Raw genomic sequence first — 144,179 nt, 5'->3', positions numbered from 1 at the left:
TGACCTGTTGCACACACGCATGCATATGTTTCGCTCTCCAGGGTGGAGAGAAAGAGTTATTCATTCAGTGGAGGTAAAAAGTCACTCTGATCTTAAAGCTGCTGACCTGCTTCAGGAGGTGAGGCACCTCAGAGCTCCCCCAGGACGTGGGCACAAGCACCAAGCACAGCAGGCTGGCACAAATTAATGCAGTTCCCCTACAACCTAGTCCCACGTTGCTCTCTTTTGCCATCACCTGCAACTAGCAGCCCTCGCAGGGAGCTCAGTCTTCCTGGAGGAAGACCAGCTAGCAGCAGAGCTCTGTGCTGCAGCCGCCAGCATGATCTGTCCCCAGCTGGGTGCCATGTAAGCAAGGCAAGGGCAGAGAGGTGACGGGAGCGGGGCTCTTGTGGAGGGGCTGCTGGCAGGACAGTCAGTGTGAGCTGGGGGTCAGGGAATAACCTGTTTACCAGTCGAGGTAAAATCATGGTTTTCCTCTCCAGAAGCTTGGAGCCAAGGCTGAAACTGAAGTGCTGTAGAGATAATCCTTGCCCAGAGCAGTTGGCTTTGTTTCAGGGTTGCATCTGTGAGTCAAAGATGCTTTTATGTCAAGACTTGCTTGAAATCACTCACTGTGGTCCGTTTGTTTCAGCCTGTGGATGGGAGGAGCTCTGTTCAGATGGGTGATGATATTTGGGAGCTCCAGGATGAACTTTGCTTCCAGACTGAAAAGTCTCCTCTGTGCTTTGATACCCGTCGCTCGTGGCCGCGAGGTGTCCCCGGTGATGTCTGTGTATGTTGCAATGCTCTGACCTTGTGTCACACAGAAAACAGTTGCAATATGTATCCTGTGTCACTTTGTTAACAGCACAGTTTACTATTTGCTCAAAAAAGTGATATCCATGTGCATCAGTTAGATTTCCAGGTGGATAACATTGCATCTGCAGGAGGCAACTAGCAACTATTACTTATTTTTCCCCCCTCCACACTATTGACTGACCAGGTTGTAGCTGAAAGAGCAAAACTCAAGCAGGTGAAATGAAGGAGAGAGAGGAAATTATTTGCTAAGTAGACAACATGTTAAAATAACCATCTTTCTTCACTACAGTAAACAAAATACAACCTTTGTTAAGGTCTGTAGTTCAAGCAGGACTGGACAGAATTAACAAAAATTGGCAGTGTGGGATTTTTCCAAGACACAGTGAGCTTTTATCAGCTGAGAGAGGAAAGCTGAAAGCAAAGGATATGGTGGGGATCTCACATGGAAAAATAAAAACTTGTCCCTTAAAAAATGAGAGTTTACATGAAAAAAAGAAACAGCTCTGAAATAAACTTTGACTCTGAAGGTGTCAATAGGTATAAAACTTATGGCGCCTTAATACTCACTGCAGAAAGGGAGGCTCAGAAACCAGGCACTTTTTTGGGGGAAGAGCTATACACTATACCTATAGACACAACCCCCCATTAAACATACATCCCTCCCCATGAGCCCTTTACACACATAGCAGACAGCCTTGCTGTCATCCAGAAGATTGGAAAGAAAACGTGCAACATCTTAAACAAAAAGTTTAGAGGCTGTGATTTCAAAAGAGCCCTGGGAAACTGGAAGCCTTGCTTCCATTAAATTTCAGTAGGATTGTTTTGCCTCCTTCAGCCAGACACCTCTGGAAATCTCAGTCCACAGCATTTTACTGAAACCTCCTACACAAATCAACAATACGTTTTCTTGCAATGCTCATTAAGCCTGTGCTTTTACAACAGGTTATTTTTCCCCCTCTCTGAAACTGTGACTTAATGCATAGTAATGGCATGTCAAAGACAGTATTACTGCCCTGCTCTTGAATGCAATGCTGAGTCTCCTGTCATGCATGGAATGTAATTACCATTAAGGTTGAAAAATGAGGGAGATGAACAGTAGTGGCAGTTTTTCTCAAGTTTACATAAACACTGACTGCAAGAAGAGGGCAGGAACATTAAAATCAAAGAGTTCCTGTCACATCAGTGCTTTAAATCTCTAAGCGGCTCCTTGAAAATCATCTGGCCTCGGTGAACACAACCGATAAAAGCCTCAGTTAAGGTCTGCTCTTATCTGCTAATTTCAGGGCAGTCTTGCCCTTTACCCACTGTCCCTAGGAAAGTAGCGATTTTGGCACTTTCTGTTGGCTCAGTAAACTCTCTGCTGTAACAATGAAAACTGGCTGGAAAAGCAGTCAAAATGGGGATGGAGGTGTTTGAGCAGCAAGTCTCTGTATCACTCACGGAGGAGTTGTGGGGAAACACTGCCAAGGCTTTGCCTCAGCATCCCAGTGAGTAAAGACTGGGCAATAGAAAGTGCTGCTCTGCCTGTCTGCAGTACTGGTGGACACCTCTTGGGCATGGTGTACCAAAGTCAAACCCCAAAGCTCTCAGAAATGCGGGCAGCACCCCTCTGCCACCAGCTCCTGGTGGCAGAGCTGGTCACCTGCTGGGAGCACTAGAAAACGAGTGTCTTAGGAAAGAAGACGTCACAGAGAAGATTTTTTTTCTTCTTTTTCCCTGTATGTTGAGTTGGTTTGGTTTGGTTTGTTTGTTTTCCTGAGTCATTGGTGTAGTGTTTTCCTTTTCTTGTGCCTAGTTAACAGCCAAAACCCAAAACCACAGGTTTCAGGTTTCATTATGGATGTGAAACTCTGATTGGGTTTGCCACCAGACGATGTTTTAAAGCTAACTTTTCTGCATGAAGCTGAGCTGATTTATTATCTCTGAGCATTTTATTGAGCGTTTTTGGCTTCTGTTTTCTTTTCTTTTTTTTTTTTTCTTCCTCTCTCTTTTTTTTAAATGTGAAACCTGATGGCTTAAGCTGGGATTTGTTTTGTGGCTTTGATGAATTGAAGTCTCCTCGTCATGCCGCTTTTAATGGACCAGAGTTGTAGAGCACTTTAGGTTCAAACCTCCCACAAAATTCAGTGCCAGTAGAAAAGGCAGATTGCTCATGTCTTCTGGATTATCCACATTGCTTTCCATCTCCAAAATCCTATAAGGGCTTCATGGGAGAGGTAAAATGCTGATCTTCTACCTGACAGCCATTTCCCACTACCCATGCAGTCACTTGTTTCAGTGTTTGCCTGGCCTTTTATGAAAATGGTTCTTTTGGGTTAGAATGGGTTCTCATCTTCCAAATTGGATCAGTTTGGTTTAGTCTGTGTGGAAATTGTAGAGAGCTGCAAATGCTTTATCTGTCTGGTGACAGATGAAATAAGCAAAACAAAAAATAGAGAAATTTAATGCAATTTCACATGCAGGTCTTGAAAGCAGTACTTATTTGCCACAAAATAATCTTGTGTTTTTATCAGTTATAAAACCATTGCTTTCTGTGGCACAAACATTTTTCTTGGGAAAAACAAACAAACAAACAAACAAAAACCTCTCTACTCAGCATACATTTCAGTAGAAATCTGTAAGGCTCAAATATTTTGGGGAGAAAAGATGATTTTTTTCCTTCTAGATTTTCCAGCTAGGTACTAGATGAAGTCAAAATGAAGATTTCTTATAATATAGCTAGGCCTTTAAATATTTCCATGCTCTTCTTTGTGTATCACAATTTGCATCTCCACATGGGCTAGAGATTCTTGTTTGCAGAAATCCTGTTTGCAAAGCATATAGACACGGGGGATTTCTTACTCTAAAAATGCTTCTAGGCCCTTAGTTAATAACCCTTTTGGGGTCTGTCCCATGGTACCAAGATGCAGCAGGCAGTGCCAGCCTGGGGATGGTCACCAGGCTGAGCCAAGAGCCCAGGTGAGTCCATGGTGCTGAAGGTCCTCAGCCAGGCGAGGACTCCAAGTCCAGGGTTAGGGGCAGGGATGTGCAAGAACCAACACGTGCGTGCCAGCAGTGTAGCTCTAGCAGAGACCAGAGCATTGGTCATGAGCTTGACCCTCAGGACAGCTCAGCAGCAAAGGAGAGGCTTGTGAAGTCTTCCCAGGGACAGATTCCCGGGATCTGTATCCCCAGGGCAATATATCCTGGGCCCTAGCATGGATACACTCGTCCTTTAACATTGCAGACTGGTAATTGCAGTCCTAAACCCCAGAGAGTAGTGCCAGTACTATAAACCATTCAGGTATTTATGTTCTTCAGTGACAGCAATCAATATGAATAACAGCTTTCACTGCTGATGCTCAGGCAGGTCTTCATCTAACTTTAACCCCAGGCAGGTGGGGGAAAATGCCATACATTAAATATTAACTTAATGACATAGTTGGAATAAATGTATAAATGTAAAAACCACAGCACTCAAGTGGAGTAAAAAACACCCCAGGGGGCTAGTATTCTTCAGTACAAGTGAGACAAAAATTGGATACCTCAGAAATGGTGAGAATGTTCTTGAGTGTACAATCCTTTTTGCAGTGTCACACAACTAAGCTAGACTTTTATCAAACCAGTCTAGTGATAAAAGCCTGGAATTGAGAAAATCAAATGGAAAAACTAAAGGTGGGAGGAGGGTGTTAATAAAGTCTAATGTGCTGTATATTAGTTTTTAATCAAGTCCTGTCTGTATGTGACTGCAGTAAAGAAATATGACGAGCTTCCTCTGTTAATACTTCACATTCTTTTTAGTGGTCTTATTTATTCATGCTGTGCTTCCTGGAAAAAGAAAAAAAAAGTAAAAAAAAAGAAAGAAAAAAAAAAAAAGAACTGGGGGTGGTGTGAAGAAGTGGGAAAAGCAGGAAGTAAAAAGCAGAGACCACACTGAAAACACAAATATTCCTCTGAGTATTCATTTTTATGGAGCTCATTCTGTTTTTCATTCCATGTGTGAAAATGAAATGCAGTCCTCCTGTTCCCAAAAGTATCAGTGAACAAAGTGGCCTTGACTCCTTTAAATATAATGGAACAGGATCATTCAGGTTTTTCCTCTTTTACCAACTTTTTTGCTTTACTTGTGCACAGGTTAATTTATACCTCTGTTTAGTTTGCAGACCATTTGATCATTCGGTTTTAATCATTATATAAACCTTTGATTGTTAAGTCTGATTGAGTATGTTTAAAGGGACATGGTTTATCACCTAGAGAAGGTGTTATTTTAATTAACACATATATATGTTAGGGAAGTTCAGAACATATACATATATGCATATATAAATAGAAATATAAATATATACATATATAAAGTTCTGAACTTTCCTAGAATAACAGTTGCGAGATTTGGACCACTGCTTCTCAGTTAGCTTGACCAGCTAACAGTGTAATGCAAACAGAAGGATTCATTTCGCTAGCTAGCTCAACCAGAAAGGGATAAACTCCAAACTAAGAGGAAATCATTATTCTGGCAATGATTTTTACAGTCTTAAGGACAACAAATGAGAAGAAGCTGCACTCAGTGGCTCGAAAAATAGGCTTTACAGCTTTGGTGAGAAAGAGACAGAAGAGAGTGCAAAAAAGAGAGATTATGGGCTTTTGTGTCTTTCTTTCTTTCTCTGAGTGAATTATCTCCTGCCACATTAGGTCCTTTCTGGATAGCTTCTTGCAAATGTTTGAGTGATGGAGCTTTATTGGTATGCATACTCAAAAAAGCCAGTTTATGAATGACTTTGACATGACTAAAAGGAAAATCCCTTACATGTGAATTGCATGAAGTGCTTGCATATTCATTGTACCAATAAGTAGAACTGGTGCCATGTGGCCTGTCTGAACAAATTAACCCAAAAGCTTATCATTTCTTCCACTTTCATTGGTCTGATAAAAGATAATAGTCCCCATTATGAAGACTGCCAAATTAGTACAGTTCAGACACCGAATATTAAATGGTGGCTATGGACTTTGTGTTAACTGGGAGAGGTAACCTTCTGGAAATAAAGACAGCAACACAATTTTATTTTATTTTATTTTATTTTATTTTATTTTATTTTATTTTATTTTATTTTATTTTATTTTATTTTATTTTATTTTATTTTATTTTATTTTTAAGGAAGAGATATTTTGAAGGAAATTATAAATTTCAGGCAAAATTAAACAATTTCTTCTCTATGTTTCATTTGGTTTTATTTCTCTGTTAATTTGTATGATGTTTTAAAGAAAGAACATTGAAGAATATAGTGGTCTATAATACCACCTATAGATAAAACCACAGAACAGCCCTTTTGCTGCTCTGTGACCTTGCTTCACTATTGTCTAGCATGTTAAATGCCATGTCACATGCATTAGATTGTTTGTGGCACAGGGCACTCAGCTGCAGCATTTTTTTTTTTCATACACTATCCAAAATTATCTTTTTTTTTTTTTTTTTTTTTTTTTGAATTTGACTATGATATTGCACAGGTAAGATACTTCATCATTCACAAGAGCTAAAAGTTGTTATTAAAAGGTTTTTACCCAAGTGTACGTTATTTGTCATTTTATCTAATGGTGACTGAAACATAAATTATACAGAAACTTAGAGAAGATTCTCTCTCTCCCTGAAAGCAATTTGCACAAGTGTGTATGTTCTCAGTTTCCTGGGAGGTCATCCCTATCTCACCATTTAGAGAGGTGAAATAAGTGCAGATCCCATAGAAGAAAGAAATAAAGCCAGATTTTTCAGTTCCACAGACAAGTGTCCTCAATTAACACTGGCAGCTATTTAATTTCATTTAAAGTAAGCTGATTTAAAATATGATTCTTATCTCCACCACAGGATGGACTAAGTCTCTCTTTTAAAGTCACCCAGCAATGGGTATTAGGGGAACTTGGTTACATTTCTTTCTATGGAAACCTGAGCTCCATTAGCAAAATATAGATTTAAGCAGATACGGACCCAGCATCTGGCCTTTTAGAAACAAGATAAAACTGTGAGGAGGGAATTAGAGAAGTTCCAAAGCCCACTTAAATCAATAGGGAGGCTCCATAACCTTCAGCAGGTTTTGGATCCTGCTCTGAGAGAATAGAACTTGTTTACCATAAAGCAAAAAATCATTGTCAGTTCACCAAGGCCTTGATTTTGCATTTTTTTTTACTTCTTTCTGTAAAATCACTTATCTCTCTCTGACTGTAACTGTCTGTTTTAAAGAAAATGGACCACAAATGATGCCATGGTTGAGAGAAGTGGATATTGTCCCCCATGAGAGGGATGTGCCTAATGCTTAATGTAGTGGTCCCACCCCAAACGTTGCTTGACTTTTGATTACACAGTGTGCTGCAAAACATCTAGAGTTGGTAACGTCATAAAGCTAACTACTGCAAAAAAGCATCTGTTTTGAACATGTCTTTTCAAAGTAGAGATTTTTACATGCAGCCTTTTTGTTAATCCAGCTTTGTGGGCTTTTCATTTCTCAAGCAAAAATGATGTATGTGTTCTCAAAAATACACTGATACTATTGGGGAGACTTTTTGTTAAAGCAAGAAAAAGATCTGGAGAAGTATGGAGTGGAAAGAATTAGAAACACCTTTCCCAGTTAGCTCCAGACACTTCTTTAAAAAGCTTTAATTTAATGAACTGAGAACAGCTGATGTTGAACTGGTTGCTAAGAAGGTGTCATGTAGCATATTGGCTTATATAAACTCTTTGTGGTGATTACAAAATAGCTTCTTATCTCTGTGGATGTGCAACTCCTGAAACATAAAGCTTGAGGGCACATGTACTAACTTAATGTTTGTTGAAGACTTCTTGTCAATTTTATTAAGCTATACTCAACCAAAAGAAGTACCTAGGTCACTGACCATTCATGGTATGCTGATAGCTTCAAGACATGACTGGTCAGGGAGCTAGATATTCTCATCTAGGCACCCATTTCCATGAAAGGTTGAACCAGATGATCTTTTCAGATCCATTCCAGCTGGGACTGTTCTGTGATTCATAGCAGCCCCCTAGGAAATGAGGAAAGCTATGAGAAACAGTATCGATTTCTACTGAGATGTGGGCATTAATAGTGAGGGTTCCAGCAAGGGAAATCTACTGAGCAGTTTACATCTAGACCACACTTTACCATTCAAGTAGCCAAATTCTAAATGACAAAAAGTTTCCTGTTGTTTTTTCTCTTACATTAATGAAGATAAAGAAGAACAGCTGCAGTGCTGCTTCAGCTCTTCTGGCTAGGTGACTATGGTGAAGGTGTCTGTCCCCATTAAGGAACAGGGTTTACACACAGATTAAAATTTACTTAAAATCATGTCCCTCCACCAGGTGTGGAGCTACCACTCTTCTATACAAAGGCAGACATCACTACACAGGAGAGCTGCACAGAGAGTGTGTCTGGGAGTAAGCACCCTCCTCACGGACCTCAGGTACTCCTGATTTTCTTCTAAGCATTCTTGGGCAGTTGCTGACCTTGCTACAAAAACATCAGCAAGTGCTAACTCAGTTGAATGATCTTCTTTGCTTCCCTCTCTTTAAAAAAAAAAAAAAAAAAAAAAAAAAAAGTGTGTATTTCCTTGTGAGTGTGTGGGTTGTTTTGCTTCTCTTCATCTGAAGGTCATTAGGCTGAGAAGCATCTATGTTGTCAGTGGGTTAACAGTGCCAAAGAGGGAAGGAACTGCAACTTGTTTTTTGAAGCTTGTAGTAGTGGATGAAGTGAGGAGATTCCTGGAATAGCGGGAGGGGAAGAAGAATATAACACTAATAAATCAGTGAAATATCTAGCTTTTCTTTGAGTGCTTATCTGATACATTCATGCTTCTTGTATGCAACAGGCACCAGCGTACAGATACTGCTGCAACACAGATGTCTGTGCAGAGCATCTCCAAGGACAGCTATGAGCAGGTAACCAATCTTTGCTATGGTGTTTTATTTTAAGATGGTGTGATGTTGTCCTTTTATCACACAAGGTGTCTGTAAACAGTGAGATTACAGTTTTTATAGTTGTGGTTAACAGGCCATCCTGTGCTGCTGAGAAATGCTGGTTAAAACTCAATTTGATGCAGTAGGTTTTAACGTAGGCTCCTCTTAGTTATACTGAATTGTGTGCAGCAATCTTTCGATATTTCAGATTAATTGAGGTTTAAGAAGAGGTTGTTGTTAACTGATGAATAATTGCTTTTCCAGACCACGCAGTTAGAACTTTAATTTATTGGGGGTGATAAAATCATGTACCATTTGAGGTGTCTACTTTCTACTCAGGGTGTCGGTGTCACCAAATCTCTTCTTCCATATTCCTTTGTTGTAACTTTTTTTCAGGATATGTCTTTACCTGAAAGAAACACTAATGAAGATACTCCTAAAAATATGTTATTCCTGGGTTTTGGTCTCATTTTTATTTGTGAATTCTTAATTTAAAAACAAAACAAACAACAACAAAAACAAAGCCTGAAACTACTAGTGGTATTAAACTATTTTCAAATGATAGTACTAGAAGAGAGGGTGACAAACAAACTCTAAAGGAGTGTGGCTGAATTGATATGCTATAGACTTATATGTTGTACCGAGTTTTGAAGATGGTGATGGCTTTCCTTGCAATCAGTTTTTATACTTTTTTTCGTGCATTCAGTAAACATGAATATAGACAGTGGGTCACTTTCAACAGACTTTAATATCATTAGATCTAAATAGTAAGGAGCAGGGTAAAAAAGTGGAAAAATATGTTGTGAATGAAGGATATAAAAGACTTCCTTGGCTCCCACCATGGTAAGCACTGCTGTGGTGGATCAGACCTGATGATCCACATAGACTCATAAGTAGCAGCTGTTCTGCTTCAGGCTGACTGGACAAAGAGAGAGGGATCAGTCTGCTGGTATGTTTTCCCAACTTATACACATCAATGATATAAAGGACCAATGATTCTCTAGTATATGTTGATGGATATATCCTCCGTGAACTTACGCAATTCTTCTCTGAATCTCTTTTCATACTCATGGATTTCACAGCCTTCTGTGGCAGTATCCCAGAACATATCTGTTTCTGTGGAAAAGTGATTCTCTTTCTTTGCTCGTAAGGTTATTGCTGGACAATTTAATTGGGAACCTCTATTTACTTATTTATTTATTTATTTTAAAATATTATTACCACTTAGTTTTTGTTATACCAGCCAGAATTTTTAAGCACAGTTATTCTTGAATTTTATTTAAATTTCCTCTTCACTGAAGAAAATTAATTTAATACATCTCCAATGAGTATTTACAGAAAAATTACTTTTACCTGGTTTATATATGCTTAAAGTCCAACTGCAACTACACAGTTTTGCAACTACATTCAGTCTGGTTTGTCCCTACTAACGTTGCTATTTTTTTTCTTTTAACATGGAATTCTCCTGTTTTCTTCTACCTTTACTTGTTTTTGAAACTTATTTTTCTATAAACATTTTGCACCCATGAAGGACAAGACAATTGTGTGGTGTCATTTGTCTTAGCACGCTTTGTAATCATGAGGTATCTAACTCAATGAGGTTGAAGGTAAAATTATGGTAGAACATACTGGCAAGTATGTTCTCAATGCTCTGTGGGGGGAAAAACTATTTTAAACTAGTGAAATTTACTTCTTGCACTTATAAAAATGAAATATCCCAGCTACCTCTAGGTAAATTAATCTGCTTGTTTTTACTTGTGCCCCCAAATAAATAATATTTAATGAATGCACGTTCTCAGTTTATTCTGTGGGGCAGCAATGCATGCAGGGGGTATATAGGAAGTTGTATGTCAAACGAGTTTTTGTGAGAGCTCATTTGGACCAGTTGTCACTATCATGCAGAAGCTCACAGAACACTAGTACTGGGTTTAATGGTGAAGAGTGAACAAACCTCCACCTCTCTGAAACTACTTCACTAACTCAGTACTGCGGGAGAGACAGGGCCAGGAAACCTGCTACCCTCTCTATTCTCATGTAGCAACAAAACAGCAAGACACCGATGGGAGAAACCTTGTTGTCCTCTTCCACCATCCCCAGCATCATCCATTAAGCCAGTTAGTCTGTTTAAATATAAGAAAATTTTCATCCTAAAACTTTTCCAGATTGAGATAGAAAATGTTATGGTACTACTTCTTGATTTGCTGTATGCAACTTCATCATCTGAAAAGTTAAATATATGCTTTCTACTATTTTTTATGTAGCACATACATGAATTATTTATTATTCAGCATGATCTACTGTGAAATCTAAAATGAAATTAAAATGACTTTTAATTACACGCACCTCAAAACTCTCTTGACCTCCTGGAAAATGGTGCTCCTTGGTTAGCAGCTAGTTCAGTGCTGTGATTTGCTTGGCAATGCAAGATCCCAGGTTAAACATCCAATGCTTTCTAGAAATATCTTTTTATTGCTACATCACACTTGTATTTGGGACCGCCTAGTCTTCTCCAAACAACACAAAACATCTGAGTAGTAGCTGAGACAGTTTGAAGGGTGAGGGGTTAGAGTGAAAGAATTAGATGGGTAGAGTAGTTGCTTGCCTGGAATTTTTGCAAGCTGTCATATTGATATAACTGAAACACATGCATCATCTGAGTTAGACTCATTAATGATGAAATGATAGAAGTTATTGGGTAATGGGAAGAAGTTCTTTTAAAAGATGGAGAGCATAATATGGAAGATACCTGAAATTTGCTTGGGAAATTCTGACGTGCCTATGACTGAGGGGGGTTGGAAAAGCTAGAATATTTCCAGCTTGTTAGAGAGAGGGAGAGGGAGTGCCCTGATTTGGTTCAAGAAAAAAATAGATGGAGTTTTGTGTGTCCTGGACTCCTAATGAGGGTCTGCTTATGTCTGGCTAAAGATAATCCCATCTCATACTGATTTAGTATGAGAGACTGGATGACGGGAACTCAGTATTCCACTTCTCAACCCTCCTGTCCTAGAGTTCAAGTACCCGCAATGCTTCGAAGTTCTCTGACACTTTTCCAACACATCACTCCCATTCTTCAAGCTCCATTCCCAAATCGCTTCTGTTCAGAGCTTTCCGTTCCTTCCCCCAGAACTACAACCTTTCATCACCATCTACCCAAAGTCTTCTCAGTCTTCCCAAATCCCTTGCCTTGCCTTGCCCATTTTGTACTGCAGCAACCCTTGAATAAAATTGTAGTAGCAGTCTGCTTGGTGAATTCTCCTTGTCTCTTTCCTTCTCTCCCACAGTGATTATATCTGATGACTAGATTTTCAAGTATTCGCTCCCATCTGTCTACAATGGGAGCTGTTATATGTTGAAATGTTCCCATAAACCTCATCCAAATAGGACCATATTCTAATGAACAAAGGAAAATGGCATGAATTCTTTCCAGTAGACAAGAGATTGAGAGTTTGGGTGTGTGTGCTTGTGAACATCTGGTAAAAAGTGATTTGGTGATGAAAGTTTCCTTCATGTGGTCAAGTGTCAACAATATCACCTACTGTTTAGTCTAAACTTATTTCACCAAGTGGCATGCTTCTGCTTTCAGTGACCTTGTACCTCGGCCAGAGGCTACGCCTCACACTGCTTTTTCCTCTCTGAATAAGGAGGCTGAAATTCAAAATTGCATTTTGGAGATTTTACCACCCTGATACTCTGTCCCTGTTGTTGTGCCCAAGCTTATTACTGTCATATCGTGATCGTTAAGTTGACAGACCAAGCATTGAACATACAATCTATGGCATACCCGGAATGCTAGTTTCATGAGACTTTTTTTCAGTAGGCATTTACAAATGGCCTGTAACTGCAGCCAAGACATCCTCCTCTTCTGTTTTGGTTGGTCTGCTTCTCATGTATACTATGCTGAAAAGCATTTCTTTTGCAGTGATCTTCAGTAAGCCTTGTTTGATGCATGTGTTCTGATGCAGCCCTAATGATAGGACCTAAACAGTTCTTCTCAAATATGTGTCAGGATTGCACTTTATTCCCCCTCACCTCACCTTGTTTTGCTTGATGCGTGAGGAAGAGGAAGGAAAAAACACCATGCTACCTATCCTCTGCTGTTTTTATTAGAGCTGTTAAGTTGAATGCTGATACATGGAAAGTTGTTAGTACAGATACAGGAACTCTGGGGTGGGAGGATACTAGCATCCAGTCTTTTTGCGTGTGTGTATGTGGATATGTGTGTGTTTCTGATTGCTTGATGCTTTTACAACTACACAATTATGGCTGTGCTACTCATTGCTGCTGTCTGAACATTATCCAAACATATGGGAACAGGATGCAGGCAACTGTTCTTTCACAGATGGGTAGAATATTAATTCTGACTCTTAAAACTGCCTCAGGAAACTGGACGGGGGAAAAAAAATAAAGAAAACAACAAAAATACTTCCTTTTATATTTAAAGGGAAAAGGTGAGGCACCCTGATTTAAGGCTACATAAGGTGCCCTACAACAGGTTTTGGAGTAATGTCTTTGACCTAAACACACATTTGTTGTAGGACAGTGCCTTCTGGCATTCTGCAAGTTCTTGCTTTTGTTAGCAAGCACTTCTTGAGGACACATATTGACAAATGTCACAGCTGAACAGTCTACTGCTTTGGTTTTGAAAGATTACATGCCCAGAGAGAACTGAGATGGCAGGCATGACTTTGTGACCTCTCTTACAAATCTCTTAGTTTTATTGAAGAGTTTTCTGAAACTGATGCTAAGACATCTATTGATAAGGCTCTGCAAGAAAGTCTCTTACCACTCTGTGCTGATGTGAGTGTGAAGAAAGGTGTTGATGAGCTAGTATTCATCTATTTAGACAAGGTTGAGATCACGGAAGGTTGAAAAAACATCATTTAAATGAAAGTAAGGTCTACTGCAGACAAATGAGATCTAACCTGTTCTGTTGCTACTGTGCTAAAATAGAAATCCTGTACTGTCAAATTAAGAAAGCTAGGATGTTTTGTTATTTCTAGTGTCATGCATGAAAGGTGCCTGAGGTGAGTCTTGTGCTTTTGCTACTCCTTTTGTTCCAGACCAGGCAATCACCTCCAACAGAGCTAGTGATGGCAGGATAAGACAGACTACATGGTCTGTTAAATGTCAGCCCTTAATCTATACGCTCATAGTAAGCTTGAAAGAGTCTGCGGTTACCTCGAACCTACAAATGCTGAAAGACTGAGATGACATTTTCTCTTGTGACAGAATAAGAAAGCTGGACTGGAACAGATAATCACCATCTTCGCTTGGTAGGTGTGAATAGACCAGTAAAATTGCACAGCAATGCAAAATTCTTTTGACCTGTTCAGGAAAAGTATTAAGAGAATTTTTATTTTCCCCCAATATATATTAGCTTCTACCTCTGTCATGATTCTCAAATTGGATTGGACCAGTGACAGTATTTTGCTTGTCTGGACTCTCTTGCCTTTCTCTGATTTCTCCTGCCTGTCAGTGAATTGTACTTTCTCCCTTACCTGGACATGCGTGATGAAAAGTGAAGCATATCCCAAGCAGGAAAACTTTAAAGAGACAAATTTCAAAAGAAAAATTGGAAATCACATTGAGTGCTGTTGCTGTATAAAACCCAATGCACTTGCAATTTAGTAGTGACTTTTATCAGAAAGCTGATGTTGAGCATGCACTCATTAGTACCTGTTCTCTGCATATCTCAAAGACACTTCAAAGGCTGGAATTTCACAGATCTTCAGTAATTGCTTAGTTCTTGTCCAGCCAGCTGAACTTCTGCAGAATTAATTTCTTCAGAGTTTGAAATATTTTATCTGTAGTCCTCCTACTTGCTTACATGCACTAAGGTGGACAGAAATATTATCTGTGCTGTCTTCAGAAATAAGCTTTTCAGTTGTCCAAAATCTGTGCTGCAAAATAAGAATGGAAAGATATATAGGTGTATGCATATGTACCTGTGTGGAACATATTCAACTGAAGGAAACTGGACAACAAATAAGACAGCTGGGCCGATGATGGAGATCTTCCCATGGAGATTATTGCTTAGGATTTCTTTTTTCTTGCTGTTAATATCACAGATTCAGGTCTTGTTTGCTCTTTCTTTACCTCCAAGATACATTGGATAGCTGAAGTCCTGCTGAGACCATACCTGAAATCAGACCAAGAGTCTTTGTTTAGCTGAAAACTCTTCTGTTTCCCTCAGAGGACTACACGCAGCATGCCAACTTTTTCAAGTAAAGTCCTGAGGATGTACTTATACACACAGTAATTTCCAATCGGTCTGGCATTGAAATTGGAAAGCTATGGCCTTGCACTCCTGAACTCTTTTACTAAAATTAAAAGCATCAGAAAGAAAAGAGGGGGAAAAGCACAACCAAAAAAATATAAACAGTTTCTCCCTCTTCTGTAGAGTTGTCATGCCTTGATTGTAAATTAGAATTTCAGGACTTTATATGGGAACGGAGCATTTGGCTGCCTCATTTCATGCTAAACCAGGAAGAGCATAGGAGAGCATTTACTTTGTAAGGACCAGAATGGGGACCACTGCCCAGAAATCTGCCAGTTTTGTTTTGCCTCTGCAGCTAGGCTCTTGACCCCCTTTCATCTCAGACCCTGCTTTAGTTGTAACACCTGCTCTGGAGCTACACTGAGAGTTGAGCCGATAAAGGTAGTGCTTTGCAGACCTGAGCATGCTGGAGTGCCTTTGCTTTTTGGATGGCCCTGCGTTTGCTGGCCTGGATCCAACACACCACTTAGACATCTGCTTAACTTTAAGCATGTGAGTATCCCCTTTGAAGTCGTATGTATATTGTTTTGGTGGACTGAGGTCAATGAGCTCAGTACCCTGTAGGATTGAGCTCCTGAATGTCAGATTTGATTAAATGCTCCCCTTTTCCCCCCTCCTCTCCTACCATGAACGCCTGATCAGAGCTGAAACAGCCTCAGCACCAAATAAATAAATAAATAAACGACAAAAAAATAAAGGCAGCTGGTGGGAAGTAGCTCAGCTGTGCTAGCTTGGTCTTAAATTGTGGCAGATCTAACCAGATAAAAAGCAGAGCAAAAAAATCCGATCAGAGATCTAATTAAAAACTAAAGCTATCTTCACTTTTCTAAGGGAGCTGTGATCTCAGACAGAAGAGGATACTTATCAATCAAGCTGCCTCATCGTCCTCAAATTCTTCTTTTTGTTGCATCAGGGGTGCAACTGCCGATTTCATCTAAGTGGTGACTACTCCCTGTTAATTGTGCTCCTGTTTCTTCCTGTGACTTGGCTTCAAAATGTGCACTCTACAAGTGGAATGAACTGCGTGCTCTCCCAGTCTGTTCCTTGTCAATTCACATCAGTTTAAGGTCAGGAAAGCTAACAGGCAACAAGGCACTGCAGCATTTGAACTCAACCTTGTTTTCCCAAGGAACAAACTGACAATTAGTACAGGGATCAGCATCAAAAAAGAGCAACCCAGCATGAAGCCTGTCTAATTAGTCATATGAACGGAGGGCTTCCCATCCACTTCCTCAAGAACACATGCCTGTCAGATCTTATACAAAGAGACTTCTCTCCCTAACATAATACCAAAATTAGGTTGAGAACAGGTAGCCCTGTCTGAAGGGCTCATTTAAGCAATGTTTAGTTTCATGTGTGTATCCATAGTTGCAGACTCTTTATGAACACTTGCTTTGCACGTGATTGCAGGACATTTCTTCCCTTGCAAAACACATTCAAAAAATGGCATTGATCTTGTTGCTAATCTTCTCGATTTAATAACGCTACTTGTTTAGATGGAAAAATGAGCAAAGGGAAAAATTAGAGATGAAAGCTGAGTGGCAGTCTCCTAATCCTAGAGAATTGTGCTGGTTGAGAGACTCCATATGTCTGACTTTTTTTTTTTTTTTTTTTTTTTTCTTTTTTATGAACCAAAAAATGTATTTTTCTCCTGCAGTCTGCAAGAGAAAATACGTTACACATCAACTACTGATAATTTTGCCATAGTATCTGGATATGGCTAACAGCTTCAGCTGAAGTTACTATCCTGGTGTATTCAGCCTGTGAATGTAAAAGACCAAAGCTCTTGAAGTCTAACGGCTTATCCACACAGGGACAGAAAGAAAAAGCAAGACGAATGACAAGTGTATGTTTTACTAGTTAAACTCAATCTGAATTCTTGACTCAAACTCCTAATTCAGTTTATCTTTTAGTGTGTTTTTGCTGAAGTTTTGTTTGCTGGAGTAGTAAACTTTAAACATGCACTGTAACTTTTCTGACATGAGCTGCAAAATGTGTGCCACGATTGGAATTTAATTTTTTTTTTCTCAAACATGAAGTATGTTTTAGGCTGGTATGAGTTCTGTGTTTTTTTTTTTGTGTGTGTGTGCTTGTGTTTGTTTTTACTTGTGAGTTAAAAAGGAATAAACTGCCCATCCAGAGGAAAAACACCATCTGCCTAGGGGCTGCATGCATATAGTAAGTAGAGGAATAAAAAGCAACAAACAAAAAACCACTTCCACGGCTGCAGTAGTGTGTCTGCTGGCTCTTCATGATGGTGACATGTTGCAGGAAGTCCTGCAGCACTGGTTTCATTACAGATCCTAGCCTGGATTTATTGTTGTTGTAGCCAAAATGCAGTGTGCCTTGGTTTCTCTGTCACAACTGTCCCATCAGACAAATTCTGTTCCTTCTGTAAGGGCTGCCAGTCATCAGAGGAGTTTTGCATCTGTGAGGTACCTCACGCTGTTTGTTTACAGGAGGAGACCCACAGCTGTCTCTCCAGATGTGGATTCCTGGCAGGGCAGGATAATGCTTCTGCCAGCCTAAGCATCTGTGTTCAGGTAGCTCCTGTGGTTGTACACTGAAAAGGAACATAAATGTTTTCTGAGTGATGCTGTGGTAAGAATTGTGCTCATCTCTCCCAAGGCTCAGCTTACCATGGCATTTGCTGTCTGGGGGACAATGCTGGAACTGGATTGTGTAGTTGTTCCTCTCCTATCTACCTATGAGAATAATTTTCCATATTTTCAAAGCACTTGAATTATACCACCAAAAAGTGGTACAAAAAGCTTTTTTGTCATTATTTATTGTTATTACAATTAGTGCAGAAGAATTGGCAATGGCAGCTAGAGATAAGCCTGTGCCCACAAGCAGTGATGCTGCACCTAAGCAGAAATGCCCAGGAAATGACTGTGTGATTGAGCTCTTGTTTCTCACATACCAGGCAGGGAGAGGAAAAATGGTTTCTCCAATATTCTGAGTGATATGAATGCAATACCACAAGCTTGGCAGTTAAGCTGTGTCTCTGTAGTACTTAGATGAGAACTCTGCTTCATTTATGCAGATTCTCCGTGTATGAATTAACTGAAATAAGATGGTGCCTTTAGCAGCTTGCATTGTGATAGACACTTGGTGGCACACTTTCTCTGAAGAGTGCTGTGGGATAAAGTGTCTGTTTTGCTAGTCCCTTCTTGTTATCTCCCCTTGTCCTTGGCATGGTATGTTCTTACAGGCTACCAGCCTTGTCCTTCGGCTTTTGCAGCTTACCTGCAGAGCATGGGGCGATGCTTTTAACAAACAAACAAAACATTTCCCTGCAGGTCTTTCTCAAGGAATAGATTTGTTAGCTACTGGAGATTTCAATGGCTAGCTGTGTCGTCCAATCTCAGCTGAATTTCACTGTATTCTGGGGATGCTGGAAAATCCCAAGTCCTTCTCATGAACTCCTTGGGCCTCCCTTCCTATTCCTGCATGGCTGCTTTCTAGCAGGCATAGTATTATTCAGAATTTGTGTATACTCAACCAAACAGCCATCACCTTTTGCATCAGCTAGTCCCAATGACATACTCAGACCCATGGAAGAATCTAGTTGTATTTAAAGGGGGGGGAGGGGGGGGATATTTCTCCAAGAGGTAGGAAGATACATGTTATATGATTTTTTCCTCAGCCTCATTCATGGCTCATGAGTGGTATTTACCCTGCTGCCCTTGTTACATGAATACTTGCCTAATACTATTGCTCAACCATAAAGCTTACATTTGCTTCCAGCAGAGTTCAGTGGAGTGAGCTGGCTAATACCAGCATGATCTCTCTGAATCTGTATTAATGAGTCATTAAAAGAAGAACTGTGCAAACATTGCCCCCAAATTTTTACTATTGGCACAATTGCACTTTCTTGCCTTTGTGGGCTGGTTGAAGATGTCGGTTGAAATGTGGTCAGAGTATGTGCAGTACTAAATATCTATTCAACCTGAAGCTCTGATAATCTCTTTTTGCATTTTCTATTATCTAGTGCTTTATCAATGCAATGGACTGCACAGGATTGCGCGCAGGGCTACTACTGACACTAATGGACACCACCTGCTAAAATCTACTGCCGTTAGAGCACAAATGTAGAGAAATGGCTACAGAGTGGAATCTTTCAAGTAGTTAGCCATGAACATGAACGGAAGCACAGGGGAAGAGAAGAGTGGGACAGTAGTATGTTACATGTCAAAGATGTGTGTCATCTGATGATGAACTCATAAGTGGTTCCCTTGTGCTTTTCCTACGGTTCTCCCAGCCCTACAAGTAATACTTCAATTAACAGACTGGTTGTCCCAAGCCATATTTGCTTTTCTGCTCGCTCTCCCCCAGCCCTCCCTAGTGTATTACAGCATTTGCTGTTCCACAAAGCTCTGAGGACTTCCATGAGGAGAAAAGGAAACAGCAGATTTGGTTCCCAAATGCTCTAAAACCTCATGAAAACAGAAAGCAAGCAAAGCCTCCCCATCATTCATATGGGAAGTTTTCAGATGATACAATAGTGTATTTTCAGCCTTTGCAGCTCTGGTTCAGGTCTGTTAGCCATTTCGTCAGTGTCCCTCTGAGGGAGCACTAGTGATGCTGCTGCTGCTGACTCACAAAAGGCTCCACTTCCTTGACACATAGCAGTGACTGCAAAGAAAGCCTTTCTCCATGTGAGCCATGCTGTAGCTCAGCCTGGTTCTCATTACGTTCCTCTCAGTACCATTATACTTCTGCATAGATGCAATACCCACCCAACTGGGGTCACGTCTGCTGCTAACAATTTGCTGACATATTAGATAAGTTATATGGGTTTCTTCATTGTTGCCAAGGGCAAAATATTCCCACATCTACAGTATTTCATTATCTTTTTTTTTTTTTTTTTTACCAGATGCTGGTCAAGCTGCATAAAGCTGGGAAAGTTCTTAGAGTATTGTGCTCTTACCTTATTAATGTTGTTTCTTTTTCCTCCCCAGAAGCACAGAATGTGAAACAATGGAGAAATTACAGTCAGAATTTCTCCACTTGGCCTGCCCAAAGGGTCTTTTGCTTTTTGCTCCTTTCTACATTCACCTGACATGGATGCTGTAATTTGCTTTTGGGCTCTCTTTTATTTGGGGAGGTCTAGCCTGATGAGTCACCTGCAGGTTCATCATCTTCAGTATTGAACACATGGCCTGTTTGCAAGACATCTTAATGTCTCTCCCAGAGTTTTTGACCCTAAAACGCTATATTTGTTTATATAACACAAAACAGATATACTTGGTGGTTGTGATATTACCATGAGGGAAATATGTTTATTGCCTGTTTTTTAAAACTGATTTCCTAAGGAAACAAGGCTGAAACAATTCTGTCTGTCCCTCCTCCGGAGGGACTGGGGGGCGGGGGGGTGGGAGGCGGAATTCTGAACCACAAGGGTAATTCCAATTAAATTTGAAAATAAAGACAGGATGTTAACAAAACTAAATGTATACATATTTTGTGAATATAGACAGCCTAATATAGGAGGTAGAGACTCTTTATGCCTTCGTTGATGGAAGAATTAAAGCATGACCTTGTTCTCTTTTGCATTAGTTAATCATCAGTGTAGAGAACTCTCGCCACAATGTATGAACTGATAAGTGACCAGCCTTCATAGATTCTGCTACTTAGGCAACGTATCTCTTTTTGATGCCCCCTTCAGGACATGCTCTTGAGGAATTGTACCTAAATTTGAACATACTGCTTGTTTTGTTGTGTCATAGCGTAATGTCCTCGGTAAACCCAGCATGAGTTGGATGTGTTAGTGAGCTTGTTCCATGAGCCCCAGAAGTGAGGCTAATTTCTCAACACAGATAGTTTTGTGGGACCTCACATGGTCTTCTTTGCTTTGATTACAAGGCTTTATACAGTTGTTTCATCTGTTATAATCTCCTGTTCTTTCTTTTTCATTTTTTTTCTAGTAATAATAATAAAAAAGGTAAATTCAGATTATACCAGAGGGGGTAGAATTAACTTTAATTGTGTTGCATGTGTTATAATCTCATATAATAGTTCATATGCATTATATATATACATATCTATGTGATGGTTTAAACCTCTTCCAGTCCCTGGCTCTTGGGTGACTACACAGGCCTGCTAGGAGGTTCACTGTAACCCTTCAGACAGGACCACTCCTAGACACGTCCAAAGCTCTTTGGTATCCTTGTGGCACACTAATATAAAGTCTGTTGAACAGATAGTCAGTCTGTTTTCTGTCTTTATTCTTAAGAAGGGAACCCAGCTTTTGTAAAATCTGGGTTCCATATGCAGAGCCAGCTATGAAGTCTTTCCTTTCACAGGAAAAGCCTGCATCAGTGTCCTCAAGTTTTATCGGTTCTGTTATGTCTCTCATGTCTCCTCCTCCCCCCTGGGAGATTCAAAGTACCAGCGCTTTGTCATGGCTGCCTCCTCTTCCCCAGACAATAATACAAAAGCTCCATGTCCCCGCTACCTGTTAACAAACAGAGGCTCAGGGATAAAAATGATGGGTGAGTTGTGAGAACTGAGGTAAACAGACTAGGGAATGACCACAGCTTCTGGTGTCAGCTGTAGGAGTCAATGGAGAAAATGTAACTGAGTTATGGACAGCTTATTAGTAGAGCTCACTTTGGCTGCAAAAGCATTTGTTGCAATCCTTCCCGCTTGATTTATAGCTCTGAGGAGGGGTTATTTTAAGATACCAAGAACTCAGGCCAAGGAATATGGCTAACTGCTGAAATGACCCTGTCTTTGCTAGGTCATGTATGGCATGTTTCCTGCGGATGGCTGAACTAAGTTCACCAGTGACTTGGGGTGTTAGTGAAGCTCCAGCTAAACAGTTGCTTGAGAAACTAACGTGGTGACATGCCACAGGCACAACAGTGCAGGATGATCACTGCTCGTTAACTCCTCTGGATCTGGAACTGAAAACAGTGATGTTTCAGCCTTACCCCTAAGCTTGCGTGCTCTGAGAGGGACCCGGCGTTCCACAGCAGAAATTGCTTTGCTCTTATAAAATAAAAGAAAAATAAATGTAAATGGGAAAGTGAGAACTGAAGTGGGTTACAGATGTCAAGGACTGTAGGCTTCCAGTGATGGCTGTGAGATAGCACTCAGATGACTTAGCCAGTCATCTTGAATAAACTGAGGACTGTTTTGTTTAGAGAAAGGCAAGAAAAAGATGACTTTTAAAAGGGCTAACCCTTCCCTTCTTTTGCTTCATGTATGACCTCTCTTCACTATTCTTGTAGCTCAAGTAGTTCTCAGTTGTGCTTCAGATGGACTCACAGTTTGTGTCTTTCTGATTCTCAATTTGCTGTCAAAGCTCTCTCATTCCCATGACAATTGGTGTTCCAGCCTTCAGCATGGTGCAGCTTTAACAACACACAGTCCTGCCAACAGAATAAATAATAAAAATAAAAACAAAAGAAAGAGGCATACAGAAGAAATCTTGCCTGGCAGTGTCTGCTTCACCAGCCCCCATCACTGGCATCTACTTTGTTATCAGTGGGACAGGTAAATTCCACCTGTAACTCCACCATCATTGGTATCGAAAGCACCAACCCACAACAGACACAAATTTGCCAGCCAAAGAGCACAGTCTAGAAGCAAGAAAAACCAAGGCTACATGTTATTCAAAGCTGTGTAAATTCAGCTGTTAGTGCAGGAGAGCAACAAAATACTGGTGACCATTGTGCTGTGTTTGTGACTGCAGTCTGTACCCATTCAGTCTTCCAGCGCTGAGGTCGCACATTAGAGATGAATCAGTCACTGTAGATTAGCACATGTCATCCATTTTAGTGACAGGAGAACTAAGTAATACTCCCTTTCCTGCAGCAGTCAGTGGCTTCTCTAAAGACATTTCCAAATTCAATTGTTGTTTGGTTAATTCCTCTTCTCTTATATCATACTGCAACCTGGACAGCTGCCTCAGCTGGTGTCTGAATCTTCAATAGAGAAGAGGTCAGAAAAACTATTTTTCAACATTTAGCAGAAATCTACTGAAACTGTCAATTTTAGAAAGCTGATGGCAAGTTGTTTGACAGATGCCAAGTGGTAAGAGCCCAAATATACTATTGGGAATGTTTATTTGTGGGCATGATCTACCCTGTCAAATTGAAGAAAAGGATGCCATGCAGGTTGAAAATATTAAGTGACAGATTTCATATGGCCTTTCTTTTGCTGAGAACTTGAGTGCACGTTAAAAGTATAAGTGCACTTCCCAGTCCTTAGAAACACAGCAGTGCAAAAGGCTTGGTACCTTGTAAAATGAACTTAAGATAGGGTTCAAATATTGGCTGCTTTGATAACAAAAATATTTAAAAAGCTCTCTTAAATCTGACCTAATTGAATACGATAGTGTCATCAGCTTTTAGGGAGCACCAACACCAGCTTTAAGAATAGACTCTATCTTCTTCTTTGTGAAGGCTCAGACAGCCTACAAATCAAGCTGTCTTCTGAATGCCCTGTTTTGTAAGCACCACTAATACCAGCTCTCTGTATGGAGCTTTTAATCAGCGGGCTCCACAGCCCCTTATACAGCAGGCTGGTGGCATCGCGTGCATTTTTGGCAACAGGCAAAGCAAGGGAGCCGTTGCAAGCCTGGGCTAGAGCTGAAGACTGCTAAATCCCACTCTTCTGTTCTGGTTACCATCTCACACTGATCGAGAGTGAGCACAGCACTGCCAAAGAAGGGTGGAAACATTACCTGAGGTATGAAACTGTTACGATGGCTGTAAAAGTTAACTGCGCTTAAACCACTTTGTTCTCCCAGCAAGTAGTTCCAGCCCTGGGACTTAGCGCCAAATCTCCTCGCTCTCAGTCTTTTGGTCTTAATTTTCTTTTTGTTATGAAGTGCCAGGTATGCTTTTTCTTTTTTTTTTTTTTTTTTTTTTTTTCCCCTAGGATTAACCTTGTTTTTCCCTTTTTTGATATGAAATACCTGTTTCAAAATACTCGCTAAATTAAGCTCAGGCTTTCCCCCACTCTATCTTCCTTTCAGTGCCAGCCTCGGTTTTACTCTCTGCTTAGTAAATCCTCATAATTTATTCTGGTAGGCTAAAGGGAATTTTTTTCTAAAGTCTTGTTTATTCTGTGCCTTTCTAATCCATGCTAATCATGGTGAACAGTTTTTAGTATTTTGTGTACAATATAAACAGTGCTTTCCATAGGATCATTTACATCCAAGTGTTTCAAACCTGAGAGACCAGGTTTATTTTAGGAAGTATGTACACCTATAGCATTCCTGGTTCTAGAAAGAAAAAAACATTAATGCACTCTTTCTTGCACTGTGCTTTGGCAGATGCCTTTAAAATTGAAAGATGCAAGATGAAGTTCTGTTCTCTATACTTGCTAAAGGACTTCTTTAAAAGAAAGAGGAATGTGTATAAGAAGGGGTTATGCCATGGGCTTTTAAACAACACTCATTTCACAATCTGCTAGACCTTAACTTTTGGTCAAGTCCTTAACTTGCTGAAAAGTGACAACATAAAACACATTTTTTAATTGAAATATGTTATTCCAATTTATTAAAAAGAAAGAAAGAAAAAGATTTCAGCTACTGGAAAAGGTTTCAATTAATAAGAGATCTATTACTTGATCATTTTTTTATTTTTTTTTCTTATTTTGATTTCCACATGCAGCTGGCATAACAACGCATGACTTTGTGCTGGTTTTCATTGTTCTCTTCCTCAAAAAAATATCTCTTCAAGAGGAGAGGGAAAAAAAAAAATCAAGTACCTAACCCTGAATTTAAGAGGATACTGTGGAGTCAAAGTAGGAATTCACTGGGCTAGGTTTAGTAGTGGGTAGGGGTGAAATTGTACTCTGCTCTCTTGTCTGACAGGCAGAGAAGCTAATCAACAGAGTCAGGGCTGCTCTGGCTACTACTGAGCATCAGCTATGTTGTGGTGGGATTTGACTGTGCAAAGAAACCATTATACAAGCACAGAAAGGCTTGAAGTCTGCTTGGAGGCAGGCATAGGTGAGCAGTGGGAGCTCAGTGACATGGTTCTCGTCCCCTGAGGGTTCCTTCTGCCTGCAGTTCTCAAAAAGCTTCCCGGGTATCCTCATAATGGTGGCCCAAAAGACCACATCGGGCTGGTAATATAGTGCAATCGCTGTGCAACACTGCCATCAAAATATGTCTACAGCTGTGATTTTAGTAATACCTGTGGTTTATAATAAATGTTTTCTCTTTTTTTTTTCTTTCTTACTGGAAGGGGGCTGTTTTCATACCTTTTTACTTCCTAGTGCTTTTTATCCCCAAAATATCCAATTTGCATTCTCTTCTATAATCTATGGTTATATTTATTGGTTATTTACTTAGGATGTACAGCAAGCTATTATTCTATCCACTGAATTACATTTGCTTCATTCATGTTTTACATGAATGTAACACCAGTCAGAAACTTGTCAACTTTTGCAAATCTTTCTAGTTTCTCAGGCAAACAAAAAACAAAACAAAAAAAACCACTCAACTTTGTAACTTTGTATTCTGTAAGAAGGCTTGAGGCTAACACCTCCTTATTTACTCTTGTTTAGACATATTTTAAACTAACAAATTCAGGCACTAGAAAGATATAAATATTATTCCTTAGTAACACACATTCATCTATATTAAATATGAACCATCATAATCTCACGTCTGTCATAGCAAAATGTTGTATTAGTTTCTGGGTCACCCAGAAGTCAGATTTTCATTGCCGTGATCGTTCTTGCTAAAAGGTTTGATGTAGACGACAAATACAGTACTACAGTCAACAAGTTAAGCCTTAAATACCTGCATAAAAATCCCTGGCAGGCTTGGTGAAGTTGAATTGGAGTAATGGTTCCTACTCTTCTCTTACCCACAATAAAGGAATTGTTCACTTTAAGAGGGGCGGATTTTCACCTCTGTCTGCAAGTTGATGGGGACCTACCTGGTTTTTAGAAATGTTTTATGGTACAAATTACAGGTTGATTGGTTTCCTTGCTTTGATATAAGTAATGGAACCAAGCTGGATTGTTCTCCAGACCTGTATGGATGGGGCAGGAAGTGCTCAGCTTGTACACTTGTCTTCACACCACTGAAATGAAAACAGTTTTGGTGCCAAGCTTCCAGCAAAGCTTACGCTGAGAATTACACAAACTTGTGAATTGCTTTCCCCCAACATTATTTACGACCAAGTTATTTCAAATAAGCCCAGTTTACCCCTACAAGCTTAGCCATTGCCAGATAAATCAGCAGTGTGTTATGGGTACTGAAATATGTTTTTCAAGCCCTAATCCTAAATACTTTCAAAATCGCAGGCCTTAGCACTGTAAGCTTAAAAAAAGTATATATCATTTTAGTGCCAGAACATCCCAATCCTGTTCCCATACTACTAAAATAAGCAAAAAACGATGCCTTTCACTGCACCGTGGTGTGGGAGTGCTTTTCGCTGTGTCCTTACAGCATGGAAAGAAGCCAGAAATATCTGGCCATCCTGCCTGCTGTGCCCTATCGGCCTGGCACTGCAGCCCTATCTCTGTGCATTGGGTTTTTGCAACCATTGCAGTGGTGCTTCAGACAGCAGAAGGCTGCTGGAGCCATTCCTTGGTGACAGAGGCGCTGCTCCCAGCCCGTGCAATGCTTCATTACAACATGCTTCGTGTGATCTGTAAGAGTTGGAAATCACGACGCTTCTTCTCACTTTCTGAGTTCATTAGGCCAAAAAGTGAAATCCATGTATCCTGTATTATCCAGTCATCTCCTTGTTTTATCATTCTTTATTCTTCAGAAACCAATGTTTTCTTTTACCTTTACCAGCACAAAATGAGCATGCCTCACTGGGCAAAAATTGAAAAGCTTATGCTAGTGAGGTTTTTTTTTGGAAAATGGCTTATAGTCTTTTTTTTAATTCTTTCTACAGCCAGCCCTCAAAGCAAAACTTGTTGTCTTTGGGAGTATTCCTACTGCTGTATATTCAAAGAGGGGAAATATGCAGAAGTCAGCACTTTCAAAGGCACTCTCTAATTTTAGGTTCTTAGCTTTAGATATTTTGGGACAAAACTTTGGACACAACAAGTGTGTCAAGGAGCTATAAATCTAGATGAAGTAAGTAGCACCCAAGACATCTCAAGCTAGAGACCCAAAATCAGAGACACTTCTATTTAGAAGAAAAGAAGAAGAGAAAAGAAGTTTGCCTTAAGATTTGCCAGAAAATGTTTTTCTTAATCCTTGAGGTTTCTATCCTTCCCCATGCTTCCCGCTATTCCTATTTTCATATCGCCATTACAGGCAACTCTAAAATTCTTCTACCAGTCCAAGGCCCGCAATAGTAAAGGGAAAAAAAATTACCAGTTCTCTTAATGTGTATGTGATCATCTTAAAATCCATTGCTGTGCAGTCTGAATTTTTAAACAAACAAAAAAAATAGGCTCCTCAAAACTTTATTTAGCTGAATTTGCTCTAAAGAATTTGAATTGGCAATATATTATTAGCATCTTGTAAACGTGCAGTTTTCACAAGAAAAAAAAAAAAGTGTAAAAAAAACAAACCTTTATATTCCAATTATATAGTAAGGTTATAAATATGTTCATTTATTAAATAATTCTGAAATTGAAAATTAAATATGAAACGTGAAAAAAAGCAAGATAACGGGAAAGAAAATGGAATGCAAAGTTTTGCATAAATCTGTCACCATTACGAAGATATACATGTGTGTTTGTATATGTGTATATACACATTATTTTTTCCAAGAGCTGGAGTACATTTTCAGAGCAGTCCCGGTGTGCAGTCACATTGCTCAGTAGCCAGAGGTTTGCTTCAAGCCGTGAAGGGTTGCGGGGCCGCTCTCCTGGCGCCTGCAGAAGCTCGGTTTCTGAGAGGCCCCAGGAGCTGGTCGGAGAGGGAACCCTCGCAGCTTTCCAGGCTGCCGGGAGCTGCTTTTCCATCTCCTAGTGGAGAGTCGGCAGCGAGCTCAGTCCTCTCTCCGGGACGGACAGATAGATGTACATACGTCGGTCAGGATATGGCAGCTTCAGTGAAACTTCACAAGCTAGGAGAGATTTTCAGAAGCCCCAGCAAACAGCTTCCACATCACTGATGTACAGTTTAACGTCTTTAAGATGCACACAACCCAAAAGTCCTGTTTTCCAGTAAGATTTTGGCTGGTTTCAGCTTACGGTGAACTCGGGCTGTGGCAGAAGGCGGGCTGCGTGCAGCGCTGGGTGGAAAGCAGCTGAGGAAAGCATCGGCAGGCAAGTTCAAGTCTGGGGGCTGCACGCCTGTGCCTCTAGCTGTGTCTACCTGTGCACACGCATTTTGTATCCTGAATAATACTCCCACCCGCTAAGTAAGCGTTTTGTGATTGTGAAGAGAGTCGTGAAACGCTTTTCGTATAGTCATTGAAAAAGATTTTCGTGCACAGAAATCATGCGAGCATCCTTTTGCAAACCACTGAAATCCGCTCCTCCGCTGTGAAGTAGCTGGGCTGGAAAGAGAAAACTTTGCACTCTGATTTCGTATTTTGTTATTTTCATGTTCAAGGCGCGTAAAGGAGCTTCTCCGAGCCTCTCCATCCCTCCACCGCCAGCCTCTGGGCTCAGCCCTGCGGCGGAGCTCAAGGCGGTGTCCAGCCGACGGGGTACCCCTGCCGGGGGGGGGAGGAACAATTTCCTCGGGTTGTCTCAGGCCGGGAAAACGGGTTTCAATCCGATTTTCCCCGCTTTCCCGGCGGCTGCGAGGTCCCGCAGCACCCGAGTCGGCTTCTGGGGGCTGTTCCAACCCGGACCCAAATCTACCTTGCTTTCGTCTGCGTGGAAATGTCACGCTCACAGCAAGGGCCAGGCTTACAGGGGAAGCCCACAGCAGGTTTTCGGGGGATGTGGAGCGGCAGGGGAAGGGCGTGAAAGTGTCACGGAGCCCGGCTCCCACGCGTGTGCCTGCGGTGGCAGCGTCGGTAAGTTTGCAGGGGAATCGGGTTTGCTTTATGGCTACTCCTTGGGGTTTAGGGGTGTTTGGTGATCCCCCTGGCCGGGGGACTCCGTGTGTCGCTCCGCCCGGCCGGTCGCGCTCTCCGCGGACAAAGCCGTCTCCCCCTCCGGAGTGCAGCAGCCCGCAAAGTGTGAATAATTTTCAGCGAGGAGTTACACTAAATGGGAAAGCTTTTAGCACATTATCCGCTGGCAATTGGACTATAATCTAATTGTCAGCCCTCGGATCTTAATAGAGCCTTTCTCTTTCCGCCGGCGGATTTGCATCTGGGAGATACCTAATGGGCTTAAAATGTCTGGCATTTTGCTCCGGTAAACCTTCTCGGGGCGGGTGACATTGAGATGTTTTTGCCCTGAGATGGGATCGCGGTTACCTGGGCATCCGAGGCTCCTTTCGTTGGGGACACGGCGAGAAGCGGCGCTGGCAAAGGGCTTGCTGCGGGGCCAGGGGGCGAGGAGCCGGGGCGAGTCCTGCGGGGGGAGCCCCGCACGCATCAAACTCGGGGGGCGAAGGAGGAGGCAGGGGGTGAGCCGGGAGCTGCCGGTGCCGCTGAGCCGGGCGGTCCCGCAGAAACTGCGCTCTTGCGACGGTGTCCGAGGGAATAAACCGTGGTTTTTTTTTTTTTTTTTTTTTTACCCAGACCGAGCTGTTTGCATGGAAAGGAAATGGGAAAAAGAAAAAATGAAAGAAAAAAAAAGAAAGAAAGAAAAAAGGGAAAAGGAAAAAGGAAACCCAAGCATCAATAAAAAGGAGCTGCCCGACGCGTTGCCGGGCGGGTGCATGCGGGTTTCTGCTCCCCATGGCTCCTTCTCGCCGGGATTTTGGGAAGGGAGAAGGGAAAGGGCCGGCAGGAAGCGGTGCTCATCGTACCGACGGGCTGAGGTTGCCGCTTTTGCTTTCCAGGGATGAGGGAGACCTTTCGGGGGGGGGCTCCCCAAAACCCGGCGGTGGAAGCGAGATCTCGCCCTGGCGAAAACCCCTCGCTAGGCGGGCGCAAAGAGGTGTGCAGTGACCTCCCGCTGATTTGGCGTTGCTTTGGGACTTTTTTGGTTTTGCTTTGTTTTGTTTGTTAGTTTGTTTTGCCAGAGCAAACGCAAAAGAGGGGGAAAAAAATGAAAAAAAAGCGCGTCCAAGAGACGGGATGCAACAGAGGGCGAGGGGCAGCGAAATGGCTCTGCCGTGCCACGCTGCCAAACACCTGCGTTTGCTGCGGAGAAAAGCAGCTCCCGCAATTAGAGCCAAGAAGCACCTCAATGAATGGGGTCCGCAGAGGGCTTGTACCTCGTCCCCCCTCGCGACCCCGGGTCCCCGCGTGTCCCTGCTCGTCCCTGGCCGGGAGGGGGGTGCCGGGGCCGAGCCCCTTGGGCTGCCCACGGGAGGGGGTCGGGGGGATGCTCTGCACATACCGACCAGGCTCATTTCCCTACCGGAGCGAGGGAAAAGCAAGAAAATTAAGGTTCTCGTGGGGCAGAGGGAAAGCTTGCCCGAGGAAAAACAGCCGCTTTCTCTCCCTCGTGGATGGCCCCCGTTTAAAATAAAACAAAACGAAGCCCCCCGCGGGTTTTACTTGTAGGGTCCGAGCGGGGACCCGCCAGCCCCCCGGCCGGCCCTGTCCCGGGAGGGGGGGAAAGGCAGACTTTTGGCGTTTCTTTGTCGGGTGCTTGGCTGCGGGTTAGTGGGACAACCCAAGGGCAATGGGGCATCGCCCCGGCGGGCTGATGCGCACCCCGTCCTGCCTTCCTTGGCAGCCCCGCGGGACGGGAGCCGCGCGACCCCCGCCCGGAAGACGCCGGACAGCTGGAGGGCGGCTTTCTTTTCTCTTTTTTGGGGGGTTATTTTTATGAAATGGGTACTGGCGCCCCGCTTGCTGCAGGATATCGCTACAGCCAGCTGATTTCTGCGGGAACCGAGCGGGCTCCTCACTCCTTTCGGAGAACTCAGCGGCTGCCATCCCGGCCTGAACCCGAGGAGCTGCTCCTCCGCGCTCCCAATTTAAAGACAGAATTTGGGGGAACCGGAGCCGCGGAGCCCCGCCATGCCCCAGCACCCCAAAACCCCTCGGGTTCTGCCCCCTTTGGGGCTGGGGAGGCACTCTGGGGACAGATTCTCTCTTGCTCTTGGGTCGTTTTAGAGGGCAAACCTTTTCGAAGCACTTCAGTTAAATTCCCCGGTTGTTTGTTGTTGGTTTTTTTTTTTTTTTTTGGTTGTTGGGCTTCTGTCGTTATTTGCGGGTGGGTGCTTACAGGACGCGTTTTAAAGGAGCACCGGGCTGCGGTGCGGGAAAACCAAAGTCAAGTGCGGGGGCTGGCAGCGGGGAGCGGGGCCGGCCGCCCCCTGCCCACCCCGCGGCGAGGCGGGCAGAGCCTTCCCCTCCCCTCCCTGCTCTTCCTCCTCCTCCTCCTCCTCCTCCTCCTCCTCCGCCCCCAGCTCCGCGGCCGCGGCCCTTGACGTGTCCCGGCGCCGATTGGCCGCTGCCCGATAGGATCTCGGCGGCCCCCGCGTTAAGGCGGGGGAGAGCGGGGCCGGGGGCGCACAGAGCCACCGCTGCTGCGACGAGAGGACACCAGGGGACCCGACGGGACCCGACCCGACGGAGCCACCCGGCCGACCGCGGGCCATGGAGTACACGGCGCCCCCCAAACCGCAGCTCTCCTCGCGGGCCAACGCCTTCTCCATCGCTGCCCTCATGGCGAGCGGCAGCCCCAAGGAGAAGGAGCCGGCCGAGAGCACCATCAAGCCGCTGGGTGAGCAAGCGGGGCCGGGAGCAGGTGGGGAGCAGGCTGAGGAGCCCCGCATCCTGCCTGGGGGACCCGCCTCCCCGCGGCCGGCAGCCCGGACCCCCCTTCCCAAAGCTTCGGCAGCCCCGGGACGTTGTCCCAGCACCCCCAGCCCTGCTGCCCCCCTGCAGAAGCCTCCCTCCGCCCGAAAAGCGACCCACCGGCTCCGCGGGTTGTTCCTCAGCCCCCGCAGCTCGTACCGTAACCCCCATGGTAGCCGCGGTCCTCCTCGCTGCTATGAAACAGGGCTCTCCCACGTCTCCTGCAAGTAACCCACGCTTTTAAAAAGCCAGGTAGGAGGGACTGCTCTGTGCCCTGCTGCACAAAAACTTGCTGCTCGGTGTAGGCTCGGGGAGACACTTTTAGGCTGTAACATCCTGGAGGATTTTTACTATAACTCCTCGCGCTTTTCGGGTAAGCGATTCGGCTTCAATTCCGTTTTCCTATTTCTATTTTTTTTTTCCCAATTTTCTCTTTAAAAAAACGTTAGCATCTCCTCCCTCCTCCAATTTCTGCGGCTTGTGGTCCTTGCACGCATCCAAGAATTCGCAGAAAACTACCAAAAAAAAAAAAAAAAAAGCAGCAACTTTTCAGGGCGCCAATGCCCAAGCTCACTTTCGGGCTTGAAGGAAGTTACGAAAAGCAAATCTCTGCGTGCCCGCTCCCCCTCACCATCTCGCTCGATAGACTTCGCATATTCTGGGGATTCATTGCAAACTTTTTTCTTTCGTCTAGGCGACAGTGTAGGCCGAACGTATTATAGTCTGCCTTTTTGACATATTAGCACGGTCTCCTGTTAAACGTGGCTACTTTTGCTCTTTTCTTTTCTCTCTCTCTCTCTCTCTTTCTCTCTCTCTCTTTTTTTTTTTTTTTTCTTTTTTTTTTCTGTTTTTAAGCACTCGTTCAGTTACTTTTGGAAATAAAAACCCAACTAACTTCCCCGCGCTATTCAATTAGAAACCCAAGCGAAACCAGTGCTCAGCTACTGTAAACTGGAGATTTGGGCAAAAATATTAAACTTTTGTGCGGCCGTTCGCGGAGCCGGCTCCCCCCCAGCTCCCTGCGGTACTGCCCGGCTTCCCGCGGCGGGCTCTTCCCAGATGGTTTCTGGGGGGTGGATGGATGGATGCGGGGCTGGGGGACATCTCCCCAAATCACCACCCCAGTTTTAATCAGGAGCACGGCTGTGCGGGCTCGCAGGGGACCCAGCCGAGCCATAAACGGCTTCTCGGTGGGAAAGAGCTCCTTGTCGGCATCCCCCGCTGAACGCCCTCCCTCTCCATCTCTTCCCCCCCGACTCCCGCAGAGCAATTCGTTGAGAAATCCTCCTGTGCCCAGCCTCTGAGCGACCTGTCCAGCCTGGACCCCCACGGGGATTTCAGCAGCAGCCCTTCCTCCCTGTGCACCGAGCCCCTCATCCCCACCACCCCCATCATCCCCAGCGAGGAGATGGCCAAAATCTCCTGCAGCCTGGAGACCAAGGAGCTGTGGGACAAGTTCCACGAGCTGGGCACCGAGATGATCATCACCAAGTCGGGGAGGTAAGGCTGGGCGAGCCCCCGGGCGGCTTTCCCAAAGCGGCGTCGCGGGAGGGGAAAGCTGAGAAAAAGTAATTATTATTATTTTTTTTTAATAGTAATAGTGCGGGGGCAGAGAGGGGCAGGAAAAAGAAAGAAGCACCCCAAAGCGCGGTTTTGGTGGTGGATCAGGGGGGTGAAAGCGGTCGGCTCGACCCTGCGCCCGGCGTTTTACGCGGTGCAATGCCGCGGACCCCTCGGCAGGGACGAGACCGGCTCCTGGGAGAGCTGAGAGCCTGGTGAGGGTTCCCGGCGCCCGGGCAGAGGTTTGGGTTTGCCCAGATTTTGCAGGAACGCAGCCCGGGGCGGGCAGCAGCAGCGCAGAGGAGAAAAAACTCCGCTGTGCGGACACGGGAAATGCGGGGTGGAGGGGAAAGTCCTTCGGGTCTTTCCCCCTTTTCTCGTTTGCAAGAGATGTGCGAAAGATCCCCAGCCGGATTTCTCGGCAGCTCAAACCGTCCGGTTTCTCCAGCAAGGCTTTTTGGGGCTGCGGCAGCCAAACGCCGTCTGGAGGAGCCGGGCGGCTTGTCGGGTTTTGCAAGCCCCGAAGTTCCTTGTTCCGAAAGTACTTTCCGAGGATTTTTCTAACTAGCCGGCTACGACGGTATTTTTTAAAAAAGAAAACGAATAAAATCGGCAGTTTGAAGCTCGATTTTTAAAGCTGTTTAAAGTTGTGTAGCCTTAGTTCTGGTCTACGGCAAAATATTACGCTTTAAGAAATCTGAATTTCGTCAAAATTTAAGTGCCGAAGGGAAAGCTTTGTTTTGAAAATGCCTCTCAGAAACACTGCGAGCTGGCTAAAAGAAGGTGCATCTAAAATTGGTGAGAATGTTAATTGAAAGATTTCTCTAGCCCTAGTATGTGTCTCATAAAAAAATTGAAATCAGCTTTTCTGTGGTGCAACTGTTTTCTGAAGTCTTTGTGTGCTGATAACTAACAGGCAAAAATACATTTATCCTTTCCTTTTCCACTTTTACCATTTTTCCTTTTGCTTCAAAGAAATCGTTTTGATTTCAAGCTGCTCTTTCTGTGAGGGACTGAGGATGCGATTTCTATCACGCTAAAGCAGAATCAATAGATATTTTCATTTTTTCCAGGTGGTTTAAATAGAGAACTCTTATTTGTAGCAGCTTTTCTGAAGCCCTCTTATTTCAATTCTCCTTCCACGTATTTATTTTGTGATTTGCCTTTATTTCAGGAGAATGTTTCCCACGATCAGGGTTTCTTTCTCGGGAGTGGATCCTGAAGCCAAGTACATTGTGCTAATGGATATAGTTCCTGTGGACAATAAAAGATATAGATATGCCTACCACAGGTCTTCCTGGTTAGTGGCTGGAAAAGCTGACCCTCCACTCCCTGCAAGGTTTGTAGATTTTAAAGCTGGTCTTTCTTTTCTTTTCTTTCCTTTTTTTTTTTTTTTTTTTTTTTTTTTTTTTTTTTGTCCTTTCAAGAAATACCTGCTATTATTCTTTCCATGCTGCTTTTAAACAGTGCTCTGAGAACTGGAGTCTGTGTCCAACAAATTTGATTGCAAAACTCTGGTTAATTTCTGTGCTGCAGAATCGGGCCTCATCTCTGCTTGAGGTTTGATTTATACTGAATATTCAAAGGCATACAGGATTTGGCTAAAGGCTCTTTTATGCACGTATGTATTTTTAAATGAAGTTTGTCTCAAAAAAAAAAAAAAAAAGAAAAAAGAAAACCAAACAAACACACATTGATTTGTCTCTTGGTTCTGCCCTCCCTGCTGCATTTTGACCTCCATATAATTTAAAGCAATCCAAATCCAAGCAGAAATACTATGCTACAGTGCAGCACTGTTTATGCTTAAAATTATATTATTTCTTGGAAAATGTATCCAATGTTTAGTAACCAATAATTTGATTCTTACTTTTAGTCATCTCTTACACAACAGGCAAAGTATGGATCAGTTCTACAGCACAGAGGGTTTTTTTGTTGAGGAACCATGAAATTTTCTGAGACTTTAGGGAGGGGAAAAGAAAAACCCCAACAAGTAAGCTCTTTTTCTAGACAGCAACACTGTTTCTGCACAGGAAGAAAATGTTGTAGAAAACTCATTTCCCAAATCATTTCCTTGCTGTCATTAAAGACTGACTCCTTTTGGCGTGGGGAAGCGGAGGCTTGCAGCACCAGGCTGCACGGCAGGAGGGCACTTCAGCGCAGACCCCCACTTCATCACGCTCAGCACAGCACTTCAATACGTACTTAAGTCCCCTAGCCCAGTAAGACTGAAGCACATGTCTCACGGCTTTGCTGAGTCAGAGCTGGAGATATGGAAATGTGGATGCCTCTCTGGCTTCAAAGAAACTCTTCTGGAGTGTGGAGGGCTCAGTGCAGGCACACAGATCAGCTCCAGGTGGCTTAGCCCGGGGTTAAGATCTTGCTTATTACGGAGACAGAAATTAGAAGTAAGAGAAGGAATGGCAGCATGGTTTATTTTTATTTTTATGCATGAGTGCAGGAACCAAATCCTGCATGTTTCCTCAGAGAAACAGCTCTACTGAAATCTTGCTGACTGCTGATCTCTGGAAGGCGACTCAGGGAAGTAAACAGAAAGTGCACACATAGAAGCTGTTATTAAAGACAGCAACCTAGGAGTTATGTCGGCTTTGTTTTCATGGCCAAAAACTTCTTCTTGAGATGTGGTTGACGTCTAAGGGCTTCATTTGAAGCATTATAATGGACACTGATCAAACCCCAAAGAATATAGATGGATCCTGCTCTGGAGGAGTCAGCATCAAAAGATAAAATAAGGGAAGGACAGAAATAGTTTCAGGGCAGGGTTGTCCCTTTAGTATTTGTCTGTTCAAGTGCTTTTTTGGGTTACGCTTAGTAAGGTCGCTAATCTGCATGCTGCCTGGCATAGATTAATTCGATGGAGAAATATTCACAAGAACTTAAGACAAGAGATTGATCCTTTGAAATAATTAGCAACTGCCCTACTAGCTGCTGTGGAGCTGGGGTCAAACCTTATTGGAACTGAATATTAATTATCACTGTGCTGTGGGAGCTCTGTAAGGTCCCTTTTGGGTCAGTGCCCCTCTGAGCAAATGTGAATCTCTGCTGTATATCCCCTTTCATTTTCAGGATGCTTAGCCAAAAGGCTATTGATCATGACACAGGCAGGGGTTATTTTTTTCTCTGTATGAATTACACTTACATAGGTGTATATGCACTTTCTCCCTCTTCTATTATTCAGTAAGAAAAGGTTGTCAAGAGGTAGAGTGCACCAGTGTTTGTGATACTGGTGTTGCTTCTGGAGTGTTAATGCCTCTTTTGAGGTGGGAGGCCTTGATCCTCCTCAAGCATCTTGAAAGGGGTTTGGTCCTGCTCCAGTGTCAGGAGCCCTTCGTGCGTTTATTGCTCACACTCTCTTCTCCGTGTACTTAGCGCCTGGCTGGCGGGACCGAGGTGCTTCCTCCCCACGCACGTCGCTGCCAACATCCACGTAGACACAGTGGTGTCTGTGGAATTATCCAGGAGTCATGTTTTGCATGGGTGTAAGACTTTGCAGGATCAAACCCGTTAGCTGCTTTGCTCTTTCTATTATACAAATAACTTTCAACGCCAAGACAACTTTTCTCGAAATTAAAAAGTATTCTGTGATTCTGTTTGAAAGATTAGCCCTTCAGGGAACTCACTGCAAAAAGCGGTTTTATCCCTGTCTTCCTGCTGTCAACATTTCAGACAAGTTTGTGTTGCAATGAACACTCGAATAAAAATACTTTTCAGAGAGTCTTTTGTAAATCTTCTAAAGTGCTATCTGGAAATAGATTTCCTATGTGATATTTTATGTTTGTTCTTCCAAATTGCTAAGACTGTAAGAAAGAAATGTCAGTTTAATAAGTTTCAGCATGTACCTTTACTCACTCTTCATCCTTTTTTACCTCCTTTCTTTCACTCAAAGTGTTTTTTATTTTTTATTCTCCCCACTTTATTTGGCCTGCTTGTAATCATTTATTTAATGAAATGGCAGTGTTTGGATGCTTATGGAGCACTATAAGGAGAAAAGTTTTAAAAGGTATTAAATTTTGAAAATTATCTCTTTGAGATATTAAGGTAGTTAAAAGCAATATACTAAGCAGCTTTAGGGCTTGTAGGACCAGACCAGCTGCTAAACTAAAAAGGAGGAGAGTGATGCAGCATTCCAAAACTTGCAAGAGGGAAGCTGTACCCAAACCTGGGCTATATCATGAAACATGAAATACCATGGACCGAATTCACATCCAAATATGGCTCCTAAAGCCTTTGTGGATTCGATTGAGCAACCCTTTACATCTGGCTGGCTGTAGGCAGCAGAACTGGTGTTTGCTTCTGGGGTTGTTTCGTGTGTGGTGCTGGAATGTGCACGTTTATTCCTCTGCTCCAGTCTCATCTGCTTCTTCTGCTTGGGAGGGCAATAGATTCAGTTTTGCACCCTCTTCTCCAGGGTGCTCGAGATCAGGCTGTAGGAGAAGTGCACAGGGAGTTGTACTTAGCCAGGTAGCATCACCCCTCACAGTGGGCAGGCAGCATGTTGGTACAGAAAGGCAAGGTCTATTAACACATTTATGTAACCAATATCCAGGTGCCAGTCTTTCAGTGACTTTCCTGTTAGCTCACTGCCAGCATCCAGGCAATTTGTAGTTTGAAAGCAGTGCCAAGCATTAACTGCATATGGTGTAAAACAATTGTGCTCAGTTTTAGACACACAAAGATCTTTACTCGCTCCCCAAGCGCATATTTGAAATAGTTTGGCTTTTTGGTCCCAATTAGCCAAACCTTGCTGAGCCTGACACTCTGTGATCACAGTAAACAGTATTAGCTATCCAGACATTCAAAATTAGGAGTCAGGCTCCAAAAAAAAAATTAAAAAAAAAAATATCACAAGGCTGGCTGAAAAGCTTCAGAGGCTGGAAGCAATACAGCTAGGATTGTTTTTTCTTTGCCTTAGGTAATTTGAGGCTTTAAAAATTCAAGTTTTTACAGTTTTCAACAGGAAGGCAAGGTTGATTTTCACAAAAGCTCTTAGGTTTTTGGATGCATCGTAATTTTTCGTGAGCCTTACACTATAATCGAGAGAGTCAGCAGCAGTGAGGTTCCCTGTATGTTAGGATCCCTGGCACAGCATCCCTCCTGTGGATCCAAAGCTGCGCTTTGTATCAATAGAAGGAAAACATCCTGCCCATCTGAAGCGAGCTGTGCTGGTAAAACTTCAGTTTCATTAGCAGGACTGTGCCTTGGGGATTCTGCTGGCAGAAAGGAAGAGCCCAAGATCAAATCTCTTCCCTCTTTGAGCAACAGAGCTGTGCTCCTGGGGGACTTTAGCTGGGCCGTGCCTCGATTAGGGACCCGTGTGGTCTATCAGACAGTTACGCCTCATCATCTAGCAGTTTTTCCATTCTCCTTTTGCCTAACCAAAAACATACTTCAAACAAAACAAAACAAATAAATTCTCTCTCTAACCCGGCGTCTCAGCACTGCCCCACTGCCTGATGGAAGAAATCTCTCGGTGTGGCCAAATACATCACCCGGAGAGAGGGAGCCAGGCTCTCAATGGATGGTAATGCACACCGACAGAAGCAGAATGAGTCTAGTTCGCTCTAAGCTGGAACTCTACTTCAGCACTTAATTCACTATCTTGAAAGCACGTTTGAGTTGTATAATTTTCAGCAATACATTATTCCTATAAAAACATTGTTCTTAAATATCCCAGTACTTTGTAATTAGTCTAGTCATAATGTATATATCATTCTATCTACATGTCTTCCAAGCTTCCTTTTCTTCTGCTTAATTTCCCAGGTTGTGGGTTGCTAATTACGGAGCTGCAATTAATTTTTTCATGTCAGACCACTGTGCTGGACTGCAGCCTTCCACCTCTTATAAACACACGTCACCACAGCCAACGTGTGATCGAGTGCAGGTTAAAATCATTATCACGGCTTAATGTTACATATAAAGAAAAATGCATTTTTATCTGCATTCCCCCATTATCTCTCTAATGACACCATGTTTTTTCTCTTGGAGCTGTAGTCATTGTTATTTTAAGTGCTTGTTAGTACAGCTGTAGGGAAGGACATGATCAATTTTTCATTTGGGAAAAGACACAACAGTGAATGTTAGTTAATGTCTCCATTTTAGATAACTAGATAAAATAATAGCTATGGTTAGAGAGCAATCTAGCACTTGGACACAGAATTCTTCATTATGTTCCAGTGAATTAAACAAGTCAAGTCATCTGCTTTACTGTCTTTCATTAATGGCCATATTTCAGGCGTTCATTCATTTGGGGAGATGGCATGTTTCTTGTTCGACTAGCAGAACTATATTATCCAGAACTCTCAGGAAATCCACTGCTGTGAAACCATTGCACATCCTGAGAGCAAAATCATACGGGCTTTGCTGCTTCGTGTGGAGGTGGTGCCTGCCCTCCAACCATGGGGAGAGGTTTTGATGTGCCGGCCTTTTCCCTGTGTCCTTCAGGCTGTACGTGCACCCAGACTCCCCATTCACGGGCGAGCAATTGCTGAAGCAGATGGTGTCGTTTGAAAAAGTGAAGCTCACGAACAACGAGCTGGATCAGCACGGCCACGTGAGTAACACTTCTGGTGGGAAAGGGTCAAGAGAAGCTGCAATCTACTGTCACATCCAGCAGGGAAAGGCTGCGGGTGGAGTTGAGCATCAAAGGGAGAGAGCGGAGGGAGGGGGGTGAGCTTTGTGCTGTGCTTCTGCCTTCACTTTGCTGTGACTTGGCAGCATGCTTTGCCACACATGCTGGCTAGCAGGCTCACATGCTTTTCCCTGTGTGCTTGGAAGCTCCCTCTCATTGCAGGCCACCTATTAGGGCTGGGCTCTTTGACTTCCAGACTCAACGCAGTGTGGGCATGGAGTCAGCAGAAAAGACTAATGGGACACCACAACAAGGGCTATGGTACGATAAAAAATGTGCCTCAGCAGCCCGTGAAATGACAGAGGGATGTCAGGAAGTCAAAGTGCCACAGGGTGGGCTTGGGCCCCTGCAGGAAACTGGTCCTAGCTCTCACTGGTACCAAGCTGGTGTCACAAGCCCCGGGGCTGGAGGCTGGTAAACGGGCTTGCAGGCTGAGGACGGGAGAGTTAAAAAGAAAGAGCGTAACTGCAGGGTCGGTAAATGAGGTGTCATGAAGGGAAGGCTCATTTTGAGCTCTGAAGCGTGGCAGGGGGGTAACTAACCTGTAAAGCAGAGTAATTATGGCATATGCGGTGTCAGCACGCCCTCCTGTAGCGGGCTGCTTATTGTTTTTTCTGGCTGTTTGAGGCAGTGGCTGTTTGCCTAAGCTGGGTTTGGTGCAAAGGCTTCTCATCTGAGAGAGAATTTTTGCTCATTTCAAGACCTAAAAATTGAACCATAGCCGTTTTCATTTAAAATACCTTCTAGAAATAAACAGTTAGTAAAAAAGAGGGGAAGAAAGAGAGAGAAGAAGAAAAAGGAAGAAAAGAAAGAGGAAAAAAAGGAGAAAGAGAGAAAGCCAGCTCAAACTAGATGTCTATCTGCTGTTCTTTTGTAAAGGTCTGTCTATGGATACATTTTTCTTGAATCCAGTTCCCACAACTGCTCCCTTCCTGACTAGCAAAGGCTGTCTTTTTTTTTTTTTTTTTTTTTTTTTTTTTTTTTCCCTCTCTCTTATTTCATAATCTGTAGAAGGGCAAAGCTGAAGATTTGTGGGCTCTATCACCGAGTGATGATAGAGCAGTATACGTGCGCATTTAAAAAGGAGCATTTTTCATCATAACAGGGGCCATGTGTGCCTCTAATAAAGGGCTTGCAGCAGTATATTGCACACTAGTTAGGAGCGGTGCAGTTCCCAGAAGCCCAGATGAACATAAAAAAGAAGTTGGTCTGAGAAGCTGTCGGGAACAGGGACATGTGACAGAGCAAGATGTGAGTGTTTCACATGCAGGCAGTGGGAGAACACGGACGAGATGCGGGCCCCTCGGTTAACTTTCCAAGAAGTGGCGGAGGTGGAACACATTCTTTACACGGAGGCTTTGGATGGCTGAAGTCGACGGAAAGTTTTGCATGTTCAGTTAAGAGTAAGCCCCGAAGACTTGATACTGTGTTGAGATTTGTGTGACAGATGTTACACCATTGCAGAACACTCCTTTTTTAGTGATTTGCGGTGTTTTGTGTTCTGAATGAGAGTGTCAGGTTTTATGTGCTGCCTTAGTGTAACTGTGTGAATATCACCACTGGGTGCTGTATAGAATGAAGGAGCAAATTCCTTCTCTGAAGCCTTTAAAGAGAGCTTGCAGCGGTATGGCCACCAGGGCTTCTGAGCTCCAGAGAGAAGGGGGGAATGGAAATGTCTCCTGAAACCTCTCCCTTCTGTTTGAAAGAGCCCTTCTTTGCTGATGAGATCTTTCTAATGGACCTGCTAAAATGTTAATTATGTTTGATAAGGCGTGTTGCTTCCTGAGGAAGTTTTAATGACCTAAAAGCCATCTTTAAATACTAGTTATGGGTACTGAAGTTGGAACCAGACTCATTCCAGTTTGTTCTAGTGGCTTGCTTTCTCCATCCTCCAGTAGACGTTTTGGGTTGTTAAGGTAATTGTGGTGTTTTATTTGTAGAGTTCATTTCCTGAAAAGGAATCTGAAGAAAAGAGAGGCATTTGTTTGCCTTAGCATTTGTTTGTTTTCCATTATTCTGAGACTTTTGGCGTTGGCAAGCATCTCTGCTCGTGTATCTTCAGCAGCATGCATAACCCCATAGCTATGTACATTTTCTCCCCAGGCATTAGGCAGAAGTCTTATCTTTGTGCTCATGACATACAGCTTGCTCCATGGAAACACTTGCAGATATCCTTTCCAGAGAAAGGAAATGGCTTCTGCCTCTGGATTTTTGCAGATGAGCGAGTAATTCCTATTCTTCTGGTTGTGGTACACTTACGAGCTTGATATATTTCAGATTTCTGGTGAGGTTTTTCACACAGGCTGTTTTTTTCTAGGACTTTCGGTTGCACTCAGCTGTGGTGGCATTATTTCTGGTTTATGGCGAGGTGAATCATGAGTGTATACATTATCATAATTGCTCTTCTGGCATTTATGATAGCAAAACTCAAACAGATTGATGTCTGCAAAAGCAAACACAGAGGTGTGAACATGGCCAACTGTGAAAGCCAGGGTTTCAGAATAGCCACCGGCAGTTACACCCAGTTTTTTCTTAAAGTTAGCCTGGCAGAAGTTGGGAACCCACACGCTTTTAAAAGGCAAACTTTGCCCGGTAACTCTCTTCCTCAGTGAATGTGGAAGCTGCATTCCCAGCACAGTTCCTGAATTCAAAGCCACCTCGGGGATTTTGCAGCTGGCATCCAGATTGCCTCTGGTGACTGTCAGTGGGAGCCAGCTGCCTACAAAACCCGCCCGACCTTGCTGCGAGCCGGATCCTGTACCGACGGATCCCGGTCATCCTCCCCTGCCTGGGGTTGTCAGCACAGAGGCAGATGGGAGGGCTGGGGGCCTGTGATCACGCTGCATGTCCAGTAAGCACATGCTGGGGAGCTGCCCTAAGTCGGTGCACACCTGATGCTTCCCTATGGGAATGGCAGCGCAAGCATCCCTGAGACAGCATCTGAGACTTTCTGATAGCTACGCCTCGCTGGTGGGGAGCTGCTTGGATGATGAGACCACCCTTGGGGGCTACTCTGAGAGGTACACCTGAGGCATCCAACTCCTGCAGGCTGTTTTGGTGGCCCTGACACACAGAGATGCATTAAGGAGTATCTGTGCAGTATCCTGCTGAATTTAATGTCAGTGGGTGCTGCGGCATTGGCAGCGTGTGCAGGAGGCAGAAGGAGCACTGCACGCAGAGACCCCAGTGAGAAGGAAACAGGTCCCTTAACCTTGGCCGTCGGTCTCCTGTGACCTACGGGCTGTATTTGACTATTTGGTACCTGACTATCCCCACCTGCCGCTGGTGGGAACCTGTCGGGTAGAAGATAGTAGCAGAGGACATCACCTGTGTCTGCTTTGGGTTTCGGAAACCTTTCATAAAGGATTACATGGTGTTGTCTGACAAATGAGGTTTCTTTATCACAGTTTGCGTTCACAGAGCAGTGAGAGGAAGGGGCACGTGTGGGAGCTGCTGTGTCACAGCCCGTTCCTCCTTCCGTTCAGCTGCTGCTCAGATGTCATGCCAGAGCGTGGATGTAGTGGCCACCAGAGGCCATGGGAAGCGCCAAGGTCTGTGGGCCAGCCCCTCAGTAATCTCACCACCTTTCTAATATCTTTTCCAGCTGCTTAGAGCTGTCCAATGGCCCAGCTGGTAAGGCAAAATTTTACAGAGAGACAGAAATGTGCCGGAGATATTAGCAGCAAGGTTGATGATCATTGTGTGTGCATATATACAATGGTGGAGTGACCTGAGAAAGGACTTGGGCTGGCAGAGGCTGACATACAACACTTTCAGGAGAATGGATGCTGCAATGACTTTCCTCTCACTGTGTGCAACCCCCAGAGTCACAGTGCAAGTCATAGCAATATTTGGCCCTGAAGGAAAAGCAAAGGCATGCAACCTTCCCTGTTTACTGAGTTAGCATGAAATACTGTCCCACTTCTGCTGTGTTTCAGCTGAAGTTAACGCTTCCTGAGGAATGCACATTAGTTATTCCAGATGTACAGAGCTGGCTGCAGTGTCGTTATGGCCCCTGTAAAATAGAACCACCCACACCATTGCCAATTTAGTCTTGTGACTGTGATTATATCCAAAACAAGGACTGGTGCAAGCCGAGCTCTGTATTTAATTCTTATATTGTAATGCTGTGGTTAGAGGCAGCCAAAAAGGCCTCCATCCAGTGGTAATTGAAGCAAGTGGGAATCGCTCTTTGACGCCAGTGATCATTGGAATTGGCTAGTTGGTATGTTAGGTTTAGAGTTATTTTTGGGGCTCGTGAACAATAATTAATGAGAAAAAATGGAAAAAACTTGGTCATTTGGGAATTCTGTACCATTTTTTTCTCTTTGCTTTCATTTTTGGTAGTTTGCGGTGAAGAGCATCTATCAAGTCAGTTGCTTTAAATGTTTGCCACAATAAAAAGATTTGGGAAGTTTCATTTTTGGTCAACCAGTTTGTGCTGGTGGTGATGATATAAGTTTATATTTTGTTGTTATTATTCGGTTTTCTTTCTCTCTCTCTCTCTCTCTCTTTTTTTTTTTTTTTCTTTTTTTTTTTCATGTGCACAATTTGCAAATGTCAATTCCTGGTTGTGCATTTTCAAGAGTAAAATATTTACCCTTGCAGGTGACACCTGCAAACTGGTTTACATGCAGGCAGTAACATCAGGTAGGTAGCACCTAACCTGTAGGAATGGGTAGGTGCTCACCAGTAGCATAGGAGAGAAAGAAATCCAGCTCTTGGACTGGCTCTGGCTACAGCTTCATCCTCTGAAGTGAAGAGCTACCCAGAGTATGTGGAGAGCTTGCTCATCACCAAGATCAGCCCCTGACCAGTTAGATTACAGATGTCTCCCCTGCAGTGTTGTTTTTGATATTTTTTAACCTGTTGTTTTATAGTCTTCAAGGGTACTGTTAATCTTCCTCTCAGAACAGTGCCTTGTAACTTTTTCTTGCAGATCATTTTAAACTCCATGCACAAGTACCAGCCAAGGGTCCACATCATTAAGAAGAAAGATCACACGGCTTCTTTGCTAAATCTGAAATCTGAAGAGTTCAGGACATTTATTTTTCCAGAGACAGTTTTTACAGCTGTCACTGCCTACCAGAATCAATTGGTGAGTACAGTTGTTAATTTCCAAAGATTGAACTAAATCCCATGCTGCTAAAAATTCCCCTTTTCCCCAGTCTTAGGGGAAGTTTCTGGTATAACTTACCTTTCCACTCTAATGTATGTAGTGGTTTTGTTCAACCTAATTCATCTTCAGGAGTAATTCTTATGTATATGAGTACTTCTGCTAACTTCAAAGGGACATAAGGATTATTCATGTGAGTAAAGACAACATGAAAGAGGCTTTCATTTGTCTTCCCTTCTTTCTGTACAAGGCAGTTTACATATTATCATTTAGCCCTTTTCTAATTATAGTTCATTAAGGAAATGTTCTTATTTGCAGTGATCTTTTACGCCATGAGCTATGAGCTAAGTGATATTCTGGTTTGCACATGATGATTTCATGGGTTTGAGAAGTTGACTGATTAAGCTGTAAGGCTCAAATGTAAGGGAAATCACTCAGAGATACGCTTTTCAGACGCTGCCCAGATTACATCCAGATGTTTGAATTTCAATTTGCATGCCAGTGAATAATATATACAAAATGGAGGAGATCAAAACAATGGATTGCTAATGAGTAATTTTAGGAAGTATATAAACAATCAGAAAGCAGAGGCTTTGCTCAACAGTGGATAGAGCTTTAATATTTAAGTCAGTAGAAATATGTTGTTGGCTTCAGGATGATTCGGAATGTGTTTAAAGGGATTAATGTCTATTGCACTTCAAAACAGACAACCCTTTCTAATTCCTCCAAGTTAAGAAAAATGTAAAAAGCACTGTCCAAAGGTGTGGGGGGACAGCATCACAGAGTTAAAGAACCTGCTGGTTTATTTAAAGAAGCCTGCATTTCTTAATATGAAGCAAAACCATTTAATTTCTAAATGTTACAAGCAAAATAAAACCATGGCATAAGGGGCCAGATAAGCTGGGAATATAGCAGTAATAGTGTTAAGCTGATTCTTGCAACAGACACCACATCTAGTTTTAAGGCTTCAGCATCAGGACTTCTAGATTGTAGGCACGGGTTTGTATCTGAATGTTGCAGAAAATGCATTCAGCACATGGCAATCACAAGAACAAAAACCTTGGACATATGGTTATTTTTTTTTTTCCATTTAATTTTCTGTAGAAACTAGAACAGTAAGAGACACAAACCCAGCTAAACCTGACATTTATTTCTGTAGGATGGATTTATGTTTACTGATGATATTTACATCAGAGATGTTTCCAAACTAAGCTTCCCAAAGCACATGCAATGAGTCCTGGAAAATTTCTCAATGGAACATCTCCGGAACCCCTAGAGGTTGATGCTGTCATTTTATTTATGACTAATGAAAATGGAGCCTTTTTTCATTTTTGCCATTTCTTTCAGAACTGTTTTAAGGAGGGGTTGATTACATTTCTGGAGGTTATTAGATAAAAGCTAAATACATTACACTTTCAACAAACTATCTCATAATTTAAGATTTAAAGGGCATGCATTTATTTAAACAGTCAAACCACTGCCACAGAGTTGAATTGTAGGTCAGATTTCATTTTAAAATGCTTTCTAGCAGATGTTCTCTGATTGTTTGTGAGACAGTCTCTCAGGAAAAATATGGCCATAAATGATTGTGAGTCTCATCTGGCTTTGGTGGATACAAAAAGTTTCTGTTGTGATGTCATACCAAATCTTTAATATTAGGAAAATGTAAGTTTGATTGGTGAAAATACACTCAAGAGATGAATAGAAATCCTTATGATTCTGCGGTACACTTGGCTCTGTGTGTTGGTGATCTAAGTCAATGGAACTAGTTAGAGCTTGCCTTTTTGCAAGGTAGCTTTCAAGCGCTGCCACAAAAATATTCCCTGTACGTGAGGCACTAACCCGCTGCTCTTCACATCATCACCAGTCCAGGAAACAGGTGTCTCAGGAAGCAGAGGAGACCATAGCTGGCTTGCTGAGATGTTGCAGGATCCTGTGACAAGGGCAGAATTCAGGAAGAGTTGTCACTATGTGTGTTTGCATGGTGAGATGGCCTCAAATCCTCAGCCAATGCTAAGGTCCTGTGCAGTTTGACCAGCCCACACTAACAACTGATGAGCTATAGTGCCTCTTGCACAGTGCCTCGGAGCAAGAGCCACCGATTTTTGAAATAACTTTGCTTGGTGACAGCATTTGATTGTCTGAGGATTTGGAAAAGATCGCTTTTCTTTCTGAGTCTGGTAAGCCAGCTGTTAAAAATGAGGTTGTGGCCCCTGTGATACAGGCTTTTTTTTGAGGAAAGCAAGGCTGAAATCAGTGCTCAGTAGGCAATGTTTTCCAGGGGTTTCAGCTGGAGTTGGCGGAGTTCATAGCCTTGCAGGACAGACCTTGTATTTTCCTTCTAACTCGTACTTACAGTTTAATTTTAATTCCTGGTAGAAGCATGGTTGGCAAATCTGAATATTGTTTTGAAGTCTCAAGTGATATTGACCAAACCTCATTTGGTTGGACAGCTAGAAAATTTTACAAGGGCAAGGATGTGTTTTCCTGCTCCCAAGAAGCAGAGTGGAAACCACCATCCCTTCCAGAGAAGTTTCACTGCAAAGCTGAGGGGAGCCCTGATGCTGTGGGGCAGAGGCTCCCCTGATCTGTGAGTTACTCTGGCACTAAGAGAAGGCTGGGCACAGCTGCTGAGCAGCATTTGAAGATAGGAGGAGAGTTTTGGTTACAAGAGATCTGGTTTTCATGGATCGTGATGGTTTTAATGGGGTTACTCATTTAACCCAGGTTCTGTCAGTTTAAATCTGAGTTCTCCCCACTTTTTTCCCCCTCTTTCCCTTCTTTGGCATTTTTCCAATCAAAAAAAAACCCACAGTTAACCAGCATCTGTGTGATGGCTAGTAGGTCTGGCTGAGAGCATTTGCATCACAGTTTTAAGGAGGGGTTAAAAAAAAAGAAGGTGTGGTGTAATGGAAGCAGCATCCTCAAGTTTGCAGCAAGAACCCGTGGTTTGAGCTTCCGTTAGCTGGTGTGCAGCTCAGATGTTAGCAGGGTGCTGTGCTTTGCACCTCTAAAAGACTACCTGACTCATGCTGTTACACTGTTTGGAAGCAATAATGTCTCACATGAGTGGGTTCCTCCTGTTCTGGGTAACAGAAGGCTGAGCCCACCTTGCCCTTCAGTCCGTCCATTGCCATGTGTATACCACACCCTGCTTTGCCTCCCCTGCTTTGCAGCATCTTAAGAACAGCTCACACACGCAAGGAGCATGGATACAATTAGCAGAGAAATCAGGAGAATGGATAGGTTAACGCTTTGTACGCTGCTGTACCTAAACACTATATTCATGTTGTGTTGCTCTTTTCTGGGTTTCCAGATAACCAAGTTGAAAATTGACAGCAACCCTTTTGCCAAAGGATTCCGGGACTCTTCCAGACTCACTGATATCGAGAGGTAATGGGGACTTTCTGTTTACTTTCCATTCAGATAAGATAAAGAGAGTTTGTAGGAAAAGCATGCTTTCAACTCCTGAGAAGCTGTACGTTTTAAAGTTATCTTGTTGCATGTAGTAAGCCTCCTCTACCTCCTTTAAAAATACTTATAAACTTTATGAAGAAAGAGCTGTTTTGAGTTTTGACATCTGTTCCAGTTGGGGCCAATATATTCATCTTCCTGATGGGGCTTCTTGAAGAGGGTCAGTTTTACAACTTCAGAATGAAAAGCTTTTTTCTTATCATGCCATGTAATCCTATTGAGGGCTGTGAATTGGGTCACCAGGAAACAAGGGCAGTGGTCCTGTGAAAAACATCTTTATAGCTCCCCACTGCTCCACACAGTGGAAAAGAGAGAGGAGAGCTTCCCAAAATACACTTCAGCAGTCCCAGACGCTGAAGTCAGCAATTATTGCCATCAGGACAAATCCCATAACTCCCACTCTGACGACAAAGATGCCATTTTTGTTTCTCTAAAATTGTACCGCAGGCTTCATCAGGGGAAAGCTTTATCTACAGAGTTTTGTGTGTACAGCTCATTATAAGCAACTGCTGCCACAGGGACAGAAGCATTAACCCACAGCTGAGTCGGAAATAAACTTCGATCTCTTGGTCGCCCTCCAGCATATCACATTTCTATGATATCGTGTCAAATGGTTTGGCAAATGAAGCAAATTAAGCAGCCTGTGTTCTTTACGCTGGAAGAGAACTTGATGGAGATGCATATAGCACATCCAATTTTTCCTATGAGTATATGATCATGAAAGAAAATTTGGAGAGGCCAAAACCCTCCAAGCTCCTATGTGGAGATATACAGATGTAGCTGTGATTCATCTTTCATGGGTGCATATAGGGGACAAATTGAATATGACTTCAGTGAGTGTATATCTAGAAAAAACTCCTTACAGCACTGCTGTATGTCAATACCAGCAGATCTATGGCTGGGAAATGGTGGTATATATTATACTCCACTAGTGACTGGCTCATTAGTGATCTGTTAAGTAGCTGGGTGAAAGACTGGTAATTTAGAGAAAGAAATCTTGTGGACTACAGTGCATTCTTGCAAAACTGTTAAAAACTGCTTCTTAGGTGAAGGTCTTAGTTGAAAATTGCGAAAACCAAAGTAGATTTAATTAAAATAGCTAGTTTGGTATCTGGATAGAACACTATGGTAGACAATGTCCAAAGCTCAGGTTTGTATGCAGTAAATAGTCAAGAAAGGACCTTTAGAAAGAGCACAGACCTCAATTTTCACATTTCAGTTTCCTTGTTTAACAGACAGGCAACATCTAATGACACAGCTTTGAGAGAGTCTGAATAGATAAGCTGAGAGAAAAACTGAGTTAGCTCTGTGCTGATGAACCGACTATCGTGGTGCTGGATACGAAGGGAATTTTTCCAGAGGACATCTTATTATAACAGCACATGGCACGAAGTCAGAAATACTGAGCAGAAACCACAGTGCCCTTTTGTTTATTGATAAGAATAGAGCCTGAGACAGGCAGCCAACCCAGGCTTGAATGTTGCCATGAAAGATAAGGTATCCAAATGTGACACCTACAATAAATACAAGAAACAGAATATGGGAAAGTATTGAAGTCCCATCAAAACTCTGGATTTGAGAGTCCATGTTTGGATGAGGTCTTATTTTGACTTAAATGGTGACATTTAGCTCTTATTATGGGACAATGGTGTTTAAGAAACACAAACTGCTGCACAGTACATTAAGTAGTAAGGCAGTAGAAATGTGACAAACAAAAGCGAGTGATTGAGAATCTCCTAAATTATCAGATATGGTCCAAGCGTACCAAAAGTTTTATTAATTTCCATCATTAAAATATTCAGGCACATAAATCATTTTCCAAGTGCATGCTGTTTCCATAGCTTTCATCTTAGCATGAGCAAAATTGCTTAAATCTGATGCAAAGCAAAAGAAATAGTAAAGTGAGGTTTGACAACAGGAGGAGTTTCCAGTCTTAACTTCTGTGGAGGTGTGCATTACAAGATGTAGGGGCTACATTGACTAGTACAGTGTGACTTCACTTGGTCGAGCTGTAAGCTTAGTAAATTCAATAAGATGACTGGTTAAAAAACATATTTGCTGGAGAAAAGACTATGCAGTGGAGTTGCATGGTTGCCCAGCTCATGAAACATGAGTATTTATCTAGAAGCTGTGAATATATACACCATGCAGTGCTTCCTGAGCTGGCTTACAGTATGTGCATGCATAATCTGCAATGTTCTGTGGTGATCTTAATGGTCTCCTGTAAAGCATCCTCTGATGTTAGGGCCAAAAGAGCACTCATTTATCGCAAGTTCCAGCTTTTCAGAATGACCTAAGTAGTGTGAAAGTGTACTGAGCTTTGTATTTCATTTCCAGGTATTTAAGCCTGCTTTTTCCTAAACAGCCTTTGGGGAGGGAAACAAATCAGATCAATTGATCTTTAGAGACCTAAAGAAATTAAATTAGCCTGGAGTCAGTTACTGCACTAAACCATCCGGTAATTGGATTGCTCCTTGTAACTGATTGAAAACAGCCCCTATCTGTAACAATATAGGGAGCTTTTCTTTATAGTAGATCTGAGAGAAAAACACATCTTTTTATGACATGATGACAGAAATTGCGCTTTTTTAACCTAATTGAATATGATTTTATAAATATGCGACTTTAACGATTTCAGGCTTCCCATTCTAGATTTATGATCCCTATGTAGGAAATTCAAGCTGCAAATGCCTTTAGGATTAAATTTGTTTGCATTATATGTGTTGGAGTTAAAATAATATGTGTAAAGTTAGTCAAGTTTGTGAAATAGTAGAGGAGCTAAGCAAATGCAAAGCTATCAAAGTCCCTACATTTTCCTTTGTTCCTATTTAAATACCTTACACCAGTTTGCTTGTTCTCACAGCTGTCTATGCAAAGCTTTTAATTGTTGCAAAAATCTAATGTGAGTCTGATATATATTGAATTTTCAGTAGGATGTGAAATTCCTTCCACAATCAACTCCTCCCATACATTACTTGTGGTAATCTATTTATGGTACAGGACAGGCTTTATCTATGGCTACTGTGATTTAGATAGGTGGCTGATTTTGATCTTTTTATGTGGTATTTACTTCTATGTTATATATATATATAAAGCTCTTGTAGTGGTTGCGATTGAAAAACTGAACGGTTAGCAGCAATTATCAGATTGTGGAACCTGATGTACTGTGGTGTTGACTACAGGATGCCAAACACAGTAATGTGGACGTGAGGAATCTTTTTTTTTTTTAATTATAACTTTTTATTTATTTATCTATTTTTTAAACAAAAGACTAATGCTGGTTTTATAACAAGCAGTTCACTCTGGGGATAAGATTTAAGGGAATGTCTTTATGCTTCTGCTTAAGAAAAACTGCCAATGCTATAACAGATACAAAATCAGAACCTAATATTTTTTTTTTCTTTTTTAATCTGGAGCCAAAATTTATCTTCTGGGTTGCGGTAAAGAGTTAGCCTTTAAAAGCAAGAAGGTAAATAAATAAAACCATAGCAGTTAAATATGCAAACAATCCACAGAAAAAGGTGATCGTTTAAGAGAGTGTGAGTCAATGAAACTACTGAATCATAACATAATGATCAAACGAGAATTGACGGAACATTATAATGGCCTGAAATCGCTTGTCTATTTGCTCCAGCATGTGATAGGCAAGTTCAGGGTGTGGACTCATGACTATTAAATCAACTAAGGGAGTATACCCAGCTGCATAAGTCCAGTAATGCTTCTGGGAGGTAGATACGTACTTTGAGGGGCAATATCTTAGCTACTGGAAAACTACGGCTGCACACCCAAGTGATTTTTAGGCAGAGAAAGGAAGGACTGAGGGTTGGGGGAAGTAAGAGAACTGCATCCCAGTTAGATTTGTGTGGTAATCAGATTCTGAATTTTCCCTTGAGAAGCTTCATGTCTGAAATGTGGTGATACATTGTACTAAGGCTGCAAATGAGATAGAGCTAATGCCTGGATATGGGTACTGCTCTGCTGGAGGAGAAGTCAAAGCCATGTGCTTAATGATGTGCTGTGAGCAGCAGCCCTTGCTCCCATCCCTTACCTGTTCACCCCACAGAGGCTGCCTTCCTCCCAACTCCCACTGCTTACTGCTGGTCCAGAACAACTTTTCTGGGTGTTGAAAGTCCCCTACCAATAGCCAGAAATGCATACTTTCTGTGACCTACTCCCGTGTCCATTGTCAAGGAGGGCTTTGTCATAGTTCTCCAACAAGTCCAACTTGCCAGCTGATCTTTTGTGTTTGGTTAGTTCTTGGTTTGTGAATGTCAGTGACCAGCCATGTGTGATCATATCAGACATTTAGGTAGCAAGAAGTTAAGCCCTGAGTTTAAGGAGAGACATCAGGTACTCCAGTCCCTAAACTCCTGGTGTCTCATGCTGTTCCAGATGTGCTGAGGTTACATAAGCAGTCGTTATTCCAGAGAGGTGGATGGATTGTCTGTAGCTTTAGTATCAACCCTTTCAGACCCTTGCAGGAGGCTTGGATGGCTTAGGACATCTAGAAAGAACTACCTGCCTACATGTAGGTGTCTGAAATACATGAAACCTGAAACATTGCCTTCAGATATGGTTCTTTTAAACGTGCTTCCTGTTAACCAGGCAGTTATTCCTCTTCCCCAGCAGAAAACCTTCTATGACAGCTGAAACCTCTTCAGTTCCCAAGATTTTAAGCGCTCATACCTCAGCTTATTTTTACACTTGGGTCTGTTTTATTATCTCTCTCTTCACCTGTGCAAAGCAGTATAAAATGTTTATTTTCTAGTGTTTTCCACTCACCTAACATGTGGGTGCGGTGCATGCTAAGGGGACAGGATGATGTCAGACCAGACCCATGGTTTCCACCACAGGGGAAATTTTCCAGGGACTTTACCCAGACTCCTGTGGCACAGTGCTCCTCGGTCCTCGTCTCTCATCCTCTGCCTGACATTTGCAAATAACTGGTGGCATTCACTGGGTGAAATAGATCTTTGTAGGACTGTATTTGGAGTTAAGTGTGCCTCTCTCTCTCTCTCTCTCTCTCTCTCTCTCTCTGTCTCGATATACATATATATAAATTTTTTTTTTTTTTTTTGGGGGGGGGGGGGAAGATGCGGAGAAAAAGCTTTAATTACATATACATTTAATATACATTAAAGTTAGTTTCTCCCTCTTACCTTTTTGTCCTCATTCCATGTATAAAGATACCTGTTCTCCTTATTGCTATTTACAGTTGAAAGAAGTGGGGTGGATATATTTAATATCATACTCCTCCTTCAGACATCACTTTTACCTTGTCGTGGCTTCAGTCAGGCTACGTCATCTCCATATTATAGCCCTTCCAAAATTGCCATTGGTAGCCGGATGTTTATTATGAGGGTACTAGCAAACACCACTTTGGAGATGTACTCATCCTTTCTCCCTCAGTCACCTAAAGCTAGGTGTTTCATAAATTAATTCTCATTTCACTTTTTTCTTAAGATTGTACGTATTCTTGGGACATTGCATTGATCCAATACTTGTTCAATAGTTTTGCAAAAGCGTTTGGTGGCTCTATTACATTTTGAGCCAAATTAACCTTCAGCTCATGTGAGCCAACGTAGTTTGATGGGCCCTGATTCTTATGTGGCTGGAATTGGTTCAGCTCTAACCAAAGCAGTGGAACGGTGCTACTTTGTTCTGGTGGAGGATTGGGTCTGTACCCTTTCAGAGCTCAATTAGGTATTAGGTTCCTAGGGTCAGTCAACAATATTAGTTTACCAGTAGAATAACTATATGCACCAAATTAATCTGCGTCTTTATGTTTGTGCATGTGTAAAATAATAGCTATAAGCTACAGAAACATGAAGGCTCAGCGATATCTGAAAGTGGTTCTGACAGTTTTTGTTGTTAGCTCTTCTTCTGGTGTTATAGAAATGTATTTGTTCATCTTGTTGTTTTCCTTTTTTCTCTTTTCTTTTTTTTCTGTTTTGTTTATTTTTTTAGGACTTGTTTTTAGCACTTGCGTCTTGGACAAATTAGTCATCTTTTCCCTTAAAAAAAAATCTACTACAGTGCGACTTCCGACAAGTTTATTTTTGTGCTTTCTCAGCCCATTTATTCCATCTGTCTTCACCTCACCTCACTTCTGATGTCTTCTGTTATCTGGGCTTTCTTCCAAGCATACTAACTGGCAGCTACGAAAAAAAGGAAACCTTTGAAATGCGGAACTAAAGAAGTCATTCAGGCTGCAAACTGATAATTCATACACTTTATATCCTGTTCTGTATTTTTCTTTGTGTTGAACTGAATAGCCAAGCAAAACATGGTTGTCAGTTTCTTTTTATTTTGTTATTTTCCTTCTATTATTTTTTTAACATTGCTTTTCTTGTAAAGAGAAAGACAAAAACCATGACACCAAGAATAGGGAGCAGATTCTGAGGATATCCATAATTTTTTGCTTACCTATCACTTGTATAATTAGGGCAAATAGACAAAATGCTAATGGGTTGCTTGACTGTGCCCTGAAATTTGTTGTCATCCTTTACCCCCCTCCACCATAGCCATTCCTGAGACAGTGACTTCTGTAGAGAATGAGTTTAGAGTGCCTGGATCTTCTACCTGCTCTTTGTTACTTCTGCAAGTTGTCTTCAATGGTTGTTAAAACCTATCTCCTAGTGGAAGGGGTGCCTGAGCATTGCATCAACTCCATCCTCTCCGGATCCATGGTACAGATCTAAGATGGATGCTAACCAAGGCCTGGCTCCAACAAACTCATTCTGGGTTAGCTTTTCTAATGCTTTCTGCCAAAACCAAGTATATCGCCTTAAGACTCCCCATCTCAGAAGGAGAAGGTAGGCTTCCTGTCTCCTGGGTGCTCTCAGTGCCACATTCAGGAAAATCCATAGCTTCAGGTGCACATAGGCATGTGTCAGCACCTTTGTTGATGGGGCATTGTGGGATGGTGATCCCTCTTTGATAACAGCAGGGCTTGAGATCACATGCCTCAACATCAGGGTCATGGTGATCAGGGGGCAGCTGTGGATGCACGGCTGAAGCAGAGTAATAGCAAAAGCAGAAGAAAAGTCGTATAAAGAAGCATCAGAGAGATGCCTGCTTACACCTACTAAGAAGAAGTGTTCTTTCACCTTGATTAAAGATCTTGCTCAGTGTAATCTGGGATGGTACTGTCTCCTGAGAGAACTTCTGTAAGTTGACAGCAAGAGGAAGTGAGTGTCCTCACACAGGGCCTTCTCAGCTGTTTCCCAAGTCTGTTTCCAGCAGTCTCCCAGTGAAAATCCAATACCACAGTAAGACCTTGGGTTTAGTCTGTGAAGTGCTAGTGAATGATTTGTCAGCTATATTGGGATCTGCCTATCTACTTTTGATCCTCTGTACATACAGCACAGTGTTAACTGAACATGGCCAAAGACCCAGCGTGTAGCTGCAAGACATAAAGCATCTCCAGCTGGAGATTAGCTTTGCCGGAAGAGACAAGAGCAAAATATTCAGCCAAGACATTAAAACCTGTAGAATGGCAAGGGACTGTTTATGCACCTCAAAATCTTACCAGCTGATAAATTCTCTCAGTCCTTCACTCACGTTTCTGGTCCAAACCTTCATGGTTTATTTCTTGTACAAAGGAAAGAGACACTTTGTTCATAATAAGCTACTGCTTATTAAAGGGCTGGGCTCAAGGTGTGCTTCTGTCAAAATGCAGATTGTTAGGATCAGCCTAAGCTCCTTTTCCATATTACCTCTCCTCACATTTGTCTTGCCTCATCATCTTCTCAGAGGGTGTGCTAGCCAGTAAGAGCTTTCTTTTCCTCTCTGTTTGGCATGTGGTTTCTTCTTTTTCTTGAACATCTCTAGCCCCTAACTTGCTCTTCTCCAGCTTGTCATCTGCTACTGTTATCCAGTTGTATATGTAACACAGCTTAATCATACTAATATATTACATGGGGGTGGGGTTTTTCTCCCATCTGGGTATTCACAAGGTAACTGTGAGATGAAGAGAATTCTGAAAAATTGAAATTCATTGGTAGGCCACACAAAAGGATGAGACAGAAAGAAGACATCTTTCTAGTATAGAGCTATTTTCTTTTAGTCTCTTAAAAACGAAGTTCATTGAGAAGAGAAGAAACTATAGCATTCTAAGATACATTAAAAGATTAAAAATGTTAGGTTGCAAGTATTAGCTAATGAGTGATCACAAACTGAATAACAGAAGTAAAGAAATAGAACATTGAGCAACTGAAAATCACTTTCTTCGTCAGGCAGATTAGAGTGGGTCAGGTCTGAAAAACCTGAAGAGAAGCTCTTACAAAAACAAACAAACAAAAACCCTCCACTGAATCCCATTTTTGTTCATACTCTTCACATTTTTTTTTTTTGAGCAGTCAAAATGGCAAACATTGATTTATTGTTCAGTACCTTAAAAATTATATCCATAAATCCATATAAATCCATTGAACTATGCTGTGATACCTCAAGATGTTGCATAAAGAACTATAAAACCACAGCTTTAAATAAATGAGTCTTTCCTTATTGCTATTAGTATAACAATAGTTTAGGATTTCTAAAAAAAATTAAAAAATAAAAAAATTGTATATTGGCCCATTCTACAGAGCACCATATTCTGGACATTCTGAGCAGTTCAAACTTTCATAAACAGGATTTCCAGGAAGATTTTGACATTTAAGTCTTTTTGTTCCAGGTAGACAAAAAAATGTGTAAGCAGGAACCCTTGGTCCAGATTGCCAGGTTTGTTTGTGCATTTTGAACTAGATTTCATGGGCATTTAAATTGTCTTGTTGAAGTTTTGCTTTCTCCTACATGTCTACTTTGGAGCAAGTCCAAAAGCACCTCTGTCTTCAAAGGCTGGAAGAGGTTCAGTTCCTTTTTCAAAACTATGTGGGAAACTCTATATGTTTCCATAGATTAGATGAGTTGCAGCCACTTTCTTCTCTGGGTGGTGGTCTCTGAGCACGAAATATTTGAGCAGGGTGCAGATGCCACCATCCCTTTCCTTTGAAACACAAAGAGAAGCAAAGATTATCCCTTGATGTGGTAGCTAGATTACTTGTATGAGACGGGGAAGACCTGAGTCCAGATTTCAGCTCTTGTTTTGCTAGGTGGAAGAAAAAACACTTGGTGGGAGAGCTTGGATACCCTTCATGTGTGGAAAAAATGCACAATATATTACTTTCCTTTGTTTCCTCTTGCATGCTTAGGTGGCTTCCCGTTCAGCCTTTTGTATTTCATAGGTCTGTTTGGAGGTATTTTTGCAGCAGGTGTTGTATGAAAAAGGAGAGTGTCTATCTGAAGGCAGTGGAGTCCAGCTACCTATATCCTTGTGTGAACCTCAGCACTTTGCACCCATGATATGAATCACAGCCTCAACTTCCAAAATGAAAAGCTAGTAGGTGTGTTGTGATTATAGCTTAAAATTACCAGCATAGTTAGGCTTGATAAGCATATAAAATTTTGAGCTTTAAATCCCAGCTGTACAAAAGGAACTGCTTTTGTGAAATGAGTTGCTTTCCCTGATCCAAGTTTTCTTGTTCAAACCATTCCTTCTGCCGTAAAAAAAAAAAAAAAGAAGGCTTCTTGTGCCAACGAATGAGATTAATCTTCTAAAGCTTTTAGCATACTACCTGCAACATTACAACATTAAAAATAAATAAATAAACCTACCACATAGTTCCCTGTTTTCAGACTTTGCAGATTCAGGGTTCACTAAGAAGTCATCTCTCTTTTTCCTTTAAAAGAAGACAACCATATAGAATAATAGAGTTCTCTGTCTAGCATACAGACCCATCTGGAAAGAATTTAGTCTGCAATAATTGTGGGCATTTGATTTATCTTTAAATCCCTGTAGGTAATTGAAATGTAAATTTATTGGGGTGAATTTATCCCCAAATGCCTTTGGATCCAATGAGGTTAAGAGATGAACTTGGCCCATTGCACTAAAACTAGAGCCTACACTTTTTCTGTTGCATCAAGATATTATTACATGCACTAATGTCTGTCATTATAAGCCGAACTTTACTAGAAATAAACTCAATACAGACCATAAAATCTCACCTGAATTACAGTTATTTTTCAGTCCTTTAAGGATTAGTCTTCTTTGGTTCTGCATATGTTTATAGACTACTATCTAAATCACTTAGGCAATACTGGTGTCATTCATTATTCAGTTATTCTGTACTCATCTGAGAAAATCTTTTTGGTTAAGTAAAATTCTTTGCATTTCAGTCTGACATTCTGCTGCTGAAAAAGAAAGTTTCAAGAGGCATTCAGTGCATAATGTAAACAATGCCATCTGTCTTTTTCTTTGTGAAATCTTCTTCGAGATAACCCTGATATGCCTACTGTTTTCAATCACTTAAAAGGCAGTAATTCAATTATATCATCCTCTATGTAGGAACTGCCATTGCTTTCAGTCCACTTCCAATCCTGACACAAGTAAATCACTTTGATAAGATCCCTTTTTTATTTTATTTTATTTATTTTTTTTCTGAGGAGACTAGCATAAGTAATGATGCCAGTGATAGACCAAGGACAAAATGACTATAATGGGCTTTTTGCAGGAAAGGAAAACATATGCCATTGTGATTTATCCTGTTACTTAGAAAATGTTTTTCCTTGAAATTTCTGCAATAGCCACACTCTCATAGTGAAGGGCATTAATGAATGTGAACAACCAAAGGGTGAATTCGAACAAAACTTTCACCAAGCAGCAGTTTTAAACAGCTATCACTACCTAAATTTATTAAATGGGAACAGAAGGTCAGATCCTTTTTGGAAATGTGCCAAGGTCAGATTCATCTTTGGTATTATGCCACCAACTTACATGGAAACGCGACGGGAATGTGTAAGGCTGGATCTTCCTTACAAACTGCTATGGCTTATCGGGCAGATATGCCTTCCTTCTGTTTAAAAATTATTTGTGTGACTTCAGTGCTTTGTGCCACTGGTGAGGCATGGACCTGGCAGGCACTTCTACCCTCCCAGAATAGATGCTGCACGAGATCTGTAGTATCTGTAGACTTCCTGCTGCAAATTGGCCTGGGCCGTGATACAGAGAGAGTATGTTCAGAGGTGGGCTGTGTCTGGACACATCTTTCTCTTGCCCATAATTTCAGGAAAATGGGAGAGTGCCAGACCAGATGGTCAAGTGTGACATGAAAGCTTGCTTGGAAAGATCTGGACTAGTTCAAGAAGCATTTGGACAATGCTCTCAGACATATGGTCTGATTTTTGGGTGGTCCTTTGTGGAGCCAGGAGCTAGGCTTGATGATCCTTGTGAGTCCCTTCCAACTCAAGATATTTTATGGTTCTGTATGTGTCTCTGAACATGGACTGGTCACTGAGCACAAATACCCCCTGAGCACTGGTTTTATTGCTTGCATTTTCAAATCTGTAAGGAGTGCTGGTCTTGTATTTGCTGTCTGAGATCACATTCAGGAAATGCAGTGAGAAGTTTACTCTAATTCGTTTGCTGGAGAAGCAGCACTACACAGGTAAGAGGTGATCAGGGATATTAGAACAGGCCAAGTATGGCTTTTCCAGAAACAAGCTGTGTGGTAATCCTTTTGCAAAATTATTTTAGAGAGTCTGTGTGAGAAAGCTGTGATCTGGGCAGGAAAAACAACAACAACAACAACAACAAAACAAAACAAAACAAAAAAACAACAACAACAAAAAAACCAGCATCTTTGTATTTTTTAACCTAATGAATTATTTTTTCATTCTGAGGTCCAAATGTCCACTGCCAGTCACAGGGTAATGTGAAACAGATAAGAGGCTGTTTAAGGTGTTATTTGTATAACATGCTGTTTCCTTTCACAGAGAAAGCGTGGAGAGCCTTATCCAAAAGCATTCCTATGCCCGATCCCCCATTCGAACCTATGGAGGAGAAGACGATCTGGGAGATGAGAGTCAGGCAACACAAAGCAGAGGTAGGAAAAAGTTCTCATGAGGTAAACTGTGCTTGAGAAAAGGAGGATTACAGCCAATATTGTTGCACTCTGGTGTCTGTCTCTGCCATAAAATCCACAAAGAGGAATACATGTTCCCTTGTGGCTCCTCTGGACACCTGATATGCCAGTGGCACTGGAGCTGGGGCCTTGTTCAGGAGACAGCTCTAGAAATACATACACAGACTTGGCCAGCAGAAGAAAACTATTGCTGTTTCCTCTTCAGGATGGCTGAACAACATACAACTTAATTGCCAAAGTGCTGAGTACAAGCTAAGAGTCACCATCCCTTGGTAGGACTTTAAAGCTGTGGCTCAGCACCAATGGTAATGTAGACATGCCCTTTGCTGCCCCTACAGCCTTCTGCCAAGAGGACTTGGCTCTGATCACCTCCAGCCAGCCTGTGGTTAACCTGTTTTGCCTCTACAGGAAGAGAAGTCCATAGCTGCCTGGAAAATTGACATTTGTTTGTCTCGTGATCTCTAAAATGTGCTTTTTCTGCTTGGGCACTTCACCTCAAATGCTTTAGGTTTGTCTACTTTAGCAGCCGCAGGAGTAGTAGCAACGCAGAGTTGTTCTTTGTGGGGTGACTTGCTGGACAAATTGCATCTGACATAATTTGCCACTGGAAATAGATCCATCTTGTGAGATTGCTGACTAGCATAAACTTGTGTTGCATTATACTTTGCATGGTGACTTTGTGACCTGCCTGATATGAGACAGCCACTTGAGGTAAAGCAGTTCTATCCGCCGCCCGGCTGGCAGTGCCCTTGTCTTGTCCTCTAACTTCATATAGTGTTGCTAAGATAAGAGCATTATTTCTGGTCATAAGCTCTTTGGACTTGTGCAGGGAAAACACACTTATTTTTAACTACAAGTTGCTCCTCAACAAAATGTGATTAGTTGGGCATGTTCACACACATCTATTCTAAGAGCAGTTCCTCAGATTATGGAGTTTCTGGAGCAACTCCTTAGCTGGTAGGATGCCATTCTTGTGAATACTTTTGGAGATTACCTTACTTTACATCGGCTTAGATCCTAGGCCAGTTATTGTTGAAGATGGCGTTAAATTTTCCCTTGCCAGAAGTGCTCAGAGCAAGGCACCTTCCCTACAGGAATTGTATTTCTTCCTGGTATGATGTCCCTCTTTGGGAGTGACAAAGCAAACAAAGGTGAGTATCAGTGTGAGAACTGCCAGTCAGATCCTTTCTCTTTCTGAAGAAAATTCTGAGGGAAGGCATCACTGGAGGAAAGAATATTTAATTAAGATTAATTTTATGTATATCAAATACAGGGTACACTTCTGCATTTACTTGCAACATGGCAAATAAGTGAGGAAGACAATGAGTTGTGGCAACAAACTTTTTTCTAATCTGGGAGCCATATGCTAGCATAGGGTATGACTGTCCTGGGCAACCAGAGGAATGCACAAAGTTGCACGTTCTGTTCTTGGAGATGAGTAACTTGTACTGCCTTCGCTCTGTTAGGCTCTGGTGTCCTTAAATAATGAAAAGTTCTCTGAGATATAAAGAGAGTTTATTATTGAAACTGCTCAGACATTTTTATTTTTTCTGATGCATTTGAAAACAATGTGGCATGCAAAACTGAGGGGTGTCCTTCCTGGTATATGAGAATTGATAGCTAAATAAATACACGCTGCTCAGTGGTGTGTGTAAGAAGCTCTCTGAGGCTTTGACTGTCCCAGAATTATTAGAATGCATTTCTTCGGATCCAGCAATTGTGATATGTGAGACTTTTTGGAGTACTAGATTGTAATTAGAGACCATTGCAGTTGGAGGAGGAAAGGGTCTTTCTGGATGTTCCTCATGAGAAGTAATGGCATACTTTGTTCTGTGTAGAAAGAAGAAACTCTCACTGCTATGTATTTCAAATTACTTCAACAGCTATACAGAGCATTCTCATCTCAACCAATTTCAGCCATCTAAAGATAGAAGTAGCTAGCCTTCAACAGTATATTTATCACAACAAGTCTGTTTCCAAAGGAATTAACAGATAAGAAATAAATCGAACTATTCGGTGCATAATGTCTGGGAGCCTGTGTTCCAGCATCAACATACAAGATTCATGGTAGCCACCTGGAACAGAGCCAAATGTACAACTTCTAGTAAGATCTGGATTTGTAGCCAGCTTTCATGATAGTGCAGTAATGCTCAGATATTCCTTGCTTTGTAAAGGCTTTTGCTCTGGTCTGTTAGTATGGTGTTATCCTTGCAGTTTGGCTCTGGATCCTAATTTCCCAGCAGTTAGGATTTGGTTCAGTGGTAGGGTCAAGATTTCATTCAAGTCAGTTTCTACTGCTGAATTATCACAATTTCTGCTTCCTGCTACTGCACTGGTTGACTTGTTTTATTAACCAGAGGAGGAATTAATCAAGAGTAGCTCTCTTTATGATTTGAGAATCTATTCCTGAATAGAGTCTATTTGTTAATCCCTACCCTCTCCTCCCCTCCCCTCCCCAATTATTTGAAAATGATCATCTATAGTTATCAAAACAAGTTATCCTTTGGTTTCCCCAAAAGTTTACTGTCAAAAAAAAAAAAAAAGAAAAAGAAAAAAGTTATTACATATATTTTGTATATAATAAATTAGTTATATTTTAAAAATACAATTTTTCCTTTTTTCAAATTCTGCTGTCTTCAGAGAAAAAATGTTTTAAATAAGGACAGTTTATGAAAAGAGATTTTCTTTTGAACTTTTCAGATGGAAAAAATGGCAATGAAACTACTTATATTGAATCAAAAGTAGTTATTTATCTTCAGAGTAAGTTTAGAATATTTTTGTGTATTTCACTTAAAACCCAGCATCTCTTAATCCGATTTAGTATTGCCCTTGTTTCTTGTGGCATTATACACAGTTGGAAAAATAATAAGAATGTTTTGACATATAAGAGCTTTTTGCAAAAAAAAAAAAAAAAAAAAAAAAAGTCAATTTGAGTGAAAAGATGCAGTGTTAACACACTTTCCTGGGATTAAAGAGAAAAAAAAATAAAAAAATAAAAAAATAAACCAAGCCAAAACCACCACCAGCAGAACAAAATCCAGAACCTTGTAGTGTAAATGACTTTTTTCTATACTTTTGCCAGAGTGAAATTTTAGAAAAATTTAATCTGTTCTACTGAGAATCTGATATGGAGAGCTACAGCCATGCCTTCACCACAGGGACGTAATGCAGTGTCATTCCACATAACAGTAGATGCTTCAGTGTTTAGTGCCAGCATTGCAAGGTTTTAAGTGTCTAATATGAAAAATGTCTGATGAAAACAAACAAATTGATTTTACTGTTCAAACTAACTACAACCAGCTTCTTACAATTTAATTTTTTCTAAGATGTAGGGTTGAGGGAGACCAATTGGCAAATAATAATATAAAGATAGATACAATAGAGAGAGAAGCATTTGGGAAGAATTTGCAGTGACAACTTGTCATTAAAATCAGCCTTGCTGTAAAAGATTCTTTTCCTCCCCTTTTGCTGTTTTACCAGCTTTGTGTGTTGTAGTGCAAACATCAGGCATTCTTTCTCTTTGTTTGCAGGATCAGCTTTTACAACATCTGATAACCTGTCCCTCAGTTCCTGGGTATCCTCCTCAACCAGTTTTCCTGGATTTCAGCATCCACAGTCATTGAGTGCCCTGGGTACCAGCACTGCATCCATAGCTACACCCATTCCTCATCCAATCCAAGGATCTCTGCCTCCATACAGCCGCTTGGGAATGCCTCTCACACCCTCTGCAATAGCGAGTTCCATGCAAGGTAGTGGCCCCACTTTCCCTTCCTTCCACATGCCTAGGTACCACCATTATTTTCAGCAGGGTCCTTATGCAGCTATCCAGGGACTGCGTCACTCCTCCACAGTGATGACGCCATTTGTATGACTGATGTAAGACAAGAGAAACGCGAGATTTTAAATGTGCAAGCTTGGTATGAAAAAATACAAGGGACCTTCCTGAAAGGCCTGTGGCAGGAGAGTTCTGAACTCGTAACAAACCAGCTAAGAAAATGCATAATGGAGATTGATTCCTCCCTTGAGGGATCACAAGAAGAGATCGTGCAGCTTGGAGCTGCTCACAGACCTATGTGTAACACAGTTGAAATGGATCCCAAAGTTCCCAGGATTTCTGGTCACATGCAGGTTGTTCCAAAGGTGCATTGTGCCTCGTGGAAGTATACATTTATGCAGCAGCGTACAAATTAATTGTGTATAGGTCTTTTTCCATATGCTAGAAGGATTCTGAAAAAGGCAATACTCTCACTCATCTCCATCTCTCCTTGTGACTAATGAGCGTCTAAACAGAAAAATGTGTCACTGTAATTTTGAGCATGTTTTGGGCTATCTCAACATACTTTTGCTGGGAATAGGACAAAGTGTCCTAGGCCACTGTCCTTTTTGAAAGTCTGTCTTATATTCACCAAGAGCAGTGTTTCATAGTTGCTATATAGCCTCAAAGAGAAAATTATTAACAAGTTTTTTTTTTTCCTTCTTTTTTCTTTCTCTGTTTCTTTCATAAAACAATTATCAATTCCAAAAAGAACTGTGTTACAGGACTGTAGCAGTAATGATGTATTCTGTCCTTTGGTCTAAAAATAAGCTTGTCCCATGTCCTAGGAGGAGCAATTTAGCTGTCTATTAAGGTATCATGAAGGAAAACATTGATTTTTGGAAAATCTATTACTTAAACTTAGAGACCCAACACATAAAATCTTTAAATCAAAGCTTCTGTTTGCTGTTGTGCTTGCCACTAAAGATCTGTGTCCAGCTGCAAATGTGTACCATTAACAGAATTTCAGGATGGATCAGTCTCTATATAGATTCTAGATCAACCTACAATCAGTAATCATCATATAAGACGAATGGCATTGGAGTATCCTTCTACTTATTCTAATTTTCTTGCATTTGGTCATGCCTGTTATTAGACATGTTGTTTGGTCAGGTAAATGAGGATTGTATTGTCTGTTTTCTCATGTCCCAGTAGAATGGTGTGTTCTTGGGAAAATTTCAATGTCAAACTTTGCCTATATATTTTTTATACATATTTGCCTTTTTTAGTTAGCAATTAGAGTTCTTATTCAAAGTACTGTCGACTTTTTCTAGCACGTTGTGTCCAATACAACTGTAGAGTCATAGGAAAAATTGACCTCTCTGCAGAGAGCTAGCATGAGTCTTTTGCACTGTTGAAAAATGAACCAGTGTGATGCTGGTTTTCTGCATGGCGGGAACTGGGATTTCACTGTAAATAAGAAGTCAACACAGAGTTTCTCTGTACAGTTGCATCCAAGTTATAGATGATAAGACATCTACTGGTTAAAAACAAACAAAAAAAGAACTAGCAATCCAATCCCATATATCAAAGTTCTGTGCAGAAGTGGAACACATTGGAAAACAGTGCCAAAAGGACTGTTTTCCTCTGCTCTTGACTAGTGGGTGATGGCATCATATAGTGGGAAGTGGAGAGCAGTACAACAAGCCACCTACCTCCCCTCTCAGCAAAGTGCAAGGCAAGTCATGCTTTTTTTGTTGTTGTTCCATTGCCTTATCTTATATGCCCAGTCACACCAAGCAATGACAATCTCCCAGACTATTCCCAGTTTCTATTGTAGGCTGGGGCATGATAAGGGCCACAGATAAGGGCCATCTTTATATATTTCCCAGTAGCTGAATTTAAAATCCCACAAATTGGCCTTTACAATCACCTCAGTTATCTACACTATCATCCTAATTTCCCTCTACTCACTGATGGACATTCTGATAAAAAAAATTACCTGGGGCAATTTACAGCTTTCATTCTCTGCATGTGAATGAAAACAAACTTCTATTTACAGTATCTGGGTTCAGAGCTACCAAAAGGAGTTCCATAAAAGCATATAATGAGCAAAGCTCTGGTTTAGAATCAGACGTGGACTAAATTTGTCTTGATATGTCAAATATTAAGTTTTGCTCCAGGCTATCAGGTTCATCTGAAAGGTGCACATTACAAGATTGTGCCTACTCATGACCTGGGTTAATATAAAAGTACTCTTTGTCAGAAAATTAGATGATACTAGAAAAATCTAGATGATGCTAGAAAAGACCCACAAGAAAATACCTCTTCGAGTACATATAAAATTACACAATTGTGAGAATTTCAGGGGAGATTTGGAAGGAAATTTTAATACATCTCCTTCAATTGCTTGACTTCTGTAAGAAATACGCATAGTTGTATGCAGGTCCTATGATGATGTTCACTAAAGCCTGTGGGGAAGTTCTATTTCTTGTATCTGTTTCCTTCTGCAGCTCCATCAACTTATCTGGGGTTTCACGGAACATGGTTAGGTTAACAAGTCAAGCCAGTACCTTTAATGCTGATATCAGAAAGTGGTCAAGTAAGCAGGCAGCTTTTGCATGGCTCTGGAAACAAGTTTGGAACATTGATTGTTCCAACAAGTTTGGAACAAGATTTAGGCAAGCTTTTCAAGTTACATAAAGGCTGCTCATATATTGACCTGCCCTTCCTTCATGAAGCAAAGGTGGAGAAAAAAATGTACAATCTTTAGCCCTTTCTAAGTCCCTGTTCTAAGAATACCAATATTAGGCATGCACAAATTCCCCTGATAATGTGTCATAGAAAATTCTCCAGGCTCTTCCTGAAGGAAGGAAACTGGATGTTGACAAAGCCATTTACCAAAATATCAAGTGAAAGACAAGAGCTTTCCACTACAAGTAAAATGCAATGCATATCTGAAAAATATGGCGGTAGACTCTCCCTATATAAAAACATAAGGCCAATGCCTCCTCAAGAGTCTCTGTGATGAGGTCCACTTTGAAGATGATCAAGAAAGGTTTCTCCAGAATCTGTCAAATCCACACCCTGATTTTTCCAGTCAGGTCAAGGCTCACACCTCTCTTTCCACCTAATTTCTTCTCCCTGTCCCTATTACCTTCCTGTGGACAAGGGACAGCATGAGAGTAATTCCGAGATAAAATTCCCGCTTCTCTGAGGTCAGTAGTAAATTTCTTTTCTGTAATGGAGACAGGATTTCATTCAACATTCTTACCTAAAAATAAAGTCAAACTGCCTGGACAGTAACTGTGACAGCAACAATATAGGTACTCTGCATAAAAAGCTAAAAACCAACTATGAATCTGCTTCAGCATTGATTTCACAATAAAAAAGAAATAAAAAGTAATTAATTGGTTAGAGAGTGAGATTTCTTTGCCTTAAAAAACAAAAACAAAAACAAACAAAACAAAAACAAAAACAAAAAAGCAACACAACTCTACTACTTCACAACTCTACTACTTTGACGATAACTCATTTATTTAAGGAGCTGCTGTACTGCTGTCACAATTATATCACTTTCAGAATAGAAATCTGTTGCTCGTAGATGGTCTAGGAATGCCAAATATAATCTAGAGTTTATTTTCCAATATAATTCACATTTTATATCCCCTGAGAAGTGCTCTTCACCTTTATGAGCTGTCTTGGCTGAGCAAACTGGTGTTTTTTTTTTTTTTTTTTTTTTTTTTTTTAAGAAGGGTGGAGAGAACATGCCTGAATATGCTTTTCAAAGAGAATGATAAGATTATGCTCCAAGTGTTAAGAATGCTTTTGTGTGTTTTCTGGATTACCCTTTTATCCACAGATAGTCAACAGCCTTGGGTATTTTATCCAACAAAAGCATCCCAAACACTAACAAAACTGATGTGGATGCATTTGTCTATTTTATTTATTTATTTTCTAATTCAAGTTATGGAGCCTTGAGAGAAGCTAGACATCAAAAACAGTTTAAATTTGGCTGTTTGGTTTGCAGCATTGCTTTATATGTCCTGTGGAACACTCGAAGATTCAGTCTTACTGGTATCAGTGGTACTCTTCCAGGTATAAGCTGACAAACACCAAGTGGATAAAGGCTCAGAGATTTGAATGGAAATGCTTCTTTGCAAGTTCCAACATAGTATGTTGTGTGATAGCTAACATCCTTATAGTGCAGTCTAAAAAATGCAACAACAAATTTTTCACTAGAAGGCTTTATCAATGTGGGCTGTGTCACTGCATGAGCATATACACATATTAGGTTGTTGCAGCTTCCAACATCCAGCAAATACTAACCAGCATTTGTAAATGAACCTCTTTTAAATTGAAACAATTTGGGCTGGCACTTGTTTATGCACTACATCCTCTTTATTTGTGTGTCTATTATAGAGAAACGGAAATGTCAATAAGAATTATTGCAAAAATATGGGGAGCTTTCCAAAACTGGAAGTTAACACAAATTGTGGTAATTTACTCCTAGATAAGGGGTAAGGCAAAAGTGAGATCAGTGTAACATTTAGGGCTCATTATCTGGGAGGAAGTTTTGGCCTCAGAGCTTATGCTCATCATCTGCAGAGGGGTGATACTCACTCACTGCAAGATTATCTTTTGTTTTGGTGAGATCTTATTCTCACTACTCCTTACAGAGTGTTTTCGGCTGCAGAAGATGTGGTTTCTTTACTAACCACTTATGTGCTGGCCAGAGGATTTATGTATTACTCTGTGATAGACTGTCCTTGAATATAGTCTCTACTTTATAAAATAACAACTTCTTTTTCTTTATTTTATCTTTTCAAAAGAAAACTAAGCAGTGATTTAAGTAAACTGAAGTAACATTTTATGATAGATTAAGGACAAAAAATACAGTTTGCTGTATTTTAACTTTAGCACATTTAAACAATTTTATTTTTTTTTTGTACCTTCAGAAACATGAGGAAAGATTTGGTTTAAAAATGAGGAAGGTAAAAACTGGATGTAACCTCTTTAACAGAATGTACCACAATTCTGCTGTTTGCTGTGTTGACTTTGTTGTTTATAATGCATTGCGTGAGCACATTCACCATGTACTGAAGTGTGTGTTTGTGTGTATGGGGTGGGGGTAGGGGGAAATCTTTTTATGGAAAAAGAAGTTATGAACATAAACTATGAAGCAACATCTAATGAAAAGTTTCTTTTTAAGTGCAATATATTTATTTCTGCTAGAAATATAATATCAACATTATGTAATATTTGAAGCATTAAATGTTATTTGTAAACATCTTAAAATTATATATATATATATATCACAAAAATTGTACAGAAGTGCAAATGTGTGGATACTCAGTTTCTTTCATTAAAATATTGGGTGTTTTGATATATCATTCTTATTTAGCCAAAGCTTGCTGCCTCTGTTGTTTTTCCTCTCACCAAATCCCTGAGCACACTGGAGCCAACGGTGGATTTTTCTGTGAGCACACAAAATTTGGAAGGGCTGATCATATGCTAAAGGCAGTCTAAATCTTGAATTCAAGATATGGAGTGATACTTCTACAGTAGTTGAATGTCAGTGTAGTTTGCACATCATTACAAAAATGATTTTTCAAAATTCTCCATTATCATATTCAGAAATATTGGTGGTTTTGGCCACTAGAGCAGAACCAACGTGGCTGAAATGTGGGGTTCCCAAGATCCCCAAGATAATAAAAAGAGATCTAGGAAACATAGTCTAAGAAGGAATTGGAAAGGAATCAGGTCTGTTTAGGCTGGAGATGTGGAGATTATGGGAAGATGCAATAAGGTTTTCAAATGTGAGAAGAATGTAACAAGGAAGCAAGGAACAAATTATTCTCCCTATCTACTGCAGGCTTTTAATATCCTTTTATTTAATAGGATGTTATTTCTATTTAAATAACATACATTAAAGCATGGGAGAGTAACCTGAGACATCTAAGGTATTCAAAGAAGAGGGATAGTGAAGCAGGGGACCGGATTGCCTAGAGAAGATAAGGAGCAATGTCTATCACTGGAAGTCTTTAAGAACTGGTTGAACATGTGCTACTTGAGAACGATGTGACTAGAGCCAGTCTTGCCTTGGGACAACCGAAGTCTCTTGAAGTGCTTTCAAGCGTTCTGTGAGAGCCATGTCTTAAAACATCTTCCGACAAAATCCTGGTGTTGCTCCAAAGATTTACCATTACCATTAGTTGAGTTTTTTCTTCAAATTGAAATCAGCTGAAGGGTCTTTATGCAGCTAGTTCACAGGTGTTGCTGGCTTACAGGGAAACCTGATGTGATAGAAGAGCTGCAAAGTCCTAACGAACAGCTGTAACACTGCCTTAATTTGGTTTCTGTCTGAATGTAAGGAAGAAGAGAACAGCCTGAGGTAAGTCAGATACACTTTAAATGTGCTGAGTTGCAATCATTCATTAATGTATCTATTTTCCATTTGGAATATTTGCAAATGAGGACAGCTCATTGAGTTGGTAATTGTGTATGTTGTCTTTTGTACCTGTATTGTATTTTGAATGTCATCTTGGTAGCAAAAACATCTATTCTCTCATGGGTATTTAGTGCTGTAAAAGTCTTTTGCTTAACCTCAGGCTCAGGGGCTTTCCTGATTACATGTACAACTAAACACGTGTGCTGGCACTTTTTCTGAGTCAGAAATATTGGCTGTGTGCCGCTTCAAGATGTGGCTATGCCAAAAGTCTTGCTGAAATCAGTCGGCTTGCTTGTTTAAAGTTAAATCAATGCTTAAGTATTTCACTGGCTTTTCAGTTGAACACTCTGTGCTTTGTAGAATCAAGACTTTTGGGAGCAAGTTGTCTGTATGACAAACACCTTTATAGTTGGATCTCTTTTTTTTTTTTTTTTTTTTTTTTTTTTTTTTTTTTACTATTGGCAAAAAGAAAACCAGGGAATTAAATAAAGTGAAGATCTGGAGCTTCCTCCTAGCAGGGTTACTCTGAAGAGACTGATGAGTAGTCATGATGGCTGTAGGCTGCCTTGTGTTTCATATTTAGAAAACAGATTTATGTCCAAATCATCTTACTTGGAGACAAGCAGCACAGGAAAAAAATATATATACTTGGATGGTGATATTTTCTAAACTTCCTGTTTAGAAGCACAATGAATGCACTGATTTAATGCTATGTTAGAATTGTGGAGCAATAAATGATATTTTGAATTATGAGTAAAAAGCATTTCAAATGTACATCAAATTATTTAGATTATGCCGTGTCAGTTCAATATATAGGTGATTACTGATTATTGTTACTTATAATGATATACTTAACTATGTGTCTAACAATAGATATATATATATATCTAACAATAATCAATAATTCTAAGAATAAAGAGTTGTCAGCCATCTAATTCCTAAGATTCTTATTAAAGCTAGTTGCTAATATAAACATTGGTCGGTGAGGCTCTAGGGACCTCTGGGGAAACTACAGAAACTGGTTCTTGTTCTCCATAATAATTACTAGAAGGACTAAGAATATGTGGGGATACTTGCCAGACAGATTTTTTGAAGAGTGAGATGACCTCACCCAATGCAGACTGTACTAGATAATTCACTGCTGCAACACTTTTAGTTCTATAAATATAAAATATAACCCTAAAAACAAACCTAGAAAAAGGTGATGGTTTTTATTGTTTAGGCCTTCTGAGTCAAAAAAAAACAGCCTTAATTGTAGAGACTAGAGGGAGTTATTTGGTCATTACCTGTTGTTGAATTAAAAATCAAAACTGTGCTGAATCATTTTGATCTACTAGTTGGTTTCAAATTGTTTTTATTCTCATTTCAAAGCCTACCAGGAATATGTGTAGCCATTTTTGAGAGGTTTCTGTGTTCTAAAGAATCCCCTTGTTTTGAGAGACCGTTTTTGGAAACTTGATGAGCATCTGCTTCAAAGTTCTGTGCTCTCCTGTGTTTGGAGAAGGGTGGTTAGCAGAAATGGTGATGAGATAAATGATTGCCCTTCAGATATGCAGGGGGCACTCAGCAAGCTCTTTGTCTGCTTTAATTCAGTCAGCTGTTATGGGCGATAGCTCAAGCAGCAAGATGACTTCGGCAAATGCCTGCAACTGAATCCATAATATACGGCATTTAGGGAAAATAACCCCCGAAATGGTGGAGGTAATATAGTTTCTTGAACAGCTGCAGCAGTTCTCTGTTTAGATACTTAGCTTCTGGCAGTTCCTAGATATTCACAGCAGGGATGAAGTACGTAACATAAAATCTATGTCAGGAGTCTTTTATCTACTCTTTCAGAGGCAATCTGTTCATATATCTTGTCAGTTCAAACCAGAATTACTATTGTGCTCTTCACCTGAGTCTCTGTGCTAAGGCACCCTAAAATGTCCTGAAAGCAATAATAAGAAATTGTGGGATTTCATGACTTCTTTACTTATAGCCTACACCATCTTCCAGTTGGGTTTTAGGGACAATACATCCCGTAATTTTAACCATAAAATCCTAAATCATTTGGTTGATATCAGCAGAATCCACTTTCTTTCTCTGAGTTATCACAGAACTGGAATGAGCTGTGATTCTTCAACTGATAGCCCGTCCTTAACAGGGGCTGCTGGAATTGGGCCACCTCCAGGCAGGGGTCCTGTTCTGTTGAAACCACTCCTCCTTCTGTTTCTCTTTTCTATTATGAGACATGAAGTCTGCTGGTCTGTGCTGGTGTTCTCTAGTGTGAAAGCTGAGTGTGGGAGACAACTGTTTTTTTTCTTTCTCTTACTCCTTGTCTTAAAGTTGTGGTTGATAGCTAGTCCCTTACAAATCTATTGTTATTCTTTCCTGTTTTTATTATTCCTCTCGTATAGGCCCATCCCAGGGCAGCTAAAAGACAAATTAATCTTTATCTTGATGCAAATTGGTGACTGTAAAATTTGCATTGATAATATCTGAGTGTGTACCCCGGGCTTTGGCATGGCAGGTTTCAAACTCCGTCCCTCTGAGTGTCATAGCTCTTAGACTTTAGGCATCAGTCACACTGCTCATCTTCAATGATATTACAAATAAGTTAGTAGTGCTCAGTAGATTTATCAGTGTGACTTTATTTAATCACTCCCATTTTCTGTTAACACACTCGCCCCAAACAGTGCCTTGCCAGAGGATGATTAGATTGCTTCAGATGGTTAAAGAATTTGGCCTTCTTTGCTCTTGTGTTTTGCCACGCACTAGAAACATCCTACATTTTTGTATGCACAAAAATGCACAGTCTAACACTTGTGCCCCCAATTTCCTTTACAAGGCTTTAAATGTTTTCCAATTATTCTTAAATGAATTACTATGTGCCATATAGCCTGCCTAGCACTTAAGACAGCTTGGCATGGTTTCTAGTAGTTCTGGACAGACAACTTCTTGTGTTTTCAGTCACAGAAAGTATCTCCCATCCTACATGCCTGATGATGGAAAAGACTGATAAGGAATATTATAGGCTGAGATTTCAAAGCACCTAGGGAATGTAGATGCACAGCTCCCACTAATTTTAGCAAGAATGATGCTCCTAAATCCCTATGTCCTGTTTTGAAAGCCTTAGCCATACGGTTTTGCTATTTTGAAAGGGTTTTTTAGAGACCAACCTCTTCTGTTCTTTCAACAAGCTTGGCCAAACTGTTAGAGAACACATGGATACTTCATTCTTATTTGCTACCTCAACAATAAGAGCACTTATCTGAGTTGGAGGGATTAATGTCTCTTCTCTGTGCAAATCGGGACATGTTTTCTTTTGTGGATCCTCTTTTTGGAGCTTAGTTCTCCTTATGCTTTGCATAAGAAGAGCCTATATACCTGCCTCAAAGGCAGAGCTGCCATCTCAATGGAATAGGGAAAACAGAAATTTGCTGTCCCAAGCAGAAGGGATGGGCTAGAACTGTCTTGCCGCAGAAGAAGCAGGGAGAAATCAGAACATCGAATTACACAGAGGAGAACGGGAGCAGGGGGTGCCTCCAGCCCTGCTCATGAGCAGCTTCTGCTGCCTGGCACATTCAAGTTCCTCCCACAGGAAAAACAACACATTTTTCTCTTCAGGGCTTTGGCATAGGCAGTAAAGCAGGCAGCAGGTTTGGGACTGGTCTGTCCCCTGGTCTGCAGACGCTTAAACATGTAGACTTGTTGGTGTTTGTGCCTGGAGACACTCTGTGCGTTCCTCTGGTGGCTTAGGAGCCTAGAGGCTGAGATCTGCAATGTTCAGGTCTCTCTCATAGATCAGCCTCCAACCTGCATGCTTGGGCTGAACAGGGCAATAGTCCTACTTCTGTCTGAAATCCTAGTAGAAAGCTATGAGGAATGTAAATGATAATTATTCCAAAGTCCAAACTTTAGAAAAACTTTGTTAAAGCTATTTTTCACAAATAGTAACGTGTCTGTGAACCTGACATTCAATGTCTTATGACATAAAATATTTTTAACGCTTGTATGTGTGGAAATTCCTGGAAATGTGAATCCACAGTGCAGCTGTGGTAAGGTGGACATGTTCACCAGAATGAACACTCTGGGGAAAAATAGGAAGATGTAAATAGCAACTGTCCGGATGCTACAGCAGAAATAAATTGGAAGCTGATCATAAGATCTAAGTGGGTGTTTAGAGTTAGTGTAAATAGAAATACCAAATTAAGGAAATAACATGTAATTTCGAGATGAATTGCTCTATGTGCCAAATGTAAAAGTTCACGCTGAAGATGTACGGTATGCCAACAGGAGACTAGGGGAGACATTTTAAAACCTAAAATCACATGAAAAATTGCAAGCCATGTACAATAATATTTAACAAAGTCACACTTGCAATAAGGGCATAAACAAAACTACAATATAGTGAAAGAAGACAACTCTAGCTCAGGAAGAAGGTTCCCATTATCATGTAACTTGAAGGAAAAACAGATCAGATGTTCAGACTTCAGCCATACCAGATGCTGATTGAAGAAAACACTAAGAATCACCCATATAAGCCTGTCCAAGCAGAGACGAAATGAACGCTTATCGTAAATTTTGTGTTATAATGCTAATTGCTATTTACCTCTTCAGTTCTGGAGCAGGTCCACATAAAATAATTTGCATAGCTGGGCTAAACCAATGATTCAAACAGACAAAGACAACGAACTGGATTTTTCTGCTTTATCTGTGATTCATGACAAGGGCTGAGCATGCATCCAGATGGAGAAATTACTCAAAGAAGACAAAAAGGACCCCAGAAAAGGAAACAGAACTGCATATCATCTTCATTTAAATAATGAAAGCCATAAGAATTAATAAGTGTACCAAGCTGTTGGAATAAAATTGAGAAAAGAAACAGAACTCTGTAAAATTTCCCCCACCATTGAACATGACATACATAATCCAAAAATGAATAACGACTTAATTTTTTGTTTCACTTCACTGATGTTGAATTAACAAATGACTTAAAATAGATTTCTCCATGTGAAGTTGCTTTGAAAAGCGATGCTTAAAAGAACCGTTTTAAGCTGGTAAGGAAACAACAAGTTTAATAAAAATGTAAGCATTTGCAAAAATGTTACATGTGCGTCCGTACTTCTGTTAGTAAAGAAAACAAGGATTCTTAAACATGATGAAGTTTAGGCACAAAACTAGTTCTGCCAGAGGTTTGTACTTCTGCAACAAAAAGGACTAGAGCAGGGAGCTTGTTCGTGAAATGCAAATGTGGTTTCAGCTATTTTTATTGGATTTCCTTATTTATATTGAAAAGATGTTATAAACTAATCGTTTTACTTTGCTCCACCCAGCCTCATGTGTGAAATACCCACATGCAGAGCTGTAGGTTCAGTATATTTTAAATTTCAGTATGGGATGGATACATTCTTCATAACCTAATAGTAAAACTAAAACATTTAATTTCAACATTATGGCACCTTTTCACATGTGATAAGGACTCTTTTTTTTTTTTTTTTTTTTTAATTTATTTCCACCTGAAAATCATTTGGTCTGAATTAGAATCTGGTTCCAAGAAAGTGCATTTCTTCTTTTAACAAGTTCACTCATCATTGAGCTTCTTGGCCATGTTGTTCCTTCATTTGAATACATACATGTAATCTTTATATGATTGCACACTGCCACTCTGTCATACTTTTTTATTGTTATACGCCAAAATACTAATAATTAAAATAAATAAACCCTGCTGGCTGCACAAGCTTGTGCAGCAGAGAGCTGACTGTGCTGAGGGGTGGGGCACCCTATGTTTTGGTGGCAATCCAAACCCAGGACAGCTTTACATTGTCCTGGGTCCACCTGAGATCCATACTAGAGCCCGCGTGTGCTGGCATGGGTATAATTCCTGGTGTGGGTGTCCCCTCACAGAACAACCTTGCCATCGAGCTTCCAAGCTCAGGGCATTGCTCCTGGTTCTGGTGCCATCACTGGGGAACTTTCACCAGGAATACCTTGCTGGCAAAGCCACTGCAGGGCAGGACCATGTGCTGTGCTAAGAGGGCAGCCAACTTCAATATTTCCTGATGGGCATCAATGTTTTCTTTTTCTCTCTTTTAAATTTATTTTTATTATTATTATTATTTTTATCCTAACACTCAGCCTACAATGAACAATTCCCATGTTCGTTTCTAATGAGAACCCAATGGTCTTTGGGGAGACACCTGACCCTTCCCCTCCCCTACTTGGATTCAGAAAGCCACCTGAGAGAAAACTGTTTTCCAGCCTCTTTTCCGCAGGCTCTCTGTGCCCTCTGCCGGCTGCAGGCGGCAGGTCCGTGGGGCGCTGCTGCCCAGCTTTGGGTGGCTTAGGCAGGGACAGCGCCTGATGACACCTCAGGGTGAAGAGTAGGTAGGAAAGGGGAGAAAGAAGAAGGAAGTACAGGAAAAAGAAAAGGAGTTGGGCTGTCTAAATTTTTCCGTGTGCCCCGACCCAAATTGCCCAAATTCCCTCGTTTTCTCATCCTCACACGCCAGCATGACAGTGTTGTTTCAGTTCTTTCCCCAGGATCCTATATCATCACGGCTGCAAAACGTTATTTTACTGCTATAAGCCGCTTCCAAGCAGAAAAATTCTTTTTGGTTGTTGTTTTGTTTTTATTCTTTTCCCTACACAATATGTAACCTACAGCTTGCCTTGAGTATATCCTCTCAGATCTTATAGCTGGTCCTCAGGTGCAAAAGCCACAAGGTGAGGGAAAAGATGCTAACCTGTACCAGCAAGAGATTTCTGTTTCTTAAGTTGAGTGATGTTTTCTCTGGTTTTGTTGTTGTAATTGTTGCTGTTTTTTTTTTTTTGTTGTTTGGTTGGTTGGTTGGTTGTGGGTGGTATTTATTTTATTTTATTTTATTTATTTTATTTCTGTTCCCCCCTCTCTCTGCTTACCGATAGGCTGGGATCCAGTCAGTTGAAAGCTGTAATGTCATTTTAGATCATGGATGGTAATATATTTATTATTTATTTTTATTCCTACATTTTTTTTTTCAGCAAATATTAGTGTTTTCTGTAATAAATTTTATCTGAATAAGAGGAAATAATTAGCTCATATCCACATGCACAATTTTTTAAGTTCTTCCCAGTAGACAAAATAAGCATACCAGTCCATACCTTAACAAAGTTATCTTTGAATCCTTTTGGAACATGTACCTAATACCATAGCAAGCAGAAAATGCACAGCCTGATTTCTGTTTGTACAAAAGCCAATTTATAGTGCTCAGAAAGCCTTGCAAGGCTTAAAACAGGTGTCTGCACCCACATAAAGCTTGCTTTCTGCACCAGAGTTGTGCAACTGGATAGTCGTACAGGACTTGGTGTTGCTCAGCTGGGAAAGCATGTCACACCTAATGCCTTACTTGGGGCGAAAATATGCAGATTGCATATTTACGTAAAGATGCATGTCTTTTCTTTTGTGGGAATAATTTTCATACATCTGCAGACCTTCACTTTGAATCTCAGCAAGCATGATGATAGTGAGTTCTAAAGAGACTTTGTGGTTTATTCTCTTGAAATGTCTTAAAATCTGTCCTCTTTTTCCTTCCACTTTTTGCATAGATCTAAATTGTTTTTAGTACAAGAGCCCTCTGAATGCAAAACCATACCCTGCTACCATGAAGTCTGACTGTTGAACTAAGTTGAAATTAGCTAAATAATAAAGAATCATTTGGTATAGTTTGGCAATCTCATATATGAGCTTACAGAGACTTCAACTGTATTTCTGGAGGTAAGTGAGTAAAAATCATGAGCATAAAGACTTATCTTCACATTTAATCTCCATGATTTTTGATTCTCTTTTTAAGTGGGCACAATGATAGAAATGGTACTATCAGACAAATGCAGACTCTGCTGAACTCCCTAGTTAAATGGGAATACATTTCTTCCTAAATGGAAATGTTGAAGTCCCAAGCATGTGTCTGCCCTTAGCCCTGCTGTCTCTGAAGAGGAAAAACATGTATTTGATAGATAAGAGAGTTTGGGTCCCTCCTTGTTCTTCCAAGCCTTAGTTGGGGCTTTTCAGAAAAAAGAGGACTATGCTCCATGAAAGAGTCTAATGCCATTAGTACTAAAATTAAAGGGACTGTAGGACAAGGACAGTGCATCTTTGAAGTGTACAGAAAAGACAGAAACCAGGCAGTTCTTCTTGAGGTAAAGTTTGCAACATGAGAAATGTAAGAAAAACCTGAAGATGCAGTTGCAGTCCTTCTCTTGGAAGGTGTCTGCTGATGTGAAGTCCTTTGTCTTTAGGTTTCCCTTCCTTTGAGAACAAGGGGTGTAGTTTTTCTTCTTCAAATCATTCTAATGACGGTGGGGAAGAAAGCCCAGAAACGTGTTGTCCCTGAGACCCATGGGATCTGTTTGTGGAAGCCTTCATGAGGAAGAGACCTCCAGAGTTAGTTCAAGAGAGGAAGGCAGGCAGCAAACCCCATTATATGTGAGAGAGAGAGACTCACTTTTGAATGTGGCAAATACAGCAGATGTCACTCCATGGGAAAGCAAACATGTATCCTGGGGTAGAGAGTATAAATAAAAAGATACTTTCTCAATCTCTTGAATGAAATGAAAATGTTAATTATGACCAAGATTTTATTCAGTGTTTTAGAAATTTGAGACCTCAGGGCCTCTGACGTGCTATCAGGGGATGCAGGTTTCCTTCTAGCATTTAGGTATTTCCTTTCCACCCACAGCACACCTTTAAAAATATATGAAACACTGAAAGCAGCAGGCCTCTGTTGAATTGGCACATTTAAAGTTATTTTCCAACATGACTCTTCTTCTCTTTCCTTCTTTGTCCTCTGACTTTCTATTTTCTTCCTCATTTACTGCCTAACCCTCTGTAGTCTTGTTCTGGTCCCTATTCTCAGTGCTACTAATCGACTAGTCCCACAACTCCATTCCCTGTTACCACCCTCACGTCAGATCATCCATTCTACTTTCAAAGTTGGCCTGTGACAGACCAGTTGGAAAAACCTCGGGTGTCTCTTGAAGACCCGAGCTAATTTTCACCTGCAGACTCAGTGTTTCCTCTTTCTTCTCCTGCTGCCCTACCTCAGAACAAAGACCCAAGCAAATGTTACAGGTTTGGTCCTGCTCTTTTGCTTATGGGGTTTTCTCTCTCTCCCTTTCTCTCTTTCTCTCCTTCTTCGGCAAAAATTGAAGGGATTTTCATTATTTTGTTGTAGAAGAGTGATATTTTCTGAGTTACATAGAGACATGACAAACCACTTCTGAATAGTAGTTCAGAGTAAAAGTAGCATTTTCCTTGCTGTATTAGGAGCTGGGTGGTCTCTAGCTCACAGCTGGGTCAGGGGATACTTGGGATGAATTTTTTTTTCATAAAGACTCATTGGGGGATTAGCTGGTATATAATAATAAAAAGTAGGACAAGAAGGGATCTTCAGAGATCATCTCCATGGCTCAAACTGAGATCAGTTTATAATTAAACCACCTCTGAAAGATGTTTATCTTATCTGCTCTTAAGAGCCTCCAACAATGGAGATTTCACAGGTCCTTTAAAAAGTCTGATATTTAGCTACTCTTTCACTAGAAATCAGCCCTAATGTCTAACCTGTCCCTGAGTCTAATTTTAGCCCTTCATTCCATATCCAGTGCTTCTTTCTTTTCCTGCAGCAACCTTTTGCCTTCTTGAAAAATGATATTGCATTGCCACTGATTACTCTTCTCTAGTCTTTTTCACATCCTTCTTGTGTGGACTTCAAGGGGTTTTATGCTGTGTGTATGTGTTTGGAGGGGGAAAATCTACTCTGCAACTACTGTGGCTGATGTAAAACAAGAATGACAGTAAGGGATAAAGGAGATTATGAGGAAAAATCCCTGTCCTTCAGTGGGTCTACATCTTTTCTGAAGTGCAGTGCTCACTACTAGACACATTCCTTTAACTGAGATCTTACCAGTGCTGACTGGAGGCGATAGATGATTTCATGAGTGAGATACGAAACTCCTTTTTTTTTGTATACCCTAATGTAATGTTTTGTTTTTCTTCAGTTGTTCAACAATGCTGACTGATATCACTAGAACATAGAAGATTTTAAAAATCAGTTTACTCTAACAGGTTATTTTGTATTCTTTCTTCTGTAACTTTGCTAATACTGCTGGCAATAAATCAGTTGCAATTGTGGAGGTTCCACACCTCTTGCAAAATGCACTTCTGCATGTGGCCTGTGAACGTGAAGGTACTTTAAACTTGGCATGGGGAGTTTTGGAGTTAGTGGGCAATGGGGCTCTATGTGGTTGAAAAGCAAGTAGAATTTTTCCAGGCATTGCCTCAGCAGATGGGGAAAAAGAAAACTTCTGTCTGAAGCAAAAACATCTCTTAAAACTTCATCACCTTTTTCTACAGTCACTTTGCATTTCTCTTCTCCCTAGCATGGTCTGTTCTGTGTGTTCTTGTCCCAGGAAACAGCACTAAGTATTAGTTCCAGCCAGCATACTCTTCTACTATATGACATCCTTTCCTTCATCCACCGAGAGGCAATTTTAAAAGCATCCTTCCCGTGAGGGATTTCATCAGAGAAACCCACGATTACAGGATGGTCCACAGTTTCTCTGCAGTAGAGCCTCAGCTCTTCTCAATACCAATGAAATTATCTGGGACTTCCTGACGTGGCAGTTGCATGAAAAAATGGCTAAATAAAGAAAGGTATGTCTGATACATTTGAAATATATGCTTTACATGCCCAGCAGTGCTGTTTGACTTCTAGTATTTTATAGATAATTATCTTAGATACAAGCATGTGCGTGTACATATTTATATGTATTCATACATATTCTTATGTATTCAGATGTATTCACACATTCTCATCTGTATGAATATGTGTACTCTTGAAAGTGGGTTGCTTAGTGAACTTCTCATTTTCCTGTCAAACTAACGTGAGAAAATGAGCGCTGTACCGTATTCAGGCTTTAGTCTGTCATCAATACATACATCCACATATATCAGCGATGTAATCCCTCATTAAGTAAAAGCCTCTTGTGAGGCTTTTGTGTGACTTGTGAGAGATGGGGTGCGGGAGGCAGCAATGGTGCCGGTTCACTTGCAGGATGGTGTGTGGTGCTCCAGGGGGCACGCACGGGGGAGCAAAACTATTCACAGTATCCCACATAGCTCATGGAGAGAGAGAGAGAAGGCAGACACGCAGAGGAGAGCAGTTTGTAAATGGTAAAAGTCTGTATGTAATAGGTGATTCCTATCTGCAGAGTCAGGATGATCACCAGGAGCAATACAAATTTGTGGCTGAGATATTTACATTTTGTACTTGAAACACAGGCCCGATTCTTCTTATTTTGCATCAGACCATTTTCTTATACAGAATTACTCAACACAAGTCAGGTGTGACTCAAGCTCTGCAGATAGCATCGTCTGATTTAAATCAGCAGCGATTCTGACAAAGACTCTTTTTAGTGAGTATGTATAAACACGTGTCATTTTTTTGTTTGTTTGTTTGTTTGTTTTCTTCCCCCAAGATGATGCAGAAATAAAGGTGATGTCTTTGACGATAGAGGGCACTGTGACCTCAAAAATAAGCTGGAAAAGGGTTCTCTAATTGCCAGCACAGCTGATGGGACACGAAGAAAAGTATTTTTCCAGCTAAAAGGGATCACCACCTCTTCCATGATAGTTCAAAATAAGAGGATGGTGATGTGGAAAAGCAAGGAGGGACAGACTTTTAGGGCGTGTAATGTCCTGATGCCCAGGAATGAACTATATTGTCACGTGGGAAACTGAAAGAAAGGGATGGACAGGATCAAGTTGTTCGAGACTGTGGCACACCTCAATATTTTGGGTACACAGTCTTTAAAGCCTGATTTTGGGGGTGTTTTTGGCAAGGCTTCAGAATGTATAAAGAAAGCACGCAAATATGATCATGATATAAAACAAATTATCAAGGAATTAAAAAGGTGAGGAAGGAGATGAGGAAGACATAAGAAACCACTGCTGTTAGTCACCAACAAGGACTTCATATGGAATTTTTGGAATTTGTGTGTGTAAATTTTGTAATTATGTAAGTTAAAGAGTTTGTAGCCTCAACATTTTTTTTTTTTAATTTTTTTTTTCTTTTAGTAAATTCTTTGGCAAAAGGACCAGACTTACCAAGAAAGATGTCCTACAACCCTCAAAGTGACCATATTAGTCATTTCAGCTTGCTGAAAAGTGTTCTGCTTTGTTCTGCCATATGCAAGAAGCAAACAACATTCCCCAGTCATGGCTTTGTTTATTGTTTAAGGGGTGTTTGATATGTAGGATAATCTTGCCTTTGGTCCAGTCTGCCTTTTTGCTTAACTTGTCAAAAGCACTATCACTGTGGATAATTAATCTACATCTTCTCTGCCTTTGCTAATCAGCTCAGGTAAATGATGTACTGAGATCCCCACTGATGTGAATATTGGTGTAAGCAAGAGGTGAAACAAAAAAAATGTGCTAGCATCTGAACAGGCAAAGTAGGGCTCTGCTAGTGTTCCTGGTAACAGCTGTCTGTACGCATTTCACAGCAGTCCACAAGCTTATCCTGCCAAAGTAGATTTGCCACTAAATCTCCAGCAGTGTAGGCTTACTGACTTCAATATGGCAACATATTTCAAGAGTCCTACTGTTTCTCACATCTGGCTGCCCTGCCAGTTGTTAACTGGGAAGCTGTTCAATGAGCACTGCCACACTCTTCTCACATTACTCTTCTAAGTCCATTGCTGACTTCCCATATTTCTACCACAAGTGTGCCCGTATTCTCAATTTTTGCATAGAGGGCGTCTGTTGTGAAATATGGTAATAGCTCAAGCCGTGTCCATATGATCCCATTCTGTTGTTGTCACTTAGCTCCTGCTTGTCACCACAAGCCGCTTCCTCTGTCTTCTCTGATGCATCTTTTGGCAGCAGCTATTTCAAGATGTGCCAAATAAACACCGACTCCGCAAAAGTTGAAACAAAAGCATGGTGGGTGGTATATCAGGTTAAGGTCAGCTGGATCTATCACTTGTGCTTTTAATAGTGAGTTCTGTGGTCCCCAGATAACTTGCTCTATAATTTGCTTCTGCAAATACAAGCATAATCAGGTGCAGTTGCTGGGGCTATGAATCATGGCATCTATGCCAAATTAGCATGACGACTTGCTGTGGCCAAATGCCACGCAGTGAGAACTTGGAGTGTACAGCAAAGGTTCTTCATTTTGAAAGCTATAAGGAGATTAAATCATGCAGAGGAGTTAAAAGTCCTCAGAACAGTGAAGAATTACAGAAACATTCCAGGTCCCGGTTGGGAGGAGATGATCACACTGTGTGTCATAAGAAGGGGAACTGGCAAACCTCCCAAATTGGCTGCTCAGCAGGGCAAGTGGAAGGCTGTGCTACTGCAGTCGTTCTCTCTGCAGCAATGAAGGAAGGGTAACTGGAGATATGTCAGACCTAAAAGGTTCCTGGTGTAGCTTGCATCCTTTTCCTGATATTCATAGTATTTCTTGTTCTTTTTTTCTTTAATTACCCGTGGTTATTTGTTTGCTTCACAGCTACAGGCTCTCAAGCATTTAAAGGTAGCATGAAAATGGCACTGGAAACTGAAAACCAAGAAATCAGATGGTGGAGAATAATTGAGTGACTAATGTTCCTTGGTGCTATTTTGGCAGCAGGCAGTTTGAGGCTTGCAATCATCCCTATAGAAATGAAGGAGGTAAATTTAGGGTCAAACAAAGAAGGGTCTTCAGGACGTCTCATTTTAAAATGGGATTTCAGGCAAGCTGAGTAAATTGTTCTCACTTGTTCCTAGCAGAAATGAGCTTTCGCTTGTATATGAAATCTGCCATAAAGGCGTAGATGCTCCAGTTATGCATTTAAAAATGAAACTGCAACTTTAAAGGTGAGAGAACAGAGATGAAGCGATGAGCAAGCAGAGATCAGGCTGCTCTGTTACTAACTCACCAGGAGACCATTTTTCCCTCTTTACATACAATGCATGTTTAAGGGAGTTAACGTAAGAGGGGATTTCTGTATCCTGCAGGAAGAGAATTGGCCCCACAGGGTCATTAAATAGACCAGGGTACAAGTTATGACTGGTCTGCCACCATGTTCTTCTTTTATCTTCCCTGGCAGATTCCTTCATGTATAAGCTCTGAGGGCAATCCTGCTCCTTTATTTCTGCCTTGAGAGACTCCTCGGGCATCCACACTTCTACCTGGCCCAGTCTTCACCAGAAGTGGTCCCAGCTACTTCCATTCCCATGAAGTCCTTTCCTTAGGTAGGAATTTGCCTGCTCTTTGTCTGAAGCTCAAGCAGGATTAATAGCTAGTTGTCAGACATAGCCATATGGTATGGAGCTCAAAATGCTCTAACTGCCTGGGTATTTATTTACCTGGGGCTCTGAGCTCTGCATTGCTATAGTTATGTCACTGTCAATTCTCAAAATAGCTAGTTTAATGCTAGGTCGAGTACATCTAACCAGGTAGTAGTCCTACATTTGTTGGTTGAGGAGACATACTTTACAGGTTATGCTGTCATTACGTGCTAACCTTGGATTAAATAAACCCAGTAAAGGGAGCCTAGAGTGCCCTAATTTGCTACATTGCAGTCCTTCTATTATTAAGTATGCTGCTGAATGTGTGAAAGTGTGGGGGCTTAACAAAAACTTGATAGAAGCAAAGCCCTGTGGTAGCTGGCAATGGCAGATTAACCTTTCCCTTGCTGTAGAATTTGCACAATATACTCTCAAGCAGTGCCACTGGAACAATGCAGAGCAGTACAAGAAACATTGTTATGGGTACATAAAAGGGTTGTCAATGAGTACTGTCATTCAGATCACCTTGGGAGAGAGAAGGGCTTAGCACCAACAATAAACTGCAAAGTGAGGGTCTTGTTTGAGGCAAGAGGAAGAGCGAGATAACTGGTGGCAAGAAACAGTACAGAAGATGAACATGAGTGGAGGAAAAGAAGTTCTGGACTGTTTGATGACAAGGTGTTCCTCAGGACACTGGATATGCACAAATGCTGAGAGAGGATGTGCAGGAACTACCAAACCAATGTATTTTATTTGAGGACTGTGGGCTATCTCCGTGGAGAGTGTGTCAGAAACACCATCCACCTCAGCATCCTGAGGCTGCTGAAATCTGGCAGGGCGATTTTGAAAGGTGAAGGGACAGTCCCTGTGATCACTCATGGAAAACGCATGGTCAGGGAGAAATGGACTATTTAACAGAAACACAAATGTTGTGGTCCAGGGTGTGCTTTGTTCTGGGACAGCAGAAACTGTGGAATACCATCTTACAGATTTTGCTACTCTTGGGCAAAAGAAGTTAGGATAATCTTATGTCGTGGTTTAACCCGGCTGGCAGCTAAAAAACATGCAGCCGTTCACTCACCCTCCCCCCTCCCTCTCTAGGACGGGGGAGAGAAATGGAAAGTGAAGCCTGTGAGTTGAGATAAAGACAGTTTATTAAGACAGGAAAATAATAATAATAATACAATAATGATAATAGTACTACTACTAATAATAATATGTACAAACAAGTGATGCACAATGCAATTGCTCACCACCCGCTGACCGATGCCCAGCCTAACCCCGAACAGTCTGGCCCCCTCCCCCGGCTAGCCACCCCTATATATTGTTTAGCATGACGTCAGATGGTATGGAATACCCCTTTGGCTAGTTTGGGTCACCTGTCCTGGGTCTGTCCCCTTCCAGCTCTTACTGCACCCCCAGCCTGCCTGTTGGCAGGACAGAGCAAGAAGCTGAGATGTCCTTGGTTTAGTATAAGCACTGCTCTGCAACAATTAAAACATCGGGGTGTTATCAGCACTCTTCTCATCCTAAGCTAAAACACAGCATTCCACCAGCTACTAGGAAGAAAATTAATTCTGTTCTAACTGAAACCAGGACATCTTATTAAGACGATGTCACTGTGATGACCTAGTATACCCTTCAGCACCACCAAGAGTTAAGAGAAATCAGATTTACTCTGAGTTATCACATTTCATTTTTTCCCCGCTTTTTGTTCTATATAGCAAGCTATGTGCTGGCTTACTGAGATCACTCCTTTGTCTGATCTGCAGGATTAGAGATGAGCTACCATGTATGAAACACAGTGTTTGAAATAAACAGAGCTTCTGGAAAAATATACAGTTCTTCTGGTGATATAAACCTAGTTTGTTTTGTATTACTTGTTTCTTCTACAGATTGAAGAAAGTGTCATTTTATTTTTATGTGTACTACTATACTGCAGCTCTTTTGAAGCAGTGCTGAAGGTTTTCTTCTGCAATTCATAGTTGCTGAAAATGGATTCATCTACATTTAAGAAACTAATGCTCTGTCTTGCATTCTCACAATAACTTTGTAAATTGAGTTGTTTAGTTTACTAGTAAGTGCCTTTGTAATCATGTTCTGTGGGTGGTATCTTTTGCTATAAATTGCCTGAAGAGTTTTAATAGAAGAAAAGAGCCTGAAGGTAATCGATTTGCTGCAGGCTGGAGCAGGCCCAGTTAATCTTAATAGTCTAGCCATCCCACAGCAATCATTTGTACCTTAATAATCTCAGCCCTTCCAGTTACTAAGAGCTCCTTGACTGTATTGATTTTGGCAAAATGTAAAAATAGGTTTCTGGAGTTAAAAATCAGCAAAATATATCATAGAGGTCTTTTTCTATGCCAATTAAATGCAGAACTCCTTAACTATCTGGAGACTGTACGTTTCAACCACTCAGCCAGCTCCTCTGGTCACTAAATTTATGGCAAAACTGCATGACAAAAATCAGATATAAAGATGAATGGTTTGGGGAACTCTTTCTCTGTTAGTTACTTGGAAAGCAGTAGGGAAAAGAGTATGTAGTCTTCAAATGTTCAGAGAGTGCTCTTTTTACACTTTTATTTCTATTTAGTATATAATAAGCACAGATAAATGTTTCTTGTAGTATTAATCTGTTACAGGTAATTCATGTTTGAAGAAGGCCCTGTGTTATAATAGGCCCTGTGGGGGACTGGTTGTTTTATGTAACTGCATCAGGTGGCCAAATGAAAGATATTTCTTCCTGTGAGCCTTGCCTTGCTCATTTTTTTTCAAGATAAATGTAACACTTACTGTTTGAAATTACCTTCTAAAATACTTGTGGGTAAAACACTGATTTTTTGTCAACAGGGCAACAAATGTGGAGCTGAGTATTTGTGGACAGATAGGCCCTCTGTCAGTCCCACAGACTTTCACAACTTTTTTTTTTTTTTAATCTTTACACTATTATTGTGGTAACAACATTCCTACTATTGCAAAGACAGCAAAGGCAATCCTTTTCTCATGTATCTTCTACCTTGATAGGTGAATCTGGACCAAAACTACCTTCCCGTGCTAACAGTCTGACTGTATAGTGATCAAACATAGTTTGAAATGTTTCAAACATGCCCAAAACTCATGAGTAGAAGACCTGTGAATACAGGGTGATGAAGAGAGAACAGGGACAGAAAAAAAAAAAAAAGTGTAAAGACAGAAATAAAGTGCACCAGGGAAGCAAGAAGTATGTATGGTTGAGAAAGGTGTTGCAGGGGAAAAAATAAAAGGGTGGCAGAGAGAAAAGTGTCAAATGGATCAGTCTGCTCTATTTAATCAACTTTGTCAAAGAGAGGTAATTAAATTTGTTTATCAGTGTTGGATGAGTCACTGACCACTGTTGTGTGCCACGCAGAAAAGCACAGGTAGGAAGAGGACAGGCAGTTTTGCTGTAGCTGGGTGCCGTCTGCCAGTCGTGCTGTGCGTTCATCACCCTTAACAGAACGGTAATTCTGGGTGTTAGTGTGGGAGTCGTAATTGCTGCCCTGATTTACTGGTAAAAACCACTTCAGAAAGTTGTACAGAAGTCTCCCCTCGGGGAAGAGGAGGGCCTGGGCTGGTACATAAGCCAGCCAGGCACCCCAGCACCCCAGCTGTAAAGCATAGCAGTGAAACCTTGACATCCGTGAGGTCCACCCGAGAGAAACACCAACCTCTTGCTATGAATGTAAGGAGACTACAGTCTTTGGGCCAACCTCAGCTAACGTAGGCTGCTGTAGGCCAGCAATGGAGTTTTTATTTCTGACTAAACATGTGATTGCATGCCTTAAATGAAATCCCAAGTGCGGATCGGTGCTTCATTCTCTAAATATTGCTTCAGAGCGGTGGCTCTTGATGATTTTTAACCTCCAAACCCAGAGATGTGTCCTGGCAGGAGCTGGAGGCTGCCGGTGGACTTGCTTTGCCAGGGGCTGGAGGGGAGCTGTGTGGGGCTGTGGCAGAGGTCAAGTCCACAGCTAAGTGTGTTATTGGCACACCTCCACGCTTAAACTCCCTAAAGAAGGGAGAGAGGCAGGAGCAGGAGCAGGAAGAGTTGCTGGTGTTGTTTTATATGGCTGGGCTACCCCGAGCCAAACCACCTTCTGGCTGCCACCACGACGGGAATTAGGCGAGAGGAGGGGGGACCCTCCAGACACATCTCCCTCATGAGGGCACAGGAATTAACCGAGGCGATGCTTGAGGAACTAGGAGCGGGAGAGGATAAAAAAGACAAGCGTGGGGACAGGACGAGGCGGTGAAAGAACCGCGGCCGCCCCTGCGCGAGGCGGCAACAGCCGGAGCCGAGCCCTGCGGGCCGCGGCAGGGTTGCGCCCGGCCGTTGCGCTGCGGGGCGGCGCCTGCCTCAGCGGCGGGCGGGCGGTGGGGGGCGGAGGGCGGCCGTTAGCGGGGGAGCACCGCCCCCGGTCCTACGTGTCCGCGGCCGGGCGGAGCCCAGCCCCGCCGAGCCGAGTCCCGTTCCGTTCCCCTTGCCGCTCCGCCCCGAGGCCCTGCCCGGGGGTGGGGGAAGCGTCTCGGGGAGGGAGGAGCGCCCCGTTGCCGGCGCGGCCCGTCAGGGACTATGCGGAGATGGCAGTCCCGAGCCGAGGCGGGAACAAAGAGTCGCCGCCGCTCAAGCCCGGGCAGCGCTCGCCGGGCGGCAGCCCCCGCAGTGGCCGCGGACGGCCGGCTCGCTCCCCCGGCAGGCAGGTCCCCGGCGGGGCCCGCGGCGTGCGGAAGGGAGGCGGCGGGCGGCGGGGCGGCCGGAGCGAGCCCCCGAGAGGCTGCAGGGAGGCGGCGGCGGCCGGCCGGCTGCGGGACGCGCTGGGCCGCGGCCCCCTGGGTCTGCTGCGCGTCTGCGGAGAGCGGCTGCGAGGTGGGTGCGGGGGGCTCGGGGGACCGGAGGGGGACCCCGCGGGGAGCCCCCGTGGCCTCCGCAGCCCCCAGGGAAGGGGCTGCTGGCTGCCCTAGCAGCCTTGGGGGGCTCTCAGGGGGGCTCTGCTAAGAGCATTGGGCAGCGTTGGCATCGCCTGCTGGCTCGCTGTGCGGGCTGGCTGGTGCCTTGGAGTCTGACTTCTTCCTGCAGCGGGTTTATCTATAGCGTCTATATATGCGCTGCTCGCCCTCTCGCAAGTTACTTTGCAAAAGTTGTTTCCGGGAATTAAAACCCCGAGGATTCGTGCGTGCACTTTCACAGCCCGCCTGTGATGTTCAGAGCTTGCTGTGTGTGTGCAGCTACCAGCTCGCCGCGTGAAATTCTTGACCAGCCTTCCAGACTGTTGAAAGATTTTTGCAGCACTGTGTGTGATGCTGCTAAGTTTGAGCGGTTCGACAGAGGCTAGTCGTCACTGATGCCCAAAATATTCGGTTTCTTTTGACAGTGTTTGTTGATGACAGAAGGGCCTTCATTGTAAAAGCTGATAGCAAGATATGGCTCACTTTCATTCTGGGTAAGTAGAGGGAGTGAGCTGGGGAGAAATCTGCCCTTTTTGCCTTTGTCTCTGCAATTGTAAGCCATACCAAAATATATTTGGAAACATAACTTTAAAAAAAAAAAAAAAAAAAAAAAAAAGCCTGATTTATATTGAAGAGGTGTCAGGAAATAGCTTCCTACCTATGGAGGTGTTGTTTGTTTGTTTATTTATTTATTTATTTATTGAAGTTATAGCAGCTGATGTGGTATTATGACATTTATAGGAAAGTAATTGTTCACGAGAGATTTACAGATCTCCCCTATGCAGTCATTAATTTCTAGGAAAAAAAAAAATAGCAACTGTTAAGTAAAATTGTTGTTGTGGTCAAAACAGCTCCTTTTATAAGGATTATGGGTAGGAGAAATGTAACTGTAGGGGGGTGTAAATTCAAATGTTGTTATCTCTGGGTATATTTGGGAGTTAATGATAAAATGACTAGTGGCCAGAGTGTTGGAAAAAGCATCTAAAGTACCTGCAAAAATAAATAAATAAAATGCATTTGTAAAGTCAACAAAAGTTAAATAATCGCGTATTTAGCAAATGCACAGTTAGATATTCTCTTGAAGGCATTATGTTAAAAGACTGTCAAGGTATTCCAAAGATGCTGGTATTACTGATGACACCGCCAGTGGTCCTTGTTGCCAGAGGGAGTTTCTTCAGTCTGATGAATTACATTGCAATGTAGCAGCAGAGGAACAACGCTTAGCTTACAAGCTAATTGATGACTAAACTGTTGCGGAATTGCTTTGCTTACCTCTGTTTATTCAGCATTTCCTATACTAGCAGTGACTTGTGATGCAGAAACATTAAACAGATGGTCAAAAATTAAAGAATGCTTTCTTTAAAAACATGCTTTCTTCTCAAAAGAAATTTGAGAGCAGATTAGGTAGAGAGCCTTATCATTTCTGGAGTTTTAATTTGACTGTGAAACTCAGCCAACTGAATGCTTAGACTGTTAATAGTAAACCTATTGCAAGTAGTGAAGTATGTAATAGCACACGATATTTGCAGAAGCAAGGGATGTAAATGTGATAAATATGAAATAGTATTTTTTCGTAAAGTTTTGGTGGTGAAGGTCTAGATCTGATAAACAGAGGCTACTGCTGTTGGAGCTAGTGTTGTTACGGGGTGTTATTTTTTTGTTTTAAGACCAAACTCCAATTTAGGTGCCACGATAAAGTTGTCAGGTTTTCAAGAACATTCTTCTACAGCACCTGTGCACTAATTTTTTAATAATCCTTGAACTGAGGCCTAATTGTGATTGCACAGAGTCTGACGATGGAACATCTTCAGAAAACTGCAGGAGCAGTCCATGCTTACACGCTCCTCATTGTTACCTGTTGTGCTGTATTCCTACTTAGTCACTTTGGTAATTAGCGAAGTGTTAGTCAGTTTCTCGTATGTTCCATACCCTGGTGTATTACGGTGTCTCAGCATTTGTTGTTCACTTGGTAAATGGGTTCAGTATATTATGGCTTTTAACAATAGCTTATTTCTTCAGTATGTAGTTTCCCAGTGCTTGTCATAAGCCATTCACATTGCCTTTTTTGAACATGGGGAATATGAAGAATAAACAGCCTTAGTCTGCAAAAATCTGATCATATGCATTGCTTTTAATGATTGTTACACTGGGCAAGAAAATGGCATCTGCAGCTTCAAGTACGTGGCAGTTGTATAAGTTTTTGTAGCATTAGGACTCTAGTATCCATACACTTCCTTTGCTCCCCAGTAAGGACATTAGTGGGATCAAGGGTGGCAATTTAAGAGAGCTGATCTGCAAATTTTCCATCAGAACCTGGCTTAATGTATGTCTGGATGCAGTCAGTCAAAAACTGTAGATTTGAATTCATAATGCAAGTCTATACATTATGCGTATCGTCTCTTCATGTAAGTAACTACATGAATTGCTGAGTGATTATAAAAGGTTTTGCTTCTATACTTATAATAGAGTAATATTATGAAGCTTCACAAAAGTGTATATGAGATTCTTAGAAAATAACCGTGATTGAATGTATTTACAGTTAATGGATTGATTTATAAATAAAACATTTACAGAAGGGAAGAATCAGCTTTAAATATATTGTTTCCTCTATGAAATAAGAGAATGTTTGCATCTGAAATATAATTTCCATGTTAATAGATAATTTATTTGCAACTTGAAAATACTATATTTTTGGCTTATTTGGAGGTCATGCATAGTACTTATAGCTAATACACATTTTTTGCCCTTGGTGTATTTATTTAGTATGTAATCTGTCTTAAAAATAGATTTGTTTTATTGTTAGAGTGTGTGAGAGTTTATATGTAAATGTATTTCGGCATGTAATTTTACTGTGAGTCTTAAAAATGTTACTGAGAAATGAAATAATGCCTTGTGTTTCTGTCTGCAAATGTGAGGTTCAATACGTAATAAGAAAGAGAGGTATGGACTGTTCTGTTTCCTTCTGCCTAATTGTTGCAAAACATGCTTGTTGATCGAATATGGTTTGCTGTGTTGCTTATGTAGCTAATGTGCTTACCTGGAATTCCCTGTCATCTGCTTTTCTGAACAAAGAGTGTAAAGCTTCTCCATTAGAACTAATGTCCTTAGTATAAAAAATCTGCAGCGCTGAAACTTTTCTAAGACGCTGAATTCCACTTAATGAGAACTATATTGAGAAACTCTTCAGTGACTTTTTTTTTCCTTGAAAGTATATGTAAAAATGTGAAGTTCTAAACGAAAGCTTATGGAAATATATTAATTTTTTAACTGAAATCCAGGCCTCTATTTGAGAAAACCACTTCAGTGATTAAAGTGGAGCTGAAAGATCCTTTAAGGGAGTTTTACAGTGTTATTGTATAACCTCAACTAGTATGTAGAACATGTGACTTGAGGTAAACGTTTTCCTTTATAATTGCAGACAGGTAATTTAAAATCATTTTTCCCCCTTAGTTCTTTCTTTAATCTTACTTTTTTTTTTTTTTTTTTTTCTGTCTTACCCATGTCCATTTCATTTATCTTTGTACACAAAACTTTAATATTAAAGTTCAAGTTCACGACTGTAACTTTGTCAAATGTGGTGACAGTGATAATAACTGCCACTGGTGGCAGCAACAACATTTCCAGGCTCTGTGCTAGAGGAACATGTGGTTTGGAAATATATATGGGGCATGAAATATACAGTCAGTTGGTTTGGCATTTGCAAAGGATTTTTTCTTTTTGTTGTTCCTGCTTCTTGCCAGAAGCAGACCATCATACACGTGTAACACGCAGTTGGAAGACACATTCCTTCAGTAACTCTTGGGCTATATTCTGTGTGAGTGTGCAGGTGTTTGGTGTAAGGTGCAAGCACCTGGAGCTGAGCTGTGCCATGCTGTGCCCTCCTGCCTCCTGCTGCTGGAGGCATGTGGAGATCAGCACCCTGGAGAGGGGTGCGGTGCTCTGTCTCTTTCTGTCTCTGGCCAGATGCAGGCAGGAGGGCAGTTGTCCTCTTACCTCTCAACTCCAGATAGCCTAGGTGCACAGAAGGACCCTCCGCTAACCAGAAGGATTTCTTGTATTGAAGGCCACCAGTCTACCTGACCAAGTCCTTCTATCTTAATTCCTACCACTTATCCCTCACTTGCACTAGATTTGATTCCACAGTGAGCTCAGGATTCATTGTGGGTGCTACCCATGCAAAATGGAGTGGCTGCTTCTCTTTTTTTTGCACAAGAATTAAGAGACCTGTTGTGGTGGTTTTACCTTGCTGGGCAGCTGAACTCCACCACAACTGCTTTCTCACTCCCCCTCCTCAGAAAAAGAGGGACAGAAAAAAGTATCCTGGAAAGAAAAAAAAAAAAAAGTTCATGGGTTGAGATAAGGATAACTTAATTAAAGGAAAAAGGAAGGGGAGGGAGGGGAGGGGAGGGGGGGGCTGGGGAATGGCAAAAGCTGTGTGGAACCACACAGTTAGAAAATAACATTCTCTACTTCCCATCAATGAGTGATGTTCAGACATGTACTGCAAAGCAGGGCCTCAATACATGTATCAGTTGTTTGGGAGGACAGATGTCTTCATAACAAGAGCCCCCCTCTGTTGGGTCTGTCCGGGATGGAGTCACCTTTCCCTGCAGCAGCCCATGCCCCCTCTCCTTCTCCTTTCCCACTCCTTATTGCTGAGTGTGACAGCACAAGGTATGGAATATCCCTTTGGTCCATTTAGGTCAGCTGCCCTGGTGATGTCCTCTCACCACCTCTCGCCCACCGCCAGCCTGCTGGCTCTTCAGGTGGTTTGGAGGGATGTGTGCCAACCCTGCTCAGCAACAGACACAACACTGGTGTGATACCAACGCTGTTCTAGCTGCAAGTGCAGAGCACAGCACTGTATGGGCTGCTACAGGGAAAGTTAACTCCATCCCAGCCAGACCCAGTGCACCTATACTGTTTGCTTACCACTTTATCATTTGTCATTTCTGTTGTTCCTTCACATTCCTCCCTTGTTCTGTACCTAGGTGACAACAGTGCAGCTAGCATTCCATTTGTCCGTTTTGAGACTATTACAAGGCAGACTCTACTATTTTCAGCAATTACAGTCTCCATTAGGTTTATGTTGACATCTTAAAAATGTTTCAAATTTGCTATATGTAACGTACAAGTGCTTATAATTCAGTTGTGTGTCTTGATAGCTGAAATGGGAGTGCATTAGGTTCTGATGGATCACCTTGAGTGATGCAAGGTACAGGTGGGATCACCTATTGCTGAATGCCACCAGTGTCATTTCAGAGTTTCAGAGAGTTGCCCATAAAAGTTAATTCAGATACTCCTATTCTGCTGCTGCTCTGGAGGCTGAGTACCTTCTGTGCATCTCTGAAGTAGTACTATAATTACTTAAAAGAACACGATTTAGTGTTATGTGATTTAAATATTTAAGTAACTTGACACCTTTTGTTTCCTTTACAGCTGCTTTTGCAGGAGTCCTACACTGGTAAGATTGTATTTATTGCTTTAGAGTAATATGGTACTTGAAAATGTCATTTTGACTTATATTTAGACAAGCTATTGGGATAATTTATATTTAGATCTTGCCTTTCAAAACCAAATTGTCATCTCTAAGATGAATAATTCTGTTCTCGTGAAGCTGACTTAAAAGGTTTCTTAAGCCTGTTCAGCCAAGAGTGAAGCCTGTTTTGCAGCTGGAAAATCATTGGAATCGTAGAATATCCTGAGTTGGAGGGGATCCACGGGGATCATAGTTCAGCTATGTAAATTCATCTGCATTTCCTCTAGCAGTCCTTTTTTCCCCTGAGTGGGTTTTGAAGGTCCAGGTAAACCCTTTCAACTTCTTCCTTTGTTCTGCTTATTTACATAGTGCTTCAATTTCTTAGTTTTGCATCATATTCTCTTTGACCTCTTCAGAGAGGTCTGGCCAATGTTTTCTTTGTGTACAGAATGGCCTTTCAAGTAGTTTTTGTCAATGTAATCCCCACATTTCAGGGTCCATCCTAATCCTCACCTTTCCTGTTTTGTAGGGACCTGAAACAGAGTGGTTTCTACAGTGATTTTCACCCAGCTGCCTTTGCTGAGATAACAAGTTTCTTCCACTGTGTTTTTGTTTCCTACCTTAAAAAGAACTATTGATTTTAGTAGTCTGCTTCTTGCAAATTCCTGTTCAAAAGCAGGGCCGTGTACACTGCTCCGTTTCTTTTCCATCCTCTTTCAAGAGGAAGTTCCACTTGGACTTTACAGATTTTTGCCTCCAAAATTATTTGCATTTTTCCTGTCTTTTTTTTCTTAGTTGCACATTTATTTAAATAATGTTAATAGTCCTCATTTCTATGTATAATCACAGATGTCTGCATTAAAATACAACTCAGGGAAGTTTTTAGCAGAGAAAACCTACACTATGTACATTTACACCATGGTATTTCCACCAGTTTTTAATCTGTACTTCTTTTCATTTGTAGGATATTTGAAATTTATTTCCAAATATTTGCTAATTTTAACAGCATTACAGTTTTGTTTCTAAAAAGCATTAGGGTATTTTGAAGTGCAGACGTTTAAACTTATTCCATAATAGCATTTGATATATAGTCTATGGATCCCATTTTTCCATTCAAGGTTGTCTGAACAGAGGAGAATGTTGATACGGTGCCCGAGTAAAATAGCAGTTTATAAGTAGACTTTGGGTCTGTGGTGAATGTTTTGCCAGCTGTTCCTTGGTGTGTAGGACTTAATAAAGGTTCTAAAATGCCTGACTCAGGATTAATTATTGTTATTCTTTAACAGGTGTCACATAACAACTCTTTTTGAAAATGACCGTCACTTTTCTCATCTGTCAACGCTAGAAAGAGAAATGGCCTTTCGCACGGAAATGGTTAGATTATCTTTTAATAACAATTCAGTGATTGCACAGCTTCTCTTCATAATATTGTGATTGTGGGCTTTCCAAAATTTCTTAATACTGTCTGGATAAGTAAAAATATTTTGATATCTTGCATCTAACATGCATTATGGTTTTACGTATAGAGCATTTGTGTGTCTTGAAGTTGATAACATTGTGAATGTATCTCTTCACAGTTCGCTTCAAATATGATTTAAAAATGTGATTCTAGAGGACCTAAAATACAGAACTGCAAAAGTCTGATAGCGAACTTCTGATTATAGTCTTGTTATGCAGCGGTTTTTAAAGTCATTTTTAATTAATGTTTGCATATGCATACACCTTTTGGCAGCTTTTATTAGTTTGAGAATTATGGAATATTATGCTAATGCATAGTTAGCTAACCAAATGAGAGATTCCAGACGTTGTGTTATGACTCAGACGGTAAGGAAGCCCACACTGGTTGTTTCAGTGGCAGTAATAGGAAGAGATTTGAAAACAGAGAAGTCGTCTTGAATAATTTTTTCCTATTTGTTCTAATACAAAAATAATTTTAAAATTGAAGCTTGCATGTGGTGGTTCATGAAGCAGAAGTGATCTCTTTAATGATAAATAATAATTCTGCTCTCCTGTAGGGTCTTTATTATTCCTACTTCAAGATAATTATTGAGGCACCATCATTTTGGAATGGACTGTGGGCAATTATGAATGACAAACTAACTGAATATCCTTTAGTGATTAACACCTTACAAAGGTTCAATCTTTACCCAGAGGTGAGTTATGTTTTGAAAATAAGATCCTTAAATATATGAGAAATCTCTGGTTTCTTTAGGCTTGATTATAAATTGTGAGAAATGTTACTCTGGAAAGTGTAAAGATACAGTGATTAATGAAGTGTTGCTTAAATACTATATTTTAGTTCCAGATTTAAAATGTGAAAGTTAACTTCATAAACTGTGGTCAATTGCCATTGTTATTAACTGTTCTTGGACTTCAAGTATCTTCAACCAAATGCAGATACTCTCTGCATCCTGGTATTGCATACCCTACAGTTTCAATCCAGTTCTATACTCCCTGTTTATTTTTGTTCTTTTTTTCTGGAAGTAATTAGCCGACATGGTGTACTTCAGGAAACACGATATACGAAGTATAAGTGATATGTGACTATGTCTGCAGCAGTGAAGATGCTGAGAGGTTATTTTGGCTTGCATTTTGTGTAGGATGATAAACTAATGAATCATCATAGTCTACTGTGGCCTTAAAATCCATGAATGGTAATAGTTTATTTTGCTAGTTGTGGAAGAAATTCCTCTTTAGAAGACTGCCTGCTGTTGTTTTGTATGTGCTTGTTACCTGATTGCATTAAGTTTTCTCTGCTTTTTTTTTGTCACTAAAGAGAAGATGTCATTAAGTACAGAAATGTTTGTTTTTCTCTCTTGCAGTGTTGCCTGTGTCTCTTAAATATTTTGCAGAAGGGAAACTCTTTTGGTTAATGTACATTTATGTAACTCCATGTGTCAGGGACAACTTGTTTCTTGGAGAACCAGGGACTCATAATGGCTGTAATTGCTGATTACTAGCATTTATACTCATTCTCCTGCTCTGTCAGAGCAGAGCTGCTTCCAGGAGCTGTATGTGTAAGAGCTCCCAGCATGCATGTATTTTTACAACTGGCATGTTGTGATTTCATTTGCTTTTTAATTTCTTGCTCTGGAAGTACTAAATGCTATAGGCTGTTGCTTTTCGTTATCCTCTTGTTGTCATGTGTGGTGATTGGTTGGTTTTCTTGTTCGTACTCCAAAGTGATTGCAGTTCAGTTCTAGAAATGCAACATTAGGAATGTGTGCTGTGTTTGAGTAATATGGTTACTTTCTTTAGCTGAGAAAGATTTTCTGACTTCAGCTAGTGCCTGACTTGGAAAACAAAGGTAACTTCTCGAGTGAACTTGCTCTTAGAGAATCATCAATACCACCGTGAAAGATGACTAAGTAAATTGCTCTTGTTTTGATTTCAACACCAATAAGATACAGTAGCTTGACTTCCTGTAAAAACATTGAGTAGATTACTGTGCAAAAAATGTAGGCTTGTCTGTTCATTCTGAGTTTTCTAGGGTCTTACTGGCTTATTGAACTTGGTGATAAAGTATGAGTTCATTCATCTTTTCTGTGCCTGTGTGAACATGCAAAACAGACAAATGGTCTCCTCTGCTCCTTTCAGTCAGTTGCTACTTGATGTCTAGCCTTCCTGTAAACAGCTTTTTTAAAAAGCATGTTTCTTGAGTGCTCTTGTTTCCACATAACTGTATCTATAAAGTAGTGAACAGGTGCAACTTGACTTCTAAAGCGTGTTCTCCAAATTTATCTAGTTTTACTTGTGATGGGTGGTAGGAAGATGCTTGTGGAGTTATTAGTTGGCAGTGAATTTTTTTCTTCTGATACCCAGTACCCAGTCATGTTTCCTAAAAGTGTTTAATTTCCTGTTTAATATTGTAGAAGCTTTCCAGCTCTTTCTGCCCAATAGAAGCATTAAGGCTGAATTCCAGTAAAAATTTGTGTGTAGTGGATCTCAAAATCAATTGCATCAAAAATATCCTTGAAATCCAGTTACTAAACAGGATGTAAAAGCCATTAATAGAATAGCTTACCTGCACGTACAGCTGATATTAGCCATGAAAACTTAAAAACAAATAAAACCCCCCAAAACAGTCTGTAATGAACACTTCATCATCTTTGTAAATGATGAAGTAAACAAAACAAAACAAAACAAACAAACAAAAAAAACAAACGAAAACATTCTTTACAATTGCACAATGTTATAGTGCCAAATAAAGTTTTGGTTTTCTGGGTATTTGCTGCAGTTAGGCAGTTTCAGTAGCTGTGTAGGTGTTTTCATTATGTGGACCCTGATGTGAAGTGACAGAGAGATAATGTGTTAATTTCATGTTAATAACTGGTTTGCTCTCTGTCTGCTCACCTTTACAGAACAGTTGATATTTCTGTGTGTAGTAAGAATGATGAAAATTTGAGTTGGAGTGATAAGTGTTGCAAAGACCCATGTAGTTGGGGTTAAGTGCTTAATCAAAGGCAAGTAGTAAAAGTAATTGACTTTTCTACATGTTCTTTAACAGCAAAGGACTGGTCCACAGAGGATTCCCTGAGTGTGAGAGCCAATCTATTCTTTTCCAAGTTTCACATTTACTGACCCATCCAGTATGGGACAGATGAAATTCCAAAAATGTCATTGTGTTCTAATTGATCTAGCAATTTTGTGCTACTGGTTTGCTTCCATTTTTATGTGTGTGTTTACTGTTTCATGTGAAATAGCTTTTGGTAAAAATGTTTCTGTGCTTTGTAGGAAGTACCTAAAGCCCTTGGTAGCATTTTTAGGGAGTATTCATGTGTGGTAACATCTGCAGCTGACATAAGCAGTTGCGACATAAAAAGGTTAAGTTGGTAAATCAGATTTATTTATTTTTTTTCCAACATCGGTTCAGCAAGAATGCTTTATGTGCTTGGGGTAATGTCAGCTTCAGGGCTGGTGGTGCAAGCATGCTAGACAGGTGTGTCTCTAAGCTTCCATTCGCATTCTGTTGGCAGCGTACAAACCATGATCAGGTGATGAGAGGAAGGATTTGGAATTGGTTCCCAGCGTTGTTGTTGTCTACCTGAAGAGGGGGCAAGTGTCTGGTTCTTGTATGCACACATGCACAGCAAGAAGTGCCAGGGCACAGATGGTGAGGGAGCCCCCAGGACTTCAGAATAATGTACTACACAGGACACAATATTGAGGCAAGGAGTCTGGGTCTAGACAGAAAGATCCAGTTATGTTTGGAATATATAAGGTTTATGTTGCGAGAGCATAAAGAGATGAAATGATTAATGGTGATTGGAGTCTTAGTTTGAAAAATTAATAAATCATAGGATTGAGAACAGCTGAAGTTGGAAGGGATGTCTGAACATCATCTAATCCCACTCAAAGCAAGATGAAGTAGAGCAGATTGCTCAGGGCCATCTCTTGTTCAGGTTTGAGTATCTTCATCTCTTTGGGCAGCCTGTTTTAGTGTTTGAACACCCTAATAGTGTCTAAAAAAATAATTTAAAAAGAACTTTTATATGTAAGTGGAATGACCTACACATTTCAATTTGTGCTTATTGGCTCTTGTCCTGTCACTGGGTGTGACTGAAAGCAGTCTGTCTTAGTCTTCTTTACTCCATCTATGTCCTTATTATTTCAAGCAGCCCAGAACAGGACTCAGCGCTGGAGATCCATTTTTACCAGCCCTGAAGATAGGGGAAGGATCATCCTCTATGCCTCCTGACTCCCTAAATACAGTTGAGGATACTTTTTGCTTTCTTTGTGACCGGGGTTCATTTCTGGCTCACTTACAGCTTGTCCACCAGGACACCCAGGTCCTTTTCTGCAAAACTGCTTTCCAGCTTTTCTGCAAAACCGCTTTCCAGACTGCTCCCCAGTCTGTATTGGTGTGTGGGGTTCCTCCGCAGTGCTGCAATTTCACATTGTGAGATTCTTGTCAGTGCATTTCTCTCACCTGTTGAGGTCCCTCTGAAGGGCAGCACAAATGTCAGCTGCTCCTTCCAATTTTGTATCATCTACAGACCTGTGGAGGGTGCTCTCTTGTCCCGTCATCTAGTCATTAATAAAGCTGGGGACAGATTTTGCACCAGTATTGATCCCTAGTGTGCTCCCGTAGTGACCGGCCTCCAGCTGGCCTTCGTGCTGCTGATCAGTCTTCTGAACCAGTGCAGCTAGTTCACAGTCCTGTGTCCACTTACACTGTTTTTCATCAGTTTGTCCAGGAGGATATTATGGTGCAAGGTTGAGAGCTTTCCTAAATCAGGATAAAGAACATCCACAGCTCTCCCCTCATCTAACAAGCCAGTCATCTCAGAAAGCCGTGAAGTTAGTCAGGCGTGAATTCCCCTTTGTAAATCCATGCTGGCTGCTTCCAGTCGCTTTTTTTTTTTTGGTCATTAGTATGTTTGGAAGTGGTTTCCAGGAAGATTTACTTCACAGCTGTGGAGGCTCAACACCGATGGGCAACTAAGGACCACCATGCATGCCACTCTTACATTCCCCCTCCTCAGAAGGACAAGGGGTTAAAAATACGATGAGGGGAAAAAAAGCTCCTGGTTTGAGATAAGAACAGGGAGATCACTCACTGATTGCCGTCACAGGCAGAGCAGACTCGGGATAAGGAAAATTAACATAATTTATTCCCAATAAATGCCAGAGTGGAGCATTGAGAAGTGAAAGCAAGCTAAAGACAACCATCTCCCACATCCGTCCAGCATTAGCTCACCTTTGAGCAGCAGCAGGTCCCTTCTGGGGCAGCTGGCTCTGGTCTGACATGGGGCAGCTGCTGGTTTCTGCTCGCAGCCCCCCTGCCCTGCTACCAAAGCCTTGCCACATAAGCCCAATACCTACCTTATTAGGGATCAAGCTGTTATTCCCTGTATTTGCTTCTTGCCCTTCTTAATGATGGAAGTGACATAAACAGTTTTATTAATTGCATGGGGAGAGAAAAGAGGGAATCATATTTCCTGTACGTGTTTTCTGTGGCACAGGGTTGGGACAGATAATGCTGCAGTGGTGAAACGTATTTCCAGTCTAGGGACCCCCAGGTTATAACTTTCAAAGCAGCTTAACTGGAATGGCCACATTATTCATTTATGAACTCCATATAGTCTCTTACATCCGGACAGAATAGCTTGATAATCTTAACTCTAGTGACTTCGCTGTGAGATTAGTTGTAGCTTTTATTTGCATAAAATACTGTTGTTTTCTGTGTCAGGTATTGAGATTTAATTTGGTTGTTGTCATAAGAATATTACGACTTTTCCATGGAAAATGGAAATGCTGTCCTATATTGCATCTAGAAGCGCTTTCTAATGCATGCTTAAGTTTAACCTACTAAAGTTTATCTGGGTGAAATAGAAAAACAAACAAATACAAAAATGGGGGGGGAAAATAAAGATTTGGTCCATTAATATTTTGTCCATGTGGAAAAAATAAGCAATTGTTTTTTAATTGATATAAGGTCAAGATCTGGGATTTTAATATCTGATAAACAAAATAAGATAAATGGGGAACCTTGTGGAAAATAGTGAAATATGATTTTTTTCAAATATTTCAGTTTGATTGATTTAAATTATTTCTATTCTCAAGTTGGCATAATTTTAGTCTATTACTGAATGCTTGGTCTGTGCTGAATGCCTTCAGTGAATTACAGTCAACAACACTTAGTAATTTAGAGAAATGCTGAGCTTGAAAAAAGTGCTTGGTGATGGCCGGTTGTTGTGAGAGGTTACCTTGGGCAGTGAGCTAATCTCCAAGTTCCTTTTCAGAAACTTCAAATCCTGTTTTCTGCCTAGGTGGTCCTCGCCAGCTGGTACCGCATATATACTGCCATTATGGATTTTCTTGGTGTACCAACAAAGACATGTTGGACTGTAAACAGAGGAAAAGGGCTTAGTCCTGTTGAAAGCTGTGAGGGTGAGTTGTGTTTTGTTCTAGTTTCTCCCTGGAATCATATAACTGTGGCTTTATATATGTCAGAAAAAAAAATAAAAATAAAAATATTCCAGTGTCTTTATCACTTATGTGCTTTCATTTGGCTAAACCTGTGTTTTGGCAGATTCGCAACACTTGTGAAAAACATGAAAAAAGACACTTATAAGAACACCAAGGGTGAAAATGTGGGCTTTGCTCATTAGAGAGTTTCTCCTATCTAGGAGTACTACCTGCCTCCTGCACTTCAAATGTGCATAGCTGTAGTCTGAGCCTTCATTAAATTGTGCTTTTATAAGATGTCCTAAATATAATTGGAGGCTGCTTTGGATGCATTAAATTTTTGTAGGATCTGTAATTCATTCCAAGATACTACATTTCAAAAACTTACCTTCTGTATTTCCTCTCCTAACTAAAACTTGAGGAGTGGGAGGGAGGGGGAAAAAGATACCCACAAAACTCCCTTTTGGAGAATATTTTATGTAGTGATTTTGCTGGGAAAGTACCCTCGTGTGACCTAATATTCAGTGTAAGAATTTCAACCTTATGTCTTGAATTTGACATCATAGCTTCTTGCTGCCACTTCTTAGCTTTTTTAATTTTATTTTGACATTCAAGTATAGGCTTTTAAAGTAAATTATACTATAGAAGTACATTGCCCAGAAAAAACTGTTGATGTTCTACAGTTGGTTAAAGCTAACTGATAAATGGTAGTTTGTGTAGTTGTTTCATTTTATCATTTGAAATGTCTTTGTGTAGTCACACATTAATATTTTTTCCTTTGCACAAAGCTATACAAACTCTCTTCAGAGCTCAAATGATTCAATTCCTCTAATGTTGTCAGAAGCAGTAAACAGTCAATAAATGTGTAAGTTACAATTCCTGGAGTTTTTAAACAAACAAAACAAAACAACCACCACAACAAAAAAACAACAAACATCCAAACAAGGAAACTCCACAGCTACTGAGGCTACCATTTTTGGAGGTCATATATTCATCTTATTTTGGAGAACTGTCATGCTATACTTTCAGCAATAGTGGATAAACATTGCTGTGTACTAAACGCTGACATTTTGCTAGCTTCTGTGTAGTGAAGTAAAGCTTTTTAAGTTGTAGTGCAGAAATGATTAGAGCCAGGAGGATTTAAAGAAAGAACAACAAGCATGTGAACAAAGAAGTGTTTGTGAATGAATAAACTGAAAGACGTGCATTACTAGAACATCTGTTGGCATCTAATGAAAGAAGAAAAGCAAAGAGCATTATGTGTAATTTATGTTTAAAGATAGATTTACACCTGAAAGAGAATGGAAGTGAGAGTATGGGGAGCACAAACCTGTTCTAAAATCCTTTATGATTTCAAAATTTCTGTAGAGAATGTTGTTACAGTAATGCTTACCCCTTCTATACATTTCTTTATATACATATATAATATATAGGTAAAGCATCCCTCTTGGTTTGTTCTGTTTCTGACTGCACAAATGCTGTGTGTACCCCTCCTCTTCTTTTAATAGTATTTTTATTTTTTTTGGGGGGGGAGAGAGGGGAGGAGGGGAGTGTTGTCTTTTGATTCAATCTTCCCAGTAATATGCATGGCATTTTCTTTTTTTTGTCTCTTTGTGTAGATATATTAAGTTAATCTATGTAATGTGTTTTCTTATAGTGATTGTGTAGTGATTTATAAACTATATGATCTTTCATGTATATTTGACAATGTGTTAATTTTTTGTTAGGGTTGGGAGACCCTGCTTCCTTTTATGTTGCTGTGATTTTTCTTTTGAATGGATTAATGATGTCACTGTTCTTCCTATATGGCACATACCTCAGGTAAGGCAGCTGAGACTGTTTAATTAGTACTGGTAGTCTGCTTTTACAATAAAATTAAAAAATAAAAAATAAAAAAGGTAAATGCTAAAATATTTTGATGGTATATTATTTGTTTGTACAGTAGTAGTATTTTTACTGTAATATATACATTGTCACTGAAAAGTAGTGGGACAGAAGCTTGTTGATTAAAGTAAAATGCTGATGCTGCAAAAACATGGAAAATTTCAGTGAAGTGGTATGTCATTGATACCACTGTGTTGTGGATAAAACTAATTATTATGCAGTTTTAAAATAACTTTTGTCCTGATGGTGTTCTTAAAATTACCAATGTTACTCATTTTTAAACAAAGTTTGGATGACACTGCACTTGTTGAATGACAAGACTGGGGTTTTTAGTGTGCTTTTCCTCCAGTAATATTGCATTTGTTTCAATTTTAATATAACTGACAAGGCAAAATGTTTTTTATGATAACACATTCTTTTACAGACATACATATACTTCCCTTTTTCAGTGAATTTCTGTTTTCAGTATTTGACCTTAAATTTCAGGAACCATAATATACTTTGATACAAAAATACTTTGATTCCAAGTTCTGCAGAAAATAAAAGCAGAAATATTTGTGCCTCTATTTTCATTTGCCTGTTGTGCAAAAAGCTGCTACTTTTTTTTTAAGAGATGTGTTTTTTTCCCCCCCATTGGATGTGAGGGCGATCTGGCTGCGACATCTGTCACCCCATTGATCGCCAGGGTTGATCCGGCTGATCTGGCTGGCTAGGCGGGTGTCCCCTTCCTCCCTCACCGCTCCATGTGCGTCCCTCCCGAAGCTGCATGCTCAGTCGAAGAGGACGCCCTTCCCCGATAGAGGCGTACCGTTCATCGGTCAAGAGTATACGGTAGCTGCGCTCCCCTGCTAGAACCTCCAAACAAGCTCAAGGTCCATTTGTAGGAGAACGTAGGGTAGTCAAGCTTCCAAGACTGCAGACACATCCAAGTGAGGCACTGCATGGGGCAGTCTGCCATTGTTTTTCATCCCTGGAAGTCTTTAAAAGATGTTTAGATGTAGAGCTTAGGTTTAGCGGGGACTGTTAGTGTTAGGTCAGAGGTTGGACTCGATGATCTTGAGGTCTCTTCCAACCTAGAAATTCTGTGATTCTGTGATCATTTTGTGGCTTCACTGGTGTTTTGTTCTCTCCCTGCTTTCTCTAAAGCATATGGTGATGGTTCAGATAAAGAATAGCACAGGGCAGGAGCTGAATGTGATACTGAAAAGAGGAAGTTGCGTAGTACAACTGTCAGAGATTTGGGAGTAAAGCATGTATGTCTTTCTTAACAAAGAAAGTAAATCCCTCATTTTTTTTTGAGGAAGTAGGTAATCTTTGAATATTTGTGTGACTCACTTGTCATGTTTCTCTTAAGTTAGGTATATGGAAAGCCACATTTCATGTATTAATGTCACTGAAAAGTCAGTAATGTCTTATCCAAGGAAAGTACTGAGAAATTAAATACTAAGTATTGGAAGTAATTCAGTTTTAAATACAAATGATCTGTAGCGTACATAGTCAAAATGACTAGAATGTAAATGCAGTTCTTTCAAGTTGTATGCCACTAGCTAGCTGGGGTTATGAAAAATAACAAGTGACTATGCAATTTTCTGGAGGTAGGATTTTGATCTTTTTTTATTTCTTCTAAAGAAGTTCATAGTTTGATACCAAATCTAGGTGGCTGCTTAGTCATTATATCTGTATGAAGGTTCCTCATAGTCAAGGAGAGCTGGAACACTTAGGCTATTATTTAAGGTGTGAAAAATCAAAGAACTGAATCTGGAGTGATGCAATTCTACTGTGCTGAAGTAGGAATCTTATGAGTTGGTGTAGGTCTCCCTCCTAAAGCTGATTTTTTTTTCTATGCCTTTTGGAAGACTTTTTCACAGCACCTGACTCATTTGATGGTGGGAAAACATCCTCTAATTTTTTATTCAACTTTTCTTTTATGAATTTGTTAGCAATGATCATCTCAAGTTTACATAATATTTTTTTCTAGCCTTTTTTCCTCCCTAGGTGGTTATGAAACGTATAGTCTTTTTATTTCAGCCTTATTTGCTTTTGGTCTCCTTGTAACTTTGTCTAGTGATGGAAGGTGACAGCGTAGTGGAAGACCACTCTCTTACTTTCCAAACTAGCATGTGTTCCCATCTGTGCTTGCAGTCTGTACTCTGTTGTTCCAGGAGTTCAGATAGCAGAAATGTAGTTGCTTTCGTAGGACTATTTTTTGCTGTTTAACTCCTTAAACAATTTCCTCTTCAAGGTTAGAAGATAACCAGACAGCATCTCCCTGTCCTAGCACACGGTGTGTGGCCAAGGTTAAGAAAGGGAACAGAACCATTCTTTTCAAAAGTGAGCTGATGTTGTGTTTGGTTAGTTGTAGTGTGAATCTGCAACCTCTGGTTATGCAAAGGCACTTGGAAATCTTCTGGTATGATGCAAGTTAGCTTCAAGCTCTGGAGCATTCTCTATTAAGACAGTCAAAGGGATATGTTGAAAACTCATGCTTAGGTTTTGTTTTGTTTTATTTTTTTGGTAAAGGAATGGTGTTTAGATAAGTACTTTATATGCAATTGTCAGATTCCCCCTGTTCCCTCTATTCTTGCAGTTGAGGTACAAAACGCCTAAGTTGATTGTCAAATACTGGATCTTAAGGAGCTACCAGTAAATTTCCCAAATCTCCTTCTGACAGTGCTTTTTCAGTATTCTGATTCTTGCATGTTAATTACCAATGAATTAGTGCAAGTCCCTGGTGACTTTTTTTTAGGCTTCATCTTATTGTACCTGGGGATTCAAAAGACAAGTTATTTTATTATTCCAGACCTGACTCTATTAGACTGAGAATTAACTGTTCAGGTCATCTGCAATTCTTTAAAACAGAATAATATAAATTTAATAAAGAATTAGTAGGTTTTTAAACATGGGAGCTATAGTTTCCAACAGAAGGGACTTTTCAAAAGCTATTTTGTGTATGTACTCTACCAATCGTGTTATGTTATGAGAATTTAAGTGAGAAGAGAGATCATTTGTATTCTTATATTGGCAATAGAAAGGTTTAACTACTGTATCTCCTACATGATATCATTGCCCTGTTAGAAAATAACCCATCTTACTCTATACTAAATATATCCCTCTGTGAAATAGGCTGTTTTCATTTGTTTTTCTTGAAAAGCTAGTGAGAGACAAGGTGCATTTCCCTATTATGTGCTACAGATTTTCTGATGAGTTCACATGTAGCAGAATAACAAGGCATGATAGATCTGAGCATTCATAATAGAATTAAGACCTTATATTCTAGACTTTAAGGTTTTATCACAATGTTAATACTTTGCATAAATTTTGATTTTTTTAAAAGCAAATTTTTAGTTTATTTTTTAAGACTTTTTTAATAGTAAACATATCCTCTTGGTCATTTTGGGCTTTTAGCATTAGATGCTTTTAGTATTTGCAGAATTAAAAGTTGCGTTTTATGTGCAAGAATGCATGTTTTCTGGAGATTGTTTTAGTACTCAGCTGGTATCTTTAATCCCCTGATATTGTACCCAGAACTCACTGATTCTGTTTGACCCATATATTAGTGATGGGTGAAGATCTGAGAGGTCTTTTTTTTTTTTTTTTTTTTTAAATCTTAACAGCAGGCTGCTATTGCAAAAATGGTATTTCCTGTCAAATTCACAGTAGAAATGCACTTTTTTTTTTGTACAAAAGGGTTGCTTGATTTATATCACAGAATATCAGTAATAGCAAATCTAGCCAAACAGGTAGGAACATCATCTATTGCTGTTTTGAGGTGAAAAAAGTACTAAATACTATCTTTGGTTTTAGTGTTGAATCCATGGTACTAATTTTTCAACAGGTAAGCTTGATTTATTTAGAAATCTATAAAAATCCTTAAGTCAAGGGCTTAAAAAGCTTCTACATGTCAATGTCACAGTACTTTGCATAAGAATTAAATTATAGCTTTCGTTGACTGTGTTGCATGAATTAATTTTTGTATATGTTTTTGAGCACATTTGATTTGGTTATTTAACAAAGTATTAGGTTCAGATCAGTATTTGCAAAGATGCCCTTTGGGTGACTGAGCATGCAAGTTCTCCTCCATTTGTATTGCTTGGAATTTTGTTGAAACAATCAATTGAACAAAAACAAATAATAAACAAAGTTCAAAAAACTTTCTGCACTTCTCACGACCAAAGTCTAGGTATGGTTGATTAAGTAGCTGCAATTGCAGGCAGTAACTGGTAGGATTCATTGTTACTGCTGATAAAATAATATAAACCAAAGCTTGTGACAAGCAGAATAACTATTTCACATGTTATTTACATTGAAATGGGTGTTCTACAGAAGAAAAAAAAAAAGATGTAGAAAGAGTGGTCTGCTCTGGAGTAAACACTAGCTGACTGCCTAGCTGTATTTGAATGTTTTGTGTACTCTATAGATTGCTTTTTCTTGATGCCTGAGAGCATTTTTGTTTTCCCCAATAAAGTTAGCTGTAAGTTAGTGTTGCTTCATATTTTTGAAGCTGCATTGTCTGTTAAGAGTTTCTTCTGTTGTACCTGTCTTTCATGTTCTTTTCACAGTGGGAGCCGTCTAGGAGGCCTCATTACTGTGATGTGTTTCTTTTTCAACCATGGAGAGGTAGGTCTCCCACAATTTATTTTTTTTTTTTAAAGACTAAGATCTCATTTAGTTGAAGATAACGATGTTGCTTATCTAATTGAGGATGAACATAAAAGGTTAATACAAAAGGAATAAGACTTTACTGAAAGCAAAATACGCTACAACTTCTATGTATCACTGTCCAATGTGTCACCTTAGATTAAAAACAAAACAAACAAAAAAGCCAACAAAGTAAATATATTGTAAAGTGGTTCTGAGATTGAAATCTCAGCAGGACAGTAAGTTCAAGTTTCAAAAACATCAAGATCTCTTTTTGTCTGTGTTCCAGACATAACTGGGCTAGATGTACCATGTGAATAAGCTACAGAAACAGAGGAGGTTTTATTTAGATTGCTGTGTATTTTACTAGAAATTCATGAATACCAAACCAGCAAAGAAATCCATAAATACTGCTGAACTATGTCCTGTAGCCAGGATGCATAGAATTTAGAAACTGTAAACACACAGAGACCCCATAGGAGAGCTTCCCTCTCTGTGGATGACAGGACCTGAGGGAGGGGCAGGGGAGAACAGATAAAATATATTCTTTAGGGAAAAGACGCGTTAGTATGTGTATTTATGAAATGTTTATTTTATTTGTAATTGGGGTGCAACCGTGCATTTAATTTATATGTTATAAGCATTTATTTTACACTATTAATTTAGTATTTGTAAAATAGTAAAGCAAGCAAAGAATCAAATGGTGCTGATTCTAGTGACTTCTCTGGTAAAACAGTATTTAAAAAAAAGTCTTAAAGATTCTAGGAAACGAAGTAGAAAGAACGTCATGGCGTAAACATGCTATAAGCTTCTATAAATTCATGATGGTCCATGTTAAAATAAACTATTTCTTTGTCCTGTAGTAGTAAAGAACCTGTGATGCTGAGTATTCAGTGCCTAACTTAGCCATTATACATGTATATGAGGCATGAAGGCTCTATTACCATATGCATGTAAATACAGTTTATGTTAAAACACATTTCGCTTTTAGACCTAGATGGGAAGAAAAGAGAGTTCTGATCTTCCCAGTCAATTCTCAGCTTCCTTAGGTTGTGTGGTTGCATTACCAGTTACAGAGCTCTTCCTTGTCTATGTACAGTCAGGGGTGCACATGCATCTATCTCAGAAGCAAAAAGCTCCTTAAAGAAAGGAGCTACCAAAGCTTGCTTAGTCTTGAATGTGTCCTGCCTCCATGCTGCCATTTCCCCTGTAACTTCCATTCCTCAAAATACCTCAATTTCTCCAGTCCTCTCCTCCATCCTTTGTTACAGTCGTGTGTTCTGTACTGCTGCCTTGGCTGTGGCCCGTTTGGGGCTCCTTGCACGATGATCCTGCTGTGCCAGTTGGCTGGTGCCAGGTCAGCGCTCTCCCAGTTCCCGCTGTTGCCCGTTCTGTAAAGAAAAGTGTTTGTGTCCACCCCTTGTGGAGCAGACGTGACTCCCTTAGGAAACCAGATAAAAAGATTTCAACTTAGAGGTGTTCTGTTGACTGGATGGTGAGGTTTCAGTGAAGTACAGAAACAAGAAAGGGCCTTTGAAGAATGTTTTGACCTAAAAAAATTACTGTCTTTCACATACTGGCTGTGTGGATTCAACATGTTCCAGTGATGATGTCTACAGAGCGTTAAAATGGATAGCTTAATCCTTGCCCCTAACCAACACACCCCCAAAGCAAGACACGTAGAATTCAGGAGAACTTGTGGATGTGCAAGGTGCAGAAAACTGGTGGAGCCTAGTTCTTAGAGTGGTTGTGTGCTGGAACAGGCTCCTCAGGGATGTTGTCATGGTTCCAAGCCTGTCGGAGTTTAAAAAGCATTTAGACTATGCTCACAGTCATGTGGTCTGAATTTTGGGATAGACCTGTGTGGTGCCAGGAGTTGGACTCGATGATACTTGTGGGTCCCTTCCAACTCAGTATATTCTATTCTATGATTCTATTGTAGTCTATTTCTAATTTTTATTGGGAATAGCCATTTTGATTCCTTTTGTTTGCATGCTAAAATCATCCACTCCTTAAAATATTTTCTTCTTCCATTGTGCTTATAGCAAAAAATATTTACTTGAAACAATTTTATTCCTTGTCAACCTTAACTGAAGGTGTCTGAATGGACCAACCCTCCGCATTTCTCCTCTTGAGTTAGAAAGTTCGTAGGTTTCCTCTGCACCTCTTTTAGTTGACTGTCTGTTCATTTTGTGAACAGAACTCTCTTTTCAGCAGTCTTTTCTGGAGCATATGTTAACATCCATCAGTGTATTTTTCCTTCAGCTTTTCTTCACGATTATGTCTGTACTAATTCTCATTTGCCTTCATTTATTTTTGCCTTCTGTCACTTACACAGTCAATTTTGTCTTGTGTGCAACAGAAGAGATGTACAGGAACCCATGTGTTTTCCTCATTTAAATTGCTGTATTTGCTTTGGATTACATGTTGTGCTAACTGATTGCAGCAATGGGAAATGCTATTTCAGACTGGGGGAGAAGCTCTTAATCTCCTGAGGTTTGTATTTGTATGTTTCCTGGCCACAGGTTCAATGCTACCTATCTTACAGAGGCTGGCTAATTAAAATGGAATTAGACAAAGGAGACGGGTAATACTGTTGTATAAGCTAGGTCTGTGTAAGAAAAGCTATATAAATATTTTGTAAAAGCATACTTAGCAATTTACAAAAAAAATCAAGTGCTAAATATGTGTAAGCATGATTCTCTCTGTTGCAACAGTACATAAATACTATTTCAGGATGTAGTTTGTTCAAACTATTTCTGCTAAATACGGGGTGAAAGCCTTCTAGGTGCTAGCTACATAGTGGTAATCAAAGCTTTCTTTTACTTTTGCTGGTAAACCTTGGATTTCAAAGTGATTGTATTTCCTTTGTTGAGACTTCCGGTGTTTTTTACAACAGATTCCATTTAAAGTATGATTAACTGCTTATGCATCTGAAACACCTCTCTATGTAAAACTGAAATAGTGTGACGAATATTATTTGATCATGTAGGAACATCAATTTAAATTGGAAAAAGAGTATGAAGTAATGTGCTTAACTGTGAAGTTAATATATATATATATATATATATATATATATATATATATAATTTTTTTTTTTGATGGTCATTGCCATCTGTAAGCATTTTCTAAAGAGCTGAATAGAAAGATACAGGATGGCAGTTAAGTAGTTGAGCTGTTTGCCACAAACCCCAAGAAGTTCATGAAAAGGCTATTTGATTGATTTCATTGTTTTATCCTTTGGTTTAAAAGAGTTAAAGAGTGAAAGATGTAAGAACAGCTGTGTAAGAGCTTAATTTAATCGTTAGGTTTTACTGGCCTATTTTGAAGAGCCCATTCTATAAAATTTTCTGTGTTGATGCTGCTAGAAATGTAAAATGTTTGCAGCCTAAATAACTCTAGTGTAATGAAGAGTATGTTGGTTTTTCCTTCAGATCCTCACCTCATACACTTTCTCCATGTAAGTGTGGCAAGTCACTGCCTGAATTTGAGAATGACTTCAGTTACCTGAATGACTTTTTATGTTCATTAGAAGCAGAGCAAATCAGCTGCTTTCCTGTCTGTTTCTTGGGATGTTCTCTAGCTGTCATACTTAATTTTGGAAAAGCAGTAATCTATTTTAATTAAACAGTGTGCCATACACCTTAAGTCTGAAAGATGCATCCTTTTTCCTTCTCTTTTCTGCTTCTTGGCTTATGTTTTATTTGTTTGTGTTTTGTTTGTTTGTTGGTTTGTTTTTAAACTTCTGAATAAAAGCTTGTTGTTCTGCTTTACAGAAGTACCTGTGGTCATTCATTTTGAAATACAAATGCATTGCTTTATGAAAATACAGCAGCAAACATTATCAGCTAACCCAGTTCTTATTTTTAGTGCACTCGTGTCATGTGGACTCCGCCTCTTCGTGAAAGTTTCTCATACCCATTCCTTGTGCTTCAGATGTTGCTTTTGACCTATATTCTCAGGTACCTCTCAATTTATACTTAGCCTTTTACAGTGAGTTTAAAAGAGAATGTCACAGGGCATGTATTTAAATACATTTATTTAAGTATTTATTTATGTGCCTTGCTATGCTGTAGGAATTATATCATCGAAATGGAAACCTTCCTCTGGCTGTTACGTTGCAGACTCTGCACCAGTAAAACTGCAGTCATGTTACTAATTTATTAAAAGGAAAATTTTTGCAACTTGAAGACATGATTTAAAATAAATATCACAATCACTAGTTTGGCAAATACAAAAAAAAACAAAACAAAACAGACTTTTTGATTGATGTCACTTCCTTCCTTTGAGAAACAAGCTGATAATCCCATCAATTGGTTTTGGCCCTCTTGGAAAGTGGTATGTTGATTACACGTAGCATAAGCTTATGCTGTACAACAGAGGATTCTATAGCACCCATAAACTAGAATGTTCTTGCAGTTTTTGTCTTTATTAATTCAGTCTTTTAAATCAATCTAGTTATAATAATGCAAAGATGCCCCTGAATATGTTAGCCCTGCTTTTCAGGGGCTGTTTCTGGCTTGCAAGGTGATTGTGTTATTGTTTTGCTTTTGGTTTGAAAATAAGCATGACTAGTTGAAAAGCCCTCAAGTATTAACAAACTCCAGCACATCAAATTCGTAGTGTATTTGTGATTTAGCTGAATTTTGTTGTAGTTATGGATGATTAAACCAAAAATATATTTCTATCATATGTCCCTAATGTGTGTTTGTGAGGGAAGGAAAAAATGCATGCTGTATAGCATATACAAATACTTTGAGGAATAGTTTGTAGAGTGATTGCTAGATTTTATATTATAATGACACCTCCTCTTTTAATGCTAAATTGTGAAGTCAAACAAAACCCAAGGAAATTACACTTCAAGTTAGGTTGATCCTAGTGTATATATTCTTTATCCATAACTGACTTTTAATTAGATACATGCACTTCTGTTCTTCAAATGCTGGTATTTAAAATGGTCTTTGATCTTGCTTACCAATTAAGAAACAAGGTATTTAGCCTAGGTATTTCAGAGCGAGGATCTTAATCACCTTTTGGTGATTAAAAAAAAAAAAAAAACACAAAACATTTTAAGACTTAACTTTCAGCTTCTCAATTAGAGATCCTGCTTCAAGAGCAGCTCTGTTTTATGTATAGCAGTCTTCTAATGTAATACAGGAAGTATATTTGAAAAAGAATCTAGAACTTAAATTCTATGTTATTTCCATCACTTAAGTAATAGATTAAACTAATGCTTAGCAGGACTTCCGATAGTTAATCTTGACAGATTTTAGGAGAAACCGAAGAGTATTTTGCAGAATTTGTTCAGACTTCTGTGACCTGTGGGGTTTGGGTTCTTTTTGGAAGAATATTTATGATCTCCAGATTTTTGGAGGCCACTTAGGGAAATTTGAATCATGACATGTTTCTGATGTGATCTCAAAGCTAGGATTAAATAAATAAAACTTTTCTAGGACAACATGGAAAATAGAGTGTTTTCAGTCAAAGGTGAGTTTCATATACTTATGATTGCGCTGAAATCCTTTTACAGGATTGCTGGCAAAAAAAGTTGCAGAAAGTAAATATGAAAGTAGGGTGAGTTGGAATGCTAGAGAAGTAAAATCACTGTTGGGTGCAGACTGTTGTGAGAATAGTTGTGAATTCAGCTGAAAAGAAAATGGTTGTGACTTGACTGTACTTGTTACGTGAAGGTGGACTGCTGCACAGAATATAGTTTTGACTTGCTGTATTACGTACTGCCAGGAAAAGACAAACTTGGTAATGAGTGACTCATCATATAGTTAAGAAACACTAAGCATTGGAACTGTTGTTTTTGGAAACTAATGGAAAAATGATACTAAATTGACTTGAACATTGTTACTTTTAGTGGATCAGTATTGCTAGCTAAATTCCAAGGTAACTTTTTTATTTTTTTTATTCCATTCTCTGTTGTACTTTTTGATAATATGCAAATATCAATGTAATTTAACTTACTGATACCTGTTCTGTCTCTTTTTCCCAAGGATTCCGAATATTAATACAGGAAGCTTGATTGCACTGTGTGTTTCTAATATCTTTTTCATGCTTCCCTGGCAGTTTGCTCAGTTTGTTCTTCTAACTCAGGTAAGACCGTGTCCACCTCTGCATAGCCTCTTTGTCTTCTTTAGGCAAATTAACTACTTTCTATAGACTGTCATTGAGTTCACAACTATTCTGTTGCTTTCGTTTTAGCCAGGCTTTACCCTTGCTCTTAGGAAAGATTCACCCCATTTATCACACCATTTTTTTTTCCTATTATTAATTTGAAAATTGGACATCACGCAGTCTTCTTTTTCCAGGACTAAATAATTTACTTATTTCTTAAAAGCAGCCTCCATCCTAAGGTCACTGCACTTAAACAAGTGCAGAACATGGGAAAACTTTGTATATTGAAGTACAAAAATAAAAGGTGTTGATCTTGCATTGCTTTGGGCTATTCAGATTTTTACAGAGAGCAAAGTTTGCATGGCATGTGATATTTGGCATGATTTTTGCATGATTTCCTATTTAATTTTAATAAACCTGAGAGCAGTGGCAGAATTTCTGTCTGAGAGCTCAAGCAGTCAACTTGAACTAGTGCTGACATGTAGCATATGCTAATGTGAGCAATAGGATACTGGTCATACAGCACAATATCTTAATGTTTAAGTTGACTGAAATGTAACCTGTTGATTGAAGTCCATCCATGTCTTCATACTTTTTTCCCTTGTCTGTTGCACTCAACAGAGTTGTTGCTTGGTTTGAGTTGATAGTATATATCAATTGTTCAAAACTGTGTATGCAAATGTCCTAAGTGGAGAAGAAGAAGCCATTAAACTCTGTAAGACATTAGAAGAAATCCATTGCTGTAACCATTATAAGATGTTGGGTCTGACACTTATAGGTTCGATTCATAATTTCATGAATTTCCCATGTGACTTTTAGTAAGCTACCTAATCAGTGAATCTCATTTTCCTAAGCAGTAAATTGTGATGTTCTAATGCTTTGCAAAAATTTGGGGTTAGTTAACGTTAATGACTACTTTTTTTTTGTTGTTCTGTTTTCTAAAAATTGAAAGATGTGTTTAGTGCTGTGTTGTGATGACTTCCATTTTTGGAAAACCAAGTTCCTACTTTTTAAATACTCAAATATGTTTGATAACTGTTATTCAGAGCAGCAAAATTAAAGTTTCTTGAAAGAAGCTGTTATAAAATGCCTAACTATGCACTTAGCAAAAAAGCAGCAGTAAAAGTTGGTTTATAATTGTTTGAGTAATTAGTTCTTTGTATGAATATGTATTTGCTAGAGCAAGCACACCACTGTAAATTGTTAACTATTTTTTTTGCTTTTCATTCTAGATAGCTTCGTTATTTGCTGTGTGTATTATGGGTTATATTGACTCCTGCAAATTACAGAAGATACTCTCTGTTCATATGGTAACTTTTTTTTTTTTCAAATTAAAACCTCTCAAACAGGTTAAAGCATCAAAACAGTGTGTCTGAAGTGTTTTCATTAGTTACAAGACGATTAGAAATGTGCAATAATAGAGTAGAATAGTTCATTTGGAAGGGACCTTCAAAAATCATCAAGTCCAACTGCCTGACCACTTCAGGGCTAACCAAAAGTTAGAGCATATAATTAAGGGCATTATACAAATGCCCCTTAAACATTGACAGGCATGGAGCATCAACCACCTCTCTAGAAAGCCTGTTTCAGTGTTTGACCATACTCATGGTAAATAAATTATTCCTAATATCCATTCTGAACCTTCCCCAGCACAGCTTTGTGTCATTCCCTTCCATTTTATTGTTGATTACCAGGGAAAATAGGTGTCTCCCTCTCCACTTCTTCCTCAAGAAGTTGTAGAGAGCAATGAAGTCACCTCTTAGCTTCCTCTTCTCCAAGCTAGCCAGCCCAATTGTCCTTAGCCTCTCCTCACAAGACATACTTTCCAGCCGTCTCACCAGTTTTGTTGCCCACCTCTGGACACTTTCAAGTACCTTAACATCCTTTTTGTATTGTGAAGACCAGAACTGCACACAGTAGTCAAAGTGAGGCTTTATCATTACTAAATAGAGCAGGAGAATCATCTCTTTTGGCCAGCTGGCTATATTGTGTTTAATGCACAAAAATGCAGTTTGTTGTCTTGGCTGCCAGGGCACACTGCTGACTCGTGTTGAGCCTGCTGTCAACCAGCACCCCCAGATCCCTTTCTAGAGAACTGTTCTCTGGCCACACATCTCCTAGTCTGTACTGTAACAAACATTACTCCATCCCAGGTGCAGAACCTGGTATTTACCTTTGCTGTACTTCATACTGTTGCCCAATGCACCAGTCTATCTAGATCCCTTTGCATGGCCTGTCATCACTTGAGGGAGTCAACAGCATGGGTTGGAGGGGCCTGGATTTGAACATTTGATCTTAAATGTTTTTATATCATAGTGTCAGAAACTAGGATCAGTCTGATGCATCATAATTGTTGAGACTAGACAGCAGACTAGAAATTATACTAAAAATAGAGCATGAACAATAAAAAGTTGAAAAGATAGCATTCATCTTATGCCATTAGTTAATGGTAACAATAAATGAGGTGTTTTCAAGTCAAAATTAGGAAACACCAACTAGAACTGGGTTTTGAAGACTACTGACATCTGTACCACAGGAAGATGTTCTGCTCAAACTAGTTAGAGAAGTGTTCAGAATGAAGGGCAAAAAGAAATATTAAAATATTAGTCTGAAAAAAACTTATTTTGTCAAATTGGTGAGAAAGTCAAAGGCAGAAGATAATAAGTAAAAGGCAAATGGGTTTCAGCATAATATACCTGGTCTTTATTTTTGAAACTAAAATAATGATCAAGTTCTGAGTTCTGCTGCCAGGATTTTCTGCTGTTTGAAGAAAGACGACAATCTTAAATATATAGGAAGATGTAAACTTTTTTTTTCTTTTTAAGAAATATGTCTATTTTTAAAAATATACTTTTGATAAAATTTTGCAATGCAAACTCAGTGGGCAGAAAGTGTTTTTGCCACACAAAAGAAGCTTTTATCTAAGTGATATTTCATACTTTTTTTCCAAACGTTTTGAAATACTGCAAATGATAAATGAAAGGCAGTAGTAAGTTCTATTCAGCTCAATTTCTATATAAAACTATATATCAAGTGCTTGTTCCCAGTCACCCTTATAAGGAAAATTTGCAAATAAGCATCTTGGTTTAGTAATTTTTTGGCAGAAGCAGGATGAAATATTTGTGTCGTTTGGCTTATGGCAATAAGTTAATAATATTGGTGCCAAAGTGCCATGAAAGCCTAATTTCAGTTAATTAAATAATTGTGTACCGTTATAGAGAAAGCCTTCTGAGGCTGGGTAGACTGCCAGTCTGTCTTTGTGGTGTTTCTGATTCTGCCCCCAACCTCCAGTTTTTGTAGAAAATTACAGCCTAGCTATGGAAAAAAGAAAAAATAAAATCAAAAGGCTGAATATTTTACTACTTTTCCTTATTCCTGCGCACAGTAGAAGGCAGAGATTGATCATTGATATGGCTTTCCCAAGTTGAGAAATGTAATTCAGCTTGCTTTGTCTTAATAGGAAAGCACAGTAGAAGATCACGATGGTGCAAAAAAATTTTCTGTGTATTTCAGCCTTGACTTTCAACCTGATTCAGCTGTTCATATGACTGAACAGTCAGAATTCTGCTTCATTTAATTCAGTAATGATTGTTTTTTAAATATATTATTCTCAATTTGGAAGAAAGAAAACAAGCATTTATTCAGTACTTTTAATGTTTGTCCAGGACTCTGAAAGATAACAGAATAGAAAAATACTTTTTTTTTTCTTTTTTTTTTTTTTCCCCAAATTATTGCATTATGTTAGGAATAACTACTAAAATGTAACAGATATATCGGGCAAGATAAGTTAGTCTTAATCTATATGTACTTTGTAATATAAAATAATACTGTACACTTGGCTATCTGTAACAATTAAGTCATAATCACCGTTTTCAGAAGAGTTCTCGAAGCCAAGTATCAAGCTTGCACTTGTTGTGAGGGTTGTGTCTTTAATTATAAAGCTGTTTATGTTACAACGTAATTTATATAGTTAAGCAATTCTTAACCTTTTCTATTGTAAATTTAATAATTTTAATTTTCTTTTTTCAGGTATCTCTTGTAGTGTGTTTTATTTTGATGTTCGGTAATTCGATGTTATTAACATCATATTATGCTGCATCTTTAGTAGTTATATGGGTAAGTTGTTTAAGAAAAAGAAAATTAATCATGTACTGTTCTGTATGTATTGATGTAAAATGTGAAACTGCTGCATTACCAGACAGTTGACAAATCTTTTATGTCACAAACAGACCTTAAAGATATTTGGAGAATAATTAAATACTAAGATTTTTCGCACCAAGACCTCTTCTGAAGGGAAGCTGAGTTTAGGAGTCAGGCTGTCTTCTTTATTTAGGCTAGGTTAAATTTTACAGGATCCATACCCTTGTTAACACCACTGTAATATTTGAGTGAAATAATTATGAAATGAGAACATGAGCAAGAAGTCTTGTTTTAAATGCTTATTTCTTTGAAACTGCAAATACAGAAAAAATGGCTATAACTTACACAACAACAGTTTCATAGAATCATTAAGGTTGGAAAAGATCCCCAAGACCATCTGGTACAACCATTGCCCTACCACCAATGTCACCCACTAAACCATGTCCCTAAGCACCATGTCCAACCTTTCTTTGAACACCCCCAGGGATGGTGATGCCACCACCTCCCTGAGCAACCCGTTCTAATGCCTGACTGCTCTTTCTGAGAAGAAATGTCTTCTCGTTTCCAACCTGAACCTTCCCTGGTGCAACTTGAGGCCATTCCTTCAAGACTAGCTACCTGCGAGAAAAAGCCAACCCCAGCTCCCCACACCTTCCCTTCAGGTAGTTGTAGAGAGCAATGAGGTCTCCCTGAGCCTCCTCTTTTCCAGACTGAACAACCCCAGTTCCCTCAGCTGCTCCCCATAGGACTTGTGCTCCAGGCTTTTCACCAGTGTCATAGCCCTATACTCTGGGCATGCTTCAGGGCCTTGATGTCCTCATGGTACTGAGGGGCCCAAAACTGAATGCAATACTCGAGGTGAGGCCTCACCCGAGCAGAGTAAGGGAAACTATAGTTCAGATAGTACAGAGTACTATTTGAACCTATATTTGAGCCGTATTCCCAAGTGTGAAATTATTCACTAAGACTCATCTTAATATTTGCTATCTTCATTTATACTTAAGAGGAAAAAACACCTCTAACCTCTTTTAGTTTCATATGGTTTCTGCTAAGGGAATTATATACATGAAATAGGAGATAAGATTGTATAAACAGATCTGCTTTAGCATGCTACAAATAATCTCAATTTCTGAATCTTTTTGCCAATGCTAGAAGCATGGGGTGACATCAGTGATTTTTGTTTGTTTGTTTTCTTTTTTGTTTATTTTTGTCCTTCAGGAGAAGAGTGGTAATTTCTCACCTGTGTTAAGAATTAGCTCCTTTCACTCCTGGTAGTTGTTGGAATAGTTTTTCTTATGAGCTTACTCTACTTGCTTGTAGCAGTTTCTGTAATTGTATACTAAATGTAGTGACATTGAGTTTCTTGCCTATTTTCTTCTTTAGAAAAAATATTTGTTGTTTCTCTGTTATTTGACTGTATATAGTGGCCTCAGTCCATGTCACGTACAGATGGGGCTCTAAAAGCTTTTAAGTTTATTCTCTGTTTTTCTTAATGTTGTTGTTTGTCAAGGCATCTTAGAATGGATTTTCTATGTGTCATAAATCAGCAACAGTGTGAAACAGAAAAATACTGGTTACTTTTTCCCCAGTTCTGTTCTTTTGCCTTGTATGAAAAATTTGTGTTATGCTGCCAGTAATTTATTAGTTGCTTCAGAAGGCTCTTGTTCATGAAAGCAGACATAATTCAGTTTCCTGTTGTCTTTGATTTAAAGAAACTTAGAACTGTATAATATAGAATTTTACTTGGTAAAGAGTAGAATAGTCTTTCATTAATCATATATAAAACGCAGCACTGCAGGAGTTTTTAATTTGGCATGTTTTGCCAGTGCAGGGTGATTCCGGAATCTGGTATGTGGTGGTGTGTGTGCTTATTTATTTAATTTTATGTAGCTGCATGCTAAAGGAGGTGCTTATTAAAATCAAACAAAAAGTCATCCAGGATACTGGAACATCTTCATGATATATCTTACCTGGAAATATATTTTCGTTTTATTATTAGGGAATTCTAGAACTGAGCCCAAGAATCTTTAAAAGGTGCAGAAGCCAAGTCTATCTGTGGGTAAGGAATTTCATACATCTTGAATTTCAGAAAAGAATTATGACTTTTGTTTTGTTTTAGTGAAACAGAACTAACTTTTGGGTTGTTTTCTAGCAGCAGAAAATCAAGAAATACAGATAAATTGCCCTTTTCAAGTAAATTGTCCCTATTCCTAGGGATTCATTTTAAAAGAAAAGGGGCATAAATAAGCATTTATTTCACAAAATTAAAACAGGACTCAAATGGCAGCACATTTAATTTAAACCTGTTTGCAAAACCTAAGATCTCTATGAAAATCTTTCTCTAAAACAGAAAGCAATTTAGAAGAGGCAGTTAAAAGAATAACAGTGCCTGGTGGGGCATTTGATGGGGATTAAGATACTACATTAGTGATTCATTAAAAATACGTCCTATATCACTATTTTAGGATATTTTTGATAACATCAAGCAACTTACATAACTAAGTACAAGAAGGGAGTCAGTCTAAAACAATGTAGGGACATATAGTTGGGTTTTGAGGGCAGTTGAAATAATGTCCAAATGTGGAGGAAACCCCCAAAACTCTGACAAATAAAATATGACACTGTAGAAAATGTGAGAAACAACTTGCTGCTTAAGACACAACAATAACTTGTAAAGATGTCTTTAATGGGAGACTACGAAGACTATCCAGGTGCTTAAGACCATTCTCATTAAAATGAATGGTAACCTCTTACCAAAACTAGATGAAATTCATACAGTTATTATACAGGCATTAGAATATAAAGGCATTAAAATGAAAAAAATAAAAGTAAAACAAACTGCATTGCGTGTGTAACTTGTCAATGTAACTAGTTACCTGTGGTATCAGGGAATTAGGAAAGTAGACAGATCTTGTGTCAGGTTTTTGAAAAATGAGATCCAAGACATTTGTGGAACTACAGACCAGTAAGTCCAACTTTGTAGAAGAATAAACAGATGAATAAAGTTGTTAAAGATACTTGTACATGTGATATAACAAAAGATAGGTCCAATGCAGCCTCTCTAAAGGAAGTCATGCCTGGCAAATGTATTTGACTTCTTTGAAGGCTCTAGATAAGGGTGTATGGGTGAATGTAATGCACTTGAATTTCAGAAACCTTTTGGGGAAGATATCTAATGGGAACTGTAAAAGAAAATAAGCTCCATGTGATAAGGTGTGAATGTTAGAAGGTAAGAAACAAGTGGTGGGATTAAATGGTAAGATTTCAAAAGAAGACCACCGCCACCCAAACTATATGTATAAAATATTTTAACCTAAAGAAGCAGAAAAAAATTGGTATTCCTTGGTATTCTCTGAATACATCAGTGAATTTCTGAGCAGGCATCCAAAAGGGAAGTAAATAATTATTAATAATTATAAGTAAGTAATTATTAATAAAGAGTTGCTAAATAGCACAAATTTTAAAATAGGTTAGAATTCTACATCTTGGAAGGTGGAGGTAAGCATAACAAGGCTAGTGAGTAGAAACAGGTTACAATGACAGTTTATTTGGTGCTCCTTCTGTTAGCAGCAGTAAATTTATAAGAGAATTATTATATTGTGGAAGCAAAAAATAAAGCGTCAGTAAAAGGATTAGGTAACTCTCGGGCATTTGGGTTAATTTTCAGTCATTAAACATGATGATTGAATACAACCCATAGTCACATAAATATCATGGTTACGTTAGGGTAAAGACCAGTTTGCATGTTTTTATTATATTCTCTCTGAATGTATGTGCTGCTGGTCCCTGTCATGTGCATGGTGCTGAGCCAGGCTTTCCTACTCAGCTGGGCTTGTTTTATAAGGAACTAAGTAAAGTGAGATTGCCTAGAATTTTCTCCTTTCTAGTAGTTTTAGTTACACTTCATAAACATAGTATGTAACCGTTTCTATCTCCTTGAAGTTCTATTTTGAGATTATCTTGAAAAGGTACTATAAATCAGCAAATTCCTTCAAAGGTTTGGATTAGTGGGGTAGTACAACCTGATAATTACAGAGAGGCTGTTGGTGGAAAATAATCGTGGTACACCACTGTATGCAAAACAGATGGAATTGACGGTTTGGCTGCCCCGTTTAACGTTTACTTTGGTACATCCTCTGCTACAATGTCATGTGCAGTGATACAGCCAAAATAACAGTTAATCCAAAAATATTTCAGTTGAAGTAAGGGAGGGGGAAAAAAAAAAGAAAACAAAACATAAAACCATCCAATGTGTTCAAATTTCAGAAGTGTAATGGGTTAGAAATGATTGTATATCTTGGTGATAACGTAAAGTTTTGAGCTAGTCACTAAATTTAGTAATCTTTCTGAAAAAGTACAGTTTTATTTAAAAGTTTGCTGAGACATGTTTATTTAATTCCAAATGTATTTTTAAGGTCATCCAAGGATGTGCCTGGTTATTTGGGACAGTCACCTTGAAATACCTAACTTCTTTAGCATTTGGAATAGCTGATGATGTAAGTCTTCTTTCTCTTATGCAAGTATATGGTGTCTTTTAAAAATATTTTGCCTTAATACTTTGATTTCAGTCTCTTATTGATATATTTTCCCGAGATTCCAAGACTTCTTTTGCAGAAATGGGAATGGGCTTGTGTATTTGCTTTCTCATTCAATATGAAGACTTTGGGCTGTTATGACCTAAGTTTGTGAAAAGACCAATGTGTGTACTGTTGAGTTAATAAATGCTCTGTGTTTGTTATGAAATTTGGCTTTATAGAGCTCTGTTTATTTTTGGTATCTTTTACCTACATCTTTGTTTTATTTACTCCGTTTCTTCAGTCAGTTTCTTCTGAAACTCATTTTTAAGGCAACTCTGAAATGCTTGTTGTAACTAGGACTCCTAATTGCACTTCAGTGCTTTTACTACTAAACTACATTCTTTAAACCCTGTCTATGTAGATGCTGCACACCTAAATGTAGGGGCAAGAGGTGGGAAGCTCATATCTTAAAATGTGCATATGCAAACTGTACTCTTGTTCAACCCAGTTGCAGTGATAACATCCCTTTTCTGCTGCTTTCTGCTTTTTCTTTTGTCTATTCTGTTATGATCAAGTATGTCATTTAATCTACTCAAATACATTTTTGGTGCATTTATAACATTATTATAAATTATATAATCTTCTGTTTTAATTTTTAAATATATATATATAAATATATATATTTAAACTACTTGTTTGCAGAAAACAGTTTTTTTCTTACTGCAGCTCTTTTTTTTTTTTTTTTGTATTTCCTACCAGGCTCATATAGGTAATATATTAAAATCTAAATTTATTGGCTACAAGGATTTTGATACATTAATGTATACCTGTGCTGCAGAGTTTGACTTCATGGAAAAAGAGGTAATCTGATCAAATTAGATGTTTATGGAAAAGGGAGCTTTTTGATTTATCTCCATTTATAACTTGAAACATATGTGAGCCATAACATACTACTGCCATCATAAGAATTCTTTCTCTTTTAAGTTCCAAGTGCTTACTGATGAAGTTAGAGATGTTAATGAACTTCAGCTAAATTTAAATGATTTTATTGCTTTTAAATTTGCTAAAACTAAAAGTATTATGATTTCATATATAAGAAGCATGCTTGCTTTATTAAAAGAAATGCTTGTTCAGGGCTATATGAAAGATCAAAGTTCTGCAAAATTAACATTTTGTGTCTGTCAGTAACGGATGCTAAGTAGAGGGAAAATGTGGTGAGAGCCACGAAGATGAGGTGGATTTAGTTTACGGAAAAGTTTTGAGGTTTCCATGTGTGTTCTTAGTAGACTTTTCTAGTTCATCAGTGTCTAAATATGTGTTCAGAATACTTATAGATTAGTCAACCCAGAACACTCAAATTCTTTTGAGATATCATCTACCTCAAGTCTCTGGGTAGTTTGCCAAAGAGAGGGGAATAATTATGTAATGACCCTAGTATGAAGACCTCTAGTGAGATTGCTGGGTGGAGTTTAAATTTCAGTTTCTTTTAGCTTGTTTTGTTCTTGTTGTATGTTTATATTTGTTTCACTTGAGGAAAAACTCCGTATATTATTTTCTTCAAAATGAACATTGATGTAACACTGGCTGACTGGAAAGCAATTAATACATTTTATTTCGATTGTAGACTCCAGTTAGATACACAAAGACTCTACTACTACCAGTTGTTCTGGTGGTTTTGGGAGTAATTATCAAAAAGGTACGTAATTTAGTGAGTCACCTTTACCTTGAATTTACTTTTTTCATTTTTTTAAGGGACCAGTATTTATTTTGAGACAGGAAAAAGTTAAAATACTTATATAATATAGTTTAAAATAAGTATAAAATACTTATATAATATAGTTTGTCAAAAATATTTGTATACAGTTCTGTATTTCCTTTACATAAGTTTTTATGAAGCTCTGGTCCTGTGTCAGTGAGAAAACTTGCTTTGACCTTAAGCACCAAAAAAAATTCTGTCACTTAGCTGATGAGTACTATAACTAAAGTTTACAACTGTTTTTGTAAATTTGATTATGTATAGTTTGTGTGAAAACAACTTACAGTTTACACAAGAACAGATGGGATAACTGCTAACTGCCTGGCTAATTAAACATCCTCAGAAAGAATTTTTAGCTAAAGTACTGTGTGCCTTTATATTAGCATTATCTGAAAACGAGATACTCAGGTGTAATTTAATCTAATAAATGTTGGAAATGCTCTATAATGCTTTTGAAAATTTATTCATAATTTTGTTGGCTTCTGTGTTCTTCAGGCAATTAAATATCTTAGGTGGACTTTATCTCATACAGGCCAATATGAAAGGTAATTATTCTTTTTGAATGTCAAACTGATCTTCCTGCTGGAAGTTCATTTGATTTGACATACACTAAATAGCTACATTATGTTGATCCTTTTTGAAGGGTAAATTATGTAACTGAATGGCTTGGATGTACTATTTGTGGTATTTTTATAGACTGTCTAAGTTTATCTGCTGAACTTAGTTTTAGACACCCTAGTCCCCGCCCCCACAAATATTCTATTTCATCATTTATTTTTCTGCTTTATTCCTAAAGCACAGTATTTACTCATGTGTCTATTCACTTTTCTCCTATAAACAGTGAACACAAACTGTTTCTTCCCCATTATTTTTTTCCAGATTATAAAAATACTTGGATTTCATCTTTAGAAGAGGATCCCAGCTGTATTAGTTTTATTTTCTAAACGTCTATAATACGTGCTCTGCCTGTTACAGGCATTTGGCATCACTTCTTAAAATGCTTAAGGGCAGTGAATTTGGCCAATTGCATGTCATTTCCCTAACCAGGGAAATCTTTTTGATTCCATTTTTTGGTCACTAGTCTGCAGTAATATCTGCTTTCCATAGTCTTAATGGCATATATCAAAATTAAAAAAAAATAAAATAAAAATTGGTGCATTTTTTTTTTCAAATGTATACCTCATTTTCACTGTACTCGCATTTATATTTCCTTCTGAGAAGCCAAAACCAACCTGAGTAAATGGCTGACTTCTTTGGTAACAGTTCTTTGCCTCTGTTATGTTAATGAAGTTTCATTCTCTAAATAAACTGTTCAACTGTTCTATATATGAAATAATTCATGAAAGTGATTAAAAAAACTGCTAAAAATAATTTTCAGATATCCCAAGTAGACATAGGGATGGAGGATAGTTACTGATTTGCAGTATATTTAAAAGCTTGTTAGAGAGAAAAAAAAATCTATACAGGCGCTGACTCTTGCTTACTGTAAAGTAAAACTGCTGCATCTATATGATAGAAACAAATCATGATTTTTTCCTTTTTTTCTTTATTCAGAGAGGAACGTTTTAACCAGGGTGAGGTAAGATATTTTTTTCTGCATAATTTTATTCATATTCAATACTGATGCTGATAGATGGTTTATTTGCTAATTATTTGCATCTTTTATTCCATTGTGTTGCCAAAATAACTCTGGAATGCTGAACAAAAAATAATGCTAATTAATGGTGGGGTGGCAGTGCAGGATAGGAGTCTTTTGGGCTTTTGCTGTACCAGTGCAGAAAGGCACTGATTGCAAAAATGCCTCTGTGATTTACCACAGCACTTCCACAGGTGATGTAGATTCATTGTTAGGAGGGCTGAACTACATCTCTGATGCTTTCTAACCATTTTGTTTCTAACAAGTTGCCTGTGGTAGTGTGAGTAGCAGAGATTATAGAATCGTTTAAATCATTTAGGTTGGAAAAGACTTCCACTAAGATCATCTGGTCCAACCTTTAACCTAGCGTTGACAAGTCCACCTTTAAACCATGTCACTAAGCTACGGTACACATCTTTTGAAGACCTCCAGGGGTGGTAACTCAACTACTTCTCTGGGCAGCCTGTTCCAATACTTTGGAACAGTGAAGATTTTTTTCCTAATATCCAATCTAAACTTCCCTTGGCACAGCTTAGGGTCATTTCCTCTTGTTTTATTGCTTGGTGCTTGGGAAAAGAGACTGATCCCCATCTCACTTACAGCCTCCTTTAAGGTTATTGTAGAGCACGATACAGAGTAGATACATGATACAGATGTAGAGTCTCCCCTTAGTCTCCTTTTCTCCAGGTTAGATGACTTTATCTGCTTCTTCCATCTCATATGTAAGTATTTAAGTATTAGACAAGGTATTAGCAAGGTCTCTTCACTTCTATAAAGAAATAATATGACAAATTTTGCCTGTTTCTGTCTGCGTTTCAGAATCTTTTGAAGAGCTAGCCATTTATCAAATTCCTTTCAAATTCCTATCAAATTATTGTTAATGTTTCTCCTGTTGTTCCATAATTTGACAGACCAGACACACTTTAGAAAAAAGATGACAAAGTTCTGTTCACTATCTGAAATGTGAAGATCTTTACGTTCACTTTGACTCTTTTTCAGAGAAACTTGTTATTTAAGCTATACTGAAAATGAAGTTGTAGTTTTGAGAGAAATTAAAAGTATGTAAATATAATTGCTTGTGGTTTTGTTTGTTTATTTTGCAGGTGGTATACCATGCATTGCAGCTGTTGGCATACAGTGTCCTAGCGATTTTAATCATGAGGCTAAAGTTGTTTTTGACACCACACCTGTGTGTTATGGCTTCCTTGGTGTGTTCAAAACAGGTAAGATTTAGTGCTGCAGCTATCTCACTATTACCTTTATATTTATTCTAAATCAAATTTGTGTCATTGCTGAATCTGAGTATCACAGTTAAAAATAAACTAAATTAAGTTGCCTGTCTAAAAATATAATTACATATTCCTTTTTCCCCTCACCCTAAATAAAATAAGCATCCTGTTTTATGCAACTTGTCCATCTGCATTACTATACAAATTAGTATTCTTTGTATTGAACTTGAGCATGAGGAGACATACAATAATTTTATTTTACTAGTACTGTTGCAAATTATCAGCTATTGATTTTATCCAGAACAGTGTTTGAATTAGTTTATGTTGTGTTTTGACAGCTCTTTTGAGCTTACAGCCTTGCAGGTATTCTTCCCAAAAATGTGATTTTAAGTAGTCTTTCATCTTGAAAATATTGTAGCCTTAAAAATCAAAAGCCATGTGCCTAACTCAGTGTACTGGGTTTGGCTGGGATGTTAACTTTTCCTGCAGCAGCCCATACAGTGCTGTGCTCTGCAGTTGTAGCTAGAACAGCAGTGGTATCACACCAGTGCTGTGTCTGCTGCTGAGCAGTGCTGGCACAGCATCAGGACTCTCTCTAACCCTCCTAGGGGGTGGGCAAAAAAGTGAAAAAAGAACATCACTGGGACAGCTGACCTAAACCAACCAAAAGGATATTCCATACCATGTGGTGTCACACAGCAATAAAAGGTGGAAAAAGGAAGATGAGGGGAGGGGTGGGCTCTCGTGAAAATGTCCGTCCTCCCAAACACCGGCTACAGGCATTGAGGCCCTGCTTCAAGGATGTGGTCAAGCATTGCTCATTTGTGGGAAGTAATTTCTTTCCTCTGCACTTCCACACAGACTTGACTTTTTTTTTCTTCCCTTTCCTCTTCCCTTTTCCCCTTTCACTTTTTTCCCTTTAGTTAAATTAATTATTTTCATATATATTTATTATATTTATTTAAATTATCTATTGCATATCTATGCATTATCTATTGATTATATAAATATATAAATATATAAATATATAATATTTAATTAATATATATTAATACACAATTATATAATTAATAATAATCTTTCCTTAATAATTATTTTTTCCCTTTAATTAAATTATCTTGATCTCAACCCATGAGTTGTTCTTTCCTTTACTACTTTCCCTCCTCTTCTAACGAGGGGATGAGAGAGCGGTTGTGAGGGGAGTTCAGTTGCCTAGCACGGTAAAACCACCACACTCAGATGTATTTTTTCTAGGCTGAAATCAACCATAAAATAAAATGGTTTTTTTTTTTTTTTTTTTCTGGATTTTAAATGTCTTAGAATTGCCTTTGTGTATTGGTATCCATGTTTTTGAGAAGTGAGCTTGATTGAATCTGTATCCAGGTAGCTGCTTTAGAAGCTTTGCAATTGTGGCAAAAGGGAAGTGGATAGGAAGGTGGCTTGAAAACTGTGAGAGGCTGGGCCCAGAGAGTGGTGATTAAGAGAGATGAAGTGGGACTGGAGTTCAGTAACTGGTGCTGTACCCCAGGGTCAGTGTTTGGTCCAATACTGTTCAATACCTTCATTAATGGTCTGGATGATGAGGCAGAGTTTGCTGATGGTACAAAACTGGGAGGAGTGGCTGGTACATCAGTTGGGTGTGTTGCCATCCAGAGGGACCTCAGCAGGCTGGAGGAATGGGCTGGCGGGAACCTCATGCAGTTCTACAAGAGGAACTGCGAAGTCCTGCACGTGAAAAGGAACAACCCCAGGCATCAGTACGTGCTGGGAGCTAAACAGCTGGGAAGCAGCTTTGCAGAAAGGGACCTGGGGATTCTGGTGGACACCAAGCTGAACATGAGCCAGCAGTGTACCCTTGCTGAAACGGAAACTAATAGTATCTTGGGCCACATTAGGAAGAGCATTGCTAGCAGGTCGAGACATGATCCTTCACCTCTACTCAGCACTGTTGAGGCCATGCCTGGAGTGCTGGGTCCAGTTCTGGGCTCCCCGGTACAAGAGGGACATAGAACTACTGGACAATATCCAACAAAGGTCCATTAAGATGATGAAAGGCCTGGAACATCTCTCTTCCAAGGAAAGGCTAAGAGAAGTGGGGCTATTCAGCCTGAAGAAGAAAAGGCTTAGGGGGAATCTTACCAATAAATACATACTTAAATATATATATATAATATTGCATGTGTATATGCTCACAGCTGAATGGAGATGTGCAGAGAGGATGGAGCTGCTGTTTTCAGTGGTGTTCTGTGATAGAACAAGAGGCAGTGGGCACACACAGAAAGACAGTAGGTTCTGTCTCAACATGAAAAAAAACACTTTTTCACTATAAGGGTGACTGAGCAGGGCACAGGTTGCTCAGAGAGGCTGTGGAGTTTCTATTCTTGGAGTTACTCAGAAGTAGCCTAGACATGGTACTTGGCAACATGCTTTAGATGGTCCTACTTGAGCAGCTGGTTTGGACTAGATAACCTTCAGAAATCCCTTCAAACCTCATCCATTCTGCACTTCTGTGGGAAGCGTCATTCACATAAAGTATTCTACAGGAGAGAGTTAAAGGTTATGATTAATGTTGAGCTGGACTTAAAAAGAAAACATGTTAAGGAGTTGAGCACTGTGAGTGCTAAGAACTGTTATGAACATAATGCAAATGAAAGGAAAGGAAAAGAATGTTTGACAGAGTGGGAAGAGCAGTGGTTGGGGAAGACAACCAGGATGTTAATTTAAAAAAAAAAAAAAAAAAGTTAGTTTTGAAAAGTAAGATAAACAAAAATAGTCTATTTTTTTTCTGTTGTGATTTCTAGATAGCATCTACAATATAAATAAATTCTGTCCAAAATTAATTTGTTCTTAATTATTATTGCTTTATTTGTGTGTTTTACTAGAAGAAAATCAATGGGCTTTTCTGCTGTGTTGTTATTGAAACCTCTTACAAAAGGGGATGAAGTTTAAAACTTGAAATATTTCATTATTTTGTGCCACAGGCCTCAAAGACCTCTTACTCTTAGAGAACTGAAAATCAATAAAATTTGAACTACTCTTTTTATTGCATGTAGAGAAATAATTTCTGAAAAGTAGGAAAAAAGTACCTTGCAACTGGTAATGACTGAAAGATGAGCTGCCAGGAGGCTGATAGGTAGCCAGTATGTGGCTTCCTTTGCCTTTTTTTTTTTTAATCATAAGTTAATTGTTATTGCAGTGAATATCTTCATTTGGTGCCTTTTCTTTCTTTTTAAACACCTGACTAATGACACCACAGTAATTCCTCCTGGATCATGGTGTTTTTTTGTTTAGTGTTGCAAATAAGATCATCATTCTAGTTAATGAAATCTGGTGCTTCTAGTAATCATTATGTTTTAGATCTTAGAGGATGCCTCACATTATCCCTGTGTACGTTTTGGAAGAAGGACACATTCAAAGTATTTTACCACAATTCTGTTTTCTTTTCAGGTTGTATAAATTTTCTAGGATTTAGTTTAGGTCACTGACTTTAGTCCAGTAGAAAGGATAGTGTTTAAAAAGAGAGATGGGAGAGAACAAAAAGAAGCAGAATACATTTTGCCTTGCACTCAACTGCAGCTTGGCTCTTTAGTTGTTCTGCTGTTGTTTCGTGTGGTTGTAAAGTGAGCCTAAGATTCTCAGGAACCTGCCAATCCAAACGATCACCTGCTCCAGGAGCTGTCCCTTTTGGACTGGACTAGCTCATGTCCAGTGACTTGATCTTCTTTGAAGCATCCTGAAGGCATAGTTGGTTTGAAAGAAATAGGCCTTGAATTATAAGAAAGTTAAGGCTTTAAACTGCTGTAGTTTATATGTTTTTTTGGTACAGAAGGAGGTAAATGACAGTCTGCCACATGTGACAAGGCCTGTAATTATCCTGGCCCTGTCTTGGGCCTTAGGAGAAGTCCATACCCCTGTTCAAGAGTACCCCGCTTTAGGTGAACAAGGGATGTAAAAATAAAAATACTTTTCTACATAGCAATTTATATTGCTATGTAGAAAAGTATTTTTAGTATATTGCTTTAAAAATAGTATATTGCTTTAGTATAGTATAGTATACTAATAGTATACTATAGTATAGTAGTATAATAGTATATTGCAAAATAGTATACTAGTATAATAGTATATTGTATAATAGTATATTGCAAAAAATAGTATACTAGTATAATAGTATATTGCAAAAGTATATTGCTTTAAAATACTTTTCTCTTATTAGCAATCAGTCAGCCTGAGATGGACGTTTGTGAAAACAACAAAAACAAGCAGAAGACAAGACATAGTCTGTAAATGGGAGAGTATGTTGTATTCTTTCAGACGATTGCATGCATCTGTGTATTCTCTAGTACCTCAGTGATGCACCTTGTGGCACCTGATGGGCAATAAAAATGTTACTGTTTGCTTGCATTTCCTCTTTCTGTTAGGAGGAATTAATTATTCCACTCAGGGTGAAATTTTGAAAGCAAAGAAAAATACCTGGAGAGACTTCATAATGTGTTTATTTAGCAAAAATAAGCTTTAAAACACATTTGCATCAATGTAATAAATGACATGAGGAACAGCATCCTGTAAAAAGAAATGCTTTGTACTGTGTATATGTTCAGTCTTTCTGGGCTCTGTATGTGAACAAAATGGTGGCAAATACAGATACTTAAAACATTACTGAGGTTTTTCCAGAGGGTGATAGGAATGTGGTTTGAAAAAACATGGATCTTGATAAGGAAAGTACAAAGTTCTAACATGTTCTTGAACTGAGACTTTTGCGGTTGTTGGTGAAAAGGGAAGTTTGTTCATGTAGAATGGCACACAAATGAATTCATTTTGCTTCATCTTTCCAGACCTACACAGCAGTCAGGCATATTTGGTACATGAAGTTTCCCTGGATAGTGCTGTTTTTTGATAGTGTTTAGCAAGTATTTGAGGATGAGAGTAGAGTACAGTGCATTTTTGGGGAGGTGGCTTGGGAGATCTAAATCTAAAATATTTCAGGGATAATTTGCAATAAAAATAACATACACTACTGCATTGGTGTAGTCAGTCTAGTAGGAAACTTACTGTGAAACTTTATTTCATACTTTAACATTAAAAAAGTACATTGACTGCATGTTTGATATTTTTGAAATCTAGTGTCTTCCAGTTAACAGTAGTTTAAATAGTTTATACATGTTTGTCTGATTGAAGGTTTAGTTCAAATATGGATGAGTTGAAGTGTTTTTGCTCAAACTAAACTTGAACATAGCAAATTTGGTACTACTTAACTACCCATTTTACCTATTTGAGTATTTGCTTAAAGCCTCCAGCATCCAATCTGTAGGGAAAAATGCAAGGGCTAGCTTTTCCAGCTCAAGAAAGAGAAGGATAGGATATAAAGTAACATTAGCCTTCTAACTCCAAATTCTGCTTTTCTGCTGTATTTTCAGAATTTTGCAGTACTGGGTGTACTTATTGATTTAAGTAGGAGAAAAAATACTGTATAAGTATAGTTAGCATTATTTAATTGTTTCTGCCTGCAGAATTTGACATTTGAACTAGAACTTTAAAAGCTGCATTAATGTCAATTCTCATATTTTGTTGTATTATGAATAAATGCACAACATTAGGTAAACATAAATACTTAATGATGGATGAGGTCTCACTGAAGTTTAGCGGAGAAGCAATAGCAGAGGTGTTGCATACTGTAATACAGGTTAACTTCCTTATAGAGAAGTAAAAGTTAGTTGTTCTACATAAAAAAATTACAGAATTGTCATCTAGGAATTAATCAATTCTTGCATTTCAGTTATTTGGATGGCTCTTCTGTAAAATCCAGCCCAAAACATTGGTCTTTGCTATTTTAGCATTGATGGCAATAGAAGGATCAGCAAACCTCCAAACTCAGTGGAACATCATGGGAGAATTTAGCAATTTGCCACAGGAAGAACTTCTAGAGTGGATACAAGTCAGTACCAGACAAGGTATAGTATTTAATAGCATATGATGTTCCCCATTTACTGTGAGATATAACTATAGAACTTAATATGAGAAAATAACTGAAGAGGTATTGCTACTATCTGTGCCTTGGGACTATCCAAAAAACAACAACAACTTTTCCACATAGAAGCTGTCTCAAATGAAAAAATTATATATATACAAAAAGTTAGTTAGACTCCAGCCTACCAGCTTGGAGGTTCTGGCCACTGGAGTAGTGTATCTGCAGCAAAACTGCTTTTACAAAGTCCAATTAAAGCAGGTTTTCACTTGCATAACTGGTTCTGTGTGTGTGTCCATGCTTATCATTTGGCTAGAAGAGAATTCAAAGTGGCTGTGTTGTGCTTGCTCCTGCTCTTTTACGGAAGAGAACAGAAGTGTCAGAAAACTATTTGGGACCAGAATAGTTACCTTTTTGGCAAGAAAATATACATTCAGGCCAAAGAGGACTGACATTCTGTTGCTCATCTAACAGTGGTATTAGAAGTGACAAATGAAAAAAAAACACAAAAAACAAGACATTCTCATAATGAATACATTACACATTCCAGAAAAATAAGATGTATTAAAGATAAGATTAATAGTAAGGTATTAAAACTCTGTTCTTAGATGTTCAGTTATATTAATGACATATATTGAGGTCAAGGTTTAAAAAAAAAAAAAAGTGATTTTGTGCATATCATGTGGGTGCCACATAAGGCTTTTTCAAAAGAAGTAAGTACCTTTTCCTCTTCACACTTTGTTTTTCTATTATAGGATTACTGTTTTAGGTATTTGAAGATTTGTTCTGTTTTTACTACTTGATTCATAATTTAAAAAATACCTTTCATTCTGTTTTTCAGATGCTGTTTTTGCAGGAGCAATGCCTACAATGGCAAGTGTTAAATTGTCCACGCTTCGTCCTATTGTAAATCATCCTCACTATGAAGATGCAGGATTAAGGTAACTATCAAAGTTGAGTATTTAAACATTTTTTTCCCTTAATACTCTTAATGTTGATAATATAAAGTAAGAAAGGCATTATGTAATATAGAAAAGTTGGTTAAAATACCCATAAAATTTTAAGTCAGATTGAAAACATGCAGTAGTTCTTCAGGAACTTCTTCTTGTGTTCATCAGAGGGGATATATTGCAGGATAGATGTGACTTCAAACTTGCATACCAAAAAAGAAAACAACAAGGTAAAGAGAAATAAGAAGAGGAGTAAATATTCATTTTACATGGCTCATGTCCTTAATTCTGTATCTGACATTAAGTACAAACAGATAGGACAGGGCATGTTTGGGGAAAATATTCTGGAGATGATACAGTATCAGAAAATGAGCAGGAGTTAATAAATAACGCCATGCTCTCTGCAATGAAAGGAGAATATTACTGGATGTTACAAACGGGATCATGTTGAGCAAGTGATGATTTTGTTAGATTCAGTATGCAGACCTCAGAGTGAACATCTGGTCTTGCATTGTGCATTTTAAAAAGCCCAACCAAGGGCAAAGAGTATGACCTTTTGCAGAGGGACTGGGCAGATAATTTCTTCTGATCACCTCTAGTCCAGACAAGTTCATTTTGATGTCTTTGCATCTACCATTGAGTATTACATTTGAAATGCATCATTTTGACGTTTTTACATTTTCTGTTCAAAGTAACCATGGATCTTGTGGCAAAGTTGTTTCCTGCTACAGAAAAATAAAAAGAGCTCTATATTTATTGTTCTGGGAACATTACATTTGTGAAGGAATCATCATATTAAAGCAAATGTCACTGAAATTAAACTACAGTAAAAGTAAAAAAACAAAAACAAAACAAAACAAAAAAAAACCACCTTACATTTCCATCCTGTGTTGTTTAGCTTACTTTTATCATATTTCTCTTTTTGAAGGGCCAGAACTAAAGTAGTATATTCCATGTACAGTCGAAAACCTGCAAAAGAAGTGAAAAGAGAATTAATAAAATTAGGAGTGAATTACTACATTCTAGAAGAGTCATTGTGCATAAGCAGAAAAAAGTGAGTAATCTCTTTCTCACAAGAATGATATACCAGTCAAATATGTAGTCCGAGATCAAACAGTAGCTTTGAAATATTGATCTATACTTTATTAAAAGTGCCCATAATTCATTTTTCTCCAGCTTCTCCATCTATTAATAAGTATGATCAACTTTATTGATGTTAGTAACTTTTTGGTCTTTGTGTGCACCTGAAAAGCTGTGTTCTTTGTATTTTAAAATTTGACTGTGAATTACAGCAGTTTGCAAAGGAAAAAAAGAAATTATTCTGTAATGGTAAGAAGAGATGTGTGCATGCACTAAAAGCCAAATATGATTAAAAGGTGCAGAGTAGAAGATAGTTTGAGTACCAGAGTATCATGGCCATTGGTTGTCACTGAAAAAATTGTCATATTTAGACTGTCCATAAGAAAAAAATGATGTCATTTTTCTTAATTTCTGTTTTGAGCCTTTAAGACATCATCTAAATGGAGTCATTTCATTTTTATTCTAAATACAAAGAAATTCAAGTTATTACATTTCTTTAGTATTATCTTCACCAAATTTAGGAAGTTTTTCAGTGATACCACCGCTGAAAGATAAGTGTACAGGGAATTATTAGTGGTTGTGTGCCTTAATAAAAAAGCAAGGAGGTAATACTTTTTTAAAGGTGTCTTATTTTTCTTTAAAAATGTCAAGAGTGCGTCACCCTTCATTTTATAGAAAGCTTTAAGGGTCTGTGGTGATGTATGTTGTATAATGTGAATTGTTTTGCCATATATGCTGCCTCTTCTGAATTAATTGTTATTAATTACATAACTACAAAAACGACCACATTTTATACATTATAAATACTTTTTATTGAATTACTAACATATTTATTGATATTGTAATCCGATAATTTTTAGTATAAGTACAAACTTCAAATAGAAGGCACAGTCAAGTATTCATAGAAAAGTTTATAAAATTGAGTTCAGCAAGCTAAATGCTTTTTTTTTTTTTTTTTTTTTTTCTGGTGGAATTTCTTTATCTCTCTTTTCATTTTATTTTTTTTTTAGGCCTGGTTGCAGTATGCCAGAAATTTGGGATGTGGAAGATCCCGCTAATAGCGGCAGAATTCCTTTATGTACCCTGATGAGCAAGGATTCCAGGCCATATTTCATCACAGTATTTGAAAATAGCAATTACAGAGTCTTGAAGATTCCATATGAGTAACATTTCAATGCAAAGAACCATCAGTCTTTCAGCTTTTTAAACAAGTAACTGTAAGAATTCTAAATCAGAAATACCTTTTTTACTAGACTTAAAATGGAAAAATGTGTATCTTATTTTTTACCATTTTAAGTGAATTCTGATTATAGAAATATCTTAAACCTAACAGTTTGGATTTCTATTTCAGGGTCAGTCCCTTGAGATTTGCTATGCAAATGATTATATGTTTGCACATTTTATTGAACACTGATCCAAAAGGAGTTAAAATCTATGGAAAGTAACTCCATTCTCAAAACCAATGATATTGTGAAATGGGACTGTCAGAATGTCTTAGCAAAGCAAGTTTGTTTAAAGCTTTGGTGCTAGCAGCTTGGAACAAAGGAATGGTGCATCTGGCATCACATTTCTCATGTTGCTTTTATTACCCATTTTATTATTCTGGACAAGGTGATACTTACTAGAAATTCTCTTAAGTCGCATAGTTTCACTAGTCATGTCTGAGAGAAGTACATTTTTTGTGTGAGAGAATTAAGAACATTGGTCATTTTGGATCACTTAGCACATGCTTTTAAGCTTGCTTTTGAAATGGAAAACTTTGTAAGCGAACATGAAACTTTGTTATTTAGGTGCATGTTCTTGAAACCTTATTGATATTAAAAATGAAGACTAATAAGTGTAATATTTGGAGCGAGCAATAGTTTAGCTTTTCCGTGTCCAAGGGTTTTTAGCATTCTTATGCGTTCAGAATAAGCTGGCATAATACAAATGGAATTTTTAAGAGAAAATGCTTTATTCAGGAAAAATCTGTAATAGCCTTAGAAACATACTAAAATAAATCCTTCACTGCCTTAACTAGACCTTCAGCGCCTAACTTGATAAGAACTTATTTTCAAAATTTATGCCCCATTTTCTTTTTCCCTGTATTAGATCCTGCCTGGATTTTATCATCAGCATTAAAGAAAAATGAAATTTAACCCAGTTGTGATATGAGTATAGCCAAACAGTTGGGTGGGTGTAATTTCTCCAACAGTATTAGACTGGTTCTTCAGTTTTATGTCATCTTGGCATCACACTAACGTTATAGGTAATATAGGACTTAAAGAATTCATTTCCCAGGATACCTAGTACAAGGACATTCTTCAGTCGTTTAACTGATATAGAATTTTTGTATATTTATTGTTATGGGAAAATATCACAGTAATGGTGATTCTACAGTTCAAGGTTTATAAAGTCTCGTGTTTCTCTATATCATTCATTCTTGGCTTGTTTATGTTTTTTTGTTGTTGTTGTTGTTCATGCATCAGTCTATTGACATGACTGGTCTTTTACAACTCTAAGAGCATCTAATAATATTAGATGCTATATGAATGGTATCTACCATATGTATAACAGGAGCAATTAAATGGGAACCTCTGATAAAGTAGTAGTGTAACAGCTGATCAGTATTCTGAGTCGTCTTATTTTTTTAAAATCCATTTTATTGAGAGGGTGAGGGAGAATGGCTGAAAATGCGTTAGCTTTTTAACTTTTACAGAATAAATTTTGGAAAAATTTATATAAGGAAAATATCAAAAACAAAAAAAAGGGCTTTTGGGAAGTCACTTTTTAAAATACTAATTGAATTCAAGGAAGCCGGAAAAAAAAATCTTTATATAAACATTGTGACTAGTGTTCCAGCACAAAAAGGTACTGTATTTTTATGCAATTTATGCCAACTGTTGATGTGTACTTATATGTGGTTAAATAAAAAAGAAAAAGATGGAAGTTGTTCTCATGTTTCTAATGGATAATACATTTCTACTTTTAAGTATTAAAATGAAGTTTAATACAGTTGCCACAGCAGATATAACTGAAGCTGAACCCTGAACTAAACAGTACAAGGAGATGTTTCAGATAATTAGAACAAACTCAACTCATCTCTTTCCAGCCTCCAGGTTATTTGGAATATTGCTACAGGTAAATATGAAAAGACAGCGAGAAAATGTCACATAATATTTTACACCCAAAGTGAACCTGGAAGGCAATTCAAAATGGTGCTTTTTCTAAATTTCTAAACTCAGGTAATCCAGAGTGAAACCCAACTACAGGTAGACTGAAGAAACATTTAAAAGTTAATGTTCAGAGATGTACTTCAGTAACAATGTGCCTTATTTGATGAGGAGGCTGTTAGTGAGTACATGGCCAGACTGTTCCAGTGACGTTTTTTTGTAAATTTTCATCTAATGTTGAGTGCCATTGTACTGACAGCCTCTGTGAACCAGTCTTAAAACTAAATAAATATTTCCATCTTATGTTAAGATGATAAAATCTAGTAAAGGAAATATATATATGTATATATGTGTATATATATATATATATTTATTTTTTTTTTAAGTAAAAAAATAAAAAAAAAAATATGTGATTGTGGGGAAGAAACATGAATTCATGAATTGGGTGCATCCTGTCATTATTTTCTGGTTATCTCAGTAATTTGTTCTCAATTCTAGGGAAAAGAACTTAAATAATTCTACAATTTACACATAGGAGCTCCATGTTAACATTATGCATTGAACCAGAAAATGGAAGTCTGAAATATCTTAACTGTCACTGAAGTTGCTTTTCAGTTTGCAAGATCCTGATCAACAATAGTGTAACTGAAGCTCATTTTTAAATATGTGCTGTCCTTGACATAACTTAGGTACGTAATTGGAATGTTACAGTGCCTGAAAACAGTTTCAGTGGATTACATTCCAGTAATATTTAATCATATAGATTTATCTACTGGAGTGTGAAATACTGCTAGCTTTCAATGTAGTGAAATTCTTCAGTACAGTGGGCACAATTAAAATTTAGTATCAAACTGTTGATAATTGTGGAAACAGTAAGATTTAGCATAAGGATAAAACGAGAAACCTTAATGAAACAAAGATGCTAAGCCCTGTTTAGTACTGCCTTGCACTTCCTTGTTCTTGTCTACCATTTAAAAAAAAAAAAAAAAAAGGCTTGGCTTTTGCCTTTTTTTTTTTTTTTTATTTCAGTGAAATATAGTGAAACCAAATCAGTCAGTATCTCTTGGACTCTTATATCATGGTTAAGATGTCAAGTTCTACAGCATAGCTCTCAGTACTGTTAAAGCAATCAAAAATGCTAAGTACAGCTTGAGACCTGTTTTTTTCTGATTACATTGTGCAGTTTCTGTAAGTGCTGTTATTGCATCTACGCTGCAAAATGTGAAGGACTGCAGTGAAACAATGTTATTTTTAAACCCAGAAGAGTAAAGTGGTCTTGAGTCATTTCAGCAACTGGACAACAGAACAAAATCCAAACTCATGCTAGTGCTTTTCTATGTCAGTTTTGTGATTGTACTGTGAGTAGGATGGCAGATGTGGTGTGAAAGGAAGACTTAACTCTGTTAACAATTAAACAGTCTAAACATTAAGGAATAATTACTCTTTGAGTGACATTAAGATTGTGGATGTAAAATTACACTTCTGAGAACTGGTTAGCATTCTGTGCACATAACTGCATTAATTGCTTGGGCACTGAAACCTCTTCCAGTGCTGTGATAAAACATTCTTAGCTGTAGTTAAATGACACAAACACTTCAGAGCTGTTCCGGTATGAAGTCAAAGCATAATATTTGGATAAACTGTCTGCAGCATAGCTTTGAGCTGACCTGTTTGGAGCCAACCAGGAGGATTCACAGGATTGGGCATTGGCCTGTGTAACCAGGTGGTGCCTAGGAACAGCTTTTAGCCAGCTTGTCTGGAACAAAGTTAGTTTTGCTATGTGGAAACAGAAGGCTGTGATCAAACATCACAAGTTCATGCAGGGCAATGCAATGCAATTTTCTGCAACTTGCCAGAAACAATGTGAAACAGAGAAACAGTATGAGCATTGACATTAAGAAAAGTCAGGTAGCTGGTATGTTATCTCAAAAGCATAGCTGGGTGTTTGCAAAGACTTAGCTTCTGCATTAAGCAGATGTTAATTTGCAGCCATGAAATTGAATGGACTAGGTCATGGACTCTTAAGTGCTAAAAACAAGCAAAGAAAGATGAGTCATCTTGAAGGGTTCTCTAAAAACTCTTTCACACTTAGCAGTAAAGGATTTTCCTTCTACTTCCAGAAATAAATGACTAGTCTTTGGGGTTTTATCAAATTTTGGATTCTTTTCCACCCCCTTCGTGGGGGGTGGGGGAGGGAATATGGGCTATTGTATCAGTCCTTCAGTTTATTTTGCATCTTATGGTGACTGAAATGTGTTGTTATGCCTTTCTTATTAATATATATATATATATATAATCTGTCCTCTTAAGAAGACATGATATATTACAGTTTTTAATATAGCTATTCAAATAGACTGCTTTTAGTAACTTCACAGAAGGAGCAATCACTTATTTACTTAAAACAAACAAACAGACAAAAACTTAATATTGTTTTTTTCAAAACCTGATCCACCCTGCTTATCTGCAGAATGGCAAAAAAAAAATAAAAAAAATAAAGTCAAACAGTACTGATGTTACTTTGCAAGAAAAATGTATATTTTCCAAGTGATTTTAGAGATTCTGAAACTAGCAGATCGATTCTTTATCTTTCAGAAATTGGCTTCTGTTTCTTGATTTTGTGCTTTAATTCTCCATTATGGATAAAATTCTTATAATGTGTGAAATTGTCAGTTGTTAGAGTGGGTTTGTCATGTAGTAGTTGAACAATTTTATTACTTCCTGTTACAGCATGTGTAGAACATTTATTGCCAATAGATCAAGAGAGAGAAGAGAGCTAGAAATCACACAGTGAATTAATAATATTGAGTTCATGTTGGCTAAGGAGTCGAGCAGGATAGCCTGCATTTCAGTAGCGATAAGTAATATCAAAGAGATCATATTGATGCCAGCCAAGCCTTCGCATGAACATCAGGTCAAATGCCTGGACTTTGGATCAGGTGTGACAGCTGCTCAGTTTAAAGACTTCTTCAGACGTGGCAGAAATGCAAAATCATTTCTTGTAAAGTTTCTTCTCATTTTAGTGTTAGGTGAGAAGATGCTGATTGATTATTGTATAAAATTTCTGCAAATGGAAGATCCCTGTGACCCCTCAAGATACCAACGTATAAATCGATTCTTGAGTGCAAGTGATACACATTTTTGCCTACTTCACAGGAAGGATGAGATTGAGCTCTTGGCTTAAAGCAGAACATGGAACTGCTTACTGGATCTCATTTAAAGATAACAATGAGCGCTAACAGGAAAACTTCAAAAAAGAGTATCTGTGTGCTTTTGTTGTTCATCTAAAAGGAAGCAGATTTGTTGTTTAGTCTGGGGACTTGACCAAGCCAGTGCCCCCAAACTCTTACTTTCATTGCTGGTTATTTGCTGTATTTAGACACCCGAGCAGTACCGTATTTATACTATTGAGCAGCTGATTGCTCAGCTTCTCTGACAGCAAGTCCCTAGAGTGCCTCATGGTGCAGATTAGCAAATATCATTTGCAAGGAGTTAGTTTCTCTGTAGGTATCTCAGCCTGAGTTATGGAAAAAATCTTGTGAAGTATTGGCTTTCAGCTTAACTGTTTCTGAAAGTTTGATTTTTTTTTTTTTTCTTAGCTAAAGAAATGTCAGAAAGACTGAAAATATTCCAGAGTAGGATACCTATCTTTTTTTTTTTTTTTTTTTTTTTTTTTTTTTTAGAATTATTTCCTTCCTTACTTTTCTTTGATTTTGAGTGTGAAAACATAACGTGTCTAGTTTATTCTTATGAGCA

At 39.5% G+C, this 144,179-nt stretch overlaps 2 protein-coding genes across 2 annotated transcripts; both read left to right on the top strand.

Annotated features, from left to right (window-relative positions):
- Positions 1-31,552: 31,552 nt before the first annotated feature.
- On the top strand, positions 31,553-64,383 carry TBX20 (T-box transcription factor 20; the record flags this gene model as incomplete). Its single annotated transcript, XM_084281472.1, has 8 exons — positions 31,553-31,679; positions 33,019-33,253; positions 34,488-34,652; positions 39,773-39,881; positions 44,899-45,057; positions 48,392-48,468; positions 60,364-60,473; positions 64,043-64,383. The coding sequence occupies 8 exons, from the start codon at positions 31,553-31,555 to the stop codon at positions 64,381-64,383; spliced, it is 1,323 nt and encodes a 440-aa protein (XP_084137598.1).
- A 25,204-nt stretch (positions 64,384-89,587) lies between these two features.
- Positions 89,588-140,120, top strand: DPY19L1 (dpy-19 like C-mannosyltransferase 1). The gene is made up of 23 exons (XM_084307007.1): positions 89,588-89,889; positions 90,395-90,463; positions 95,409-95,433; positions 96,735-96,822; positions 97,464-97,601; positions 103,221-103,341; positions 105,087-105,180; positions 109,803-109,860; positions 113,752-113,843; positions 115,884-115,983; positions 117,237-117,314; positions 120,034-120,120; positions 122,144-122,203; positions 124,560-124,640; positions 125,421-125,522; positions 126,286-126,357; positions 126,913-126,962; positions 127,972-127,996; positions 129,157-129,276; positions 135,056-135,230; positions 136,086-136,185; positions 137,123-137,248; positions 138,285-140,120. The coding sequence occupies exons 1-23, from the start codon at positions 89,604-89,606 to the stop codon at positions 138,439-138,441; spliced, it is 2,304 nt and encodes a 767-aa protein (XP_084163133.1). The 5' UTR covers positions 89,588-89,603; the 3' UTR covers positions 138,442-140,120.
- Positions 140,121-144,179: the final 4,059 nt, after the last annotated feature.

This window comes from Netta rufina, assembly GCF_964035555.1.
Source record: "Netta rufina genome assembly, chromosome: 2".
In the NCBI taxonomy this organism is placed as follows: domain Eukaryota; kingdom Metazoa; phylum Chordata; class Aves; order Anseriformes; family Anatidae; genus Netta; species Netta rufina.
The sequence above is the reverse complement of the archived record's forward strand: the minus strand, read 5'-3'. Positions and strand labels throughout refer to the sequence as shown.

Coding starts and splice junctions, on each gene's coding strand:
- DPY19L1 (XM_084307007.1), top strand. CDS start 89,604: ATGGCAGTCCCGAGCCGAGGCGGGAACAAAGAGTCGCCGCCGCTCAAG. Junction 90,464..95,408: donor ATGGCTCACTTTCATTCTGG/GTAAGTAGAGGG, acceptor TTTCCTTTACAG/CTGCTTTTGCAGGAGTCCTA. Junction 126,963..127,971: donor CATACAGGCCAATATGAAAG/GTAATTATTCTT, acceptor TTCTTTATTCAG/AGAGGAACGTTTTAACCAGG.